Genomic DNA, 123,622 nt, shown 5'->3' with positions numbered 1-123,622 from the left:
AAATATATTATTGGATAATGAACCCATTAATGAGCACCATGCCTACAAATGATTAATGCAACATACATCCTTGACAATAATATTGAATTTTAAGCCACAAACGCGTGCCATATACAGTTTACTATGAATAAATCGGCTAAAACTCACGAAGACGAGTTTCCTGCGAGCTGGCTGACCGAAGTTACGTCTAATAGTGGAATCAATGAACGAAACTTGATTTACAATGCATAAATATTTGACTTTATTCGGACACAGGTTTCTATCGGCACGAAAATGTTTCCTACGTCTACATCCAATTAATACCATCCCATAAATTCACTATTCATAGTAGTTAAGATGCAAGATATGAACTCTTCCAAACACTTTAAACATCATCTCAACCACAATAGTTCGGCCCGGCTTGGCCCGAGCTATCAAAACCAACTTAAACCTAGAACATGCATCTTCAACTGTAATTAAATCCATAGGCCGGCTTCATATCCACCTAAATACAACTTCATAATGTTATCAACATGTATCATGTGCAACATGTAAAGAAAACTGTCCCCTTAAAGTGAAGCCCTGTTCTCACTTCATTCTCAACATAGCCTCAATCAAAAGTGTTAAGTCTCTGTTCGGGCCGACTTGCCCCAACCTCTCAAACACAGCTTAAACCTAACATACGTGTACTGTTTTGTGTTTACAATGACAGATGACTATTCTATCTACCTAAATACCTCTTTGTTGAGTCTCCAAACGTAGTATTTGAAGCAAGCACGTTGCTTAAAGTCAACCCTATTTTGTAGACATTATCAATAAAGGCACAGTATCGCAAGCTTTCGGTTCGGCTTGGTCCGAGCTCTCAAAAGCAACTTCAGCTTAACTCATGTATGTAGAAATGTATTTAAATCCTTAGAGTGGTATCATATCCACCTAAATACAACTTCATAATGTTATCAAGTGCAACATGTAAAGAAAACTGGCCCCTTAAAGTGAAGGCCGTTTCGCTCTCCATTCTCAACATAGCCTCAATCAAAAGTATTAAGTCTCTGTTCGGCCCGACTTGCCCCAACCTCTCAAACACAGCTTAAACCTAACACACATGTACTGTTTTGTGTTTACAATGACAGATGACTATTTTATCTACCTAAATACCTCTTTGTTGAGTCTCAAAGCGTAGTATTTGAAGCAGACACGTTGCTTAAAGTCAACCCTATTTTGTAGACATTCTCCTGCTCGGAGTAGGTGCAAATTTGCACACGTAAGTATTTGCATTCACATGTCGAAATTTGCACACAAAAGTATATTTGCATACATGTAAAAACATGTAAGTAAATGGGTGCATGTGAAAGGGGCTTTATAATATAGATGATATATTAATGATTGCTAGTGGACCTTTGATATTCCGAGCTCTGTGGTGCATGGGGATTCGTGGTTTGTTTGAAAGGAAAGTGCCAAAACTTTTCCATATCTAAAACAGAGACTCTGCTAATAGATTCGATTTCATACTTTCGGCGATACCATGACTGTAAGTCCATGTATCTCCGTCAAATACATATGATACCACGTGTTAAAGAAATGTGGAGCGCATCCTGCCTCACCGATGACATGCGTCATAAACACATACCGAGGCTAGTTAAATGTATCGTATTGGTTAAAATAGTCAAAAGTCGAAATAATAACTTGCTTTGTACATCTTTGTTGTTATCACTGATGCTTGTAATTTGGAAATGTCCTCCACATTTTTACTGAAGTCGTTGATGTTGTGACGCCATGAGCAAGTGTCTTATGACACATTTAGTAACCTCGAATCTGGGACTATTGGGATATTGCTTGAAAATAAACATTAAAAAATAACAGGAATATGCCAGTGTCACAATGTTAACCTAACAAAAAAAAGGACAAACACGTATATATGACGCGTCAAGAACTGTGATTAAATGCAATTTTCTCACCGGTTCATTTTTATTTCGTTTTTCGTAATTTCGTTGTGTATGTGCCTCTAAATTCTGTTCACAATCCAGTCTTAAGAAATGCTTCGTTCATTGACAGGAAAAGACAATAATACGATAATTCAGAATGACAACGTCAAATATATAGCCTGTGTATATTATTGTTTCGGTTCACTGATTTTGCAGTCGTGACACGAATTGTCTTTTAGTCAAATACGCAGTCAATACGTTTTTGTTTAATGTGACTGCCTAATGTTTGTGGGCACCTACAGCGTTGTCGCCATCATTTCCATTAAAAAGTGTGATGTTGTTTGGTGGAACCAGATGTAAGGTTTAAAACTCAGGATGTGTGATATAAATCTGCTGCATCAGCAAACCAGTATGTATATAGCTTCGACGATTTTCTCCAGTTGAAGTTCCGGCCCGTGGTCGACGCTGCAGAATTCGCAACCGTGAGTGTTTCAGATTAACGTTTTTCGTTCAACGCAATCTGTTTCAATTGTCTGTTTCATTCTTGTTTGCCGTTTAATGCCACTTGCAGGACAATTTCGTTTGGCAGTTGTTTGTAAGTAAATGGGTCTCGACCTGACAATCAAGTGACCGATACCATTAGCACCGATCTATTTTGGGTGCAATAATATACACCAATAAGATCAATAAGAATATCTTCAAAATTCACGGACAGCGTGGTGGTACAAAAGCCCTTACAGTGAAGTCTTGTTCCTGACCTTTCTGTGGCAGGACATGTCACCGACGGGAGCTCAGCATTTGCTTTCTAGCCTTCTAAAAAAAGGACATACCGGACGCACAAGGTTTACTGGGTCCTTAGGCTTTGTTCATTCTCCTCCTAGTGAAAAGAAAAACCGGACGCTCAAGGTTGATTGTGTTGACAACCTTTGTTAATTGTATTCTTGGAGGAGGAAAGCTCGACTTCCAAACCCATGAACAAAAACTCTCAATCATGAATCCTCATGCCGATCTGTTTTTCTTCAATATTCATTCTGCAACTGACTTCAGATAATTGTGTTTACTAGCTGCACAATCTGCTCAAAACATAATCAGTGTGAATCTAAACTGTGGACGATTACATTCAAATTCAGAATCAACATGAACGGAATAAAATGTGTTTTTCAACTGATTCAATGTGATAGTTTATCATTGGAATAACATTCATATGAGTGAGTTAGTGAGTGAATGAGTGTAGTTTTACGCTGCTTTCAGCAATATTCCAGCAATACTGAGCGGCGTAACGAGGGAAAACTTTAACCTGTGGACTACCCTTCCGCCTCTAGACCCTTAGAAACGAGAGTTCAGCTTCGTTTGTTTGGTTGCCAAAGGAGTTTCCGGTTTTGTATTGTCCAGTAAAGTGGAGATTTGGGGGATCGGACGTTTTTTGACCAGTAACACCACCACCGCACACTTCCACTTAAAACCAGTGTTTATTGAGTTAGCGTCACGTCACAGGGTCGACACACATGGTCAGTCCGAGTATAAGGGTCATTGTGGCCAAATAGTGATACTTCTTAGACAGAGGTGTGGGCATCGTGCCCACCTGACCGGATGTAAAACACCTGGGAGTCAACTTTGTGTGTGGACTCTCCCAGTGCAGTCACAACCCCTAGTGTCAACTTCACAACCCTGCGCAATACAACTCACAAATCTGGTATATGACCAGATGGTGGCCAGAACTGGACTTCATGTTATCGTTGGGAACATTTTATCAGTGTACCAATTTCATGAAATTAGCAACATGATCGGTTAGATTTTCATACGTAGCATATTTCTTTCATAACCTCAGAAACAATGAAAGATCAACGGTTGACTTCTTTGGCTGGCATTTCAGAAGTTGAGCTGATAAAGAATGGTGACCATTTTTATGGATATGCACCTTCTTTTATTCTGTGAAGGCGACGTTTCTACATAGATTCCAATATCGTTTTCACTTGTTTGATAACGACATTAGAATCTGTTAGAATCTATGTCGGCATTAGGATCTGTTAGAATCTATGTCGACATTAGAATTTGTTAGAATCTATGTCGGCATTAGGATCTGTTAGAATCTATGTCGACATTAGAATTTGTTAGAATCTATGTCGACATTAGAACCTGTTAGAATCTATGTCGACATTAGAACCTGTTAGAATCTATGTCGACATTAGAACCTGTTAGAATCTATGTCGACATTAGAACCTGTTAGAATCTATGTCGACATTAGAATCTATGTCGAAACGTCTTAGGTCTTACGAAACGAAATAGGTTTTACTATCTCCAACGTAGTACAGAACATCCTATGCGTAGGACCAATATATATTACGTAAGACATCCTATAGCTACGTAGGACTTACTATCTCCTACGTAGGACTTAATGTATCCTTTTCTTGGTTCGGATTATGACGTATGGTTATTAAGCTGAGAAATGTTTGGTTATGCATAACGTTAGATAATAGAAATGCAAGTCAGCGAGCATTCATGACATTAACGCAGTGTTGCTATGCAGTGTTATTGTATGTATGACCTTAGTTCTGATTTTAGTAATGGAGTGTGGGGTTGTTCACACACACACACACACACACACACACACACACACACACACACACACACATACATATACACTCACTCACTCTCTCACACGCACAGACAGATGGGTTGGGGTAGGATCAGGTACTGATATGAAATTCCGGTCATAACACGTCCTCCGTAAGTTTTTGTTTGTCCTCAAAGGGGACTATGTTTGATTTGGATACAACGATCGTTTGAAGTTTGTGTTTTCGTGATTGTTTATAAGCTGACTTGTCTGTAGAGGAAAAGTGCGACGTATACAATATGAAATTCAAAAAGGCAATAGATTGTCATTAACATTGTCTTTGTAAGAATAAGGGAATAGGTACGCATACATTGCCACCGATAGTCTAAGACACGTCTGAGCACGCGGATTATGACTCATGTGCAACGACCTCTTAAATAAATTATCCAACACATAACAGTGCATATAACAATGAACTAAATGCAACGAGTAACATTAGAGCAAACTGAACGCAGGCAGTAAAGTGCATCAGTCGGTCCAACACATGACAGTAAGGTGCACCAATTAGTTGAACACATGAGACTAATGGTGAAGGAAATAGTACTAGACTTTTATGGCAATATGATATTGGACTCTATTGGTAAATGTTCCTAAAAGCGAATGAAACACTATGACTGTAGACTCTTAACAGTGTCTGAGCAAGTGAAACAGAAGATTGTTTGCATGTCTGGTGGTTTAAGTCGGCCATTTCAGATTAATGTATATTAACATATATCCATCATCTCCTAGAGGAGATAGTAAGTCCTACGTCTGAGACACTAAGTCCAACATAGGCGATAATGAGACTAAACATAAACTCACAATGGCCCTACTACGCTTACGTACATTTTACTATATCCTACTCAGTTTATTAAGAACAATCTTTATGGTGATAAATTCCATCTTGTTGGGGTAAAGGCATTATTTGTCCTGTTCATAAGTCTGGATGCAAAGGTGATTATGATAATTTCACTCATAGATTCTACTTGTAAAGTGTTTATGTTTATTCGTAATGTTTGCGAATGTGTGAAGTTCATACATGTATTACAGCAGCGAATCACAGGCTGAATTCAGGGCTGATTATTCCACGATTGACCACTGGTGTTTCACTGGAGTCCTTACTTCAAAAATATATAGCAAAAAAGGTGGCAGATTTTATTGTCTCTTTGTAGACTTTGCAAAGGCTTCGATATCCTGAGGCATTATGTTCTTCTAAAGTCACTATATGAAGCTGGTATTGGGGGTAAATTCTTCATGCTGTTGATATCAGCTGCAGTCAGGACAGCTTCAGCTTTATCAGCTTCAGTCGGGTATGTCAAATAGTTATTTCTAGTTAACTAGGCACTCGTTAGGGTTGTGTCTTGAAGTGTCAGCTATTTATTACTTTCATACATAAATTACGCAGTCTTATGGAGTCGGAAGGAGGTCAATGTCTTAAAGTTCTTTTCTTTTATAAGCAATCTCTGTTCTCTCATGTTTGCTGATGATGTGTTAGCAATACCCACGATTAATGTACATGTACTTGGTAAATTATGTGCGCAAACTGGTATGAACGTGAATTCAAAGAAAACCTAGATTATTGTGTTTAGAAGTGGTGGTCCCTTGCGCTCTTATGAAAACTTGTCTTATGATGGTAATGTTACTGACACTGTATGTATCATTTTACAAGTACCTTGGAATTGTGTTCGCTCCTAAATTTTCCTGGATTAAAGCTACATTTTGCCTTGCATCACAATCTAAAAAGGCAATATTCTTTGTTAAAATCTGAACGAAACTTGGCAGCATTAATTGTACAGATGTATTTAAGTTTTTTTTTATTGTAGGACATTGCCTATCCTGTGTTATGGGTCTGAAATATAGGTCCCATTCCACTGTAATACTACTGAATTTGTCCATATTAAATTTTGTAAATATGTTTTGAAACTTGGAAAATCCACTTGTAACAATATGGTCTTGGGTGAATGTGGAAGAGTGCCTTAAAGGTCACAACGTGTCTGACTGTAGATTAAAAAAAAGATGTTACTTCATGGTATCATCTTTAGACAGGTTACGACGAAATTCATAGGCAGCTAAACTTAAAAAAAATTCTTTTTGAATTTGGTTTTGGATTTGTTTGAATAAAGCAGGAAATCGGTGATGACAAAACATTTATTGCATCATTAAAAACAGAGAATCCATGTTAATTCATTCCAATCTTGGCAATCATCTTGGAATAGCATTCATGAACGTGTTTATTGTAAACAATTCAAATCTTTACTAAATGTACTTGGTAAGAGCTACTTGGTAATGATATTCCTCAATATCTAATAAAATCATGTATGCCCGGTTTCGGTGTTTGTAATTTTAAACTAGCGGTTGAAACTAGTTGACACATTACAATGTAATGTTGCCTACAATGAAAGGCACTGATATCTTCGTTGTCGACGATGAATGAGTGTTTTGTATCTGCGACAAATATATCAGTAAATGTCCATCACGTATTAGTTTTCATATCTATATTACAGAGTAAAACTGTTCATATCATCAAGGATGCATGTCGATTTTCATACTAAATTTTATGCTGACACAACTTATTTATGTAATGATCAAGTATTTCTATGACATATGACAGAGAACAATATGTCAGGACTTCATGTACTGCTTATTCTAAATGTAAGGGAGACAACTGACAACACTTTGTTCAATTGTGGTGATGGGAAATTGAACCATTATAAATGTTAATGATGTACATTGTATAATAATGACTATACGTACACTATATATGCATATACTATGGGCCGGAGACCTTCGGTACTGGATAAAGAGGCTTGGAACTTAAATCAAGTCCGTAACAGACGTGTTTCCAAAGATTAAAAAGGGGGGTAGTGATGCAATATACAAGTGATCATATGTATAAAAAAATACTAAAATCTATACATCATTTTGAATGAAATGGTTACAGAAGTCTGGAATGGTTATTGTCCCAAGTTGTGCAGTAGAAAGGAGTCAAATCAGCAGAAAACGAAACTGTGTAATCAATGTTTTCATTTCTACAGTTTCCCAGTTGAGACATTGGACGTATCATAAGCTATGTACACACTTGATATTGTATGAAAATATATTATGACGTTGATGTAACACACTCAAATTACCAGCATAAAGATTGTTCGTTACTGTGTCCTTACAATCACGTTATAAAGTGTGCACATATTATGCCAGTAAAAATCCCCTGTAAGTATGTAATCATGGGAAATGCCTGTCTGAAGTGTTAACTGATTAAATTATAAAGTATCCTCGTCAGTTGAGTATCTAACAAATACTCTACCAAGAACGGAAACGTAATTGCAATTACTGTGGACTTTAATTAAGATAATTACCTCTATTTAAAACAGATGTTTTTTTTCTGTTTTAAAACAAGTTACCTTATTTTGGAAAAAAAGTAATGATTGATTGACATATGGCCTATAAATTCGTTATTTATTCTGCATGGACTAATCATAGTAAACTCAGATTTAGGAAAGGTTACTGTCAAAATGAAAAAATATAAAACTCTAAAATACAGTAAAAGGTGCTTTACAAACTGAACAAACAGATTTTAGCTGTAATTATCAGTATCCGACAAGAAGAAGTGTTTATTCAATGTTATAAACTAAAAAAATATAAGATGTATTCCAAAATTTATGTTCTTTCCCGGTTCTTGTTTATCAGCAATCTGAAAATGTTGGAAAAAGATCTGAAGCTTTGACATTTTTCCCTTCCTGATTACGCATAATTAAAGCTTGATGTGAAAATGCCATCTTGGGTATATAACAGAATTGTTATTTTTGGTCAACACTTAATTCAGTTATGTAGTTTCAGCAGGAGAGGGGTAGTTATTTTGGTTTAAAACCTTGTCCCATCACATTTTCATCGACTTATTTTTTCAGAAAAAAATAGAAATGGTTATGTATTTGTAAAAATTATTAGCGGATGAAGCTTCTTCAACTATACGTTGATTAAATTGATGGCTTCACCATAGCTTTCCTGCAGCATCACATCGTATCTCCAAAGCGGTGCTTAATTAATGCATGGGTGTATATATTTACCATCATTACATGTGTCTTCAACACAGCATTATGACAATACCATGTTCTCTGATACATTTCAGCAAATCTCACATCCAATAGTTTGAAGCTGCATATGATAATATGAACTATGTCACGGTTCCAGTTCATTATGAAGCATGGGATCACGTTTGTTCTTCAAATACCATCATTGTCCTAACCACTATTGTCATTATGTTTATCACCCTGATATTTAATAGCTATCTGGTTACACATATACGCACACAAAACGCACACCTTCTCGCTCGTTTGCTCACTAACTCATACAACGTGGGCTCAGTTTAAAGGGACTGATTGCATTCTGTCTACCATATATTGTGCCTTAAGGCATTGTTTAGCATGTAGATTTACACATTTCAGAAATATAAATGAAATCTGGAAAAGAGACAGTTGTTTGTTCTATAACGGTCTTTTCAAATATATTAGTCTTCATATTTCACTTGTTATTAATATGCATTTTTAACATTTGTACATATTTCCCTTTGTATGTATACGACAAATTTCATTCATTGCTAGATGACTATGTTAAGTAGAGCAAAATGATTGAAGCATCCTTATGACAAAATAAGAGAAATGAGGCCGTTTACATATACTACGCAAAAGGATGGCTTGTAAACCTATGACTATAAAAAGACCCAAATTCATCTCACAAGTTCGTCCAAGACCCTTGCAAGTACTGGTTGAGAAAATAGGACGTTTCAACGGTGCTGACAGAAATTACAAGCTGGACGATTACATGGACGATTACAGGGGCAAGTGTGCGTACCAGACGGCGAAAGGTTGTCCTCCCTTTGACACCATTACATTAACGCCTGCGAATCACGTGACGTAACACGTTACGTCCATGGAACCTTGGAAACCGGATGCCCATATGCTTCAGTGACGAATTGCAGTAACCCTTTAAGCGTCGTGACGAAAGACAACGTGTCTACAGACCACGCATGTTTTGCACCCAACTGCATCAGACACGTATACAGATTTTGCAGAAATGGTGTCATCATGTGGAGAGCAGCAATCTTATAAACCTGCAGATCGGAACTGTGCTCGTCCAAGGCAATCTAACGGTCGTTTGATATATCGACCAGATTCTTTCTCACTTGCATCGCATTGTCGACCGCAAAGGGAACTGTACCAAAAGAGCAACACCAGACCTCACACAACACGTACTACAGTACAGTACCTGGTCGTATTCCTGCTAGCAGTAAGAGATGACCATACAAGGTTGTAACGTCAACGTCAACGTCAACATCAACGTCAACGTCATACGTGAACACCAACAATAACCATGATGATTGTCATTCTTGTGAAATGGGAACAAGATTCCAATGAATTGCTCTACATAATTTCAATGTTGTAACGTTTAATTTCGCTTATTTACATATAACATAAAAAATCAATGCTGTTGGTTTTCTCAAATACACACATGCACGCACAAACAAACAGGGTTGAATATATGTCCTCTGCAACAAACAATCGGTTTTGACAGAAGCAGTTATGATCAGTGATTAGTGGTAATCATTAAGCATATATATATACATGTATTCATTATTGGGATTCATGACTTATAATTGTAGTTGTTCAACAACCATCACAATGTACACTTTGATATACTACATGCCTATGTTGTGATAGGATTAGATATAAAAACATCTGTCACTGTGCGTACAGATAATCATCAGAAAAAGTGGAGCCATGTTATTTTCTGAATCCATATACAATACGGATTACAATTATCAGTGGTTCCTGAAAGCAACATGCACTTTTCACGGAAAGCATATTTGCTGCACAAGTCCAGGCACTAATAACCAAACTAGGTCATTCACACGATAGTGACGTCATAATGCCGCATTTTTGTTGCCAGCTCGATATTTTAAATCAACATTATAACACCATTCAAATATATTTTAGCCTAATGTGTCAATCAAACGAAACAGTAGGTTTGTGAATGATTAAAATTCGGTTTCTATGTTCTGGGGATTAGCATTAGTGGTAATTTTGTCATTATGGATCATCGTTATGGAGCACACTGTATGTAATAAATAGACAATAAAACTCGTGGATGTTGACTGTGGAAAATAACCCAACTCACTAATTTTTAACGTCTTGATTTAGATATCTCGTAGGAATATTTTCCATATTCAATTAACTTGTTTTGTAATCTCAACGTCCTACTATAATTTATACCTGGTTGTTTCAGGGTTGTTGTTTTACACTTTCAAACATCTCCAATAAACCACGGGCCGTCTTTTGTCTGTGATTGACTGACGCAGTCCTGCAGCAAACAAATTCATCGAGGTATGATTTCACTCGAGTCGTTAGCCCCACCCCTTTATTACAACACAGAGGCGTGAACAGAGAACATGACATTGGTGTGATGAACGCCTGTCTCCTTTTCACATTCACCACATATGTTACATCGTTGTCATATGCCACTGATTCAGGCACCTACATACAAAAGCCTGTAATTTAGTAGTTGTCATGACAGGGTTGTGTTCTGCGGCTAGAACTGTTGGTTAGTTTCTAACGGAAACGGACTACTTGAAGTAAATTCTTTCTACATGTTGTTCTTCTATAACTATTTGCATCACTAACTGGGGCCGTGGGGTAGCCTAGTGGTGAAAGCGTTCGCTCATCACGCCGAAGACCCGGGTTCGATTCCCACACGGGTACATTGTGTAATGCCCCTTTCTGGTGTCCCCAGCCAGAATATTGCTGGAATATTGCTAAAAGCGGCGTAAAACCATACTCACTTCGAGCGCATTCAGTACTCTCTTTGGAATACCCGGTATACGCAATAGGTACAGTTGATTGTTCATTTGAAAAAAATACATAGGACCATTAATTGTCATTAGTCCTTGTTGCCCCTTGAGTGTTATAAACATGATCAAACAAACTAAGCGCCAAAAGAAACGTTACCCTCCCTCTTGCTTTTGTCAAATACTTAAAAACTATCAAAGATGTGTAAGACGGCATTGGTATACAAGACAGCTGGATAACACAACTTTACGCAAACAAAATTCTCAAATGCTGGATAACAAAACTTTACGAAAAACAAATTCTCAAATGCATTCATATTTATGTGAAATGCATCGTTTTCAGGAGTTAAGTTGTCCTATTTTCGATCACGTATATATTCAAATAACAGACTGAGTGCTTTAAATAGTCAAAATAAAGGATGCAATATGATTCTGCTTTGAGACAAAGATAAACCATTTTAGTCACCACTGTGTGTAAAATTGTAAAAAATAAAACAACAAAAAAAAAAACATTCCCGTGATTTCAGTTTTTTATGACATTTTCTGCTGATTTGCATTAGTTAAAACAAGAGAGAGAGAGAGAGAGAGAGAGAGAGAGAGATTGGCATGGTACACATGCGGTCGACATACCATGCTGTTGCCAACGCTCTCGGATGTCACCGTATCACCTTTATAAGACTTATTCAACGCTACAGCGAGACTGGGGTCACTGTAGACAGGCCAAGACAAAGACCTCCATTCATCGCAACGCCAAGTGAACATAGGGACCTCCGCCATTAAGGAAGAAGGGTAGCGTTTTGGGGGGTTTTTTTTCGCCGTTTGGTGTATTTTGAGCAAGACCTTTCTTGGAAATCTTGTGAAAAGTTCGTGCTCGTCTGTACCCAAAGTACCAAGGTGAGGTGAAAAGGGTTTTAATGTCGTACTTGAAAATATTTCGTTCATATGACGACGTGCATGCGTGTAGTATTTACCCTTTGGGATGCCTTGCCACTGTTAAGAATGGATATCTTACTCAGACACACAATACTGACTCCGAGCCGACCAGTCCTTGTTTTACCCATTAATGCCGAGCGCCAGGCAGGAAACAACAAGTACCATATGTCGTCGTAGTTTAGTATGACACGGCCAGGAATCGAACTCCCGTGCAAGGTTGATTTTTTGTACCAGCTTCGGGACACCAACAGCAAACCTTATGAATTTCACCAGGATCATGCATCAAATTGCTGAAAAACATATTGAAATACAGTGTATACTGCATGTAAACAGGTACGTTTGGGTGTAAAATTTTGATAAGAATTCGCCAATTTTCACTGATTTGTATCATTTATTGAACTCATGACAATAATCGTTTCAACGTTACGAGTTTGTTTTAAAATGCACCAGTTTATGTGTGAACAGTAACCTTAAACAGTATGGGATATTTTGTAAAATTTGTTTAGAAGAGTTGCCTGAAGTAAGGAGCTATATTTATACAAGTGAGGTTAAACCTTTGATAGGAAGTATCTGTACCCATGATTTAGTCAAAATTACAGACAACTTTGCACTTAGTAGACACCTGTAATGGATGTGAAAAGGTCGCTTCTCCTAGTACATACAGAAAGATAGCGTCAACAATTTATTATCCTAATTGTCTGTTGAGTGTATGCGATTCAGTCCAACTGACTGGTGATTAGGACGTAAAGATAAGCAAATGACAATAGGAATATATATATATATATATATATAATTTATTATATATATATATATATATATATATATATATATATATATATATATATATATATATATATATATATATATATATATATATTATTGAATGTGGCAAGGCTACCACAGTTTTTTTAACATAATGAGTGTGTCCATGTACATTCTACATTGAATGCCACGGATGTGTCACCAGACCCCCAGATAACCCGTGTATTTGCTTGAAAAAACACATAAAACAATCATTTGAAAACAAGCAACAAGCATAGGCCATTATAAATAGAGTAGAACAACACTGTGTATAAATACCTACTTTCTTTCGCTTTGAACTAAATGCATCATATTTGATATCCGGTATGATACGTACGATTCTGAGAAATGAAAACATTTGAAATTCAAAAAAAAAAAAAAAAAATGCAAATGTTTCCCTGTCTAAGGAAATACTTACATTCCCTTCATTTTAAACTTTAACAGTTTCAGCACCTGTGGAAATTGAACAGAATCTAAATTCTCTATGATGAATAAAATTAATTAAATTTTGATTTTAATCAACCAAATTATATTTTTCAAAATTGTTACTTCATGTAACAATTACGATAAGGAAATATACGAATAAAATCTGCAAATCCGGTCATGGCATGTATTCGGTATTTTCAATTATTTGGTGTCTTTCGGTCCTTTGGGCATTAGCATGGTTTTAACCACACTGATGAAACACGAATATCGGAAATATGGCGGATTGATATAAATATTATGGCATCCTATGTGTACCCTTGAGCGCAAACACATACAGTGGATTCTGTCTGGGACCGACTCTTTTGTCCTTTTTTGTCCTTTACCGTAGACACTTTTCCATAGGGTACACTTTCGTAATAGGTAGGGGAATTTCGTAGGGGAATATGTATTTTTCATTTACGATTGAAAACTGTGGGAGATTTATTGGAGTCCAATAATGTTGATATAATAGTAATGAATGTTTACAGAGTGTATCGCCACTTCCATAGTTGTTTCAAAGATTATTGGTGTATGATGTCAAATTTGCATGATTTCTTTCAGTAGTGTATGATTCAACCAAACACCAAACACAAACAACTGTGTGATCAACAGGTGCAAGACGATTGCCATAATTAATGGTGGAAAACAGTCAAAATCAAGAATGACACCCCATGCACGAGTATGGAGCTATTGGGTTGCGCACGTGCATTCCATGCGTTGTGTTAGGGGTAGTCATCCAGAAAAAATGATGGTGCGTTCATAAGATGCCTGGCTTTAAAAATTTGTCAACGACTTTTTAACGAGTATATATCCGCTGCCCAGAGTTCATATTGTCTAATGTTGATTTTGTTGGATAACTGAATGTGAATAACTGTTTCAGCAACAATGTTCATCGCTCTCGTCGTGCTGGTATCTCTGATGGTTCTTCCCAATGTGGAAGGCGGATGCTTTGAGACCTGGAGCAGGTGCTCTGGCTGGAGCTCCTGGGGAACGGGACGTCTTTGGAAGTCCTGCAATGACCGGTGTAAAGAACTTGGCAAATCGGGTGGACGTTGCGTTCTGAAAGATGCTTCTGACTGCTGGTTAACAGACAAAGCCTACCAATGTGTTTGCAACAGGCGGAAGTAAACCGAATCCTTTGTGATAATAGTATGGACTTGAATGTCCGAAATTGAATTCAGTTGTAAAGCAAATCTTCCCTAGTGTTTTGCCTGTTAACAAACCAAACAATAGATACATGACGTTTTGTGTCGAAAACTGTTCTTTTACATAAGTATGTAAGTAAGTAAATAAAAAAATACATGCTTTTGACTGAAGATATATGTGTAATCAAAATAACCATGTATTATCTATGGCCTATCTGGATTTACATACATAGGTAGCCTAATGGTTAAAGAGTTCGCTCGTCCAACGAAGACCAGGTTCGATTCCCCACACAGGTACGATGTGTGGAACCCATTTCTGGTGTCTCCTGCCTTGGTATTGCTGGAATATTGCTAAAAGCGGCGTTACACCATACTCACTCACCCAAGTGACAAAAGGTTGCTAAGAGACAAATGAACCCTGGTGAATGGAGTTCTTTTGGAAATCTTGGAATGACTGATGTCAAGAACTTGACAAGTCCGGTGGAAGATCTGTTCTTTGGAATGCTTCTGACTGCTGGATGGCAATGTGTTTGCGATGTGCTGCCAAGACTGCATCACCTTCCGACCCTACGAGTGCTTCCCTTTATAACTCAACAAATGCATCACCCCATACCCTCTACGTCTGCATCACTTTATATGCTTAAGACTGCATCACTTCACTACACTACCACAGCATCATCTGACGCCAATTACCGAACCGCATTATCGATGGTTCAATGTACATTGGGGTCCGACATACGAAACGTTGACATGGAGTCTACAATTTAGGGGTCACTTTCAATTGATGCAAAATATACGACACTGTTATTTCACTGTAATGAATAGAAAACGACACTGGTATATGTGCCGCAAAATTTGTCCGTCATTAAGATTCAAGTGGATTCAAACGAGAACGACGAATGATAAAAGAACTCGAAATAGGGACAAAGCATAAACAAGACACATGGTACCTGAAACTTTCGTACCCATCAAAGATCTGAAATCTGATCGGCACAATAAGCAATGATCGGTTGGCGCTTCACATCGAGGGAGGGGTGACAAACGCCTTTTTTCTGACTGGTAGGGCTCATCTCACCTGGCTGTGCTGAGCTGCAACTGAAGTGGTTGTCAGCGCTATTGCACCAGGAATTTGTGAGCCCTTAGTGTGTGAAGCGTGAAAAAGAGCGTTCAATGTTTTGTTCACTTATCCCTATTTCCAGTTACATTATCGTTCAACGTTCCCATTTGAACCCAAACTAACCGTTCACGGGTGTGCACAATGTACCGCAAAGGTGACTTGGATGTCAATGAACCAATATTGCCTCAGGTGTAACTGACCACGTGTCACTTTTGTCAGGAATAAACAAATGTGCCTCTCAGACATCCACGCCCGCATATTAAAGAAAGGAACCGTTATGGTTGAACAATAAACGGCCAGAATGTCTTGGTAGTTTAAAACATAAACTTCAGTGAGTTACTCGAAATTTTATTTTTCAGATACAGAAGCATATCCATGATATGATTTCAGTGATGCAGATCGATGAGAAGGGGCATTTGGGTAGCTTACAGATAAGGCGTTGGTTCGTTACACCGAAGAACCTGGTTCGATTCCCCACATAGGCACAGTGTGTGAAGCCTATCCCTGGTGACGCCCGAAGTGATATTGCTGGAATGTTGCTAAAGATGGCATAAAACTAAGCTCATTCACTCGCTTGATGAGATACAGTTCTAGAAGAGATTCTTTCAAACGGCTCATCGTCCCTAGTGTGGTGACCTTCCTTTAGGCGTTGGCAATCCTCAACCTATTTTCATATTGTGTTGTTCGCTATAGTTAAAATGTTTAATTACTAGTTTTACATGTATATCTGTGATATTCTAGTTATTTTACGGTCCTTCGTTGACAGGACTGTATACTCTATCTTTAATTGTTATCAATTTATATACTGTTTCAGTCATGATATGGCTGAATTGTCAAAGTGACATTAAATTTTCTTTCACTCACTCAGACGGAACTCTGATCGCTGAAACATGCAGGCACATTTGTGTCAACTTTGACAAGCAGGGAAACATACACTCATGATTCAACATAGCGCTAACTTGTTCACAATGCTGCTTGCTGGGGACAGTGGGGCAACCTAGTGGTTAAAGCGTTCACTCGTCACGCCGAAGACCCAGGTTGGATTCCCCACATGGATACAATGGGTGAAGCCCATTTCTGGTGTCACCCGCCGTGATATTGCTGGAATATTGCTAAAAGCGGTGTAAAACTCACTCACTCACTCACTGTGCCACTGGTCCACCACCCTTCTTACGGATACACTGATCCAACACCCTGCTTACTGATCCATTGCTCCACTACCCTCCTTACTGATCCATAGATCCACCATAGAGTTTACTGATCCCCTGAACCACCACCAAGCTTACTGCCTCACTGATCCACCACACATTTTACTGATTCACTGAGTCACTGTGCTGTTTACTGTTCCATTGGTCCACCATCTTGGTAACGGATCAGCTGTTCCACATGCCTGCTTACTGACCCATTGGCCCACCACCCTGCTGAGTGATCTTTACAGATCCACTTGTTCACCACGCTGCTTATTGTGCCACTGGTCTACCACACATATTTACTACCATCATGGTTACTGAACCTTTGGTTCACCTCCCTCCTTACTTATCCACTGGTCCACCACCATCCTTGGTGACTCATTGGTCAACTACCCTTTTTACTTGTCCACTGTTCCACCACAGAACTTACTCATCCACTTGCCCATCACCCTACTTACTGATCCAGTGCTCCTCCATCCTTCCTACTGATCCAGTGGTGCCCCACGCTGCTTGCTGATCCAGTGGTTCACTGCGCTGCTAACTGATCCATTGATCCACCATCCTGCTTACTGATCCATTTCTCCACCGAATTTTAATCATTCACAAACCTAATGTTTCGTTTGGTTCACACTTTAGGCTAAAATCTGTTTGAATGGTGTTGTAATGTTAATTTAAAATATCGAGGTAACAACAAAAAATGCGGCATTATGACGTCACTATCGTTGAATGACCTAGTTTGGTTATTAGTGCATGGACTTGTGCAGCAAATCTGCTTTCCGTGAAAAGTAGATGTTAATTTCTGGAACACTGATAATTGTAATCCGTATTGCATATGGATTCAGAATATGCAAACATGGTTTCACTTTTTTTGATGATTATCTATGTCATTCTGTGGTAACTGTACGCACAATGTCAGATGTTTTTATATATAAACCTATCACAATGTAGGCATATAGTATATCAAAATGTACCTTGTGATGGGTGTTGAACAACTACAATTATAAGTCATGAATCCCAATAATATATACAATCCCAATAATGTATATGCGAGTGTTTGTGTGTGTGTGTGTGTGTGTGTGCGTGTTTGTGTGCGTGTGTAACGGTGTGTTATTAATGCTGTATTTCAGAACATAATTCATAAAAATCATTCATCACATATTTCATAGACATCATTATCTGTTCAATGTTCATTTGTTCCATGTTGTCTGTGTCTTGGCGTTGAATGCCACCTCTGTACATCTTCACTTTTTTCTTCTGTTTCTGGAGCCAGGTAACCCATTCTTTGGGAGTTTCCCTTTTCTATTCATAGGACACATCAAAGACTACCTTTGATGTGCTACCTATGTTCTTATTGGCTATTGTGTCCTCTCTCCTGACTTCCTTCGGTCACCTGTTTCCCACCACACTTCACTGGTTGTTGCTGAGGTGGAAACATCATTTCGTTTTCCAGGTATGGCCAATTTTCTAATCTATTTCCATCTGCCTCTTTACTTCATAATTCTCTATAACAAGGTGTAAAATGTATTTTAACCAATAGTAAAATGTAATTAAAAGTAATATTTAATCAATAATTCTGCAAGTTTAGGAATATATATTATAATTAAGGTAAACTGTAAACATTGCTTGGACCATGTGCTTTTGAATGTTTGAACAACTTTATGCAGATACTTTAAAAGGATATTGAATAATTTGCTGTGATATATACACTAGTTGACATTACTGTAATAATTTGAACTGTTTAATATTTAAATTTATCAGAATTATTTACTTGGTTCTGAAATGTTATGACTTCACTGGCTGTTGCTGAGGTGGAAACATCATTTCGTTTTCCAGGACTTGACTCAGCAAGAGATTCATTCTACATTAAATAAATCTTCATCATCACCACCATTGCATTGTGTCGTCTTGAGCAGCAGTCCAGAGTCGAACTCACAAATACACGACTACACGTGCATGCGTGTGTTTGAGAAAACCAATAGCATTCATTTTATGAGATATGTAAGTAAGCGAAAATAAACGTTACAACATTGAAATTATGTAGAGCAATACATTGGTATCTCGTTCACATTTCACAAGAAAGACAATTATCATGGCCATTGCTGGTGTTCACGTATGACGTTGACGTTGACGTTGACGTTGACGTTGCTACCTTGTATGGTCATCTCTTACTGCCATGAGGAATACGGCCAGGTATAATTGCACTGTAGCACGTGTTGTGTGAGGTCTGGTTTTGCTCTTTTGGTACAGTTCCCTTTGGCGGTCGACAAGAACCTGGTCGATATATCGAACGACCATTCGATTGCCTTGGACGAGCACAGTTTCGATCTGCAGGTTTATGAGATTTCCCCCCACACGACAACACCATTTCTACAAAATCTGTACACTTGCCTGACGCTGTTGGGTGCAAAACACACATTGCGTGGTCTGTAGACACGTTGTCTTTCGTCACGACGCTTAAGGGGTTACTGCAGTTCTTCACTGAACCATATGAGCACCCGGCTTAAAAGGTTCCATGGATGCAACGTGTTACACCACTGGACTCGTGGATGTTAATGTAATTGTGTCAAAGAGAAGGCAACCTTTGGGCGTTTGGCACGCATACCTGCCCCTCGGAGACAGTTTCTGACTGTCTGGTCCATACTGGTCCGGGTTCTACACTTTTCTTGTGCTGTGTCCCGGGCGAAACTACCAACGAGTTACTTTGCTGGGATGAACGCTGAAGGTTCTCACCAGAACACTTTTTAATTCGCCTGTTTGTAATCGTTCAATGGCAATATTTCTGTCAGCACCGTTGAAACGTCCCATTTTCTCAACCAGTACTTGCAAGGGTCTTGGACGAACTTGCGAGATGCGTTTGGGTCTTTTTATAGTCATAGGTTCACAAGCCATCCTTTTGCGTAGTATATGTAAACGGTCCTATTTCTCTTACAAAGATTCTGTCATAAAGATTCTGCAATCATTTTGCTCTACTTAACATACTCATCAAGCAATGAATGTAAATTTGTCGTATACATACAAAGGGAAATATGTAAAAATGTTAAAAATGCATATTAATAACAAGTGAAATATGAAGACTAATATATTTGAAAAGACCTTTTATAGAACAAACAACTGTCTCTTTTCCAGATTTCATTCATATTTCTGAAATGTGTAAATCTACATGCTAAACAATGCCTTAGTGAGTTAGTGAATGAGCCAAGTGTCAACCAAGTCAGCGACCCTGACCACCCGATCCCGTTAGTCGCCTCTTACGACACGCAGAGTCGCCTTTTCTGGCAAGCATGGTTTGCTGAAGGCCTATTCTACCCCGGGACCTTCACGGGTCAAATCATGCCTTAAGGCACAATACATGGTAAACATTTGAGTGTATTTCTTGTGAACAGAATGTAATCAGTCCCTTTAAAACTGAGCCCACGTTGCATGAGTTAGTGAGCAAACGAGCGAGCAGGCGCGTGTGCGTGGGTGCGTGCGTGCGTGCGTGCCTGCGTGCATGTGTACCCTGATAGCTACTGAATATCAGGCAGATAAACATAATGACAATAGCGGTTAGGACATGAAGAACGATCATGATTTTATGCTTCAAAATGAACTGGAACAGTACACACTTCTTCTTGTCGTATACTGATAATTACAGCTAAAATCTGTCGTTTAGTTTGTAAAGAACATTTGCGGTATTTTAGATTTTTATTTTTTTCAGTTTGACAGTATACGTATCCTTTCCTAAATCTTAATTTACTTCCATTAATCCATGCAGAATAAATAACGAATTTATAGGCCACATAACAATAGATTATTACTTATTTTTTTCAAAATAAGGTAACTTGTTTTAAAACAGGAAAACACCTGTTTTAAATATAGGTATTTATCCTAATTAAAGTACACCGTAATTGCAATGACGTTTCGTTTTTCAAATGTTAAATGTTTGCTCTATCAAAGTATGAAGGTTATTTAGAATTTCATTTCGGATAAACTTAAATGGTAAAAATAGTGTTGTGGTTATTTTATGCATGGATGTGTATGTACAAATTAACGTTGGACGCCAACTTGGTAAAGGCAGGTTTTTATCAGTTAGATACTCAACTGACGAGGATATTTTATCATTTAATCAGTTATCACTTCAGACAGGCATTTCCCATGATAACTTACCTACAGAGGTATTTTACCTGGCATAATATGTGCACACTTTATAACGTGATTTTATGTTAAGTACATGGTGAAGAACAATCGTTATGCTGCTAATTTGCCTGAGTATGTTATCATAATATATTTTCATACAATATCGAGTGGATACATAGCTTATTACATGTCCCATATTTCAAATGGGAAATTGTAGAAGTCAAAACATTGATTACACAGTTTCGTTTTCTGCTGACTTCACTCCTTTCTTGTGCACAACTTGGGACAATAACCATTCCAGACTTTTGTGACCATTTCATTCAAAATGATGTACAGATTTTAGTATTATTTTATACATATGATCACTAAGTCTTGTATATTGCATCAATATGCACTATCACTTTTTAGTTTTTGGAAACACGTCTTTTACGGACTTGATTCAAGTTCCAAGACTCTTTATTTAGTATCAAAGGTCTCCGGCCCATAGTATATGTATATATAGTGTATGTATAGCGAAGTCATTATTATACAATGCGCATCATTAACATTTATAATGGTTCAATTTCTCATCATCAGAATTGAACAGTCGTGTGGTCAGAGTGGTGTAGTGGAAGTTGGTGTAGTCGGAGTGGTGTAGTGGGAGTTGGTGTGGTCGGGGTTCTGTAGTGGGAGTTGGTGTGGTCGGGGAGGTGTAGTGGGCGTTGGTGTGGTCGAAGTGGTGTAGTGGGAGTTGGTGTAGTCGTAGTGATGTAGTGGAAGATGGTGACGTGGTTGTGGTGTAGAAGGTGTTGGTGCAGTAAAGATGATGTAGTATACAAGCCATGAAAAATCAAAATCGGAAATGTTCACAGAGTTACATTTTTCACTGTACTCGTGACAATAGTTTTTTTTCAACGTTACAAGTTTGTTTCGCAATTAAATACAGTTCATGCGTAAAAAGTACCTGTAAAAAGTACCTTTAAACAGTATGGAATATTTTGCAAAATCTAGTTTAGAACAGATGACTGAAGTAGGTGTCTACATTGACACTTTCGATGTTTAGTATAGATGTTGGTCTTGAAGGGTTCATGCTATCGTTGTTCAATCAGAGACACGGGCCCTTGTCAAGATCAGTACAGTAAGGTCGACAAACAGTTTTCGAAAGCTACTTAGGAACCGGCCACTTACTATAGGGGTAATCAGTGGAAATCTGTCTCTTAAGGGAAGCTTCCATTGTATAATAATTATAATTATGTATAGTGCATTTAGTCAGACATGGTCTATGATTATACGTAGCATGCTTTACCACATCTGTGAAAAGCAGTAAAAATAAGTCATTACAGTGTTCAATAATTAACCCAAACCTTCTCTCCCACGCCTTAAGAAATGGCCGTGACCATTGCTGCTGCGTTTAAAGAGGTCAAGTGCACTTTGTTTCAATCGCGAAAACACACATGCACGTGCGCATGGCTTTCCCCGGCAGTATATTAAGCTGTGACGACAACCCTGCGTGAGACGGACCGAGTTTGAGCTTTCATTTGTTGCGGTGAGCGTTTATAATCTGTGTTTTGTTTTACGTGGAAAGGATTTCTTAAATTAACAAGCACAATGTTAACTTGGAAATTTTAAAAGCGTAAGTGACTGCATTCTCTGCATTTTTAGCCTCGTTACAGTTCCATTTATTGAAATTGCGCACCATGGAATGATGCAATAGAAAGGAGAAACTTGTGCACACACGGTTAACAAATGAAATAGTATTGAGCAATAATACTTTCACATCATCAAAAGCATGTACCCGTGAAACAGTCATGCAAAATGAGCTGCCTTGGTGGAGCAAAATGTTAACATTAAGGTTGAAGTCACTTTTGGACAGAGAAGCAATGTTCATTAAGATGTATAGCCATCATGAGCACGAATGCAAGCTTCTACACGTCTTTGCATTGTCCCAATCATGTTCAGCGGGATTAATAACATCCTGTGACCTTGCATGCTAGTCCATGTTTGATGTTGATCTAAACATCGTGAACAACTCTCCTTTACATCCATTAAAAATAAGCAAGGGCCGGCTTGTTAAAAGAGGTACGATTAGAGGTAGTTTTAACCGATGAGCCTACAGGTGTGGAACATGTGGAGTACATTAATGCAACACATATTTGCATGTTTCTGAGGGTGGCTGTATAATGGCGTGAGTTTTGTTTTGAGAAATCAATTTGACAGTCGCTAATTTTTATGTATTCTTTGAACATTTTCTTTCAGTAATCTGTGCCGGAAAAAAATCGTTATAGATATTAATAACTGAAAGTATTTCACTGAAACTACCTACAGCTTAATTTTTGGTGAGGAGTACATTTCATGTTTTTCGCTCAAGTTATGAATCCCTAAAAATATGTGAACTAATTCATTTTCTTCACTCGCCAAATTGAGACGTGACAGGTTGCGTCTGAATATTTAGGTAACACATTCAAAGCTACACCTGAGGCTTTTTTACGTATAAACAATGAAAACAGGCCATGCCTGAAGAACAAATCATCGGATTTCAGAAACGTGCTTTATTCTTGAACTCAACTGAAATTCGTGTTAACGGATAAAGATTCTTTTGCAGCCGAAAGGTGAAAAATGGCAGCAATTTTCCTTGTTTTTGGCTTCATTACGTATGTACCTTACCCAGACATATTAGTTCATGCTGTCGAAGTGGGTTTACAGGCTCGGTCTTTATTTGTTTGATCGATGGCTGCAATAGTACTCTCAGTGAGTGAGTGAGTAAGTTAATATTTAACGTCACATCGGCAATATCTCAGCTATATCGTGACGAGGACATTTAATATTGAAATGAAATATATATATATCTATTATAAAACCTGTCGACGAGGGACAGTAAAACAACTAGAATATCACAGATGAGAATATAAAACTAGTAACTATACCTAAAACAATTTATCTATAGAGGACAATACAATATAAAACTGGGCTATAGATTGCTAACAACTGAAAGTAGATCACCATACTAGGGTCCATGGGGACTTACTGTACCTTTGCTACCTGCATGGACCCTTGCTGGATTTAGATCATCCCCTCAGCCGTCAGCAATTTGGGAAATCTAGCCATGCAAATAAAAAGACACTTATGCTACGATTAAAAACGTGAAAGTTTGAATTTACTTTGAATGTTTGTGGACTTACGTACCCTCTCAGGGGGACAATAGTTTTACAGTACTTCAACCCCCTTTGAGGATACAGCCACTAACAAGCACAGTTACCAATTCAAACTTCCAAGAATAAAATATTTATCTATTTACAATTCAGTCAATAAAATCTAATTCTTTTAAAAATGCAATGATTAAATGAGAGCTTGTGTTATTAAAAAGATCCTTCAGAGTTCGTGAATTAAAATACTGATCCCTTGTGATGGAATACTCAACACAGTCAAGCAGGATATGCTTGACTGTGATTCTTCCATCACAAGGGATACAAAACGGAGGATCCTCACCTTTAAGCAAATATTTATGGGTATATCTTGTGTGGCCAATACCACATCGTCGCATGATGACCTCCTCAAATCTGGACTGACAACCCAAGTAGGTGTATCCAATATACGGTTTTATTTCATGTAATTTATTGATACCTACTTGAGTGTCCCACTTCTTCTGCATCAGATCACGGATATACGTTCTAATGCAAGCTTTGTAATCTGAATATGGAAGAAGAATTGGTGTCACAGATTTGTTGAGTGCCGCTTTCGCAGCAAGATCGGCCATCACATTCCCAGAAATACCTACGTGACTGGGTAACCAACAAAAGACGATGTCGTATTGGTCAGTAGCAAGAGTATTATACAGTTCAATAATTTCAATTAAAAGTGGATGTTTACGAGAAATATTTTTAATAGCCTGAAGGCAAGAAAGAGAGTCGGAATATATTATATACTGTTTACGTTTCGGGTGTCTTTGAATATATTTAAGAGCTGTTAATATGGCGTTAGCTTCTGCTGTAAAAATAGAACTATTATCTGGTAATCTAGAAGATATTGTTCTGGATCCAATGACAGTAGCACAAACAACTGCACCACCGTCCTTGGACCCATCTGTAAATAAGGATTTGTAATTGTCATATGTATGTTTCAATTGATTATAGTCTTGTTTATACTGTAATTCATTAGTTTCTGATTTTTTAAATGTAGTTAATGTTAGGTCAACCTGTGGCCTAACCAACTGCCAAGGGGGAGAGGAAAGAAGACGGAAAGGAGCTATATTGTTCAGCTCAATACCAGCAGCAGCAATAAACGGCTTTATTCTGAGCCCAAGAGGTGGAACAAGAGAAGACATTTTGCTAAACAAATCCTCATAAATAGGATTGAAGACACAGCTATATGCAGGGTTAGATTCGTTAGAGTATAGCTTTGTGATATATTGTAAAGATAGTTTAATACGGCGTTGTGCAAGAGATGGTTCATCGGCCTCAACGTAAAGACTGTCAATAGGTGAAGTTCTGAAGGACCCAAGACAAAGTCTTAGACCTTGGTGATGGACAGGATCAAGAAGTTTAAGATTGCTTTTGCAGGCTCCACCATAGACGATGGAGCCATAGTCAAGTTTAGAACGAACGAGTGATCGATATAGATGGAGAAGGGTAGCTTGATACCCTCCCCATTTTGAATTTGAAACCACTTTCAACAAGTCAAGTGCTTTCAGGCATTTAGTTTTAAGAGATTTAATATGTGGTAAAAAAGTTAAATGTGAATCAAAGATTAGACCCAAGAATTTGGCTTGCTTCACAACTTTAATGGGCGTCCCATCTAGAGACAGTTCAGGGTCTTTATGGGGTTTGTATTTACGACAAAAATGTATACAGTTAGTTTTCGATTTAGAAAATTTAAAGCCGTTTTCAAGACACCATTTATCTATTTTGTTTAAACACAACTGCAATTGCCGTTCAATGGTATGCTTATTTTTACCACGACAAGAAATATTAAAATCATCCACAAATAACGATCCATCAATTGAATCGTTTAAAACTTTTCATAAACTGTTGATCCTGATGCCAAAAAGAGGGACATATAAAATACTGCCTTGTGGAACACCCTGATCCTGATTGTAATGATCAGACAGGGTAGAACCCACACGGACCTGGAATTGTCTGTCATTTAAACAGTTGGCAATAAATTGAGGCAAACGACCTCGCAAACCAAAGTCATGTAAATCCCTCAAAATACCATGTTTCCAGGTTGTGTGATATGCTTTTTCGAGATCAAAAAAGATAGACACAGCATGTTGTTTATTCATTAGTGCGTTTTTCACAAATGATTCCAGTCGCACTAAGTGATCGACAGTACTTCTGTTTTTACGGAAACCATACTGTATATCTGTGATAAGAGTATTTGTTTCCAAGTACCAAACAAGTCGATTATTTATCATGCGTCCCATGGTCTTGCAAAAACAGCTAGTTAATGAAATCGGACGATAATTGGATGGATCAGTATGATCACGTCCAGGTTTAGGTATTGGTACTACTATGGCGTCACGCCATGAAGGAGGAAAATTGCCCGATGTCCAAATATCATCAAAAATATTTAGGAGCCTTTGTAGACAGGATTCTGGTAAATGTTTCAGGAGCTGATAATGTATGTTGTCAGCTCCTGTAGCAGTGTCATGAGCTTGATCAAGAGCAGTATGGAGTTCATGAATAGAAAACGTTTAATTATAATCTTCCCCATTATCAGAATTGAAATTAATAGTTTTCTTTTCTTGTTGTTTTTGATATTGCTGAAATTCAGGTATACAATTAGAAGAGGAAGAATGTTTAGCAAGGGTTTCACCTAGTTTATTAGCAATATCTGATTTATCAATAAGTAATTGATCTCCATGTTTAAGATGATGGACAGTAGATTTAGTACCTTTACCTTTGATTTTCTGGACCATGTTCCATATCTTGGACATAGGTGTCCGAGGATTTATTTTGGATACATGATTTTGCCAAGATTGGCGTTTGTTCTGTTTAAAAGTACGCCGTGCTTTAGCATTTAAAATCTTAAATTTATTTAAATTATGCACCATAGGATGGCGACGGAAATAATGTTCTGCCTTTTTCCTTGCCTTCCTAGCTTGTTTGCTTTCATCGTTGAACCATGGTTTTCTTATGTGTGGAACTACAGAGGAATTTGGTATACACTCATCAGCTATGGAGTCCAGTTGATCAGAAAAGCATTTAATAGCATCGGGAACGTCAATAACACGTTCAGGTTTAAGCTTTTCAGCACTCAGTGTTTCATATAAAGCCCAGTTAGCCTTTTTAAAATTTCGTGGACTGACCATTCAAATTCATTTATAAGTTCGGAATTTGTCAATGACAAGTCAAGAGCAGAATAGGTCCCTGTACCAGGGTGTAAATATGTGTTGGAACCATCATTATAAATACATAAATCATTGTCAGAACAAAAGTCCTCCAACAATTTGCCTTTAGTGTTTATAGTTACACTACCCCAGAGTGGGTTGTGTCCATTTAAATCTCCCATTATAATACAGGGCTTCGGGAGTTGGTCATACAGGGCTTAAAGATCAGTTTTGGCAAACGCCGAAGATGGCGAAATATAGAGAGAGCATAGCGTAAATGCTACATGTAAAGTAATTCTCACAGCAACAGCCTGTATATTAGTATTTAGTGAAACAGGGCTTTGAATAACGTTTTGTCTGACTAGAACGGATGACCCGCCAATGGCTCTATCACCCGGAGGTGAAAAAGAATGATATGCATTAAAATGACGAAGGTCAAATGTATCTGTTTGTTTTAAATATGTCTCTTGGAGACATATCGCTGAAGGTGTAAAATCCTGGACTAATAGCTGTAATTCATGATTGTAAATTAGTCCTTAATCCTCTGCAGTTCCACTGCACAATCTTATTGGAATAAACTATCTTTTAGGGGGATTTATTGGGGATCTACCCGCACTCTTTTGGAGGGCGACAAGCTATGAGCCCTAGAATGGACATTTTCAGAAACGTCCATGTCTTCAAGAGACCCATATGTATTGAGCAATTGAATTTTATTTTGTGACCCTTTAGGAGCCCTGCCACTTTGTTGTTTTGAAACATCAGGCTTAGGCTTAGATTTACCTTTTGCAGTTTGTTGTTTATCGGCTGTAGATTGAGACTCAGTGCGTGACTGTGAAGGTGATTTGTGATCAGAAGAAGACTTTGATGTTCCAGGAAGTGATTCCTCAGTCTGGGATGACATAGCTGGGTATAGAAGTTGTGGAGAGTCGCTGTTGACCCAAGTCAAGGTAGTTTGGCAACTTGTAGATGATTTGTTATTTTAGAGCTGCGTACAGATGGTGTGTTTGCTACTGTAGCATAACTTTCTGTAAGGTCAGATCTCTTCACCAGTTTTTTTGCCTCAGAAAAAGAGATGTTTTGGGTAAACTTTAGTCTGTTTATTGCCATTTGCTCTTTCCAGATTGGACACTGTTTTGAAGAAGAAGAATGGCCGCCTGAGCAGTTGGTGCATTTTTAAAAATCACTGTCACAATCTTCTGTTGTATGCGTCTTCTCACCACAGTGTGCACACACAACAGACAATGTACAGGTATTTACACCGTGTCCATATTTTTGGCATTTAAAACATCTGAGTGGGTTTGGGATGTACGTTTCAACTTGGATATTGCAATAACCTGCCTTCACTGATTTGGGAGCATTTGGTGATGAAAAAGAAAACAGATAAGTATTCGTTTGGAATGTTTCATTGTTTTTTTTCGGGTTGAAAAGCGCTTCACATACAGCACACCTTGATCTTTCATTTCACATGCTATATCAAGTTCGGTCATGTCAGCAAACAATCGATCCCGATCTCTGATGATACCTTTACTCGTGTTCAAGGTCTTGTGAGCAGAGACCGTGACCGGAATACCCACAAAAGATTCAATACTCATCAAGTTGGTTGCTTGTTGTTTCTTGCTGCACTCAATTAGTAAGGCACCCGAACGTAAGCGTCTAATGTTCTTAACATCTTAATACCTTGAATACCCTTGGATACTGCAAAAGGGTTCAGCTTTAATGGTGTCTTGTCAGGAGTCTCAACAACAAGGAAACGTGGCCAATACTCAATCGATAGAGACTGTCTGTGGTCAGTATCAACAGGATCAATTTCAAGTGGACGTGTTTTTTTTGGTTTTTTTGTTTTTCTTCTGGCATAAGACTCTAGGCAAAGTTCAAAGCAACATAAGTCAACATCAAACTTGTTTTAGACATTAAAGCCAAGACCAAAATCAATCAAAATCAGTTCCAAATCATACTTGTGCAATGATAAATAAATTTATTGTCTATACACAGGGCTTGGCATGACCAGACGATTGGTTGAACCGGGCCCATTCAACCTCCCGTCTAGGTGAAGTAAGGGTCGAAGGGGCGTGTTGAGCAAAGGGAACACGATTACAGGCCCCTAGTGCCCTCAACCCCCAGAATCCCGTCTTCCACCGACACAGGGCTGCAACCCACGGCAAACGGGTTGGTGGACCAAATATCCCCCCGGGTCCACAATGGGTGTGTCGGCGAGCTCTTAGCATTACCCAGCACCCACCACGAGGAGGTGGCTCGCCACGGGTCCCCAATAGTACTCTCAAGCGACTAACATGCTTGTGGTGCGGTGAAGTAGTCTAATGGCTAAAGCCGTAGGACATCACGCCGTAAACAGGGTTTGATTCCCCACATGATTAAAATGTGTGAAGCCATTTCTGTTGTCACCCGCCGTGATTGTTGGAGTATTACAGAAAAAGGCACAAACAACTCGCTGAACCCATGCTTATAACGATCAGTGATCGACTGGTTGTGCTGTCATTTTATCCGAGTTAAACGGGTCTGTACTTTGAGAACTGTATGCTCTACATTAGATTTAATAACAGCCATCTTGTAGCAGAATTATTGCCCACTTTGACATTCCAAACGGTTGCCATGGCTTGGTAAATAAATGTGTTGTTGGTAATCGCTAAAATTTTCTTTTAATATTTCATCTTACATGCCGGAAGCGCGATGGGTTTACCCTGTGGACATGTAACGGATGGTAGGTGGCGCCATGGTTAAAGCGTTCGCTAACGCGCTGAAGGTCCGGGTTCGATTCCCCTCATGGCAACAGTGGGGAATTTCCGGGATCCCCGTTTGACATTGAGATATTGCTAAAACTGGTTTATACTCTACCAGTACACTTCGGTAACACTAGAGTGAAAAGGCATTCAACATTCGCTCCACTACATTCTTAGTTTCGTTTGTTCATGTGTATCCGTATTAATGAAGTTTTGTTATATGTGGTCATGCAGGCTACCGCCCAGGCCGTTGTACCCCCGGGCTATGTATTGGACAGTAAGTAATGCCACTTTATTTCCATCAACATTTAGCATTTACTTTGTAGGATGTCGGCAAAATGTGTGTACATGAATACATCGTTGGGACAAAGTTGAGTGGTAGCATCTCTCAGGTCGGACATAAAGAAAACAAACGTAATATACTCTTCAAAAAAAAGTAGGGGAACTGTACTTTTAAGGTACGATTGTCTGAATCGGGAGATATATGGGATTGAATCAATGATGCAATAATAATGTTTTGAGAATGCATCACCACGTGCAGTTCATTCAAAACAAATCTGTTCGTTCAGTTATCCCCCTTAGGTGACCGAGTATGACCTGAAAATTTCAGATTTACAATTTTCAGTTAGTGTGATTTGGTTGGCCCCGAAACCCTGAGCATGCACAGAGGCAAGAAAATTATCGAAAAAATAATCTACAGTGATTTTTTTTTTTATCAACCTGTCTGATGAAAGTCAAGATTCGTACTCACTCCCCACCATCATGCACGTGTAGGCGGCTCACATGTTGTCCACGTGCTTTCCATGTATTGTTTGCGCGTGGCGATCACGTGAAATGATGCTGCATTCACAAGATAAATGCCATTATAACGTTCCTCAATGGGTTTCTTTCTACCAAACGTCGAAGTTCAGGTTCTAATTTCCTTTGGAAGAGCATATGTAGCCTCGGCAAATCTACACCTTTTGAAGGTGTCTCGGAGGGGTGGTGTCATTGTCTCCTCGCCCCTGGATCCGTTAGTGTAGCGACAATCATTCAGATTACCGTAGTTCTATATTTCATAGTACCATGCAAAATGTTTCACTTCCTCGTAGTTAGATTGGGTAATAATTGAATTGATTTCCATTTAGTATTAGAATCGGTGGGGGTCGCATCGTGGGTAAACGTTAGCTCGTCACGCTTGGTCCTGGGTCCAATCCCACCTCAATGTACAATGTGTGAAACCCATTTCTGGTCCACGGCGTAAAACTGAACTCATATTTACAATGGGTATTGGTAGTCTGGCGTTAAACTGATGCTTGTGATTTCAGTCGAACCAGATTGTGGAAAAAATGGTATCGCCGACGCAACAATAAATCTGTTGTCCGATTATGAAGTCGAGGCTAAAGCCTTTTGCGCAGGCAATAAGGAAGTCAGCTTCACCTCCAATGATGGCGTGTACTTCACCTTGCCCGTGTCCTATCTAGTCACTGGTGGGGGATCTTCTACCTGCAAATTTGTGGTAGGTATCTCTTTATAATACACCGAGCGATACATTCTGTATGTTTCTCGTAAAGTTGTAGGTTTGAAAGGTCGAACGTGCACCTTTTTAGAGTAGCATTGCACCAAACAATGCTTAATCACAGCGTACTGCTGGTTTGTTTTTGTTTTTTTTGGGGGGAGAAGGGGGGGGGGGGTTATATGGGAGGTTATATTTTATGCCAAGTATCACGCAACGTGACAAGGCTAAGCGTCCTTCTGACACGTATAGATCCGGGATTGGAACTGATCTGCAGTCACCCATACTTGCTCACTTGGTTGGCACGTCGTTGCAACCGTATTGGTAGATCGATGCTCGTGCTTTTGATCGATGACTTCTCTGGTTCAGAGTCGGTTATTTCCATATAGCTGAAATATTTTGCTGAACGAACTCCCTTGCCTTAACCAGTAAAGCATGCTTTGGTGGATGGTGCGTCCGAAAATGGATCACATGTGGCACTTGCATTGCCCGGCAAGTTAGTCTGAAACCTTACCACAGCATACTACCTCACAATCACCATCAATGCGTTTTAAGGGTGATGGTCTATTTTCTTCCAGAAAAAGAAAGATGCATTGTTTACACAATTCTGGTGATTGTGGCATTCGGCAGTCCGGGTAGCAGGCTGCCCCAGACCGATGAACGCTACACAATCACCTGCTCCTACCAACCTGGTGCCAAGAAAGAGAGCTCACCCATTAAGGTTAAGCCTTAAGCCATTAATAGTCAACACGTCGCGTCTCAATTGAGTAAGTGAAGAAAATCAACTAGTTTCACTTATTTTTAGGGATTCATAACTCGAATAGTATGAAATTGTCTTCATCTATGTGGCCATAGTCAACACAATGTAGCAAGAGCGCCAGTGTCTTCATCTACGTGGCCATAGTCAACACAATGTAGCAAGAACGCCAGTGTCCTCATCTATGTGGCCATAGTCAACACAATGTAGCAAGAACGCCTGTGTCTTCATCTACGTTTCCATAGTCAACACAATGTAGCAAGAACGCCAGCGTCTTCATCTACGTTTCCATTGTCAACACAATGTAGCACGAACGCCAGTGTCTTCATCTACGTGGCCATAGTCAACACAATGTAGCAAGAACGCCAGTGTCTTCATCTACGTGGCCATAGGGAACACAATGTAGCAAGAACGCCAGTGTCCTCATCTGTGTGATCATAGTCAGCATATTGCAGCAAGAGCATAAACATTCTCTTTGATATGGGCTTTATCAAGAAAATCATTATCACCACTACCATGGACACCACTATCCTTACAGATATGTGCATACTCCACATCTCAGTAATAATGCATAATCACCAATAGCAGTAACAGCACTATCTCCGTCGATACATGCACACAGTACTGGTTACATCACTTGCTCAATGAAATGAGTGAGTTTATTTTACGCCGCTCTTTAACAATATTCTAGTAGCATCACGGCAACTCAAACACAAAGAAACACACCAAGGACCACATGGTTTTCGTGGTTTTCACCCATGATGAAAAGATTTAAACTCATCAATACAAACTCATCATTTTCCTTTCACATTTTGACAGAACACTGCTTAACGCTTCTAGTTCACTTGCCGTAGAAATGAGACATGCTATTATTTTTCAGTCGACATAAACATCCTCTTTTCATGTAGTGTCTTTTCAAATATATCCCCAACAGAAAAAGCTAAGCACTACCCAATATTCAGTGTTAGTGTTTTTATAGTTCATATCATAATCCATAAAATGCCCAAATATTGAATATTTGGGGTCTTTAACATTTTTGGTTGAGCATATAATTTCTCTCTATATATTCAGAACATTCGTTTTAATAGATTACTATGTTCATTAGCTTGTTCGTGGACCTCTTTGTTTGTCGTTCAACGTTGCACACAGCAATACTCAAGCTATATTTGGACCAGGCAATTCAGTGATCAAGAGCAGCGATCTACGCAGTGGGATACTATGACCACATGCCAACCAAGTCAGAGAGGGTGACCACCCGATCCCGTTAGGCATTGGTTGCCGACAAGTAATTCTATCCCAATATGCACGTTTTGTCTATGGATCTGCCGACTCTGGAGGTATTACTGCAGTTCAAGAATCGATACATTTACTCTTACCACCCAGTGCATGGAGTGTATTTCTCATTATAGAATGTGACACTTACATTGTAACTCTTTTATAATAGTTTTATTTCGCTGATGCCATTACCCACCGATTCTTAACTTATAAACTGCCCATCAAAGCTTTTCAGAATAAGATATGTAATTTATACAGAAACATTTTACCAAATAAAGGTATAATAAAAACACAGTGCTTAGTCTCTGTTTGTCAAACATTCGCAGGATACTGATTGTGGATAATGATGTCCACACCGTTAAAACAAACGTGCAACACTATATGATATGACTTGACACCTACCTAATAGAGCAGCTGATCAAACTCAATATCCGCAGCATAGAACTGTTGTTACAGTTTACACTGAGAGATAAGGTACAGACTCAGTGAGTGAGCATGCATAGTCTTCACACGTTGTGTCCATGTGGAATACCAAGCACGGACCTTCGGCGTGACAAGAGCATGCTGTAAGCACTTGGTTATCCCAACAGGTACAGACACAACAAATGCATCTGTACATACACTGATAAAACCTTATACCATGCACATAGATGATACAATGATGATTGCTAGTGGACCTGTGATAGTTGGACATTCCCAGCTCTCTCATCCATGTGGATTCGTGGTCTGTTTGAGAAGAAAGTGCCCAAACCTTTCCATATCTGAAAAAAAGACTGCCAATAGATTCGATTTCATGGTTTCGGCGATACCATGACTGTGAGTCCATGTATCACTGTCAAACACACATGATACCACGTTTTAGTGGAGCGCATACTGCCTGACCAATGGCATGAACACATGCAAAGGCTACTTAAATGTACCCTTAAAATTGGATCGTATTGGTTAAAATAGTCAAAATCCGAACTAATAACTTGCTTTGGAAAATGTCATCTTTTTTGTCACTGATGCTTCTAATTTGGAAATGTCCTGCACATTTCCAACACAAATACCTCTGAAACCTTTACTGAATGTCTTTAATGTTGCGACGCTATGACAAAGCGTCTTATGACGCTTTTTGTAACAGAAGGCTCGACTTTACCTCAATTCTTGAACTGTTGGAATATTGCTTGACTTAAAAGGCAAATATACATTAACAATTAACAGGAATATGTCAGTGTCACAATGTTAACCTAATCAAAAAGGACAAACACGTATATATGACGCGCCAATAACTGTAATTAACTGCAATTTTCTCAACGGTCTATCTTAATTTCGTTTTTCGTAATTTCGTTGTATATGTGCCTCCAAATTCTGTTCACATTCCAATCTCAAGACATACTTCGAGAGAATGACAACGTCTTCAAATATATAGCGTGTGTATACATTCATGTTGTATACATTCATGACTCCACAAATTCTCTTTCCGTCAGATACGCAGTAAATACATTTTTGTTTAATGTGACTGCGCAATGTTTTTGGGCACCTACAGCGTTGTCGCTATCATTCCCATCTATTTCAGAAAAGTGTTTGGTGGAACCGGATGTAAGGTGTAACACCCAGGAACAATGCATGAGAGATGTGTGATATAAATCTGTTGCATCTGCAAATCATTGTGTCACTATCATTCCCATCTCTGTCAGAAAAGTGTTATGTTGTTGGGTGTAACTGGATGTAACGTGTGAAACTCAAGAACAATGCCTGAGACATGTGTGGCATAAACCTGTCACATCAGCAAACCATTATGTATATAATTTCGACGATTTTCTCCAGTTGAAGTTTCGGCTCGTGGTCGACGCTGCAGAATTCGCAACCGTGAGTTTTTCAAATTAACGTTTTTCATTCAACTCTTTTCGGTTTCACCTGTCTGTTTCATCCTTGTTTGCCGTTTAATGTCACCTACAGCACATTTTCGTTTGGCAGTTGTTTGTAAGTAAACGAGTCTAGACCAGACAATCAAGTGTCCGATATCATGAGCACCGATCTATCAAAAGTGACGGACAGCGTGGCGGTACAAAAGCTCCTGATAGCTAAGTCCAGTAGTCTGATAGACTTCGCGTGGTAGGGCATGTCACCGACGGGAGTTCAGTCTCTGCTTACTATCCTTCTGTAAGAAGGACATGCCGGACGCCCAAGTTTGATTGAGTAGTTAGCCTTTGTTAACTATCCTTCTATAAGAAAGACACGGCGGTAGCTCAATGCAGATTGGGTCGCCTCTGTCTTTGCTAACTATCCTTCTAGAAGAAGGACATACCGGACGATCACGGTTTATTGGGTCGTTAGGCTTTGTTAGTTCTCCTCCTGGAAGAAAGAAAACCGGACGCTCAAATTTGATTGCGTTGACCGACGGAAGTTCAGCCTTTGCTTACTATCCTCCTAGAAGAAGGACATACCGGACGCACAAGGTTTATTGGGTCTTAAGGCTTTTTTAAATTTTCCTCATAGAAGGAAGAAAAACCGGACGCTCAAGGGTGATTGGGTTGACAGCATTTGTAAATTGTCTTCCAGAAGGAGGAAAGCTTGCCTTCCAAACGCATCAACAGAAAATCTCAATCATGAATCCCAATTTTGTGTTTTTCTTCAGTATTCATTCTGCAACTGACTTCAGATATTTGTGTTTACTAGGTGCACAATCTGGTCAATACAGAATCAGTGTGAATAAAAACTATGAACGATTTCATTTACATTCAGAATCAACAATAATAAGAACGGAATAAAATGTGTTTCTCAATTGATTTAATGTATTAGGTTACCATTGGAATAACATTTTAATAAGTGAGTTAGTGCCTGAGTGAGTGTGTGAGTGTAGTTGTGCGCTGCTTTTAGCAATATGCCAGCAATATTGCGCGGCCTAACGAGGGAACACTTTAACCACTCGACTACCCGACCGCCGTTTGTCCCTTTGAATCGATCAGCTTCGTTTGTTTGATTGTGAATGGAGTTTCCGGTTTTGTATTGTCCAATAAACTGGAGATTTGGGGGATCGGACATTTTTTTACCAGTAACCCCACCGCCACACACTCCCGCTTAGAACCAGTGTTTATTGAGTTAGCAACATGATCGGTTAGATCTTCATACGTAGCATAATACTTTCATAACATCAGAAACAATGAAAGCTCAATAGTTGACCGCTTTGCTGGGCATTTTAGAAGTTGAGCTGATAAAGAATGTTAACATTTTTTTATTGATATGCAAGTTCATTTAGTCTGTGAGGGCGACGTCTCCACATAGATTCAAATGTCGTTATCACTTGTTTGATAACGACATTAGAATCTAAGTCGACATTGGAATCTATGTCGAAACGTCTTAGGTCCTACGAAACGAAATAGGTTTTATTATCGCCCACGTAGTACTTAATATCTTATGCGTACATTACAGGTCTAAAATACGTCATATTTTCCTCGGTCCTGCATAAATATTTCTGAGTTTATAGAATAGAACTAAACGACCCAGTATATTTTTTTTATATTTTACTCGAAAACGAGAATACTGAACGCTGTATCTGTTATTGGTGATGTTCATTTTCCAAGTTACAAGATAATTAGCATTTATATTGTGTCTTAAGCTTTAAGATTACATGTATGGTCCGTTCCTAGTATATTAATCCGTCAGCGAGATATGCGCTCGTCTTAATTGCTAAGTTACTTGATAAGCGTTATGCACTAATAGCTAAGACTACATGTCCAGAGAGAAAGGCAAAGATTGCTCTATGATAACACACGCGTCGAGAAAACTGTCAGATAATAGTAGTCATTTCTGTATTCTCAAGTCTTTGAAGCTACGCCAGTAATCTCAAAATTCAGATAGGCGGCAGTGTAGATTAGTAACATTTGTAAATATTGTTTAGGGACTAGTCAGTTGAACGTGCGTCCATATCACGAACACTGAGAGCATCGGTGTAATACAGAACGGCCTGTATTCGGGGTACTTTACTCATGAAATGCACCGAATAAAAACTGGCCATTAATTGATGCTTCTGTTGGTTATTTTGAAGGTAAGCCGTGTTCATTTCATTCATTGTATGTTCCTAAATTATGTTCAGGTTTTCTGTTTCGTTCCATACTGTTAGTTTATACGATATACTCTCATTTAAACTATGCAGTATAGTCTAAGTACACCAGGGAATATTTAGTTAGGTAAGACCATGTAGCACCACCCTAAATATGTAGTCTACGTCAAAATAGCTCAGAGTAGAATTATGTAACGTCGGGCATAATCTAACTTTACTAAATCACATTTACATATAATCAGGCTCGTGGAAGCAGAGAAATCCTTGTGCACGTCTTGTATATTTTATTGCGTGTTTGCAATCAAATGTATACCAGTGAATGTATTTCTAAATGATTATTGTGTGCGTTTAGTTCAAACGTATTACATGAGATAACTATACAGTACACGCAAAACTAGGGAGCGAGCATAAACCTTGTTGTTTCATTCTGTTGCTCAGTATTGCTACGTTTTCAGTATTGTTAAGCTCTAATTATGTAAACGTTGAACACTTTCGATAACCTGCTGTTCGACATGTGATCTTTAGTATCTCACGATAGTCTAGATGTAAAGAAGTGGTCATATGATTCAACAAGCACACTGACGTGTATATTATTTGTGTGTTCTTATTACTCCCTTAAGCTGTGTTCTGTTGGGCAGTATCATTTACTACCTCCACAAACAGAAGATCATTTTAGTAATTGATGACACATGTACTACATGTCTGACTGTAGCGTTACCTCATCAGTCGTTTATTTCTCAGCTGTGCTGTCCTCACTTCTGTGTAATCCTTGCAATTGTTTATCGTAAGGTATTTTGTCAGTAAGTTTTATGAAATTGTTAATTCACAAGGTTATTGTATGTATTATTTGTACACGTTTGAAATATTTCTAATGTTTTATTATGTGATGATTCGTGAAATGCGCCGAATAAAGACTGGCCGCTAATTGATGCTTCTCTTGCTTATTTTGAAGGTGTGCGGTCCCAAGCTAATTCCCCGACAACAATTCTAGGTATTATAATTATCCTAGACCACATATAAACCCTAAACAGGTTACTATAAGGTCAAGGTTATTATACGTGGGACCAATTTACCCTACGTAGGACACACTATCTCCTACGTAGGACTTAATGTATCCTTTTCTAGGTTCGGATTATGACGTATGGCTATTAAGCTTAGAAATGTTTGGTTATGCAGGACGTTAGATAATAGAAATGCAAGTCAGTGAATATTCATGGCATTAACGCAGTGTTACTACGTAGTGTTATTGTGTGTATATACGTTAGGGTGCCGTGGACCTAGTTTTGACTGCAGTTATGGAGATTGGGGCACATACACACACAAACACAAACACACTAACACAAACACACATACAGATACTCACACACTCTCTCACACACACAGACAGAGGGGGTTGAGGTAGGGTAAGGTACTGATATGAAATTCCGGTTATAGCACGCCCTCCGTATGTTTTTGTTTGTCTTCAAAAGGGGCTAGGTTGGATTTGGATACAACGCTCGTTTGCGGTGTGTGTTTTCGTGATTGTTTATAAGTTGACTTGTCTGGGAGGAAACGTGCTGATTGTGACGTAAAACAATACGGAATTCAAAAAGGTAATAGATTGTCATTAACATTGTCTTTGTAAGAATAAGGGAATAAGTACGCATATATTGCCACCGATAGTCTAAAACCCGCCTGAGCACGCAGATTAGGATTCACGTGCAACGACCTCTTAAATATCCAACACGTAACAGTAAAGTGCATATAACCATGAACTAAATGCAACGCGTAACATTGCCACAGTCGGTCTAACACGTGACAGTAATGTGCACTAACTCTAGTTGAACACTAGAGTCTAATAGTGAAGCAAAATAGTACACTGTTATTGACTAAGTAAATGGATCATATAATATTAGACTCCAATGGTAAATGTTCCTAAAAGTAAATGAAACACTATGACTGTAGACTCTTAACTGTGATTGAGCAAGTGGAACAGAAGATTGTTTGCATGTCTGGGGATTTAAGTCGGCCATTTCAGATTAATGCATCTTAACATATATCCATCATCTCCTAGAGGAGATAGTAAGTCCTAAGTATGAGATACTAAGTCCTACATAGGCAATAATTAGACTAAAAACATTTTCACCGTGGCCCTACTACGTTTCCGTACATTTTACTATATCCTACTCAGCTTATTAATCATATTCTTTATAGTGATAAATTCCATATTGTTGGGGTAAAGGCATTATTTTTCCTGTTCATAAGTCTGGTTGCTGAGATGCCAAAAATACCTTCTCTCAAAGATTCTACTTGTAAAGTTTTTATATTTATTCTTAATCGTTGCGATAGTGTGAGGTAGATGTTATAGCCGCGAATCACAGGCTGAATCCAGGGTTGATTATTCATCGATTGACTAACGATTTTTCACTGGAGTCCTTACTTCGGTATCTTCCCAAATGTCAGATGCGTCGACTGTCAGACGGGTAATTATCAGATTAGTCATGGTGGGTTACCTGTTTACCCTTCAGTAAAATGGAACAGACCACAACAATAAAAACTTAGTAAGTCCCAGGAAAGTTTTAATAACCTTTCCTCTATTACTATTTACATATCAAATTATCAAATGTAAAATATGGTGATTTGATGATTTTACATCACAATCTTTATAAGTAATGTAAGCACCAACTCTAAATGTTAATTACAGCTTCAGCTTTATCAGCTTCAGCCGGGTATATCAAAATACATATATCATCATGTAGTCTTATGTAGTTTTTCTAGTAAACTCGGCACTCGTCAGGGCTGTGTCTTGAGGCCTCAGCTATTTATTATTTTCACACATATCATCATGTAGTCTTATGGAGTCGGAAGGAGGTCATTGTGTTACAATTTTGTTTTCTTCTATCACCAGTCTCTGTTCTCTCATGTTTGCTGATGATGTGTTAGCAATAGTGAATGAGTGAGTTTGGTTTTACCCCGCACTCAGCAATATTCCAGCTCTATGAAGGCGGTCTGTAAATAATCGAGTCTGGACCAGACAATCCGGTGATCAAAAACATGAGCATCGATCTACCTAACTGGGAACCGATGACATGTGGCCAACCACGTCAGCGAGTCTGACCACCCGTTTCCGTTAGTCGCCTCTTACGACAAGCACAGTCGCCTTTTATGGCAAGCATAGGTTGCTGAAGGCCTATTCTACCCTGAGACCTTCACGGGTCTGTTTTGAAAAGCTAAGATTTATGTACTCGGTAAATTATGCGAGCAAACTGGTATGAACGTGAATTCAAAGAAAACCTAGATCATTGTGTTTAGAAATGGGGGTCCCTTGCGCTCTTATGAAAACTGGTGTTATGACGGTAATGTTATTGACACTTCTACAAGTACCTAGGAAATATGTTCGCTCCTAAATAATCCTGGAGTAAAGCTACATTTTGCCTTGCATCATAAACTAATAAGGCTCTGTTAAAAGTCCAAAAGAAACTTGGTAGCATTAATTGTACAGATTTATTTAAGAATTTGATTGTAGGACATTGCCTATCCTGTGTTATGGGTCTGAAATATAGGTCCCATTTCACTGTAATACTATTGAATCTGTCCATATTAAATTTTGTAAATATGTTTTGAAACTTGGAAAACCCACCTGTAACAATATGGCCTTGGGTGAATGTGGAAGAGTGGAACAGTATATTTATATAACCAAAACTCTAAAATACAGGTATAGACTTTGACAACGTGCCTAACTATAGACTACCCAAAGATGTTATTTTATGTCATCATCTTTAGACAGGGTAGGACAAAATTCGTGGGCAGCTGAAATTAAAAAAATATTCTTTTTCAATTTGCTTTTGGACTTGGTTGGATAAACCAGCAAATTTGGTGATAATAAAACACTTATTGAATCATTTAAACAGATAATAAATGTTATAATAATTCCAACCTTGGCAATCGTGTTTGGATAGCAGGCATAAACGTTTTTATTATAAACAATTCATATCTTTACTAAATGTAGATAGCTACTTGGTAATGATATTCATCAATATCTCATAAAATCATGTATGCCCGGTTTCGACCTTGTAATTTTAAACTATGAATGACATGTGTTTTGTATCTGCGACAAATAAAGCAAGTGTTTTATTAATTTTATTTCTATATTACAGAGTAAATCTATTAATATCATCTAGTATGTATGTCGGTTTTCATACTAAATTTTATGTAGACAAGAAGATCAAGTTGTTTTACAAATTGTCTTAATGACAATTTTAATATTTGTGCACAATAACTACGGCTTGTTACCACTCGCAATCAGCAACATTTTCACCAATATTTTCACCTCGTTTAGATACCAGAGCATAGAGGTGTCATCACTTTTACTGGAAATTGTAATAACAAGAAATACAACAGTAATATGTGCGGTAGCATATTTTTTCTTCTCAGTCGTAAAGATCCGGGTTAGAATTTGTCATCAGCAACCCAAGCTTCCCAAGAGGCGGTTAACGGGATGGTCAGTCTTGGTTCATGCGTACCGAACTAAAAAAGACATTTCACACTTGGACAAATGAATTGTGTCAAACGTGGGTAGGACAAGGTAGTTGCTTTGGTTGAAGACAATAGTTCCAACTGTGGTGAACCATTCGGGGCGATTGCGCACGCCCTTATGTGTAACGCGACCCTTCACGTGTGCGGTGTCACGTGACCACAATTTCAGGTGCCTAACCACCAACACGTGTGCAGAATTTGCTGGCGATTAACAAAAAGCACGTTAACCAGCCTTGAGAGATAAGCGCCTATCAAGACATGCCTTTCAGTTGTTGAATGGGAACTTGCCACTGGCATAGGCTTACTCCAGACTGGCCAGCCTACAACCAGGGTGCAATTGTGCGTCATACTATCACAACATCTGAAGGCCACGAGTCACGTCACATGCGAAGGACAATCGAATTCGGCTTCAAATTGTTTTTCGAATCCAACGTCATCGATACCGCACTGTTTAGCGGTCGCCTAAGTGCTCACTTGCCTTGTCTACCTTCGTTCCCTACCTTATGTTGGGCAGATTCCGACACAGTTAAATTGTAACGTATGTCTACGCAGGGATACTCTACAACATCTATATAGGCTCCCTGATCAGCTCTTGAAAATAAACCCGGCTCAATCTTAAATACTACGCTACCACCATATTGGCTACACTGGTTGCGTAACGACCCGAGACATACGTTCAGCGGCTTGTCGAGGAGTTTTTTCTCCCCCTCTATATAGGCTCCCTGGTCTACGCAGGCCACAATTGCACAAGCAGAATGCTCAAAAGCTGGGCGCCATATTGGTACACCAATGGCGCAGGTTGCCTTACGGGCGTTAAGCAGTCAACACTGTGACATGCGCTTTACTGAACTAGTATGTGTGAGTGAGTGAACGAGTTACAATTAATAGTCACATTGGCAATATTTCAGCCATATCGTGACTTGAATGTAATAAATAATAAATTCATAATGGACACAATTAGATTGTAAAACACTACCACCAAAGACCAGTGAAATGTCTAGATTATCACACAAAGAGAATTAAAACTAGCATTGAACTGTATAATTTGACAAACGGAAATTATGGACAATACGACATAAAAACAGGCTGAAGATCACCAGCAACTACAGGTAGATCACCAGACTAGGGACCATAAGGACTCACGGAGTATGCGTGAGGAAGTTTGTAGCTTTTAGTAATATTTCAGCAATATCAGTGGGCTTCTCATACCTTTGTGGGGAATTGAACCAGGTCTTCGTCGTGACTGGCGAACACTTTAACCACTCGGCTACCCCACTATGCCTGTTCTAACATGCTCCAATACAGGTGGCTAGTCCTTGAAACGTGACCCCATCGTGCACCTTTATGGCTAATGCTGTTTTACTGTACGTCCATTACGTCCTTAGACATTTTGTTCTGTGTGGGTAGGTTTGGGAAATAAAGTAATACATTTAAAGTTTGCATGGTTTGTGTTTAGTATGAGTCATCGTATCCCATTTGCGGGGATTAATTTTTCAGGATGTCAGTGATGGGACTCTCGGGTTCAGACAAGATTACTGACAGACCACCGTCACAGAACTGGAATGATCCCATTCAACGACAAACAAACCTTCATTTCTTCCATACATTTTCTTTTTCGTTTCAGAAAACAAGCTATGAAGTTTACAATGTTACTGCCTCTGTTAATGTGCATATCAGTGGATCGTCTTTATGGGCTTGAAAGCCACGATGCATGTAAGTAGCCTTGTAGTGCGTACGTTAAGTTTTGCGCTTTTGTTTTCAGTATTCCAGCAATATCACGACTGGGGGTGGGGGTGGGGGTAGGGGTGGGAGGTATTTATGTGAGATTATGTGCCTCTTGTCTATTAATCCGAAACGCAGTTCGTCAATGCTCGAAACTAATATCCTTTGGAAGAGAATCATTGCTGGAAGCTCGTACGTTAATATTGAATAAGGCCACCTGAGTATATTTTTTCACTTTGCATGCCGTAAATATTAGTCCAGTGTGCGAAAGATTTTAGACATTTTGCTATCCAGCTACACCTGAAAGTTACCAGCCCTCAAAATAATCCACTAGTCAGAAATTTGAATATCGAAACTAAGCAAAAGATAACACAAACAGATAAGATAAGATAAGATAAGATAAGAGATATTTTTAGCATAACGTTTCATCGTTAAGCTGCTAATATGATGACAATTTGTATTTGGCCGTTATCTAGAATGATAGTCGAATGGAGTGTCATATTTACAAAATGATCCCATCAATATTCACTTATCAGTCGGGGCAGTGACAGATTGTCTAGCCGCGAGCAAGCGGGTCAGTCACTATTTCGCACACTGGTCAATTACCGCTATATATCCAGTTTGACGTCGGAGAAAAATGCTGAAGAGATTGTAGACCCTGACTTACCACTTCGATGAAAAAAGGCCGTATCACTGGTAGATTGGTGACAAACAGGCGAACCCAAGTGACACAACTCTTGACAGCAAATCGATACCAAAATCTGCCTGACCCCCTTTCAAAACGAATGGGGCGTTGTGTGAAGCATACATTTTTATGTCATAAAACGTAAATGCACTCATTTTGTTGATGATTGTCACAACGTCCGTTTACTAATCTGAAAAATATTTCTCATATCTATAAGCCTTCCTTCGTAAATGTTTAAATGGTTATCAGTAAAGACAGGTCTTTTTGTATGGTTTTAGGTCTACAGGAGGATAGGGAGTGGATTAAAGTTCTAGAAACATCTGAAAATGGGACTGTGCTGTTCGGCAGAAAACAAGCTTTGAAGGAGGCAGTTAACCGTGGCGGAAGGATAAGAATCGACAGAAGCACCTACTTTACTGAAGCTGACAATTGCATTAACTGGAAAGGAGAGGTTTGCTGCCAGGCACTAATGCATATCAGCAAAGCATCATGGGACAGATTTCAAACAAATATATATTGGTGGATGAGCAATATTTGCACGACAGGCAACTGGCACATGATAAGATATTACGTTGGAGGCACATACATGTCTGAGTCACGTAGCATGTACGCCTTAAAATGGTTTATTTTGAAACCGAAAAATAAAGAACCTGTTTATTCTACCTTTGGAAAAGGAACTCTGAAATCGGGCAGTGTCGACAAGCTGATTTCATCAATTCTGCAAGGAAACGCGATATCAGTAACTCAAAAGGAGAAGGTTGTATTTCCTGTTCAAAATATTCAGATCTTCAACACAGGGTGTGGTGGTAACACCACGATAAGCGCTGAACATATTTGGAGCGTAAGCCAAAGGGGAGTGGGAAATCATTTGGAATTTCAAAGGAATGCTTACTGGTGGTTTCTGATCTTAAATACCGCTGGTACTCGTACCATGTCCAGGTGGAATTTGGGTTCTCACACAGCAAGAGGACAGTCTCAGGACAAAGTGGCTTTAGACTGGTTTGTGGACCCGTGTTGGGTTCCAATTCATAACTGTAGTGATCCGGTCTCAGATTCATTATGGACAAAGTCCAACCTACAACGTCTCGTCGAAGCTGGACATAATGTGCGGGTAAAGTTCGGTAACACCGTCGTTGCAGCAGAGAGCATTAGGCTCACAGAAAAGCAGGTGACAGTTCAAAGTATATCTTCACTGGCTAGAGCTGACTCAAAAACATTTGCAAGTAATTTGAACTGGGAGTTTAGAGTTCTGAGCACGAATGGATCTGTTCGTACATATCGCCCCCTTGTGGGATCATCGTCAACCAACCCTCTCGGCTACACCGTTGACAGGCAGGAGATGACTTGGTACGTTGATACCAGGAGATGGCAGTTATTGTTCCACTTGTTGCTGGATGGCAAGGTGTGTAGAGGATCAGCTTTGGCTGTTAGACATGCTGTCCAAGACGGAGCAGACATCAGAGTAGCGTTCAAGTTTCCCGACGACCAGGGGTTCCGCTATCACAAAGTAGATAATATTGGCTTGGGACCTACTCCTCATCTTGCAGCTCAGATTGTTCGGGCACTGAGGGACAACGAGACATCCGCTGATGAATTTGAGCTTGACCGGACACCACAATGGTCCTTCAAACTGATCACTACCACTGGCTTCGTTCACACTTCAAACTGGATCGTTGGTGAACACGTCAGCAAAGGGCGTACCACCAAACGGGCCGAAATACAGTGGTTTGCAAGCTTTTGAAGTGGGAAGTGGATATTTTTCATTCTTTCCCCCGATTCTTTAGAACATCTATGCCTGGACTTTCCGTATCGCCGATTCTTCCATATTCACGAAGGAGATATGAACCGGTTGACTGACTCTCTCTCTCTCTCTCTCACACACACACACACACACACACACACACACACACACACACACACACACACACACACACACACACACACACACAAACACACACACACACACACAAACACACAAACACACACACACAAACACACAAACACACACACACACACACACACAACCCAAAAAAACAAACAAGAAATAATAGACTAAGCGCTATTGCGGTATTTATTGATGCCTAAACGACACGAGGGCGATACAGAATTTAATATTTTTTTTTATTTGCAGATTTATATTCAAAGTACAGATGGCATGTCACATATAATCAGCAGAAAGTTGACAATTGTATGCTTTTAACACCTTCGTGAGCTAAAACAATAGTATGTACCGAAGTAATGTTACTAACTCTAGAATCTATATACTCATATGAACATACTGGAGCATACTATGTACAACCTTATCTGAAATGTTAGATTTAGGCTCTATCATGGGCTGCTAATATTATATCATACAAATGATGGATGCTCAGAAAACCAACATTTCGTAAATTTATCATATGAACAGGTTGTGAAAGCAATACATTTGGAGCTGTAACAGTATTCTATACCTTCGATCGATTGTGAAAAATGTCTATTCAGCAAGAAGCGACATTAAATTAAAAGGATCGTCTCTATTTTCCTTTAATCAAAACAGTATAATCTGTGGTGTATTTTAATTCTTATTCCCGTATCAGATATGAGCAGTTCTCTATTTTCCTCCACAATCTATTTATCAAATAGAGAATCATAAATAGATTCAAAATCGTTTCATTACAAACATTACAAGAGCTACACAATGGGTCACTGACTTTTATTGTATGTAAGTAATAGTTCATGCCTAAAATATTGTTAATAACGTTCATCTGGAAACATTTAATTCTGTGTACATCTAAATGGTATTATGTCGCCTTGACAACGGCCGCCTGATATCGGATTAAATGGAATCGCAAATCCATTTTTAAGAATTTATAAGTACTTTATCAATATATGTCCAATCAATTGTGTCAAAGGCGTTCAAGACTTGCTTGCGTGGTGTTTTAGTAATAAATAATTGCATCTTGCATCCTGGTAATGTGTTTCTTGTTCCGTCAACTGATAGTGATTCAGTCAATTTTACTCAGAATTAACAATTTGGGAGCTTTGCGAGTTTAGTTTTACGCAATATTCCAGCTGTATGGCGGTCTGTATATAATCCAATCTGGATCAGATAATGTAATGATCAACGGCATGGGCATTGATCTACGCAATGTTAGTCGCCTCTTACCACAAACATGGGTGACTGAACATCGGTCTTCACAGGTTGGGTAGCTTTGTATCTTTCTGGAGGGTAACAAAACACAAGAGCTAACCGTCATGATAGATAGTCATCTTATATCAAAACACGATTAGGGTACTGAATTGGTATACTCTATTCGCTATTATCAAAAAGAATCCCTCTTACTTCTGCTAGTTGCAAACACATTGGTAGTCCCTATCTGCCATCTAGCAGTCAGAAGCATCTTTCAGAACACATCGTCCACCCGATTTGCCAAGGTCTGTACATCAGTCATTGCAGGACTTCCAAAGACGTCCCGTTCCCCAGGAGCTCCAGCCAGAGCACCTGCTCCAGTTCTCCCAGCAACCGCCTTCCACTTTTGGGAAGAACCATAAGAGATTGAGTTATCCAACAAAATCAACTTTGGACAATAGGAACTCTGGGCAGCGGATATATACTCCATGCCATTGAATGATATTTCTACAAAAGAAAATTAATTCTTTTTTCAGACACAGCATAACGTACGTAAACTGTGTTAATGTTTCTGATTGCACAGCATAGGTACTACGTGTTAGTGGAACGAATACACATGTAGATAAGTCTTTGAAGGGCATTTAGAAGTAAAATGCATAAGAATGAAGATTTTATGGATATCAACTTCTTTATATGAGAACACAACGTTTCGGAGTTAATGCTTACTCCTTACACCTGATGAAGGAGTAAGCATTAACTCCGAAACGTTGTGTTCTCATATAAAGAAGTTGATATCCATAAAATCTTCATTCTTACACATGTAGATAGAACAAACGTACAACGACAAGGCGCCATGTGAATCTCATCAACAAACCTGAAACAGGCCAGTAAGCTTCTAATACATTTGTTTTGTTGAGTTTACATACAGTGTGTCTAAGAACATTCTTGCAAAAAGAGTAAGATAATACAGCGTAAATATTTGCCAAAGGTCACATGCACGACTTTGCAGATTTTGATACCTTTCTGTATGTACGTACAGAGACAAATCGTCAAAATATGCAAAATTCAACTCAAAGTTGAAAAATAACGCGATGAAAAAAAACCCGCGAAATCGGAGTTCAAACAATTCTTTAATTTCACCCAAGCGCTGGTGTGAAAAGTGGTCTCAGCACCTATGCAGCGCTGCGCTCATAACGCATGCACAGTGAATAGGTTCGCGGAGATCATGAGCAGGAGTATTCTAAGTTGCGTATACCAGCAAGTAAATAATCTGCTCGTTACAGAAAAAAAAAAGAAAAAAAAAGAAAAGAAAAACCAAAAACATGTTGATTGTGATGAGTATCCCCTGTCGATGACAAACGTTAATGTCTGTTTTATTGACACCTACATGTCTAAATGTCTGCCTACCGGTCTGCTAATCACAATACGCAATACACAACTTCAGTCATTGACCACATGCAATTTGGATTTAACATCCATAAACGCCATAAACAAAGAGCCGCCTGGACGCACCGGCAAATGAACCAGCCAATTAAAGACTTCGTAACAAGTGAGTGCCCTGACTGGGTTCGGTATCCCGCGTGCTTCGTTTCGAGCGTAGTAAACCCAGTAAAAATATTGCACTTTTGATTTGCGACTGTACGCCAGTTTGCATATATTTGGGTTTTTCTTCATAATGCACATTATATGTCATGAAAAAGTGATGTGAGCTTTAAGCAACACAACAATGCAGAGCAGAACAAACATGTTGATTTAGCTTCAATATCGCCAATAGTTACAGCAGGTTACGTGGGCCAGTGCGTGTTTTCAATAAACAGGGACCAGAGTTGGCAGAAAGCCTTCCTCCATTGAACACACGCTGTGTTGATCACAACAGGTGACTTTTCTTATTGTCTTTTGCCTATCCCTACGTCCTAAATCACCAGTCAGTTGGACTGAATCGCATTCACTCTTCAACAGACAATTTGGATGATAAATTGTTGACGCTATTTTTCTGTATGTACCAAGAGAAGCGACCATTTCAAGTCCATTACAGATGTCTGCTAAGTGCAAAGTTGTCTGTAGTTTTGACTATATCATGAGTTCATATACTTCCTATCAAGGGTTTGTCCTCACTAGTGTAAATATAGCTCCTCACTTCAGGCAACTCTTCTAAACAAATTTTACAAAATATTCCATACTGTTTAAGGTTACTGTTTATACATAAACCGGTGTATTATAAAACAAACTCGTAACGTTGAAACGATTATTGTCATGAATTCAGTAAGTGATAAAAATCAGTGAAATTTGGCAAATTCTTAACAAAATTTCACACCAAAACGCAGCTGTTCGCATGCACTATACACTGTATTTGCAGATGCTTTTCATCAATTTGATGCATGATCCTGGTGCAATTCATAAGGCTTGCTGTTGGTGTCCCCAAGCTGGTAGAGAAATCAACCTTGTACAGGTGTTCGATTCCTGGTCGTGTCATACTAAACTACGACGAAATGTGGTACTTGTTGTTCCCTGTCTGGCGCCCGGCAGTAATGGGTAAAACAAGGACTGGTCGGCTCGGAGTCAGTATTGTGTATAATGCACAAAACGACCTTACGAACAAGTGACTTTGCTTGGATGAACGCTGGAGGTCCTCACCACAACACTCTTTAATTCGCCAGCTTGTAATCGTCCAATGGCAATATTTCTGTCAGCACCGTTGAAACGTCCCATTTTCTCAACCAGTATTTGCAAGGGTCTTGGACGAACTTGCGAGCTGCATTTTGGTATTTTATAGTCATAGATTTACAAGCTGTCGTTTTGTTCTTGTAAAGGGACCTATTTCACTTGTTATGCTTGTATAAAGATACCATTATAAAGACACTGTAATCATTTTGCTATGCTTAACATAGTCACCAAGCAATGAATCTAAATTTGTCGTATACAGACAAAGGGAACTATGTACAAATTTTAAAAATGCCCATTAATAACAAGTGAAATATGAAGACTAACATATTTGACCTTTATAGAGCAAATAACTGTCTCTTTTCTAGATTGTGTTCATATTTCTGAAGTGTGTAAATCTACATGCCAAACAATGCCTTAAGGCACAATACATGGTAAACATTTGAGAGTATTTCTTGTGAACAGAATGTAATCAGTGCCTTTAAAAAAACTGAGCCCATATTGCATGAGTTAGTGAGCAAACGAGCGAGCAGGCGTGCGTGCGTGCGTGCGTGCGTGCATGCGTGCGTGCGTGCGTGCGTGTATGTGTAACCTGATAGCTATTGAATATCAGGCCGACAAACATAATGACAATAGCGGTTAGGACACTTATGGTATTTGAAGAAAGAACGCGATTTCATGCTTCATATCATGTGCAGCTTCAAATATTTGGATGTGAGATTTGCTGAAATGTACCAGAGAACATTGTAATGTCGTAATGACGTGTTAAAGACACATGTAATGATGGTAAATATACACCCATGCATTAATTAAGCACCACCATACTTGGGAAATAAGATGTGATGCTACAGAAAAGTAATTGTGAAGCATCAATTTAATCAACGTATAGCTGAAGTAGCTTCATCCGCTAATAATTTTACAAATACCACAATCGTTTCTATTTTTTATGAATATGTTAATGAAAATGTGATGGGACAAGATTTTAAACCAAAATAAACATCCCTCTCCTGTTGAAATTACGCAACTGAACTAGGTTTTGACCAAAAATAACAATTCTGTTACATACCAAGATGGCATTTACACAACAAGCTTCAATTATGCATAATCAGGAAGGACCAAAATGTCCATGGTTTAGATCTGTTTCCAACATTTTCAGATTGCTGATAGACAAGAACCGACGAAGGACACATTAATTTTGGAATAAATCTTTTATTTTTTTGAGTTGATGACATTGATTGAACACTTCTTCTTGTCGGATGCAGATACATGTAATTACAGCTACAATCAGCTACAAACAAACGTGTTTGTTCAGTTTTTAAAGCAATTTTACTGCCTTTTAGAACTATATTTTTTCAGTTTGATAGTAACGTTAACCTTTCCTAAATCTTAGCTTACTATCATTATTCCATTCAGAATAAATAACGAATTTACAGGCCACATAACAATCAATTATCACTTAGTTTTTCAAAAGAAGGTAACGTGTTTAAAAACAGAGAAAACACCTGTTTTAAATATAGGTACTTGTCCTAATTAAAGTCCACCGTAATTGCAATGACGTTTTTATTTTAAAAATGTTGCATGCTTGCTCTATCAAATTATAAAGGTTATTTAGAATTTCATTTCAGACAAAATCAAATGGTTAAAATACATTGGGGTGCTTATTTTATGCATGGATGTATATATACAAATTAACGTTGGCCTAGAAACACCAACTTGGTTAAGGCAGGTTTCTATCAGTTAGATACTCAACTGACGAGGATACTTTTAATTATCATTTAGTCAGTTATCACTTCAGACAGGTATTTCCCATGATTACTTACTCACAGAGGTATTTTACTGGCTGAATATGTGCACACGTTATACCGTCATTGTATGTTAAGTACATGGTGAAGAACATTCTTTATGCTGGTAATTTGCCAATTGGGAAATTGTAGAAGTCAAAACATTGATTACACAGTCTCGTTTTCTGCTGACGTGACTCCGTTCTAGTGTGCAACTTAGGCCAATAACCAGTCCAGACTTTTGAGACCAATTCATTCAACATGATGTATGAATATGTGTCAGTATTATTTGATTCATATAATCACTTGCATATTGCATCACTATGCCCCTTTTTAATCTTTGGAAACACGTTTGTTACGGACTTGATTCAAATTCCAAGACTCTTTATTCAGTATCAAAGGCCTACGGACCTGAGTATATGTATATATAGTGTATGTATAGTCAAGTCATTACATGTATTATATAATGTACATCATTAATATTTATAATGGTTCAATTTCTCATCAACAGAATTGAACAGTGTTGGTAAATCTATCAGTTGTCTCCCTTAGTTGTCCACATATAGCTGTCAGATTTAGAATAAGCAGTACGTGAAATCCTGACATATTCTTATCTGTCATAACTTATAGCAATACTTATACATTACACAAATAAATACAAAAGCGTGTTCTCAATTTGCTATGTAAATGGAATGACGGGATATAGTATTCTTGTCTTCAACTGCAGATATATTCAAATTCGAGCCACACTGGATATCATTAACTATTACAATGGTTAAGTTTTCCATCACAGAAATATATGAAGCAATAGTAAAGTTGTCAGTTGTCTTCCTTTAGTTACTGACCATCAACTGTTTCATTTGTGTGCACTTTAGAATACACTTGGGTGAAGATGCTAACATACCATTGCCTGTCACAGAGTTCTTAAATTTGTCAACATAACATAAATTGATTGTACAAATGGTTGGTAAAAGCTAGTTTCTCACCTTGTTCTACAAATGACATGAAGTGCTAAAGTGCTCTTTGTCTTCAACCGCAGTCACGTTATCAACACAATATTTACATGTTGTACTCCTCCCCACCGACATTTTTCAATTTATGATTCCCACATCCGAATACGTTAAAACAATTCTGAAGGTTTTACTTTTCACATTATGCAGATACCTTTTAGGTTCGAACACAGATTTAATTGTGACATAATCATTAAGCTAACTGGTTTTACCTATGGCATATGCCCATGTTTGTTTCCAAGATTCCTGAAAACGTTCTCTACAAAGTCTAAGAAAATGGGAGACATGACCAACGCCTTGTTCTAACTATACCCAGATCCGTGGATATTTAACAATTGCGTTATCTAATTTGTGGTGAACAGAGCCTAAACAGTTTCAAACCCCAAAACTCCTGATGTATAACATGGGAGAAGCCATCCTGTCAAACTGAAACATAGACTCTTTGATGATAAGCTTGGACGTTCTTAAAAAACAAATATACTGTCCAGGGTCTTTCCCCATGTTGTGCTAGGGTGTTTCTAGCCAAACTCCTCGAGTGTTCAGGGGTGGAGAACATACCAAGATAGCTGAGAATACCTTTATAATGCAACTTTTCCTTTTCTTGTCATCATACTTCCTCTTCGAAGTAACATAACTTTAGTTATTCCTAGATCAATCTTCATCCCATATTGACTGCAGTATCCTCCTAAACAATCTACCTGATGCTATAATCTTTCCACAGCATGGAAATGCCTATTTGAAACCTGTAAATGGACAATAGCATCGTCCTTTATACTTAGACAAATATTTTTGAACGAGAGATTGTAGAGTCAAAATATTGTTTGAGGTACGATGGCCTTTCCAAGAGCCAATTTCTTCGTTATACAATTTATCCTCAACACCACACCAGTTTGAAAGCCTATTGGCACAAACTTGATATTGTCACATTATACGCTACAAAAATACTCTTAACAAGCGGAAAGAACACATAACAGGTGTCACCAGTAAGCCAGTTTATTTGTGAAGCATTGCACGACCTCCAAACAGGGACATTCTGTGACGTCTTAGATACGACATGCCGTCTAAACATAGACTTAAAACATAGAAATGCATTTTTAAACTTTAAAATCAAAATTAATTTGTAAATATCATTCCCTATGGAACAATGAATTGTTCTAAGCGCTCTTCTATTATTTTCAATCAGAAAATGACATTTATGTGTGAGGTAAGATAATAAAGCATGAGTCTCAGATATAGACACTGTCTATGAACATCCCTAGAATGTGCAAACTAGTTCCCACATGAAGAAGCCTTAGCCCGTTCTTGAAGGTGGAATCACCAAATACCTTTAGTCTGTAGCTCTTTTAAATAGTTTAAAAATATTTTGGCTTTTAATACATTGATGCCTTTGGCATAATGTGTCCCATCAAAACTCCTGACACCAATAGTCATATTATAGGTGGGCATTGTAGGGATTCCGTGTGGCCTCAGGTGGTTCGCCATTCTCTCGTTAAAAGCTAGTACATGTGGTTCGTTTTGTGTAGTTGACCTCTTCCTACTGCCAGGTGCATGGAGGTGTACCCACATAAGCTTTGGCCACGGATGTCCAGCCATGAAATCAATTACTGGTTTGAGGTACTGATTGTATATTGAATTCGAGTCCAGTCCTACGTGTAATCCTATCCCTACCACAAAATATGATCTTTTCTCTCGAGGGGCTTCAAAAAAGGCCTTATGGAACTTGTCTGAAAATTGAAAATTGCAGTAAGCACTATACTTGAGTAGAAACCGACCCCGACAAAACTCCGACGTCTTCCGTTGAACGTTTAAGTGACATAGTTTCTCTTTGAACATGTTCCAGTTAGAGCAACGTTTCTTGACAGCTGAAACAGAGATAATGTCAGCTGAGACAAACAGAACAGTATCATAACACAACTATCCGCACAGTTTCCGTGTCGCTACGAGATTTACAGGTCGGCAGTACGGAAGATACAATGTACTGTCACGTTAGCGCGAAGATCCCTTTGTCCGAGGTCCTTATCGATCATCTGAACGAGGTCCTGATCGCGCTTTGAATGAGAAAAATTAACTTTGATTCCACCCTTCCACGAGAACAGATGAGAGGATTCCAGAGTGAGTGAGTGAGTGAATGAGTGAGATGGTTTTAACAACGACCAATGGGACAAGATGGATAGTCCATAAGTGACAGGAATGAAAATACAGCAGGAAATACGTCCTATGTCCGGATTCGCATACGTTTCCCAATGTTTCCTACAGACGCCTATTTCATATGCATCGCCACTGTTGAAACATGTGTATGACGTATTGTCGTTTGTACAAGCACATGTTTTTCATTTATGCCACAGCCTGATTTGTAGATGAATTGAAAATATGAATTCAAAAGTTTATACCACCTGTTAACCATTTTTGTACTCCCATAACGAGTGGCAAATAGGTTCCTTTTCACCATTACAGAATGAACATAAACTGAATCTTTTATTTTGATTTTAAGAAATATATTGCAGTTAAAATTCTATGAAGTATCCTGTACTGAAACCTTCTCAGAGAGGTATATTGTCTTGATTTAAACGATTTTAGGAAAATACAGTTCCAGTCAAGGCCACCCTAAAATCCCGTGCTCTTGGTGTCCTGTTTGAAGAACAAAGGTTGTGATTACATCTGTCAACTCCCTATGGAACTGATCATTTTTGCCTATAAGAAAAATGTTTTTACTGAGTGTGTTTTTGACGTGTTCATATTATTCGGAAATTATTACTTGTATATATGCAAGCTCAATTCTGCTTTACCAAATATTGCTACGTTCAGAAGTGAGTTGAAACTGAGATATACTCTTGAAAAATGTAACTTTTAACAAAAGCTGTAAAGATGAATTTTATTCTAAATAGCTTTTATATCACGGCTTTTTCAAAGACGACTGAATTAACTACATATTTAATTAAAATGTTAAATAATTAAAAATCATTTATCTTTTTTTATTTCCATTTTTACTCCCACCCTACAACTTATACAGTGAAATGATATGCATACATTCACACACACACACACACACACACACACACACACACACACACACACACACACACACACACACATACCACTTACCTACCTACCTACCTACCTACCTACCTACCTACCTACATACATACATACATACATACATACATACATACATACATACATACATACATACATACATACATACATACATACATACATACATACATACATACTATGGTAGATACATTTCTCACCAACTGAAGTGGATTTACATACCGCAAGTCTTGTTTCTGGCACTCTGCATTTGACTAATGCAATCGTATATATAAAAGTGTACATATGACGTCAAGCTCCTGATGATGTGGGTCTGGTTAGGCAAAACATTATTAAGTGGACTGGTTTCCATTGGGAAGTTCTTTAGACAAATGTGAGTGGGAGAAAAGGTCTACATACAAAAAGTGGAACCTGTTTAGAACTGCATTGCTTATGCATAGAATTGTTATAGTTTTTCAATTTGTTATACGTATCTATTCAATCATGCATAAGTCGTGAAATGTCGCTTGCAGGGTTATAATATAATATAATATCAATACCATGTTCACATTTAATACAAATAAAGATAAAAATGTCCTACCCAAACAGAAACAAAAGTTAATTGATTATCTGAATATCAGTGTGCCTAGATACACGTTTAAAATAGTTTTGGATTCAAATATGATAAGACATGACCGCGTTATGCAGAGTAGTTACCGTATGACATAGTTTGTAAACAGCGAGAAAACACAAATTGTAATCTTTGAAAAGGGAGGTAAACGTTCAGATAAATATAAGTAGTTATTTTAAGGCATGCATCTAGTCAGCGTTAGCTGTTATCAATATTTGGGACTGTATTTAGTTTGGGATTCAAACATGGTAAGGCATGAACGCGTTGTTACCGAGGAGATCGTGTAAAGACAGATACGTGCCTGATTATATATAAAGACAAGATGGTAGTACAATACTAATGATTAACCGTGATGATGATAAAGATTAGGTCATCATATATTTTGAACTCACAATTTATGGTATATCGTGTGGTTGCGTAGCCTTGTGTTTAAAGCATTTGCTCGTGACGCAGAATACCTTGGTTCGATTCCTCAAATGGGTACAGTGTGTGAAACCCATTTGCGGTGTTCCCAGAAGTGATACTGCTGGAATAAGGCTAACAGCGGCGTAAAACTGAACTCATTCGTCTCGCCTTATGTTACGGGTTTAATACGTCACTGACTACCGAACTAGCGACAAGCGACAATGCGCTAGCGAGCCGTATGTGGTAACATAATACAGTAATATTACTGAACCATTGAAATAAATGCATATTTCCGTCAACATGTCAGTAACCCATGTACTTATGACCTAGCAGTTAAGATATGTATGAAATACAAGATAAATCTAAACCAGATCTTACACAGTCTGAAGAATGTTTCAGCAAGTGTCATAGTACATATTTATACACTTTGCCTTTTTTAGAAAACCATCATTCGGAACCCAACTATACTTCACCTGCCACTCCCTGACTCATACAAGGACGACTTCCCGATGATGCCATTTGTCTTTCTCAAAGATCACGATGAACGACTTGTGTTTGTTGAATTTGGGCTTTGTAAATACGGCATGTAGACAGTTTGAAAGTTTATGAAACGAGGGCTTAGATAACATCAAGCAACATATGGTTGTTGTGTTGTTTTGAAACAACAGCATTATCATAATATGCTGCAATGCGCTAAATTGTGTGAAACAGAAATGGGCTTTACACATTGTACCGATGTGGGGAATCGAACCCGGGTCTTCTGCGTGACGAGCGATCGTTTTAACCACTAATCAACCCCATCGCTCCCAAGAAAGGGGTAGGAATATAACTGAAAAATGACGGACGTATTTACTTTGAAATAGTATGGAAACTATACTTGATTCGCGAGTCACTAGATTTAGAGATTTTAGAAACTAGTGACAATCTTAAATCAAACAAATCAGCAGGATATGATGTCACGATATCAGAATTCTTCACACATTTGTCAGGTCAGACCTTATCGTACCATACATAGAAATACTATTTGATATTATACTGACACTTTCCCATATTGTTGCATGATTGGTATCAGTGTTCCAGGTCATATAGCCCAAATAAATACAGAGGATTAACATTACTTAGTATACTGACAGGTATATTTAGTAAAAGCTTCATTTTTATAGTTAATAAGGGACTCGAAATCTGGGGACATACAATGAATAAGATGAAAGAATGGCAATCTGGTTAAGACATGAACACACCACTGTTGACAACATGTTTACATAACAAAGGTGTAATGCAAGGGCATTTGAATTCAAAACGAGGAAAAGTGCTATGCCGTATTTGAAGCTTTTGGGATAACCTTTGATTCTGTTCAACGAAACAAACTTTGGTCTTGATTTCAATGTTTGAAAGTCAACTTTTATCGAATATGTACCTGAACGTGTAGGCATCTGTTGAAATGATCAAAATTTTTTTCGGAATTACAACTTCGGGTAAGGCAGTGATATATAATTAGTCCGTTCCTGTTTTCTTTCTTCATCAAATTTCTTGCTGTTCAAATCGCAACTTGTTCTAAAGCACTGTTGGTAGCCTCCAAAATCAGATAAATGAACTTAAACATTACTGCGATAAATGGACATTAATAGTAAACAGAGAAAAAACAAATCTTAACCTTTTTTAAAGGGAGCTAAAATTTCAAAGAAATATAAGTGGTTATTTAACGGTATAAATGTAGACTGCGTTTGAAACTGTATATATTTGGGATTGTATTTAACCAATGGCTTTTTGAAACATGCATGTCACATATGCTCTAAGAGAAAAAAAAACAAACAAAAAACCCCAAACTTTTCGGTATTATGAGGACAATAAGTACACTTGAAGAGTACGAAACGAGATTTTGTATGAAAACATAAACCCAATTTTGACTAATGGAGCAGAAATCTGGGGATTTGGTAGGCTTTCACCACATAGAGAGAATACATATGTATGCATGCAGGAAATATCTCAACACAGTACTGGTCAAAACTGCTATATATGCCTACATACTGAGCACCGAAATTATGGTATAATATGTGGTTATGTTTATGCTGAAAATGGGCAAAGGAATTGACATATCACAAGAACCTCGTATTCTCTGTTACCCCCGGAAACGTTTGGTATATACACTTTCGTACCTCGTTCAGGCGCTAACCATAAGACATATACCTTCAAACATGTTGTGAGAAAATGACTTTGTCAGGTAAATGCTTTTATTTTTCAAAATTTTATAAATGATGTATGATGTATGACGTATATTTATAATGCATTCATATAAAATATGGGCAAGTACTAGCAAGATTCCTATGTTCATCTCACGATTTAAAACTTCAGATGCAACAATGTTAAAAAGGAAGATCAAATGTGTGCACTTTGTAATTCAAATGAAACTGAAGACGAATATCATTTTCTTCTCATCTGCCCATCGTATTTATACCTGCCCATCAAATATATTATGAAGATGGGCTACAGACCACCTGTAACTAAGATGATGTCATAATACTAGGGACATCTTTAAAGACATCTCTTACTATACTACGTCTGTTTTTACAAACGGAAATAATAAAACGACGATGTAAATGAATGTGATCCTTATATAACCTACATTAATTTATTATTATACGTACCACCCTTAGAGCTGTTCATATAATGAAGCTGTTTAACATAGAACAATGCAGCGTATAGCAGGTAACGAAAAAAGTTACATAATGAAAAACGGCGCACCTGCATCTTCAGTTGAATTCAGAGTGTCGTCCTCGAAGTTTTGACTTACAGTCATTAGCAAGCCTTTGTACATATGCCTGATCAGTGAGTCTCCTATGAAATGTATGTATGCCCCATCCAACAGCTCGCACATCTCCTCCGTGGAAATCTCATTTTGCAGGGAGCATCTTGGGTCACTTGTTTTCCAGGTGGAATACTCCGCATGAATGGACTGACGAAGGTCCCAGCAGTTGGAACATCGACACTGTTCCACACCAATGTTCTTACATCTAAAGTTGAAACAACATGGAGTTGGTCCTATAGGACTGCACAGTGCGCGAATAAAATGACTCACACCCCAATAGCCGACGTTACCGCAGTGGCCATCGGGTCGCTGTAGACTTGCTGGGACACGAAGCCTCTCGAGAGCCAAGGCATAGAATTCTTCTGACTTCTGTATCTCTGCAACTGTCAAAGGTCTGGTAATCCATCTCCCCTGGGTCATCTTGTGTAATACATCTGGGCACTGGCTGGTCTTTGTGTTGTTGGTTACTGCCCTTACGGGTACTGGAGGTTTAATGACTCTTATACAATAAATTGTTGAAAATGGAACGTGGTAGGAGCAAAGTATACATGTTAGAATGACAACAATAAGGACACCTGGTGTTTTGGATGAATGTACAGGTTGGTATCCCATACTGATATGTCACTGATGAAACTGAATGCACTGATTGTTGTACTGGCGACGTTATTTAACACCTGGCCCTGATGACCCTGAAAATAATATGTGTTGTTTATATTATTTATTAAGGCAGTTCTTGTAGCTAACTGGAAATTGTACTAAGCAAATCGAGCCTTTTGCAAATGCAAAATGCTTTCTGGAAGCGAACACGTACTCGAAATCACGCATTTTGTTGACAGTCTGCTCAGCCAATCAAACCATTTGTTTCGATCACGTGTGTTTTTAAAACCATGTTTCATAACATATTGCTTTTACGAAAACTTCATCAATGCTTGCATTTTCAAACGTAATTAAACATGGGTCTAAACAATATCTTCATCCATACAAGAAGTAAACGATTGCTCCCTCGACTAGCTATAAACAGACTTGACTTCCTGTCTTGCCACTGCGATCACGAGCCTACCTGGAGGTATTTACAAATCTTGCATGCACACCACTCGTTTAAGTTATTCTTGAAGATAGTATACAGTGTTATATGTTGCAGTTTGTCTAAATTGATAATTTAAGCTTGTTTGTCAAACGATCAATAAACTGATTATTTGATCGATCAATGCACCACTCTCAGTTGAGTTGATCTCACGTACTGGACAGGTGTTGCCATGTTGACATGTCATGTATTATCCCACCTTAGAAAAAAGACACGATTCAAAGCGGCTTGCTTTATGAAAAGTGTGTCATGGATACCATCACTCAGGTGTTTGATATGCGCGAAAAATAACCCCTGCATTAACAGGTCTTTTGTGAACCTTCCGCGAAAAGTGCACCCCTTGAAAATATATTCAATTACAGTAAGATGTACCAATGTGCAGGAGACAGAATGTGGCACTGTACGAATAACAACATTGAACACAATGGCAAACGTATATTCCCGTTAGATTTTAGGGGTTATGAATTAAAACATTTGGAACTACATACAATATATTACGGTTATAATACATTCAGTAGCACGGTATATTCATTCTTGTCAGCACTGTCAACGCTAAACAATCCGTTCATACTGTATAGTGTACCGTTATCTGTTAGCACCAGTGTATAATGAAAATTGTCTAACCCTGCACTCAATGAGACTGAAGACATAATCCGGTTAAGACAATGTACCGGATTGTAGAGCTGATAATAAATTTTAAAATCGTGGATGGGACTGAGATTATGTGCTGGTGATGACAACTTGCTTATATTGCCTGACAACAGCCTGGCATGCAATGAGTCGCCATCATTCCACCTAGAGAATTGAACACTCGATTCCATTTCCTTCGGCTTTAAAGACAAGGATGAAATATTTAGGGTCACTTCCGTCCCTGATTGTCTTTCCTGAAGATATGTACGTACGACTATGTTGATGCTTTATGTAGGCTTCTTGTACATCACTCATGAAAACGTCCGGTATATAGGGGTATATGACCTAAATCAACTATATATATACTGTTATACAAAAGAAACTTGACATGTTGCTTTGGAGTTATATAGATGATTAAAAATGGCATCATTGCTCAATTACAGCAAAACTGTCGCTTTACAAATTTACAAAACGTACATTGATTATCGAGAAAGTGTTTGGTAAAACCACAGAGGGTTATTAGAGGCACATGGTCAGAGTGAAATGTCAGTATTTAGTCTGACCACCATTAGCATCGATAACAGCTTGTCAGCGTTGACCCACAGAAGAAAGGTGATGCCGAATGCTGAACATTGCTTTGCTGGAGGAAGTCCTATCAAACACGTGAGGTCGAGCATTGTCATGCTCCAAAGATCAACCATTGACTTCGATAACGGAAACGACGTGACGTTGAACTGACCTTCTGGCAAAACGTCTACCTTTGTGGGCAGTGTCTGGTCGGAGATTCGGCGAATTCTAGGGATTTGGATTGTTGTGGACGATGCGGCCGTGATGCTTGCACAAAGATGTCTCAACATCTGTTGCGATCGTGGGCGGTGGTGACAGCTGCCATTAACACTCCCAGTATTGTTGTATTTCGGTTTGACATGGTCTGTCTGGACTCGCCGAAGTGCCTTGCCACCTCTTCTGCGAAGCCCGTCATTGTAAACGGCCGATGGCGTTGTGTCTTTGAGCTTCTGTCTGTCTTTTCATTTACATGTCGTCTAAAGAAGCTTAAAGCAATGAATGTGGAGTAAATCTGATGTGGTCTTTTAAATCCTACAGTCACAGGCTTCAGCTTAAGATGATACACACTTTCATGATGCACGTGCATTTCATGTAGGGTGCTTTACACTCACTAAATATGTGAGTGTAACGTTACGTTTCTCGTGAACATTTCCATTTTCAAATGTTTTGACGTCGGCAACCATTCCCCAACATGATGGGATTCAGCTTGGACTGGTTTGTGTCGAACATTCTTATACGATTCAAATATTTGCTGTGTCAAGTTTCTTTTTCTTAAGAGTATATACATCATATTTGGGTTGATTTTGTTTCAGAGTCACTCTTGTATACAAACTTTGTACGTGTATTGTTTATCGTTGAGTGAAACAAGTAGGCATTAATAACAAGGATGCTGGCAAGGTAAACGCCTAAGCGACTGGTGTACACTTAGCTATACATGTGTTATGGCGAAATGAGACTTCAGAAAGCAAAGATCCAACAAAGAATGTCTCACCTCACTTCAGCTTGGCGATCAGGATGTCTAAGTACCTCACATTCGCTTCTCACGCATGTGAGCACAGATGATCAATGAAAGTGTATCTCCCAGCCAGGAGAAGCTGTAGTTGCAAAACTGCTCTCATTCGTACCTCCACACAAAGAAACGGTATTTCCAAAACATACTTACCCTACTAAATGAACTTTTCACCAGGTCGCCATACGAACATCATTTGAAATCTATGTATCATTTGGCTATCGGATTTGTACGCGTTTAAAGGGGTGTTGAAATCCAATGTATGTTTAAATATGTTTAATAGGTGTGGATTCTTAAAAGTACCCTACGCAAAGTTATATTTTCCTGACGTTACAACGTCATAATGGTAAGTTTAATTGGGTATCAGAGGTTCGACTGGATTTTTGCATGTATGGATTTCACAAGAAGTTAAAAAAGAATGAATTTTTTATGATTTCAAGCAACGTGTTCAGGACATTTTCTTCCAAGAATGGTCAGTGTTGATAAATAATTCAAGCTTTCTTAGAACATGATTCTTCCAATAAATCTATATTAAAATAGGAGTTGGAATCTCCAAAATAAATCGTTAAATTTAAAATTGCTTTTCAGCTGATGTTAGGATTAACTAATTACGCAAGTGTAATGCAGCTTTTAGTGATTCTAATGGACATATCTGCAAAAGTTGTAGTACAGGTAATGTTGAAAGTAAATGTCATGTAATGTTTGTGTACCAAGTATATTCAGATTTACAAAGTATGTATTTATCATTTATAGCAGCACTTGTAAGAGCTAAAGAAATATTGACCAGTCTATTTTAGAGCTAAAGAAATATTGCCAAATCTATTGTAGTGTATTTACAACATGTTTTCAATGCGAGAAATGCCACCACCATCATTGCATTTAACTGTAACATGTTTTATACTACAAGCCCTTTTACCCAAATTACGGAATAAAATCAGTCTGAATCTGAACGTGGAAGAAAGGAGTTCCAGACATATATTGAGCCGTTACACGTTTGTTTACATGTTATTTACATTGGGATTTGACAGGTTTCAAGGTTATGCCATACGGTCTACATTTTACGGTTTACTGGATTTATTTTAACCAACAACAACATTACTTTAGGAAAATATCATTTTGCCTTGGATACTTATAAGAATCCATTTTTAATAGTTTAAAACAATTGTCTAATAAAGAATACAGTTCAGCATCCATTTAAATTCGTAGCTGTTACTGGTACAAGGTTGATAGGAAAAGTTGAAGCGGTAATTGGATGTAATAATTTAAAACCCGCTTATTAAATAGGCAAAACCCATATCAAATGGGTTTCGTATCCTCGAAATAAAGGATACCGAACCCGGTCAGAGCGGGTGGGTGTGCACTCATGTGTAACGAAGCCTTTCATTGGCTGATTCATTTCCCGATACGCTCAGGGTGTGTTATAGAGATATTGGGTTTTATAAATACACGTTCCTTGTTCTGCATTTGCATTCAATCCAATCAACAAATGCTGAGATGGTGAACTATAGCGTCGCTGGAAACTATCGTTCGTCCAATTGCAAAACAGGATGCAGTGTCCTTGCATCAGACATAACATGTGTAGTATCATTCTGCCTGTCAGTGTAATTGCATAATGTGACAGAGGAAGTAGGTACATGGGTCGGAAATTAATGTGTTTTGTTTATGGTGTATAACCTGATTGGTGCTAAGTTCAAATTGCAAGTGGTTAATTACTGAAGTTGTGGTATTGCATATTGTCATTAGCATACAAGCAGACAGACACATAGGTGTCAACAAAACCAGGGAGATTAGAAGCCGTAGATTAAACCTCATAGAACAGACAATGAATTTTGTCAGTGACAGGCTGCTTATCACCATCAACAATGTTTTTCCATAGGTATCAAAATCTGTAAAGTTGTGTTTTGCGTTGCATGTGCCCTTTAATTTGACATGTCAGCCCTCCCGACAGGGGTCATTATCAACTATACACACACTATGTACAGTAGTAGGCATTTGTGCAGATCTTAAACCACCATTACCTTTATGCATAGTGGTAGACATTAAAGCAGGTGTACGTTGTCTATATTGTATTCTGTGAAACTGACAGAAATAGCCTTACGCCTAGCCATGCTTGCTATAACGTGCTGTACATCACTTGTAACAACGTACAAGTGTAAACAATTTGCTAGGATGAGTGAATGTGTTTTTCAATCTTTGTGATCACTTGCTGTGTTTATATGACTTGTATGTACAGTTTGCTACAGTTGAATATTTGACAATTACTTGTGATAGTGTGTTATAGGAAGTAAGTGTGATGTGAGAGGATGGTAAGATTATGAGAGACTGGAGTGGGTGAAGCTTGTGTATGAAACTGGTGAGTGGGTGTAAACAAAGAATGACTTGGTGAGTAGGGGTGACTGGATTAGATATGTAAAGGTCTGGATTTATGAGTTTGATTGATTTGGGAAGCATAATTTGTTCAGACGGCTACGATTGGAAAAAACGTAGTTTGAGAATCAATGAAGAGAGTGACAGCTGGTGTGTGACGTGACGGGGGTGAGTAAACGTGCATGAGGGAGTTGGTGGGTGAGTGGGTGCAATGTAAGGCGTCCAGTGGTTAAGCTTATCTTTTGGGATGTGTGGTGGTGGTGGGGGAGGGGGAGGGATAATGCAGCTGTGACGTGTGTGGATGCGTGGTTAGGTTTTGTGTCAGATTTGGTCTGTCTGTGTTAGTTTGCTGTCTTGAGGTGTGTAAGGGGAGGTTTGTATAGGTTGTCGGTAACATCTTATTTTAGCGAGGTGCTAGATGACATATAATATCGGAAATTATCTAAGACGTTAGCCGTGAACAAGACAGGTCTCGTGACGAACATGTGGGCATGAATGATGGCACCAGCAGTATCGGTAATTAGACAATTTAAGCGAGTTTCGATGTTAGAGATATATTGTGCACTGGGATAAAACGTAAAAGTGTAAATGTTAGCAATTCTTTACATACAATAATGGCCTGGGATCCTGAACATAGTATGGATACGGATATGGATATATGTGCAGCATTTATGTGAATCGACGATTACAGAAATGTTTATGTCCATTGAAGATAATGTCACTGTTTTCCTACTTTCAAAGGAAAGTGGGGGGGGGGGGGGGGGGGGGGGGATTTATGTATAAACGAGATTGTCTCCCTTGGGAGCTTGACACACAGGTGAATGGGCTGATGAACATTTTTCAAAACCTCAATTTAGTGACTTGACCTGGAACACCATATACTGCCAAGATGATCGATATAGCAACGTACAGAGCCAGGATCGGCACATTTGTACACCCACCCGGGTCACGACAGGTGAGCCATGTTTTCACTGACTGTGATTACACACCGCGTTCATCCACCTCAGACACTCCGTTACGGCTATCTGTGTGCTCTATACTGATTACTGTGCATCTTCTGTCTTGGCCAATGCTAATATGATCTCTGAAAATCTACACTACTTTGTCCGACTTATCCCAAGCGAACATGACTGTGTTTTGATCAGTGACGTCACACTCCATTACCCCGTGTTCATTGATGCTTGTCGTGTTTTAAGCTTGCAAGTCTCACTGTGTGAGTGTGAAAGTTCTGTTCATACTATCACACTACGAATCTTACTATCAACGACGTGGAGACTAATCCAGGACCTGCAGTGACTATGAAAGACTTTAACAATGTTACATCTGAAATAAAAGCTGATGTTCTGTCCGAAATTAGAGAATTCAGACAAAGTATGGTCTCAGAGATGAGTGACATTAAAACTAAGCTCTCTGTCCTCAGCACTACGTGTACGGCTCTCGAAACATCTATTTCCGACATACGCAAGGACATAGAGAAAATCAGTGATGAACAGGCTACAGTGTACAGCGACATTGATGCACTTAGCCAGAAAGTTGACGATATTGATTCTCATATTGAGAAACAAGATGCTGCTATTGATAAGCTCGAAGCCTTCAGCCGCCGAGATAACATCGTCTTTACGGTCTTGCAGAATCACAAGACGAGTGATTTGATAAATATAAGGATACGGTGGTTTCAGTGCTTAACAACTTCATCAAAACTAGGCACTGGGTGAGACCTGACATTATACGTGCGCATCGAATCGAAAGAAAACAAACAAATCAAGAGAGATCACGCCCTCTCATAGCTCGGTTTTCTCTGACAGAGGACAAGATTACTGTTTCGAAGCATCGTGATAATCTCAGAGAAGGCAACATCGGCGTTGCAAATGACTTTACAAAGCTTCAAAGGGAAACACTTGCTGATCTGAAAAGCAAGGGTCAAATTGCATTCTACGAGAATGGTAACCTGATCACGAGACTAGGCAATCCTGACAAGTCGGGATCGAACAGGACGCGCAGATATGCCTTTGCTGTTAGAAAAGGAACTTCAGCGTCTGCAGCTGCGTCTGCGTCTACGCCTACACCGATACCGGAGTCACTATATCTACCTGGAGACCTGCCTCCCTCCGGCACTGGGATATCTGCTGACCGCAACGTCCCAATCGATGGGTGCTAGGGAGCCGGCCCGGCCCAGTTTGAAGATCTACAGCATATATCAGGTATACTACGTTCCAGCCACAGTTTTAAATTCCTAACATGGAATATAGAGGGTTTTCTGTCCAAGGTCGACAACCCCGATTTTATTGCTTGTATACATAACTTTGAGTTTATCTGCCTAGTGGAAACATTTCTCGATAATTTAACGGCAATTACCCAGTTCTCTGCTTACGACTTGTACATATCCAAAGCTCATAGAATAGCAAAGGCTGGAAGATTATCTGGCGGAGTGATCGTTTTGTTGAAAAGCACTCTAGCTAGTAAATGCCAACACATTTCTCTAGATATTGACAATGTTGTCTGTATCAAACTAGATAAAAGTACAGTTGGCAACAATAAAGATGTCCTTGTATTTGCAACATATGTACCTCCTATCGGCTCAACGTTTTATGTTGCAGCCGACGGCACAACCGCTATCGATGATATTGACCAGTGGCTGATAGACCATTCAGACCACGGATGTGACGTCATCATTTGCGGAGATTTGAACGCTCGTGTAGGTATCCATAACAATCCACCAGACACACTTGACCTTCACGGTCTAGACGAAGCTGCATTCCCGGAGGAACCCTCAATGCCTGTAAATGAAAGACATTCATGCGACAGTTCTGTAAACACCTTTGGTCGTAAACTGATTGACTTTTGCTTTTCACATAATCTGTGTATCTTTAACGGCAGAACGCCAAGTGGCAATACAGGAGAATTTACTTAATATATATCCCAACAAGGTTGTAGCGTAGTTGACTACTTTTTTGGTACTGCTGAATTATTCTATATCCAACATGATGTTATAGTCGATTCTAGAGTTGAATCTAAACATATGCCCGTGATGCTCGGTGTCGACTCTGTGGCAGCTTCTACTCGTAAACGTGCGAATGATATATCTTTTAAGCCTATGCAACATGCCGAAGTCAGTTTTACTTTCAAGTGGAATGATAACAAGGCATCGAAATTTTTAATTTCCCTTAGTAACTCATGTCCCTCACTTCAAGATATGGTGGATGAAGTTGACGGTAACCTTAACAACAGTTTAGATATGTTTGTGAAAGTAGTTCTTTCCGCATCTGAATGTATGAAAAAATCCCTTAAAAGTGGGTCAGTTGGCGATAACACAGGGTTTTATTGAATTGTAAAAAAGCTAAGCAAGAGGCACGACAGCATTTGAGACGATTTAGACGTCAATCTAGAGTAAACCCAGATTGTGGTTTTTAGGAGAGGTGGACCCTTAGCCAGAAATGAGAAATGGTTTTATAAAGGTGAACGTGTTTTAACGGTTGACTCTTATCGATATCTAGGTATTCATTTTTCATCTTCTTGTAAATTCAATAAATGTACATTAGATTTATGATCTCGGGGTAAAAGGGCACTGCTAGAAGTACTACACCACTTACATAAACTGGATAATGTTGACTATTCTGTATTTTTCAAAATATTTGATACCCAAATTCAGCCAATTCTCTTGTATGGTGCCGAAGTGTGGGACATTAATAAATTTTATAAGATTGAAAATGTACATTTAACTGCATGTAAGAAGTTCCTAAATGTTGGTCCCCAGACACCAAATGTGATTGTTTATGGTGAATGTGGACGTTACCCACTGTATATAAATGCGCAATGTCGTTTTATAAAATACTGGCTTAAACTGGTAAATTTGTATCAACAAAGAAAAAAAAAGCTTATGATATGTTAATGTATTACGATAACTGTGGTTATGTTAACTATGTTTCATATGTGCGTAATTTATTGTTTTCATATGGCTTTGGTTATGTTTGGTTATTTCAAGGTGTTGGTAACGAATCCCAGTTTTTTCAAATGTTCAAAAGAGTCGCAGTTGACATGTATATACAGACATGGAATAGTACCATGGAAGAAAGCTCAAGGTATAAGCTATACAGACAATACAAAAGCCTATTAGAGCCGGAAAAATATTTGACTATGCTAACAAATAAAAAATACAGAAATATTCTTACTAGGATCAGAGCGGGCATTCTAAAACTAAAGGCTAATGAGGGACGGTGGTTAGGAGTTGATTCTAATCAACGCATTTGTTCTACATGTAATAAGGGAATAGAAGATGAATTTCACTTAATTTATACTTATATGTGAATGCTACAATAATCTAAGAACCTGTTATTTACTACAAATGTATTATCACAATCCGTCTACCTATAAATTCAAGCAATTATTCATGAGAGGGTACGTAAGTCCCAAAACATTTCCTGTAAGTTTAGACTTCCACTGTTTTTAATCGTAGTATATGTGTATTTTTAATTTTTGGCTAGATGTGTCTAAACTGCTAACAGCTGAGGGGATGATGTAAATCCAACTAGGGTCCATGCAGGTAGCAAAGGTACTGTAAGTCCCCATGGTCCCTAGTATGGTGATCTACCTTCGGTTGTTGGCAATCTATAGCCTGATTTTATGTTGTATTGTCCGAATAGTGATATTATTTTTAACTTTCTACACTAGTTTTAATCATACTTGTGATATTCTAGTTGTTTTACTGTCCCTCGTTGACAGGTTTTTATAGTATCGATATATTTCACTTCAGTATTAAACGTTCTCGTCACGATATGGCTGAGATATTGCCGATGTGACGTTAAATATTAACTCACTCACTCACTCACTCACTCAAGCAATTACTGTCTTCCACATCATATGAGTTATTGAATAGTCTTTGTAAATATTTATGTTTGAGCTTTGAGCTACGTCAGCGGTTGGTTAATGGATAGCACATTTGTATCCCATGGTGCCTCTTATGTTGTCATAAGCGTGTTTACAGTGTACTTGTGCATCATTCAACATATATGTGTATGTATCTGTATAACTGTATATGGGCCGATGGCCTTCAAACGAAATAAAAGACTTGACTTGACTTGACTTATATAAAAGAGTGAAACGATGCCGCTCTAACTGATTTAGTACTTTTACCTTGTACAACACATATGTCGAAACATAGGGTTTATAACTGTAGAGTTACTTACCTATTCTGAATACACCCCTATTCAGTCGTGTAAACACAACGACCTTAACTAGCTTCATTCAACGATTAACAGACAATACGTTGATCGGTCATCGTTTGGGGTTTTTAAACATTTTTTTGAGTGTGTTTTATCTTATTTTATTAAGAATTGTAGACACCATGTAAATATTTATCAGGTGTGCTATCTTATATATATTTTATATTGAGCATTTCATAGTTACATTCAGTTGTTTCTATCTCGAGATTATTTTTTCGCAAAGCAGTTGAATTAACTCTATTATATTGAAAAAAAAACATCATTTACTACATATGGCTAGGGATGACCCTGCACATTGCTTAAATTTTCGCTTTCCCTTTATAACTTCCGTTTTTTGTTTTATTTCACACTTTTTAAACGTTTGTGTTAAAAATTCAAGCAAGGTTAAAGCCCTTACATTTACATTTCTAAATGCGGTTGTATATCCCCTACTACCCAATTATTACATCACGTGTTTAAAACCCCACCTACCCCGTCGGCGACATTGGCATCACTAAAAACCGACGTAAAACCTCATTTCGTTTGTTGCACGTTAACCGGGGCTGGTATACAAGAAGTAGAGTATGTCACATCGCAGTGAGGGAAATCACAAATTCTTTCTGACAGATTCCACTACAAAAACTACGACACAACACGTCAGCACTGGCGATGCATTGTTGAGATCTGCAAGGGCACACAGGAATGTTTCTCACCAGTCATCCACCAGAAAATGTCACTTCGGCTAAGTGTATCGGAAAGAAGAGACAACCCAAGTGTAGTGATATGTAGTGCTTATCAATTCTATTGTCTGAAATGAGTATGGACTATCCCATTTTTTACTAATATGCAATAGGTGTGTGCACTGGTCTGTGACCTTATGTGTATTAGAGTGTGTAACAAACGAGAAGAGGGTACCTGTGAAATAGCAATGGTAACAGATGTTTACCAAAACGAGATCAAAGTCTGCCTCACCACAGTTGTGTGTGATGAACACGTTTGAATAAGACAATTTTAACAGGTCCTCAATCCAAAATATGGTTAATGGGGTTTTTTTTAACAATAATGATTCGTATGTTCAACTTCCTGTGTGATGACCATTAAAACTAGACCCTATGTAATCAGCAGCACACAGCATTGACAGTGCTCATGAAGCCAAACTTTGTGTTTGTAACAAATAGAGTATAGTTGTCTATGAAAAAAACTCCCAACTTTTTCTCAATTTAGATCAAGTGAAAATGTAGATTTAATGCGAAAACAGTAGAGGAATGTTTGTCCTGTATATTTCAGGGAACCACTTTTGTTTATCGGTCACCCTGTTCTTCTAAATACTGACGTATTTCGGCCACTATATTTACAACAGCAGTTTTTGTTAGTATGAACTTATCCTATCAAGTATAACTGGGACACGTGGCGCGATTACTTGAGGAGACATGCTTTTCTTGGCTCTGAATGTTTAGTGTCTCCTCTGTCTGATTTTATGATTGTATGGAACATATATTGGAGCACACGTAGTGAGTATCGATACATGTAAGTGGACAAATACGTTAATACCTGCGTTTTACGAGCTGTGACTTGATACAAAAACCAGACAATAGTAATCTGTTTATGTATTTGTTTCTACCGAATTATGTCTATCTGTAACATGCGACAATTATGGCCTCCTTTTCGGTTCACGGGGCACTGCTTGCACAACGATGCAGGTAATATCAATCTTGTTTTGCATTGTTCATGCTGATCTTCACTACCTCATTTTGATAAACCAAAGGTGCTCAACAAAACCTTTGATATGTTCCCCTACTAGTCTCTCGCTGTGCGCGGGAATCTATTTTAATAACTCAGAACACGCGGCGTGATTACCTGAGAGATGTTTTTGCTTTTGTTTTTGAGTCCTTCTCGTTCTTTGCGAGATGATATGGAGCACATACTGGAGCAAAGGAAATAACAGTGGGTAATGATTTTTTTTGTTTCTGCTTTAATACTCGTGGTTTACGGGATGCGGATTGCTACAACCAATAGTAATTGTTTTTAACACTGTTTCACCAAATTATCTTCCCAGTTATGAAATGTCAGACTCCACTATCCCTTTCAAAAACCAGATGTGCTCCACCTTCCGATACTAATCGTACTACCCGTGGGTTGCGGGCTGTTACAACCGAGCGGTTGATCTTTGATATTTTCGTTGTTTTATATATTCTTGTTTCCATTTTTACCATGTTGAATATCACAATCTCTCCTTTGATAGCAAGATGTGCTCAAACAATACCTTTGACATGCCTTTGTAGATACCACTATGTAACCACTAGTACCTTGCTACAATCCACTACGTCTAATGTGAATATTATTGACAATGGCGGATAAACTAAAAATTATATCACAAAACTGTAGGGGTATAAATGATAAACTTAAGCGTAAACAATTGTTTACATTTCTAAAACGTAAAAAAGCATCCGTTTATTGCCTACAGGATGTACACTTCACGGAAAATATGGAAATTAAAATACGGGAGGAATGGGGAAATAAAAACTGCTTTTTTAGTTCCTTTAGGAGTAATTCTCGTGGCGTAGCAATCTTATGCTCTAAATGGCTAGACTTTGAGCTGCAAGGGATAACTGCAAAAAGGTAATATGATTATAATTGAAATGAATTTAGATAGCTATAAACTCGCTATTGTTAACCTCTATGGTCCAAATAATGACGATGCAGAGTTTTATATATCCCTTAAGCAAAAAATAGAAAGATTTCAAAGTGACCATGTGATTTTATGTGGAGATTGGAACGCTGTACAAGAATTCTCTATTGACACATTCAATTATAAGCATATGAATAACTCTAAGGCCAGAGACCAAATTGTACAATTAAAAGAAGATTTAGATTTCGTTGATGCCTGGCGTGAAATGAACCCCTACGACCGGCGATATACTTGGCGACAACCCACTCCACTTAAACAGGCGCGCTTAGATTACTTTCTTGTATCCCATAATATATTACCCTCAATTATACAATCAGACATAGAACCAGGCTTCAAAACAGACCACTCGTTGATATCAATGACATTCAAACTATCGGATCTAAAACGCGGCAAAGGGTTTTGGAAATTTAATAACTCTCTACTAAGAGACCATATTTATGTAAAGAAAGTGAAAAATATTATTTCAAAAGTAGATACGGAATCTGATGACTGCACCATTAATGACCAACTTCTCTTCGAAACTATCTTATTAATGATCAGAGGAGAAACCATTAAATACTCATCCTTCCAAAAAAAGGAAAGAATTAAGAGAGAAAAATATCTTTCTGATAATTTAAATGAAAAAGAAATACAACTTGATGAATCTAATAGTGAAACCGTTAAAGAGGAAATAATCACCGAAATAAAGGCTATTCAACAGGAACTTGAAGAAGTATATCAATTTAAAACCCAAGGCTCAATTCTAAGATCGAAAGCGACTTGGATTAAGCAAGTCGAAAAACCATCCTCTTTTTTCTTGGGACTGGAATCTAGAAATTTCCTTAATAAATCTTTTTCTAGATTACAAGACTCAAACGGACGTATTCTTGAGTCCCAAACTGACATTGAGAATGAAGTAAAACTGTTCTACCAAAAACTGTACAGCAAACATGATGTCTCTGACATAAATTTAGATAATCTGCTTAAAGGCTATTCTGTTCCGAGGTTAAGTAGTGATGCTGCGGCGAAATTGGAAGGTATACTTACAAACGATGAAATTCTTGCCTCCCTAAAATGTCTTAAAAATAACAAGAGTCTTGGTGCAGATGGTTTCACCGCAGAATTCCTTACATTTTTTTGGTGTGACTTAGGCAAATATTTGGTTCGTTCTTTGAATTATGGATATAAAAATGGAGAATTATCAGTATCACAAAAACAGGGACTTATCACATGTATACCTAAGGGAAATAAACCAAGACAATTTATGAAAAATTGGCGTCCAATATCATTGTTATCAATATTTTATAAAGTTGTTTCAATGGCAATTTCTAAACGAATAAAACCTGTGTTGAACTTACTGATCAACGAAGATCAAAAAGGCTTTTTGTCTGGTAGATACATAGGGGATATCACCAGACAGATATATGACTTAATTGAGTATACTGATACATATCAAATTCCCGGACTTTTATTACTGATAGATTTCGAAAAGGCCTTCGACACTGTTGATTGGTCGTTTATTGAAAAAGCTTTAACCTTCTTTAATTTTGGGGAATCAATAAAACAATGGATAAAGGTTTTCTATAAAAATGTTAAATCGAGTGTCCTGGTAAACGGTTTTGGGACAGATAGCTTTGAAATACACAGGGGCTGTCGTCAAGGTGACCCATTATCACCATATCTCTTTATACTTTGTGTTGAAATTCTTGCAACAATGATACGTAATAAAGCAGAAATAAAAGGAATCCATGTAGACAATGTAGAATATCTGCTAAATCAGTTTGCTTACGATACAACCTGCACCTTAGATGGAACAGAACGTTGTCTACACGCAGTGCTCCAAACCTTAACTTTCTTTGCCCGTTTTTCAGGATTAAAGGTCAACATCGACAAAACTAGAATAATTTGGATTGGCTCAAAGAAACTTTCAAGAATTAAACTTTGTCAGAAGTGGAATTTAAACTGGGAACAAGGAAACTTTGAACTATTAGGGATAAAATTTGACCTGGATATTAAAGAAATGATTGATTTGAACTACAAAGATAAGTTAAGACATTGCGAATCCCTCATGTCAATATGGTCAGCTCGAAACCTAACCCCACTGGGCAGAATAACTGTTTTGAAATCGCTTGTCCTCCCAAAACTAAACCATTTGTTTGCCTCTCTTCCTAACCCTCCGGATAAAATGATTGATGATTTGCAAGGTAAATGTTTCCGATTTATATGGGGGAACAAACCCGATAAGGTGAAACGTGATCAATTAATATGTACTGTAAAAGACGGGGGTCTTAATGCACCAAATATTAAAGAAATAATGCAAGCTCAAAAAATTTCCATAATAAGACGATTTTATAATAACCACACCAAATGGTGTAATCTCTTTTCTGAAAATTTGCCTAAACTGGGATCTGCAACGATCTTCGAATATAATTGTCCAAATCTCAGAAACATTGTCAATCCACTTGTAAGAAACAACTTCTACTGTGATCTCCTGAATGCCTGGTGGGATCCACTATCCGCAGATGGGGCAACAAATTCACAAAACATTACCTCTCAACTTATTTGGTACAATCAAAATATTTTAATCGATAAGAAAATTATATTTTACCGAAACTGGAATGCAAAAGGTGTAATATTTATAAACCATCGCCTGAATGACTCTGGAAATTTCTTTTCTCGAGATGTCTTTGAAAATAAATACAATGTAAAAACAAATTTTCTAGAATATTCAGGTCTAATAAACTCAATTAAAACATTCCTCAAAAGAAGAAATATTAGCTTAGAAACAATTAGGAAAAAAACAAAACTCTTTGCAACCATATATGTTAAACCTTATGAATAGGCAAAAACAAGGCAGTCAATTATTTTACAGGGCCCTACTGGAATCAAAATCAATAAAAAAATCAACATTGCGTAAAATGGAATAGAATTCTAGAGAAAAATATTGATAAAAACTATTGGCAACAATACAACCATATCCCCTTCCGTTGTTCTGAAGATACCACTCTGCAATGGTTTCAATATAAACTCTTGCATCATATTTTACCAACATAAAATAGACTCTATAAGATACAATATGTTGACAATAACCTGTGTAGCTATTGTTCGGCTTCTATAGAGACAATAACACATTTATTTTACGACTGTAGCAAGGTTAGTCACATGTGGCGAAATCTTCAAAACTGGCTCAACAAAAACCTCGAGGCAAATTTAAAGTTCACTAAAAAACAAATTCTGCTTGGATTCGACCAGAAAAATAATGACCCAATCAACATAATTCTTATTCTTTTCAAAAAGATTATCTTCGACTGTAAAACATCCAAACAGATGCCAACTTTTCGGTTTTTACAACTGGAACTTATATTCAGCTGCGATATGTTCAAGAATTGATCACTTTTATAAATTTTGGTCTATCTGCCATGGTCTGTTTTCTGAATGATGCCCTAACTTTTGCATGTTATATTATGTATATTCTCTTTTCCTTAATTACAAACCCACAGAATGTACTCATCATAAATGGACTTTGTGTATCAAAGTAAAAATGGAAAAAAAAAGAAGTATAACTGGTAACACCTTAACGTAATATAATACACATGAACATTAATTAAGCACCACTCATTTTCATGCTATAAGATTGTGTGTAACACAACACACTGGTCATTCATGATATGGAAACCAAACACATGGTTATAATTTCGTTAACTGAAGCACCAAGTGTCAATCCATCAACTACCAAAACAGCAGTTGCTTTCGGTTGTAATTTATTGACAGACATATGGGGGCACTGAAACCTTTATCAATAATCATGTCCAAAACTCTGGTCCAACATACACAAAGTTCTCGAAGAACGTTCACTGTTCAATCCTGATGGTGACATCAGTATTTGGTGTATCCTCCCCTCGCACGGGTAACTGCTGCAACCCTCCTCCTCATGCTGGAAATCAAACGCCGAATGCGCATCATTGGAATCCTCTTCCACTCCTCACGAAGAGCCTTGGCTAATTCCTGTAGATTTTGAGCAGGTGGATCCCTCACTTGAACATGACGTGTCCCTTGGATGGTGATAGGATTCAGCTTAGTCATAGGAGATCCGGAAAGCCTACGCCTCGGCATGTCCAAAATGTTCAATTTCAGCACTGTTCACTTAATGTTGCGTCGAAAGGAGAATACTCCATTTCACCTTTTTTGCACCTTTTTTAAATAAGCAGAGTTTGACATCAATAGTGTTAGATTTGCTACTATAAGTTCGCCTGATTCAAGACTATCGGGTTAAGTGATACTTTTTATCTCTTATTCTTTTAAGGATACGGGTAGTCTGACTACATTTACCGAGTACACTCATATCAGCGAGGATACTACTGGTTGGAAACATGTTTCTGAGTTTCCCCAGGATATATTGATGTTACAATGGATCCTGTATCCACTTCTAATTTAATACTTTCATTGTCAAGTGTGCTTCGCTTTCTGAATACTTTTTACTTGACCAGTTGATGTATTGGGAGAAATCATAAAACGTTCACCGAATTCATCTGCTGAATCGTGCTCTTGTTGCACTAAATGTGTAAATTTCTGGACCGTAAAACGTTTTGGTGAAATCCTTTTCTATTTCTTTACCATATATCACTCATTTTAGGTGAGTATGTTTAGTGTTAGGTCGCACTCAGCAATATTCCAGCCATTTGGCGGCGGTCTGTAAATAATCGAGTCTGGAACATACAATTCAGTGATCAACAACGGGAGCATCGATCTGTGCAATTGGGCACCGATGACATGTGTCAGCCAAGTCAGCGAGCCTGACCACCCGATCCCGTTAGTCGCCTCTTACAAGCGTAGTCGCATTTTATGGCAAGCATGTCACTCATGTTTAGTTACAGTATATGTAGTCGATGTGTGACGCTTGTAGGTACAACTGTGCTTATATGCAAGGTATACAAAACGATCAATAATATTTCAAGAGAAGAAAGTCTATAAAATGCCATCAGATAGCACTTGAACGTCATAGTGTGAATGTGTGTGTGCATATATGCATGCGTTCTGATAAATATGTCCATGTATGTGTTTGCGTGTGAACGCGTTTGTGAAATCTTGACTGACGGTTTGAATCACTATTGATAAAGGTTGCATGTACGAACATGACAGTATGAGCAGTCTTACACCTTGTACATGGTTGTTCGGTGTCACGTGGTTGTACGAACATGACAGTGGGACAGTATGACCTGTCGTACAACATCTTGTACATGGTTACCGTTGTTCGGTGTCACGTGGTTGTACGAACATGACAGTGGGACAGTATGACCTGTCGTACAACATCTTGTACATGGTTACCGTTGTTCGGTGTCACGTGGTTGTACGAACATGACAGTGGGACAGTATGACCTGTCGTACAACATCTTGTACATGGTTACCGTTGTTCGGTGTCACGTGGTTGTACGAACATGACAGTGGGACAGTGACCTGTCGTACAACATCTTGTACATGGTTACCGTTGTTCGGTGTCATGATTTACGTTATCTATTTTAGAACCTCTAGGGTAACCGTTGCTTCATTTTGTGAACAGTCCCTTGACCTTACTAAATGGATCCGACTTCCTTAGTTGTTTCCATGGCAATATCTAAGCCTAAATTCCATCAAATAACATGTCTATTCGTTTACCCTCGTAATACAAAGCAATAATAGCGATTTCAAACTGAGTTTGATCCAGGTTGAATAGCGGCATTTAAATCTTAAATGTTTGCTTAAAGTGAAATTCATTGCAAATATGATATAGTTGATAATCACCAATAGTTTAAATGAGAATGCGAGCAAGTCCTTTCTTAGCGTAACTGCCACACTACAAAAACCTTTTAGCAGAAACACTCAAGTCTTCTCGCTTACCAGAAAACTTGGGAAATGGCATTTGGAAATTGTTAATTTGTGGAATGTTTTCACCTCTTGCAGCCATTGTGTAGAGTCTGACTTGTATCAGGAACGATATGTAATGTAGGCGTCCGTTGTCTGAACTGTTGGTTACTATGAATCCGTATCGTTAACCAATGTGATTGGTAATCACGAATGTTGCTGCCATGTCTGTAGTTCAGAAGAGTCTAGATTTCGTGCATCACGAAAATATAGTATCTGAGCACTTGCCTCACCGGTGTGCGCGGCGCTTTCCGTCGACAGTCGCCATTGGTCTGTTCGTCTCATATCATGTCTTGTAACAAGCCTAGATAAACGACGGTCCGTAAATTCTAGGTATCCTGTGCCCGTCGCCAAAATATCTCCATTTAACAATTATTTCAGATGTCGTAACATGTCTAGAGGATTGTTAAGGCTTCTAACCCCTCTTGTTCCTCATAGGTTAGATGGAAGTAACTCCCCTAACCTTCCAAGACAATTTAGCTGTACACACATTTTTAATAGTATATTATTTGTTGTTTTTGTATGCCGACTGTACTGTGGACGTACATATACCATCTCTTCAGCCATTTGTAAATGGCAGTATAACGGCCATATCGTACCTTAAGAGTTATACAATGATCCGTGGACGTACATATACCATCTCTTCAGCCATTTGCAAATGGCTGAAGAGATGGTATATGTACGTCCACGGATCATTGTATAACTCTTAAGGTACGATATGGCCGTTATACTGCCACTGACTACAAACGTCAACTCCTATACAGGGAAGAAGGCACTAAACCAACTGGTGTGTGATGGGGGGGGGGGGGGGACAAAACGTAAAGAAGGCTGTAGTAGAATCTTACTCTCGGCATGAGTTGTATTGTCGAACATGTGTATTGCCTGCCGAGGAGTGCTTAAAAAATATCAGCGAGGATGGACCACTTAATGCCATTAGTTACGACAAACATCGATCAGATAATACCTATCGAAATTCTTCACAGGCTTTCGCAGAAGGTAGATACAGCCTTTCGTTGTTACCGTTTTAGGTCAGGAGAAAATACCCCACATCTATATGGCCTATGTATGCGTTTCATTTTAGGCTAGTGCAAAAATATGTCGGAGAAAAAAAAAAAGGATTTGTGTCCGACAGTGCGATCGAGCTAGTGAAGGCGTGATTAATACAGTCCTTTTGGGAACAATGGTTATCAGTCCATGGCACGTTCGGTTGCAATGACACTATATCTAAGATAACAAATCCGTTTCTTTAACAAGTACAAATCAAGATTAGTTTCTGTTTTTATTTACCAGTCACCAAATAAAACCCGGTTACACGAATTACTGTTTACGTGGGAAACGTGACCGAGGAGCTTCGCGTTGTTAAACTGGCAAGTCTACCGCAGCACCGTTCAATGTGTAGACGTCCGTCATGGCAGTACTACGGGAGTTCCACAGGTAGCTTGCTAGACTTCCCACTGAAGAAAAATAAAGAAATATATATATATATATACACACACACAGAAGCCATGACCGACATTGACCTTACGGTAATAAAGACTTGAACTGCAAAGGCGCTTACAGCGGGTCATTCTGATACTCGACATGAGAAAGATTATCCCTGAGCTTGAATCGTGGATTAAGATTAAACGCATCACAAAATGTGTACTAGTCAAAGGATACGTGTAAAGAGAATTCTGAAAACAATTTTGCCTCGTGATGGAGGAGCAATGTGTAGGAAAAAGCCTAACCAATTCATTTCTGCATGAAACTGAATGGGACGAGTTCATGCGTGGCATTTAACTAAACATGACCAGTGGATGGTTTGCAAATAAGGGGTGGTATTCCGTCGTTGCAAGACGTCCAAGTTGTAGTGATACATATGATTTATCTGTTTATATGGAGATAAACATCTGAGCAACTGCAGTCGAGCAGAACAAGAAATGGATGTTGTTAAGGAATAGTTCTGTTACTAAGCATCAGGAGCATTACAACCTTACGTTTTGGTTACTTCGTAGATTACCTGGTTGTTCTCTGCGTTTTCGGCCTTTAGGAAAACAGGACGGCTAAAATGTGAAAGTGAAAACATTTGAAAAGTGTTGAGGAAATCTACAAATGCTGTCGCTACCTGGATGTGCAATTTGTCAGCTTCGAAAGGGGTTGAAGTAACGTGACAAGGGCATACAAATCGACAGTGGATATAAATGTTGGAGCATTTCGCAATTTAAATATATTCGATGGAAGTACGGCGCATAGAGCCAGGAGGATGTTTAGCCTTACGCCGTTGCACTTTTTGGAGCAGACCGTGAAGTTGCATTCAAACTTGAGTTGTGGATCTCCGTTAACCGTAAAAACTTTGAAGAAGTCGCTGTAGGTTCTCTTGCCAAGGGTTTTAAAGCCTTGTGTCTGCTTCAACACCATACCGTCTCCACAACTGGAATGATACGAATATGTCACGGGTTGTGTTTAACGCCGTATTAGGCGACAGTGTAGGTATGAGAAGGTGGTTTGGAAATCGAGTCACGATCAGGGGAGTTGGTTATCAAGGAAGATCAGCATAGATGTACAGAAGTAGGATGTACTTTATCGTGCCTGAACGAAATCAGCGAGATTTGTCACCTGATTAGTAGTTGTGCAAGAGGCACAATTTGTAAAGACCTTGGGGAAAGGTATTACGACGCCAGCTGCTGATCAATGTAGTATATTGTAGTATATGTATGCCGTTTTCTGAAGTGATTACTGTGGAAACAAAAGAATTTCTTTCAAGAGCTGGGTTTCTACAGTCCATTTAACCTGAAGGTGGACCGTTGAAATGAAAAGTATAATAAATTTTTAAAATTAAATATACTGTATGCAAACGGCGAAAGACATGTTTATTTTACAGGGTTTTGGCCCTAAATGAAAGGTATTGATAGAGTTCACTATTATATGAGGAAGGAGTGCACAGAAAGGGACAGTCGGGTCTGCGAGAAAAGGGTGTCACAGCAGAGGTTGATGAATGTACGACTGATCACTTGTTCTTGTGCTTATCTAAATATCTGGCCGTCCCTTTCTCGATATCAAATCGTGATGTCAATGTCATGATTTGTTACTCAGTTTTATTATATAAAGATTGGGCAAAGCATTCCGAGTTTTTGTGACGTTTTGATTATGATAAGTGTTACAGTATTTTTTTTCTTAATGTTCCATTAGGTTCAGATGTTTCAATTCATCTGTCTAGTTTCGAGCTAAACGGACTGTAGAAAATATCGCGAGCATTTGCTTGAGATATTAAGACATGCAAGACTATAGAAATGATTTGTAGATCCGGTTAGTGGAGTTAATGTAACCTGATATAAACAGTACATATTACAGATGCAGCTGTCATTACCGACCTAAAGCAAGTTGGACGTGCACAAGTTGGACGTGCACAAATGTGTGGAGTGTTACCTTAGTGTAATGACATACAGAAAACTTTCTACTTACCCTGATCTCAGAATTGAAAGTCTACCACCCTTTGAATTCAAAGCATCGCAAGATTCCGGCCTTAGGCCTTTGTCAGCAGGTCCTGGACGGAAAATGGTTTGTGGTAAGACATGGGCTACAGAAAGCATTAGCCATGCCATTAAAGATATTGGATACCGTTGTTTGTGCGCATACTGTATGCGACGGGACGTCACAGTATGAACGCGTATTTATATTCGTTATTTCTGTTTAACTTACAACTATTCTTTATATTTTTGGCACAGGCATTTATCGCAAGAATTTGACCTTTCAAATTTTGAGCATACCGTTTATTTTGAGATGTTATACATGGTGTTGACAGTTTATATTTTTCAGTATTTATCTAGTGCAATATTACTAAAGTATATAAACATGCATGCAAACAAAAAACTTGTTAGAAAATTCCAAATAATTAGTACTTGACTGTTTTTCAAAGAAGTTTAGTAATATCCTCCTCAGACTTAGTTTATTGTTATGCTTGCCATAAAGGCGACTTTGCTTGTAAGAAGCAACTGTCGCGATCGGGTGCTTGCAAGAGGCGACAATCGCGATCGAGTTGTTAGGCTCGTCGACTTTGTTGACACATGTCAATGGTTCCCAAATGCGCAGATCGATGCTCATGTTGTTGGTCACAGGATGTTCTGGTGATTTCGATTATTTACAGAGCAGCCATATTGCTGGAATACTGCTGAATGCGGCTTAAAACTAAACTCACTAGTTTATTGCGCGTAAAAATAAAATCATACACTGGCTAAGCGAACACAGCAATATTGGAGTCCTGCATCTGGGTAGCATGGATTGCACGATACACGCGCTGTAAACACCATCTGTCCGCGGGGATGTTGCTCATTGGAGGCATAGAAAAAACCCTGAATATTTTACTGCATGCATTTCTGATTTGAAATCATGTCGAGCAAATGGGGTTCTTTGTGCAATGTCTTTGTCACTCAAAATACATTTTCCGAAGTTGTTGAATGGAAGTATTGCAGGTGGCAATTTTGACAGTCTGTAAGGGGACAAAACATGCAAATACCTTTGGAAAATGTTCCTTGGATAAAGAATCGCTGGGGGGGGGTTACAAAACCTAGAGCGGGATTTCGACCAAGTGAACAGTTTACCAGATGAACTGATGCTTCTAGCGAGGAAAATAACGGGAAATTATCAATTGTTTTTGCAAGCGTCAGTTTCTGAATATCACAGCAGGAAAGTCTCAGAAAGGTACAGAAAAGAAATGGGCAGTGCAGCTTTTAGGTTCCTGCTAAGGTGAAAGGGATGGGTTTGCATCCCAGTTACGCAAAGTAGTAGATACTGGTGAGGATCCGATTACTACGAAGAGTTTGTCATGGGTAAGGAATCAAAGGAGCAGTTTAGTTTTATGTCGCACTCCGCAATATTCAAGGTATATGGCGGCGGTCTGTAAATAAATAGTCTGGAACAGACAGTCCAGTGAACACCACAAGACCCGGTTTTTGAACCCGATGATGTGTGAAGCAAGTCAGCGAGTCTGATCACCAGATCCCGTGAGTCACCTTTTACAAGCATGGGTTACTGAAAGCCAATATTCTAAGCTGGACCTCATGGGTAAGGAACCACAAGGTCAATACAAGGGCAACGTAATACACGAGTTTGTCGTAAGAAGTATGCCACAGGGGTGAATCTCCAAAAGAGGTGTGGCTTTCTGGTTTATTAAATAAAAAAGGTATAGAGTCATTTTCTTCGAATATGATACTACTTTTATCTTGATACTGATGTCAAATCGCCTTATGAAACATCTAAAAAACTAATTTGTACCAGAATCGTTTTCACTGATTAACAAAAAAACCAACAAACCACTAAAACATTGATGAAGACTATGGCGCACAACATACGGTGTACGCAAATTGTGTTCTGGGACGTATTGCATGTGATTATACTCACCAAGGGTGACGGCCTTCAGACGGACGCTCTTGCCGGCACTGACTGATCCTGAAATCTTCCTGCCGATGACGTCAACAAGGTACATGAGGATAACAGATGGGCTCTTCGGGGGCGTATTTCCCTCTATTACCTTTGGAGCAACAGCACTGGACAAATGGGAGGAAGGTTGGAAAATTACATTGTCAAGATAAAAATAGCACGTTTATTGTCAGAAAGATCGTATTACAGCTTGTTATTATACATGCTACTTTATACATGCATGATCCGGGAGGTCAACTGGCACAAAGGGCTAAAGCGGGGGCAAGAAATGTTATATTGTTGCGTCGGTGTGAAGCACGCAGACATTGGAAACATTAAACCATCTGGAGCCTTTTAAAAAAACGTTCTATCGAGATGCCAAACGGCGACCTTGTCTTGGCTATTCGGAAATGACAATCTACTGACAAAGTTCATCCCTACACAATAGACCCAACACGTGACACTGTCAAGCAATGTATTAGTATTGAGTTGAATAGGTCAAGCTGCACGGTATTACCGGTATATCGCATTAGTTTTCAAACGTAAAGTATTGCAATACTTGCAGGTATGATATGAAGTTGTTACATGTAAATACAACTTTGTAAATCAAATATATACACATTTGAATAGACATGTTTTCCTTTGCTATATAAGGATAAACGCATATTGAAACTGCAGAAAGACAGATGTCATGACAACCAAAATTGAGATTACAACCTTATAAGAACAGTAACATTTGTTTCCGGACATATGTCGAAATATGATGTGCATGCACATTTAATGTTATTGTCAAAACTAGTTTCCAATACATCGCAATTATATCAGAGCACGGATACCTCAATCGCAATATATTGCAATACAATTTACCTTTATAGTATTGACATTTTAGATGGCGTGAGGTAGCATTGTTTTAAGGGATGTTGTGGTTGGTAGAAATTGCAGAAAAGCAATGAATTATTAAAGTGAAATTTAGGCAGCAATATTCATTTCTGATGATAAACCCTTTTTAGGGTTTTCATACTGGAGAAAAGTTTCGTTGTTTAGGCGGCTGGTGTATGCAAGCTGAAATCAACGCTCCGGTGTTCAGTATAAGTGCGAGAATAGGGTTTTCTAATGTTAAAATTAACACAAAACATATCAGAGTGTGGTCATGATGAGTGGTAATGCACTCGACGGGTAGGGGAAACGTGTCCTAAATGCTAGGTACTGTGTATATCCTCGAGCAACCTACCCAGGCTTAACCTTAATGGGCGAGCTCTCTTTCTTGGCACCAGGTTGGTAGGAGCAGGTGATTGTGTATCGTTCATCGGTCTGGTGCAGCCTGCTACCAGGGCTGCCGAATGCCACAATCACCAGAATTGTGTAAACAAATGCATCTTTCTTTTTCTGGAAGAAAATAGACCATCACCTTTAGAACGCCTCGATGCAGATTGTGAGGCAGTATACTGTGGTAAGGTTTCAGACTAACTTGCCGGGCAATATAAGTGCCACTTGTGATCCATTTTCGGACGCACCATCCACCAAAACATGCTTTACTGGTTAAAGCAAGGGAGTTCTTTCAGCAAAATATTTATGCTATATGGAAATAACCGACTCTGAACCAGAAAAGCCATCGATCAACAGCAGGAGCATCGATCTACCAATACGGTTGCAACGACGTGTCAACCAAGTAAGCAAGTATGGGTGGCTGCAGATCAGTTCTAATCCCGGATCTTTACGTGTCAGAAAGACGCTTAGCCTTGTCAAGTTGCGTGACACTTGACATAAAATAACCTCCCATATAATCCCCCCTTCCCAACAAAAAATAAAAATAAAGTAAAATAAACAGCCGTACGCCGTGATTAAGCATTGTTAGATGCAATTCTTCTCTAAATGGTGCACGTGCGACCTTTCAAAACTAGAAGTTTACGAGAAACATACATAATGTATCGCTCTGTATTATAAAGAGATACCAACCACAAATTTGCAGGTTGAAGATCCCCCACCAGTGACTGGATAGGACACGGGCAAGGTGAAGTACACGCCATCATTGGAGGTGAAGCTGACTTCCTTATTGCCTGCGCAAAAGGCTTTAGCCTCGGCTTCATAATCGGACAACAGATTTATTGTTGCGTCGGCGATACCATTTTTTCCACAATCTGGTTCGACTGAAATCACAAGCATCAGTTTAACGCTACACTACCAATACCCACTGTAAATGGTTCAGTTTTACGCCGTGGATCAGAAATGGGTTTCACACATTGTACATCGAGGTGGAATTGGACCCGGGACCAAGAGTGACGAGCTAATGTTTACCCACGATGCGACCTCCACCGATTCTAATACTAAATGGAATTCAATTATTACCCAATCTAACTACGAGAAAGTGAAACATGTTGCAGGGTACTATGAAATATAGAACTACGGTAATCTGAATGATTGTCGCTACACTGACTGATCCGGGGGCGAAGTGGGGGTTCAGACGGAGACAATGACACAACCCCTCCGAGACACCTTCAAAAGTTGTAGATTTGCCGAGGCTACATATGCTCTTCCAAAAGAAATTAGGGGAACCTGAAAGTCGACGTCTGGTAGAAAGAAACCCATTGAGGAACGTTACAATGACATTTATCTTGTGAATGCAGCATAATTTCACGTGAGCACCACGCGCAAACAATACATGGAAAGCACGTGGGCAACGTGGGGAATGAATCTTGACGTTCATCAGGCAGGTTGATAAAAATCACTGCAGATTATTTTTCCCAATAATTTTCTTGCATCTGTGCATGCTCAGCGTTTCAGGGCCAAATCACACTAACTGAAAATTGTAAACCTGAAATTTGTAAACCTGAAATTTTCAGGTCATACTCGGTCACCTAAGGGGGATAACTGAACGAACAGATTTTTTTTAAATGAAATTCACGTGGTGATGCATTCTCAAAACATTATTATTGCATCATTGATTCAATCCCATATATCTCCCGATTCAGACAATCGTACCTTAAAAGTACAGTTCCCCCCATTTTTTAAAGATTATATCATGTTTGGTTTCTGACCTGAGATGTTACTACTCAACTTTGTCCCAACGATGTATTCATGTACACATTCTGCCGACATCCTACAAAGTAAATGCTAAATGTTGAAATAAAGTGGCGTTACTTACTGTCCAATACATAGCCCGGAGGTACAACGGCCTGGACGGTAGCCTGCATGACCACATAACAAAGCTTCATTAATACGGATACACATGAACATACGAAACTAGGAATGTAGTGGAGTGAACGAAAACATGTTGAATGCCTCTCCACTCTAGTCTTACCGAAGTGAACTGGTAGAGTATAAACCGCTTTTAGCAGTCTCCCAATGTCAAACGGGGATCCCGGAAATGCGCTACACTGTTGACATAAGGGGAATCGAACCCGGACCATGGCGCCACCTACGATGCGTTACATGTCCACAAGGCAAACCCATCGCATGTCCGGCATGGGAAATGAAATATTAAAGGAAATGTTTTGCGATTACCAACAACACCTTCATTTACCAAGCCATGGCAACCGTTTGGAATGTCAGTGGGCAATGATTCTGCTACAAGATGGCTGTTACCTATTAATGTAGAGCATACAGTTCTCAAAGTACAGACCTATTTAACCCTGACACAATGACAGCACAACCAGTCGATCACTGGCCCTTATAAGCATGGGTTCAGCGAGTTGTTTGTGCCTTTTTCTGTAATACTCCAACAATCACGGCGGATGACAACAGAAATGGCTTCACACATTTTAATCATGAGGGGAATCAAACCCCGTTTACGCCGTGATGTCCTACGGCTTTAACCATTAGACTACTTCAGCGCACCAGAAGCATGTTAGTCGCTTGAGAGTTCAATTGCAGCCATCCGTCGATCAAACAAATATCAAGGCCGAGCCTGTAAACCCACTTCGACAGCATGAACTAATACGTCTGGGTAAGGTACATACGTAATTGGGCCTGCTTCGACATACTTACTATGAAGCCAAGAACAAGGAAAATTGCTGCCATTTTCACCTTTTGGCTGCAAAAAAATATTTTTCCGTTAAGACAGTCGGATGAATGTCAGTTAATTTGAAGAATGCACGTTGCAGAAATCCGATGATTTGTTCATACATACAAAAGCCTCTTGTGTAACTTCGAATGTGTTACCTAATTATCCAGACTAAACCTGTCTCAATTTGGCGAGTGAAGAAAGTCAATTAGTTTCACGTATTTTTAGGATTTCATAACTTGAACGAATAGCATGAAATGTACTCCTCACCCAAAATTAAACAGTAGGTAGTTTCAGTGAAATAGTTTCAGTTATTAATATCGATAACGTTTTTTGCCGGCAGAGATTACTGAACGATAAAATGTTCAAAGAATACATAACATTTAGCGATCGGCAAATTGATTTATCTCATTACATAAAAAAAAAAAATCACACCAGAATACAGGCACCCTCAGAAACATGCAAAAATGTGTTGCATTAATGTACAACATATTTTTCACACATGTAGTCGGATCTTGCATGTAGAAGCTTGCATTCGTGCTCATGATGGCTATACATCTTAATGAACATTGCTTCTCTGTCCAAAAGTGGCTACAACCTTAATTTTAACATTTTGCTCCACCAATGCAGCGCATTTTGCACGACTGTTTCGCAGGTACATGCTTTTGATGATGTGAAAGTATTATTGCTCAATGCTATTTCATTTGTTAACCGTGTGTACAAAAGTGTCTCCTTTCTATTGCATTATTCCATGGTGCGCAATTTCAATAAATGGAACTGTAACGAGGCTAAAAATTCAGAGAATGCAGTCACTTACGCTTTTAAAATCTCAAAGTTAACATTTTGCTTGTAAATTTAAGAAATCCTTTCCACGATTAACAATTAACAGATTATAAACACTCACCGCAACAAATGAAAGCTCAAACTCGGACCGTCTCATGCAGGGTTGTCGTCACAGCTTAATATACTGCCGGGGAAAGCCACGTGCACGTGCGGCACGATGGTGTGTTTTCGCGATTGAAAAAACTGCACGTGACCTCTTTAAACGCAGCAGCAATGGTCACGGCCATTTCTTAAGGCGTGGGAGAGAAGGTTTGGGTTAACTATTGAACACACTGTAATGACTTATTTTTACTGCTTTTCACAGATGTAGTTAAGCATGCTACGTATAATCATAGACCATGCCTGACTAAATGCACTATACATAATTATAATTATTATACAATGGAAGCTTCCCTTAAGAGACAGACTTCCACTGATTACCCCTATAGTAAGTGGCCGGTTCCTAAGTAGCTTTCGAAAACTGTTTGTCGACCTTACTGTACTGATCTTGACAAGGGCCCGTGTCTCTGATTGAACAACGACAGGATGAACCTTTCAAGACCAACATCTATACTAAACATCGAAAGTTTACACTCGCTAGTGTCAATGTAGACACCTACTTCAGTCATCTGTTCTAAACTAGATTTTGCAAAATATTCCATACTGTTAAAAGGTACCGTTTACAGGCACTTTTTTTACGCATGAACTGTATTTAATTGCGCAAAAATATCGTAACGTTGAACAAAACTATTGTCACGAGTACAGCGAAAAATGTAACTCTGTGAACATTTCCGATTTTGAATTTTCGTGGCTTGTATACTACATCATCTTTGCTCCACCAACACCTTCAACACCACAACCACGTCACCATCTTTCACTACATGACTACGACTACACCAACTCCCACTACACCACTTCGACCACACCAACTCCCGCTACAGAACCCCGACCACACCAAGTCACACTGCACCACTCCGACCACACCAACGCCCACTACACCTCCCCGACCACACTAACTCCCACTACAGAACCCCGACCACACCAAGTCCCACTACGCCACCCCTGACCCACTACAGAACCCCGACCACACCAACTCCCACTACACCAACTCCCACTACAGAACCCCGACCACACAAGTCCCACTACGCCACCCAGACCACACCAACTTCCACCACAGAACCCCGACCACAGAACCCCGACCACACCAAGTCGCACCACACCTCCCCGACCACACCAAGTCGCACTGTACCTTCCCGACCACACCAACTCCCACTACAGGACCCTGACTACCCTACGTCTCATTACACCACCACGACTACAACAACTCCCAATACACCACTCCGACTACGTGATCACCAGCCACTACACCACCTGTCACTACTCAACCGTTTACTACATGTACACCAGCGGTTAACACCGTGTTTAAATCAACTAGCCATTCCAAATGCGAAAATGACATGGCCTTCAAAACCAGCGCTATGCTCGCATGAAATGTCTGATCGCATTTTACTATGCCATGGGTACTGACCAGTCTAGCAGATCATGATCAGCAATCACTTCGATCTTGCACTTTGAACTATGGGTGATCAATGATATTCAAGGTAACTATTTTGGGAGACTATGCTCGAGTACTCTGTAAACAGTGCTATAAAAATGGTTATTGCCTTATATTTTCTCATCTCAACTCTCATCAAAAGGCTGATATACAATATCAACTAAGGTAACAACTAGCTAGTTGACATTTCAAGCTGTGATGAAATCACCGATCTAGTACCATCGTACTGGTGTTCGAGAAGCACGGGCACAAGTGCCGAGAAAGTTATTTATTCATTAACCTGTGCTGTGCTGTCTTCATTCTTTCTCGCACACCTGGCTTTCCCTTTCTCTGCACTTCCCCCTCGTGACAAATAGTGAACCGTGTGAATATTTCAACGGGATCGGGTGGTCAGACGGTTTTATTGGTCGCATCCGTTAGTGGGCAGTCAGTCGTAAAATCTGGGGGACATGTCAGCAACAAAAACGTTATTTACGGTTGACAAAATTATCGTACATTCGTTCATTTATTCATAATATTACAATCAATCCACCATAGTTTATAACCTATTTCAATCACATTACATGCATTTATTCAAAGTGCAAACAAACAACCACTTTGTCCACAGACTGCATTGGAGTGAAGTTTAGAGTCAACAACAATGTGCCCAGATTTCAGTATTTCCTCTTCTTTGGAGAACTTTTCCCTCCACTGAGGCACTGGAAAAGGGTTTGCTTGCTCTATTCCATTTTCAAACATACACTTTTCTGACGATACAAGGCTAGTAGGGGATGGTGGACTTGGCTGTAAGCCCTTAACGGACTACAGGATCTCTTTCGCCTGGTAAAGAGAATTGAAAATGTATTGTCTGTAGTGCCATTAGAGGTTGTTTTTAAACATAATTATAATTACGATACAAAAACTTATTTGTAAAATATTTTTAAAAGTTGAATGAAACTACGTCCTACTTTAAGATCCATGTCTAGAAGTTGGTGGTGATAACCTGTTCTTTGTTTGGTCAACATGTTTACTGTTGACAGACCTGCAGGTCAAGGCCTTCAAAATACTTTCCCAGGCTGCCAGGAATGTCTGTTCATATTGCTTATGAACATATGTATCCTTGATGAACTAATATTCTCCATCCACGGTGGGGCGGGATAAGCTTAAAGGTCACATGCAACCGGACATAAAAAAAAACATATTCAGAACATAATTATCGCTTAATTGTGACATACAATATACATTGCCGATTGTCAATAAACAAATAAACAAAATTATAAGCGTACAATCGCGAATCCAAAGTGCAATATTTTGCACTTGGGTTTACATCCCTCCAAACGACGCACCTAGCAGACAGCATCACTTGCTGTGTTCTCACGAGTCGTCTTCCCGGTTCAAGCAGCGCGTACCTAATCACTGCGCAAGCATTATGGGCGCAGCGCAACGCAGCTGCTGAAACCACTTTTTCTCGGAGAGTTGGGGTGAAATTAGTGAATCGATTGAATCTGTATTTTTGATAATTTGTTACTGTAAGTTCTTACCAAAAGGTGTCACTATCTGCAAATTTTCCGCTGTATGTGACCTTTATGTTTTCCCTGTGCGTTAGCCATGATTGCGGATGGTTTGGTAAATATATCATCCCTCTGTTTGTACTCTGCATGAAAACTGTTCACAACAGTACATTCAGTGAATGGTTAATTAAAGCACGAGCTAGAACTCACTGAAATGGTGTTATTGAAATCATAAGATTGAGCTTACTAAACCCGCCCTGATCTGAGACGACCCCCATACTGTCACAACAATGGTAGTTGATGTGAAGAACTTCAATAAATACCGTCAACTCGGCCTGGCGCACCTCTCTATGGGGTTATTTGGAACAAGTGTCCACCTGGCGGGATACCCCTTTACGAACATATACGCTCCTTTCTGGCTACACCTCTGTGTATCCTGATAAATACGTCTCAAACGACATCAACCTCTTCAGACTCAGCAGACATTGTTTACATATTGTCACCACGTGCGTTGCCCTCCGACCATCAAGCTCGAGTCATATTAAACACGTCGCAGACTACTCAGAATAGGTAAGAATTTTATGTAATGGATCATTTCTGTTTTCGCTTGAACGGGTGTATTGCAAATCCTCTGCATACGCAAATCTGAAAATGGGAAAAAAACGTCATGTGAAATATGGACAATTTCTGTTTTCTTTAAACGGATGTATTGCAAATCATCAGTATACGTACGTATCAAAATGGGTAAAAACTTCATGTGATTTTCGGTTTTTTTTCGTTTGACAGATGCATTGCAAAGCATCTGTATACGCACAGGGAAATTACTTTGAAATGAACTGTCATCAACACCTTTGTGATTTCACTTGGGTAGCATAATAAGCACGTAAAGTACTGCTGGAAATAGAAACAACAATTGATTGCTCTACGGTTTATGAAATTAATTTGTGACAGTGTGAAGTACCTGGTTCAATAAGGTGTCAGTAGTAGGGACCCGTGAAGGTCCGGGCCTTCGGCAATCCATGCTTGCAATAAAAGGCTACTATGCATGTCGTAAGAGGCGACTAACGGTATCGGATGGTCAGGCTCGCTTTCTTGGTTGAAACACTGGTTCCCATTTGCGCAAATTGATGCTCAATGTTGTTGGTCACTGGATAGTCTGATCCAGACTCATTTATATACATACCGCCGCCACATAGATGGGATATTGTTGAGTGTGGTAGGGGGATTGGAAACGTTGTCAAAGAACATTACAGAGGAGAGATTAGGGCAGAATTGAGCAATGCAGGTTTGTTATTAAGTCCAAAGAGATTTATTAAATTTTGAAATAGACCACGGCTTAATGCAAATTAGCGTTATTATAGCATCATAAAAGTTTTTAAATGCCTATTTAAAAATAAAGATAGCTTCATAACAAACGATAGCTGACGTGAAAAATAATGAACTTTAATACTGAAACGAACAAGGATCTAGTTACCATGGGGTCTCAGTGTCGCTGTAAAAAGAAAAAGGCTGGAGCGGTCGTCTCAATCGGTGTGTCAGGACGGGTGTAAAAGACTGTGGTTGGGGTGGGGACTAAGATATCAGCTGACAGAAGGTAATCCTGTGTGGAATTAACTGGACAGGTAAATGGCATGTTATAACAATTCACAAATAACATCCAGTCCTGGTAATCATCGAGTGGTCATGCCAACTATATATTTTGAAACATTGAATACGATGGCTGTTTTTAGCTTTACTATGGGGATTACACTCGTACTCGTCATCCCATCTAAAAACGAGAGGCTTGTCCAGATACAGAATGTGCGAGCTGGTGTTGACTGACAGCTGAATGTGTCGAGGACGCAGTTCTGTGTGGGTGGTCATGCCCCTTGTATATTTTGAGTAATTGCTGATTTATCTCTTCTGTGGGGACGTATAATACTCCTTTACATATCTCAGCAAAAAGGTTATGAAAGAAAGACACATATGATGTTAATCAATAGATGAAACGTATTCAATTGATTGAGTAGCCGGATGACGTCAGCAGGAATTCTCAACTGTCTATCAAGATGATCCCAGACGTGCTCTTTCGGATACATACCGGCCAGAGCAATACGTCGGGTGTTCACTCTGGGTAGTCATGTACGTGCCTACCATTGCCCTGTTGCAAGATCAAACCCCTCAGCTGTTGACGTACAAATAGTTACAACTGGTCTCAAGATTTTGTCTCTGTACCTTTGAGCAGTCAAATTTCCATGAACAACAAGTCTCTGTTGATCTCAATTCCTGCCCTATACCATGACACCGCCTCCACCAACGGTGCACTATGTCTAAAATGGACATAGTTTGGCTCCAGTCGCTGCCACCGACGTACAGTTCGAGCCAACTGTAACCTGCGGTGTTGGTGGGTCAAGGTCACTCCACGAATGTGAAGGTAAGGTCTGATGCCAGCCATACGAAGTCGCCGTAGTCGTCTACTGATGGGGTGTCTGCCTTCCCCAAGTGGAAGGCGGTTGCTGGGAGACTTGGAGCAGGTGATCTGGCTGGAGCTCCTGGGGAACAGGGGTCCTTTTGCAGTCCTGTAATGACCGGTGTAAAGAACTTGGCAGATCGGGTGGGAGGTGTGTTCTGAGGTACGCTTCTGCCTGCTGGCTGACAGACAAGACCTACCAATCTGTTTGCAGTGGAGCTCTCGCGACTGCGTCATTTCGCTCCACGATGAGAAAACATAGGTCAGAAATATTTAACAATATATTTGGTCTGGCGCATGTTATGCTATAACACTACCTCTCATCAAAAGGAGATAACAATGCATAGTGAAAGTTTCCATATACACATTATCAGGTAATTGCTGATGGTGTTAGGTACAGGCCACTCGACTCCCTTCCCTTAGACTGAGTGAGAGGGGTTGTACGTCGCTCTTGGCAATATTCCCGCAGTCTCACAACAGGGACACCGGAAATGTCTCCACACCCAAGTGGGGAATCCAACTCGGGTCTTCTTCGTGACGAGCGAACGCTTTAACCACTACCATACCGTCCTCTTCTTCACTTTGAGATAACATATACTACCCATCAAAAATTTAGACTCTTTAGTTTAAATGTAGCTTCTTATTTCAGTCAACTGTTCTAAAGTAAGCTTTGCAACATATTCCAGTCTGTTTAAAGGAGCACTTTACAAATGAACTGATCTATTGTCATGATGTAAAGAAAATTTAATGATAAAAAACAGTGAAAATTTCTTAACAAATTCAAAACAAATTCTTTTCAAAACTTTACACCAAAACGCATCTGTTCAAATGCGCGATATTTGTACATGCCTTTTAGCAACCTGCTGCATGGTTTTTGTGCAATTCATCAACGTCTGATGTTGGTTTTCCACATTAGTGGACAAATTCGTTTTCGATGTAACCATCCATATATACATAATACAAGTGAGGATTAAGTCTAGCAGTATAGGTCAGGAACAATAACACCAGGCAGAACCCTCATCCCCACCCATTAGGAGATGCTAGAGGGGGACGTTACAGGACAGCCGACATATCCACATTGATAAACCGATGGACCAGTTTTAGAAAAATACACAGTCATGATTTTCACTGTCACTGAACATATTTACAATAATCTGTATCACGGTCCGTGATACACATCGTTTTACCCCCCACCACCTCTCTATGCAATGTGAAAGCCCTAAGTGAGGCGAGGCTCGGAGTCAGAATCTCTATTCAAAATGGGGCTCCTTTTCCATTCAGTTGGACATGTATAATGTATAGTACAAAAAGACAAAACATTTAGTCATCGGAGACCAGAGACTGTCTCCACTCACTTTTCTACTGCATATTTGCAAGACATGAAGTTAATCTTCAAAATAGCACCTTGCATGTCAGAATATGCACAAAGTTTCTTCATATTGGGTATTTCGTGGTGGCCATATTCAACTATAAGTATGAATCTATTGCACCGAAACAGTGTTTCACACTGTAGTGATATATTCTGTTGGTGAAAGAAGCGATCATAAAATCTCAGCAATGTTTCAGCTGTATGACGGCGGTCACAATAGTCGTGTGTGGACCAGACAATCCTGTCATCAACAGCATGAATATCGATCTTGAATGCTGTGGTTGGCTGTTCAACGCCGCACTCATCAATATTCTAGCTTTATCGCGGTCCAGATAATATGGTGATCAACATCATGAGCATCGATCTTCGCCACAAGGATCGAGAACATATGGCAACGAAAATGGTCTAGATGAAAAGCGCCATCATTGAACAATTACAGTGAAATCAATACAAAGATTTCCAAATCATATTTAACCAGAAAGCGTTTGGTAAAACCACAGAGGGCCCTTGAAGCCACTTTGAAAAGAGTAAAATGTCAATATCTGGAGTGACCTCTATGAGCATCGACAACAGCTTAGTAGCAGTGACCCATAGAAGAAAGATGACGAATGATGTCTGGAGGAATGATTCGACACTATTGCTGAAGTGCCGTCTGCAGTTCTTGTTGTGTCTGACGTAGCGGATTACGTCGAGCATCCCACAGACGTTCAATGGAGGACAAGACGGGTGATAGAGAAGGCCTGTGTAACACCTGAGCTTTGTTTTACTGGATGAAGTGCTGCCAAACACTGCCAACTATGAGGTCGAAATTGTGCCGAAAGGTCAACTGCTGACGAAGGGACGTAACGTTGAACTGGTTTTCTGGCAAACTTGCATAGCCAATTGCACACCGTTTGATCGCTGATTCGTCACAGTACAGGGATTTGGATTTCTGTGGATGATGCTGCCATGGTGTTTGAAAGAAGATATCTCAACCGACTGTAGCGATCCTTTGTGCGGTGGTACCTTTAGGTCGGCCTGACCATTGTCTGTCATGAACGCTCCTGATATTGTTGCATCGAGTTTGAGACGGTCTGTCTGGACACGCTTACGTGTCTCATGCCCGTCTTTGTAAACGCCGATGGCCTTTTGTCGTTGAACGTCTGTCAGTCTTCCCATTCTCTTTTTGTCTGTGGTGTCTTAAAGCAATACATGTTAAGTACCATGTCATAAGTCCACAGTCATAATCGTAAGCTCACGGCCATACACAATTTCATGATGCACCTGCATTTCATGTTGAGTGAGTTTTAGCGATTCGCTACAGATACGAGTGTTTGTTCAACGTTTTTGTTTGTGTTAAAATAATTTGGTTTTTTTTTCAATCTCCCATTTTTGCGATTCGGTAGGGATTGGTTCGTGTCAAATACGATTCCGTTTTTCTATGTCCAGTTTCTTTCTCTTTTTTTGTCCTCAGATTGTTTTTTTTGCCGTTGATTGCACCACGCCAAATGTTGTGAATAAGGGAAATCTGATTGGACGACGTGCACGGAGTCCAGCGGACCTGAGCCTCGTTCGCATGGTGTCGGTTGAGAGACGAACACCTACTCGCCATTATCCACGGAGATCTTTGGCATTGGTCATGGGCCCGCGTCTCACTAGGCGACCTAGGGGAAGGTCATCACGGGGAGTGGTCTCTCTCGGATCGTGGACGATCCTTGACGTAACCAGTGGCCGCATGTTTCCTTACTAGGCGACTAAAAACAGTGTGATTGATATTCAATCTGGACCCAATGCTGCGACAGGACAAACCAGCGTTATGCATACCAATAGTCTGCCATCTGGTATTCCCTCAGCCTTTCCCAAACGTTCTGTTTCAGCACTGTTCACTTATTGATGCGTCAGTAAGAAAGCAATGAGAATACTTCATTTCACCTTGTTATACCCCTCAGTCGCTTGTACCATGACGGAACTTTAGCATGAAAAGCATGCATTTGAGTCAGCACGTGAATTTCATGCTAATTGGATGTGTATTTAGATATAACTGGTTGACTTCTCTGTTTTGATCCGTTTTTGTTACAATCGACAGTTATTTTTGGTGGTGCTTAATTAATGCTCATGTGTATATATACATAGAATGATATGAGTACACTCATGTATTTCAACCCAATGTACTTAAGATCAGGGTCGACGCGATAGCCGAAGACTCGTGTTCGATTCAACACATGGGTGCAGTGTGTTAAGCCCATTCCTGGTGTCATCCGCCAAGATATTGCCGGAATTCTACTGAAAGCGGCGTATAACTAAACTCACTCTTTCACTACTTAAGGTCGCCTCGGAATACCCTTTTTCTGATCGTAACTTGATAATAAGATAAGGTTGTTTCGAGGAACAGTATGTGTCTTAACTGGGTCTTCATGTTTAGGATTTTGTAGAACGAGAGACTGGACAGTAGTCCCATAAAACATCATGATCATGAGAATCCTACACGCACTAGCAACACGTTCCCGGACTGGCATTTCAACGTGCGAACGCTACGCCCCGTTTTGCAGATCTGACGCGGAACTTCGCACGAGATTAAAATGTTAAAGTCATTGCCTAGCCAAAACACGTGACAAAACTAAATTTTCTCAGTGAATATAATCTTTACTCGTAATTGCTAAATTATTAACTGTGTCGTTAGATGGTAACTGTTAGGGCTGTAACGATGCATTGATGCATTGAACGATGAACTGGAATTGTTGAGTCTCAGATTGGAATTAATCAATGGCAGAAACGAAAACCTCTCCATGCATCAATAGTAGGAGTGAGTATACAAGGTACGAGCGTATACATTGCTCCGGGAAATGACTTCACATGAGACAAGTTAAGGACAGAAGACATATTACTGCTAGACACATATTAGACGATCCTGCGCACTAAACGCATTTGTGACAAGAGATAGAGGCGTACAACGAATTGGGAGAGTACACTTGGGTGCTACAGGTAGCTTGATGATTATGCACGTGCAATACATGCTACCCGTGACATGAAATCAACACCGCATATTCCTTCGAATGATAAGACTGCAATTTCACGCATAAGATACTGATATTCCACGCTAACCTTTAGTTAAGACGAAGACAAATAGACGATTGGGGCATTGACAAGCATTTTAGATATTCAACAATTTTGTTAAAAAATTTTGCTTCGTGAAATGGATCGGTGGTCCTAGACATATTTGCTCAGTATATTGTGTTGATTCAATTCGTTGGGATTGTACCCGTTCCCAAATCGAGTATGCTATAACAATTCATGCGTGAAACGCACGGGGAAAATGAACTTCTCGATATTTATCAGACAACCTGTCTCCCTCTTGTTTCAAGTGGATCGTTCTGTGGGGGCGTTCCCAAGTATGCAAATTGGGGTCATTTGTCAGGTCGTGGATCATCTTATATGCGTTTACCAGTACAACAGTATAGCAATTGCTGCCGCAATAATAAGATGCAACAGTGTGTCCCCCTCAATAGTCGTATCTAGTGCCTCAATCCTAAACTACTGTCGGAAACAGAACAAAACCTTGTTTTTATGTTGTTACTCTGTATCACTAAAATCAGAGACCATATAATACATATTATTATCTATTATATGGTCTTCGCTAAAATTTACACAGTGACAAATAGCATGTGTCGAAATAACCCTCATAGGCCTAACTGGGCACTCAGTAGGATGCGCAAAAGGATATTCAGAAACATGTTTACTCGTAAAATCATACAAAAAAGTACGAAGAGCAGCTGAAAACAATAGATCAGACTACAGATGGCAACTAGGTCGCTCATGCAGACATGACGACGGACCAACGACTCACCTGGCATGAAATAGATGTGCTGCCTGGGTACATGTCAAAGATATGTTATTCCTTGTAATGTAAATTGGATATGTCTTATCTTTAAATCAACATCTCAGCTGTGGTTCTCGCAATAACTTTATGTTAAAATATGCAGAAGAGTATGATGCCCATAGAAAAGGTCAAATCACACATCTTATTAAATGTCTCACAATATACAGGTGGCACGACCACTCGATGATCAGCAGGACTTGATTTTATTTGTAAAGTGTTACAAAATGATGTTTACCTCCCCAAAAGGGTTATAGATCTTATCTTAGCTGATTAACGCTTTAGAAACCTACTGCAATAAGTGGGCCCTAAATGTCAACCTTGATAAAACTAAAATCATGGTTTTTAAAAGAGAATCAAACCTTTCAAAATCAGAAAAATGGACATATAAATCCACTACGCTTGAAGTTGTTACATCTTTCCAGTATCTTGGCGTAACATTCAACAGCACTCTAAACTGGTCCCTCTCAGCCAAAGACACTTCAGCTGAGGCAAAGAAAGCCTTAGTTTCTATTACAAAATGCCTTTGTAATTTTAAAGACTTGTCATATGACGTCTACTTCAAAATATTCGACTGTAAAATACTACAAATATTATTGTATGGGTCAGAATAGTGGGGTTTTCACAAACATGATTGCTTGGAAAGGATATTACTTTATGCATGTAAACGATTTCTTGGTTTGCGAATGTCTACACCAAATAACATTGTACTCGGAGAAACTGGTAGATATCCTGTCCATGTGTATACTCTTAAACGCTGCATTGCCTACTGGTTAAAGCGCCTCCCCATGCCCTCTTCACGCTTTCCATCTAAAGCTTAACAAAATGTTAATATGTAATCTAGACTTACACGCAAGCGCCGGTTGGTCGGTTGGTTGGTTGGTTGGTTGATTGGCTGGTTGGTTGGTTGATTGGTGTTACCTGATATCTCTATCTCTCAACCTGATACCTGTTTCTCTTTATCGTGACGGTGAGACTCCATTGAAGTTATTACTGTTTACGTCAGTTATCGTTTATAATGAAGCTAAGTTTATTTTTTAAAATGGGCATTTATAAAAGTGTCGTTTGCACTACAATATCACTGCACACCAATATGCACAAAGTCATGGTCTGTTCCTAAAAAAATTCGCTTTGGACTCGCAGAACTCATGTCGGCACTAATCTCCCTTCAATAAAGTCCTTTTCTACATGTCCTATCTCCCTCCCACAAGGACTGTAGTTAAGCCGAATTTAGTGTAACAGATATTTCACGCGCTCACTTATAAACGACATAAATTGTTAAGAAAAGTTTAAATCGCCCATCGTATTACATGTCTCAAAATATATAGGTGGCATGACCACTCGATGATCAACAGGGCCCACGTACACAAAGCGATCTTAGCACTACGATGATTGAAACTCACTTTCTCTAACATAGGCTTAAGATAGTCGTAGGGCTAAGCTCGCTTTGTGCAAGTGAGCCCATGACTAGTACTGGATGTTAATTGTAAATTGCGAAAAAACCGTTATTTTTTATGTATATTTCCTACAGTACTTAGGACATCGGCTGGTTACCCGTTCCAAACAGCATTATGAGGTACAATGGTTACACCGTTACAGGTTACAGCGTTATTACTTGAGAGTCACTGGAGTTGAGGTGCGTTTGACGTTTACCCTGTTTGTTGTGCGAAGTTTCTAATCTTTCTGTTGAATACGCATTATGTAAATAAATGGGCTCCTTCGTGTAAAAGGAATTCAAAGCTGTGTATGTAAACAACGTGTGAAATAAACAGGAAACCTTGTTGATCATGTCCTGAATATATTTTGTCCCCACAACGTTACGAGCCAACTTTTGCCGGGGGCATATCAAGAGAGCACATGTTGTTTATGAAAAAGTGAAGACACGGAGAAGTGCTATTTTTCATTCAACATGCAAAACTATATATCGCTCAACTGTCACATGTTTAAGATGTTTTTGTGGCCGCATCCGTTATGTGATTTACGTACATATACGCTTCTGTCTGACTACGCCTCTCAGTATCCTTATAAATACGTCTCCCACCTCATCCTGTTCGGACTCAGCTGACATTGTGTACATATTGTCACCACGTCCGTTGCTCTACGACCATCAAGCACGGGTCATACTATACACACGGCAGACTTGTCAAAATAGGTAAGAACTTCATGTAATATATGAATAATTTCTGTTTTCGTTTAAACGGATGTATCTCAAATCCTCTGTATACGCAGATATGAAAATGGTTGCAAACGTCATGTAATATATGGATCCTGTCTGTTTTCTTTAAACGGGTGTATTTCAAATCATCCGCAAACGCACATCTGAAAATAGGTGAACACTTCATGTGAAATATGGATAATTTATGTTTTCGTTTAACGGATATATTGCAGATAATTTGTATACGCACATATGAAAATAGTTACAAACGTCATGCAATATGTGGATAATATCTGTTTTCGTTTAACTGGTGGTTCGTAAATCATGCGCGGCCGTGCGGTTTACGCATATGTGGTGTGAAAATACTTGGAAATGAGCTGTCGTCAACACCTTTGTGATTACACTTTGGTAATACCGCTCAGGTAGCACAATCAGCAACTAATTGTTGTCATGGTTATTTTATAGCTTGATGTTTTTTCTCTGTCCAGATGAATAAAGTTGTCAGTTAGGTAGGTGTTCTTGTCGTTTAGGCAGTGTGTCTGTGTTATACCGGTATGTTATCGAAATACAATATTTTGACAACTTCAGTCTTCAAAAACTACCGTTTGATTTCTTTGAGACCGATGGCTTGCTCACGGACACAAAATCTAATCATTACAAAACATTGTTTTATTCGGGTGTTCAAAATTCCTAGACAACACATCAGAGTTGGTCTATCGATTTCATGTGGCTGTGCCAAGTTTTGTATTGTTGCAATAATTAGATTTGTCAGTGTCAGTGTCAGTGAGCAATTCATCGGTCTTAAATGATATCAAACGGACTGTAACATAGAGGAGGTGCAACAGTTTACTGCTTTGGGAAAACAGAAGGTTCATCATAGTTCTGAAATACGTCAAGTCGGAGATCCGGGTTCGATTCCTCACATGGGTACAATGTGTGAAGCCCATTTTCTGGTGTCCTCCGCCGTGATATTGCTGGAATATTGCTAAAAGCGGTGTAAAACTAAACTCACTCACTCACTCTAAAATACGTCATATTTTCCTCGGTCTTACATAAATATTTCTGAGTTTATAGAATAGAACTAAACTACCCAGTCTATATATTTTACTCAAAAACGAGAATACCGAACGCTGTACTGTTATTTGTGATCTTCATTTTCCAAGTTATAAGATAATAAGCATTGAATGTTAAGCTTTAAGATTACATGCATGGTCCGTTCCAAGTATATAACCCGTCAGTGAGATATGTCTCGTCTTAGCTACTAAGTTTACTTGATAAGCGTTATAAATTAATCGTGAAGACTACATGTCCCCAGACAGAAAAGTAAAGATTACTCTATGATAACACACTCGCCTCGAAAACAGTTAGATAATTTAGTCATTTCTGCATTCTCAGGTATTTGAAGCTACGCTGGTAATCTAAAAATTCAGATAGTGTAGATGAGTAACATTTGTAAGTATTGTTTAGGGATTAGTCAGTTGAACGTGCGTCCATATCACGAACTTTGAGCGCATTGGTGGTATATATAACGGCCTCTACTCGGGTTATTTCACTCACGAAATGCACCGAATAAAGACGGGCCACTAATCGATGCTTCTCTTGGTTATTTTGAAGGTAAGCCAAGCATGTTCATTTCATTTACTGTATGTTCCTAAATTATGTTCATAGTGTCTGTTTTCTGTTGCGCTCCATGCTGTTAGGTTATACTATATATACATACTGTCATTTAAACTATGCAGTATTGGCTAAGTACACCAGGGAATATTTTAGTTAGGTCAGACCATGTTGCACCAGCCTACATCAAAATAGTTTACAGTATAATCTAGTAGCGTCAAGCATAATATAACTTTAGTAAATCACATTTACATATAATCGGGCCCCTTGAAAGCAGAGAAATCCTTGTGCACGTCTTGTATATTTTATTGCGAGTTTGCAATCAAATGTATATCAGTGAATGTATTTCTATATGATTATTGTGTGTGTTTAATTCAAATGTATTACATAAGATAACTATACTGTACACAAAACTAGGGACCGCGCATAAACCTTGTTGTGTCATTCGACTGTTCAATGTTGCTACGTTTTCGGTATTGTTAAGCTCTAATTACATATACGTTGAACACTTTCAATAACATGCTCTTCGACATACGACCCTCAGTGGTCATATGATTCAACTAGCACAATGACGTGTATATTTTTTTAATGTTCTTATTACTCCTTTAAGTTGTGTTCTGTTGGGATGGCATTTACCTCCACAAACAGAAGATCATTTCAGTAGTACACATGTACTACGTGTCTTACTGAAGTGTTACGTCATCAGTCTCTTAGTGCATTTCTCAGCTGCGCTTTCCTCACATATGTGTAATCCTTGCAGTGTTTTATTGTAAGGTATTTTGTCAATAAAGGTTTGTGTAATTGATAATTCACACGGTTTTCATATGTAGTATTTGTACGAGCCTGAAATATTGCTAATGTTATGTAATGATTGATGACATGCACTGAATAAAGACTGCCCACTGATCGATGTTCTCTTAGTTATTTTGAAGGTGTTACAGTCCCAAGCTAATTCCCCGACAACAAATCTAGGTATTATAATTATTCTAGGCCACATATACACTCTAAATAGGTTACTATAAGGTCAAGGTTATTATACACTGCTCATCTATACACCTGCATATCTGAATTTTGAGATTACCAGCGTATCTTCAAAGACCTGAGAATGCAATGTTATCATAGAGTAATCATTACTTTTCTGTCTTGATATGTAGTCTTCACGATTAATGCATAGCGCTTATCAAGTAAACTTAGTAGTTAAGACGAGCACATATCTCACTGACGGATTACGTACTTGGAACGGACCATGCATGTAATATTAAAGCTTAATACAATGCTAATTATCTTAACAAATTACAGATGCAGCGTTCAGTATTCTCGTTTTTTAGTAAAATATACAAACTGGGTCGTATAGTTCAATTCTGTAAACTCAGAAATATTTATGTGAGACCAAATATGACGTATTTTAGAACTATGATACTATCTTTATTGTATATGTGTAATTAGAGACGGTAGGATAGCCTTGTGATTAAAGCGCGCGCTCTTCACGCCAAAGATCTAGGTTCAAATGCCAGCATGATTACAAAACCCATTTGTGGTGTCCCCTATCGGGATATATCTGCAATATTGAAATACAGCCCAGAGTGCTTATTGTCAGTAGGTGATTTATTTGATATTTGAATATGAACACAGTGTTAAACACTACGACATGCTTACCAGCTTTAACAACAAGTAGTGAGTGAGTGAGTGGGTTTAGTTTTACTCCGGTTTTAGTAATATCCCAGCAATATCACGGAGGGAGACATCAAATTTGGGTTTCACACATTTCACTCATATGGGAAACCGAACCCGGGCCTTCGGCGTGACGAGCGAACGTTTAAACCATTAGCCCATCCCACCACCCTTTAAACAAACGAGGCAGCAGCTATGTAACAATGGTGTGAATTTTCAATAACTGTTTCAGTAACGATGTTCTTCACTGTCGTCCTGCTGGCATCTCTGATGGTTCTTCCCCAAGTGGAAGGCGGTTGCTGGGAGACCTGGAGCAGGTGCTCTGGCTGGAGCTCCTGGGGAACGGGACGTCTTTGGAAGTCCTGCAATGACCGATGTAAAGAACTTGGCAAATCGGGTGGACGCTGTGTTCTGAGGGATGCTTCTGACTGTTGGATGACAGACAAGGCCTACCAATGTGTTTGCAACTAGCGGAAGTAAAAAGGACCCGTTTTGATAATAGACAAGAATGTCCAAAACTTTATTCATCACTAAAGCAAATCCTCCTTTGTGTTTTGTCTGTTAACTAGCCTAAGACGAGATACCTGGTATTTTGTGTGGAAAGCTTATTTTTATACATTAGCATGTACATTTAGTAAATAAAACAAATGCACACTTTTGAATAAAGTTGTATGGCGTAATTAAATACTTACGGCCTCCACAGCGTATCTGAGTTTGCATATTAATACAATCATGTTATTCCCCATGAGACAGAGGTTGTAGGATACAATAGTGGCCAAAGCGTTTGCTCGCCAGACAAAGACCCAGGTTTGATTCCCCACATGGATACAGTGAGTGCATTTCTGGGTTCCCGGCCGTGATATTGCTGGAATATTGCTAACAACGGCGTCACTCACCCAACCCATGCTTGCCATAAAAGGCGACTGTGCTTGTCGTAAGAGGCGACTAACGGGTGGTCAGGCTCGCTGACTTGGTTGACACGTCTTCGGTTCCCAATTGCGCAGATCGATGTTCATGCTCTTAATCAATGGATTGTCTGGCCTAGACTCGATTATTTACAGACCGCCGCCATGTAGCTGGAATATGGCTGAGTATGGAGTAAAACTAAACTCACTCACTCACTCACTCACTCACCCAAGTGACAGGAGATTGTTATGAGACAGATGAGCCCCTGTCAAAAAGATGGAGGATGTGTTGTGAGGAATGCTCCGTCTGCCAGATGACAGACAAGATTACCAATGTTATATCTACATATTGTATGTACATACCTAAACAACAGAATTCAAATATGACTATTCTACACCACATACAGACTTCAATATATCACGCACACAAGAGTAAAGATATAAAAAAGTTGTTAGTAGTTACAAGAAACTTACAACTGCTAAGCCTGGTTTAGCGGATTTATGTTTATAGATAATGGATGACATGTAGACAACATCAAATGCCTAGTTTACTTTGACAGAACATGTTTAACGTATCACAACATATAAGTGCAATAATATAAATATACAGAGATATATTAAATAACCTGATTTGTCAAGTGTCTCTGTGAACTTGTCTGTGTAGTGACTTTGTGCAGAGTGCAGGCTGTTAGACAAAATGTTTAACTTGTAGGGTTAGCTTGGCCAATCAGTTGTGCACGTCATGGCTTGGGTTTGTCAGGGGCTTGAGGAACACATGACCTATTAGTAGCCTATATACACATATACAGAATAGATAAACATATACAGAACAGAAAACATTGAAATAATAAAATCCCTGTGTTCAAAGTTGTGTCTGCCACATTTGCACAGGGGTTGTCGCGACTGCGTCACTTGTTTCCACGCAGAGAAAACATGGGAGAGACTGAAGTCTCACTTCCTGTACATAATCGTATAGAACAAATATTCTGCTGAAGAGTAAAAATACATAGGTTATAAAAGATTACCCAAACTAACAAAACATTATAAACATACAGTGTGTACAAACATACGAACGTATACATTTTACTTTAACTGAACAAGCACATATCTGCATACGTAAATACAACAAGACGTACCAAACATGCATACTAGCATACACACACCAATGCAAACACACACACAATACACGCGCAAACATCATACATATATACATGCGTACATACATGCATACATGCGCACATGTGCACACACGTATACAAAGATGTATTACTGTATCACAGCGGTGATGGTCTGTCTGGTGTGTTTAAAAGAAACATAAATTAAATAACTGAAGAAAATACATTCATCGTTTACACACAGCTGTCGTCGAAGTTGTGCCATGTACATTGTAGATAAGTTAATTTGCTCATAAACATTTTTTCCAAGGAATGACTTCATTTGAGAGATCGATCATTGATACAACTTGGTAGTCTATGACGTGGCATAGTCTTATAATATTTAGAACATAAAGCCGCAACACCCGTACGGGCACGGTTAGCGGACTCTCCCAGCTCATTTATCGCAACTGTAAAATATGAAAATGCATGTAACCAGACTCCAAGATATTTATAATTGTCACTGTATTCAACAGTTATGTCCCCACTGTCGAACTGTTGTTGTGAAGGCACTGTAGATTTAGATGCGAAGTGTAAAATTTTGGTCTTCTTAGGGTTGACGTTTAGGGTTGACGTTTCTTCATTTATGGCACCAGGAGTTTACACGATGTAGTAAACACTGAAACGTGTTCTCACTGGGAGCGGCCAGAACAACGTCTTCTGCATACAACAGAATACTGATATTTCTTTCGTAGATATCAACGCCACTTTTCAGCTCACGTAGGGAGTCAACAAGATCCTTGATATAGAGTGAAAATAGCATCGGTGAAATCAAACACCCATGCCTTACTCCGTTTGGTGCATTAGACCAGGGTCACAAAATTTACTCTGACCTTATATTTTACACCTCTATACAAAAACTTCACTGCATCCAGGAATTTACCTGTGATACCATATGGTTGGGGTTTAAACCATAAGCAGTCACGGTTGACGTTGTCAAATGTCTTTTTCACGTCACTAAAACAGCAGAAAGTCGATTGTTCAGCATGTCTTCTGTTTCTAATAATACTCGTTAAACTATACATATGTTCCATGCAACTTTTCTTTCTGAAGCCATTTTGCTCCTCGGATAGGATATCATTATTTTCACACCATATACTGAGCCAAGTGTTAATTATATCACAGTGTACTTTACATGGGATCGCTGTAAGCGAAATATAAGGATTCGTTATAAGGAATAAGGGTTAATGATATTTTGTTGCCAAGCATCTGGAACTTCGCCGCTCTTAAAACTATTTTGTACAGCATGTCAACACAGACTGGGTTCTTGATACTCTCGGCCGGAAGGTTGTACATATCTCAGGCTTTTCTGAATTTTGGACATATGATTGCCTCTTCTACTTCTCTGTGTGCAACAGGTGTTTTAAAGGAATCACATGATATTTGACGGTCAGACTTAGCATTGTTGTCACTCTTGTCCATAACATCACGAAGATGAGCATCATCATATGTGTGTCATTATTTTCTGCATTGAGTATATATTCACAAAATCACTTTTCCATCTGTCGAGAACAGCTTTGGTGTCAATTACAAAATTTCCATTGTAATCTTTAACCTCCATTGGCACTCGATGAGATCAATCACTTGCAACTCATATTTGACCCATCTTCTTCCAGAGATCTCTGGAGTCATTTATTAAATGAGTCAACAAGCGTATATCGTACTTCACTTGTTGAATAGATTTCTTGCATTTTCTCGGTAGTTTATCAAATATTTTCGTTTGGTGAATATACTGTTGTTTCAAAACAGATTTAACACTCTTATCGGAAGGTGTAGACTTTATCCATTGTCAAAGACGTCATCCCAGTGTGATTGGAGATCAGTATTCCAGTAAGGCTTCCTTTTAGAGCCATTACGCTTGTTGCGTGAAACAGTGACATTGTGTTTGTTCATCTCGTGGTGTATCATATTAACAAATTGCATGTATGCTTCGTTTAGACTATTCTTATGTTGTAGTTCAAGTCGATGAATGCAGTGAGACAGTCGTAGTCTGCCATGATCGCCTAAAGGAAATCGTTTGAATCGCACATATCGTTTGAGCGTGAATCGCACCTGAAATGTCTGATTTCTCTAAATCATATAATAAGGGCTTACCCTGACAGGTTTCATGCCGTTTGGAATCAGATAGGGCATCGGGTAATATTTCATTATCACATTCATTGGACATGCGCCTTTTCCGTGAAGAATGCTCCGCGTCAGAGGGGAAAGACGTATCACATGCATGTGTGTCCTCCATCTTGCATGCGTTCACTCACCGACCAGGGTCAGGCTGTTTTCAATTCACGCTGATAAGAGTTTTTTTTCTCTCAATATGAATGTGAAGTGTGCTTCTCCCTATATATTAGATCATTTCTTGTTTTCCCAGAATAACCGCATTTGAGGTTTTTGTTTTGGAGGGACAGGTTTTACTTTTCGCTAGAAAGACCTCTTTCCAGGTTTTACTTTTCGTTAGTAAGACCACTTCCCAGGTTTTACTTTTCTTAACTTTACATGAACACCTACATTCTTATGATACATGGGTGTTCGAAATCAACTGAAAAATATCGTTCAAGATTAAACTCAAACTATAAACACACAACAGAAATTGGAACCGCAAAATCCAATTCATAGGCAGACCCTCTACCGCACGGCCACCGTGCCGACGGAGGTGGTGGCGTTAAATTATCAACTAAAAGTTACTGTCATTAAATTGATTTTACGCGCGCTTTGGTTATTGTCACGCAGCTTCATTAAATGATCATTTACATTGTAATTATCCATCACTGACGGTGTATATGTGAGAGGAAACACTTCTCCTCGGTTTTGGTAGACAAAACCGCCCCTCGGGATTTCCCTTCCCCTCCGGTTTTACATTGTCTACCAAAACCTCGGAGGCGTGTTTTCTCCTATACGTATTCTGTCTTTAGTTTAATAGATAGGAATCTTGGATAACATACAAGTCTTTGCAGTTTGATAATGATGTCTGATAAGAGTTAAAATGTAAAATTATGTCAAACTACGAGAAGCATAAAGACTTAAGCTTCGTGTTTGCCGCCTAACGCTTGTCAGCCAGCAGTGAGGACATAGGTCAGGACATGTAAAATACATTTGGTCAGGCGCATAGCACATTCATGAAAGAGGTGATTGGGGTTTGAATTACGTCACTTTCAGCAATATTCCATCAATATCACGCGGGTGAAACCAGAAATTGACGTCACCAATTGTTCCCACATTGGGAATCGAACTCGGATTGTCGATGAGAGGGGCAAGCAGCATTAATTAGTAAGTTATACTGAGAGTAAAAGTTACATTGGTGCGAATGGGATGAGGTATGGCACTGGTGAAATAAACGGACATACAATCTATATTTGAACACAAACCTTCAATGACAGGATCTAACCAATATCGTGGCTGGTTGGTTGGTTGGTTCGTGAGTTGTTCACTGCAGTATTCCAGCTATATGGCAGCGGACTAAATAAACGACAGTCCAGTGGTAAGCAGCACGGGCATCGATCTAAGCAACTGCGATACGATATGCACGAACCAAGTCAGTGGGCCTGACCACCCGATCCCGTTAGTCACCTCGTATAACAAGCACGGGGTGCTGAAGATCAATTCCAACCCGGATCGTCACGGGTAACCAATATCTTGAGACAGCAGCTGGAATCTAAATTCAGTGTTAAACATGTCTTTTATATGAGATTCACATGCATTTTAACCATTAGGGTCTTCCAAACGTAATGGTTTAGGGGCGTGATGATGATGATTTCTATTGAAAAGTGCAACTGGCTAATGATCCCCCTAACATTTATGTACAAAGTAAGTGTCCTTTCGTTTTGTTTTCATTGTGATGAAGGGCAATACAATGTAGTCAGAAATGAGGAGACGTGCTGTCATCGTGTGTGAGTTTGAGTCAGCCATGGCGTCATGCTTATGGAATCTATGATATGTTGTTTTGAATCGTTGACATATGTGGAATACACATATTTTTACTTAACTATCGCTTAACTATCGCTTGCCACGATGCTCTTCAGATACATGTTCTAAAGCGCATGAGCAAGTGTATGCAACGAGTAGGTGAAAGGATCACTCACATTATGAGAAAACGATACACAGTGTAAAATCTGAAATGGGCTGTGTTTACATTTCAAACGAGATGTCCTTTCACGACGCGACATCTGATTTATATTGCTAGATTCCACTGTGACACATGGTTTTGATGATTTGTCATTTTATTTTGAAATGTATGAGGAATTCAAGGTTTCACGTAAAGAAGATGGTTTTCAGTTATAGTTATGACAGTAATGGGCAAAGCATAACGGACATACGTGTAACGTGATTTTGTAAACACACAGGCTGAAAGTACACTTCGACGTTCGTGTAGTTTCCTAAACATTCTCAGCGATTCTCGGTTCATAGACGATCTTTCAGAACAATAACTGGTGATTCAGACAAATGATAAAAATACCAGTGATCACGATGATTGTTTAAAAATCGATTCTACCTGTGAAATTCGACATTTAAATTAACTATCAATTACAAAAGACGCAATGAATGGTAATTTAGTGTCAAGACTGGCTAGACGTACGAGCCATGTAATTTTCACAACATTTGCCTTGCAGTGCCATAGGAATATGAGTTTAAAACAGAACTCAAAACTGCAGTGATTGTACTTTCGGCATGTTTCGGGAGGGTTTTGATATCAAAGTGAAGGTTGAATATGAGGATTATATATCGTACGATTTATGTATCTATGTACCAAACGTTGAATGCCCTCACATTCACCGATGGCAAGCTAGCTGAAGTGCATACCATATTTCCTCTATCAAGCGCTGGCTCTATTACGAGTCGGGCCTCTAATAAGCATCGGGGATAAAGCTGTGGTTTAATAAATAAGTACCGAGCCTCTAAGAAGCGTCAGGTAAATACCTTTGCATTTATTCGCAAATATATTAAGGAATGGTCCCTTAAATCATAACCAACTGGCACTGGTCAGTCAATATTCTCCAGCTATAGAGACAGCAATCAGTATTAAATACTTCAATTATTGGGCGATCTCTAACTTTCTTTGGCCAGTATATATTATTCACACGGAGGGATAATGGTTGACTGAGACTGACAGACTGACGGAGACAAAGTGACGGGACTGAAGGACAGATGGATAGAATGAAGGCTTTGTACTCATCCCCACTTTTATGAATACAGCGTGCCGGTATTTTAATAAGCGCCTGGCCTCTGATAAGAGCAGTGTCTGGAGGTCTGTTTGGCGTCAGGGGCGCTTATAGAGGAAATACGGTTTGAGACTTGGTGAAAGAAGTTACTGTTGATTGGAAAGACGACCACCTCAGGTTGAATGTTGTACAATTGTTTGGTTAATTGGTCACATTTTTGTACAATGAAACAATGTTGAAGCGACCACACAGTCAGCTGACTGCCAGGTAACAGGTGGATTGAAACAGTAGCCTGCTCATCCAGACACAAAAACCACACCTATACCTTCACCACGTGAAATGAGTCTGACACATACAAGGTGCCATTCGTAACTGCGCGTCATTCCGGCAAGCCGGATGGCGTTATTGCAGGTCAAGGAAAGAAACGAGTAGTGACGAATGATGAGGTGTAAAGACGTCAGTCATTTCACAGTCCGACGCCGCGATGACTTAACATCACTGCCACGGGCAAATTATTTGCATATCATGTGACTTTTCTCTTGTTTGTAAACGAACGCGCATATTCATAAATAAGCAGATACTGGCATAACGCAAGATATTCATAGTGTTTTACACTGTTATGTAAATATTCTTCTATAACTGCGTCAGTAAGGTTTATGACAATACATATCAATATTTCATAAGGCTTCGATGACAGCACCCATGTAACCTAAGGATCACTACGGAAATCAAAATAGTGTTACGTGTTTTACGATACTGTGTAGACTCATAAAAAATTAATTCAGTTAAGAACTATGTATATTGAATGGACTGTGTAAGATGCGACGAATCGTCACATCTCTCTGGTCTGTGGCAGAGATACTATACAGGCTGGCCGCAGGAAACTCGAGGTAGGAGAGTGAGTTCATTAATCATTTGGGCACCAGTGGCGTCATTTCCAAGGGGCGTAAGCCATGGTGTGTTCATTTGGGACATAGATCTCTTCATTAATGTAGAAACTTTGAATTGATATAAACCAAAAATCAAATTAGTTACTTCTGATATCTGTTTTTGTTTTAGATATAAAATTTCTTCAACCACATTTCATAGGTTGAACAGTGGAAGAAAAGGTTAATTTTCGTATAAACATGTCCTTTAAGGCACATTAAATGAAACACCCAGAACAACTAGGGTTGGTCTAAGTTAACACGCATCAAGTACCGCACGTGCATTTGTTTCACTGCGCTGACCCCCTTGTAATACAGATACAATAGTAACGATTGAATCTATGACCGTCTGTCCGACAACTTTTATCCTAACTTGAATGAATTTCTGAGATTTAAATGTTCAATTGTAAAAGTAAAATTATGAGGATTCAGCTCTATTTTTGTATAAAATGAAATTCATCGGTACGTTTCCACTGCAAACTGGCTACAATTTTATTTTTTCTCAGAGCAGATACTCCTTCTTTACTCGTCACGTTTCAATTACTGACGGTGTCGAGGGTAACTGGACGATAGACATCGGCTGTGTGATAGTTAAATTGTCAGTTTCAAACGTTATTTTGAGGTGCAATGGTTACAGCTATATACATGACTTGTCGATACACGTGTGAGAATCTCAAGGAAAGAAACCTGACAAGATTATATGTTTGCATATATATCTATTCATTGATCTGTTTGATTGACATTTTAGAAGTTGACGGATAATAGAAAAGTATAACACTTTATGGACAACAACTTCATAGAAAAGTATAATATATGGATTCAACTTCATAGAAAAGTATAATACTTTATGGACAACAACTTCATAGAAAAGTATAATACTTTATGGACAACAACTTCATAGAAAAGTATAATACTTTATGGACAACAACTTCATAGAAAAGTATAATACTTTATGGACAACAACTTCATAGAAAAGTATAATACTTTATGGACAACAACTTCATAGAAAAGTATAATACTTTATGGACAACAACTTCATAGAAAAGTATAATACTTTATGGACAACAACTTCATAGAAAAGTATAATACTTTATGGACAACAACTTCATAGAAAAGTATAATACTTTATGGACAACAACTTCATAGAAAAGTATAACACTTTATGGACAACAACTTCATAGAAAAGTATAATACTTTATGGACAACAACTTCATAGAAAAGTATAACACTTTATGGACAACAACTTCATAGAAAAGTATAATACTTTATGGACAACAACTTCATAGAAAAGTATAATACTTTATGGACAACAACTTCATAGAAAAGTATAATACTTTATGGACAACAACTTCATAGAAAAGTATAATACTTTATGGACAACAACTTCATAGAAAAGTATAACACTTTATGGACAACAACTTCATAGAAAAGTATAACACTTTATGGACAACAACTTCATAGAAAAGTATAATACTTTATGGACAACAACTTCATAGAAAAGTATAATACTTTATGGACAACAACTTCATAGAAAAGTATAATACTTTATGGACAACAACTTCATAGAAAAGTATAATACTTTATGGACAACAACTTCATAGAAAAGTATAATACTTTATGGACAACAACTTCATAGAAAAGTATAATACTTTATGGACAACAACTTCATAGAAAAGTATAATACTTTATGGACAACAACTTCATAGAAAAGTATAATACTTTATGGACAACAACTTCATAGAAAAGTATAATACTTTATGGACAACAACTTCATAGAAAAGTATAACACTTTATGGACAACAACTTCATAGAAAAGTATAATACTTTATGGACAACAACTTCATAGAAAAGTATAACACTTTATGGACAACAACTTCATAGAAAAGTATAATATATGGATTCAACTTCATAGAAAAGTATAATACTTTATGGACAACAACTTCATAGAAAAGTATAATACTTTATGGACAACAACTTCATAGAAAAGTATAATACTTTATGGACAACAACTTCATAGAAAAGTATAATACTTTATGGACAACAACTTCATAGAAAAGTATAATACTTTATGGACAACAACTTCATAGAAAAGTATAATACTTTATGGACAACAACTTCATAGAAAAGTATAATACTTTATGGATAACAACTTCATAGAAAAGTATAATACTTTATGGATAACAACTTCATAGAAAAGTATAATACTTTATGGATAACAACTTCATAGAAAAGTATAATACTTTATGGACAACAACTTCATAGAAAAGTATAATACTTTATGGACAACAACTTCATAGAAAAGTATAATACTTTATGGACAACAACTTCATAGAAAAGTATAATACTTTATGGATAACAACTTCATAGAAAAGTATAACACTTTATGGACAACAACTTCATAGAAAAGTATAATACTTTATGGACAACAACTTCATAGAAAAGTATAATACTTTATGGACAACAACTTCATAGAAAAGTATAATTTATGGATTCAACTTCATATCACAGAAATAAAGAGGTTGTTATCCATGAAGAATTATACTTTTCTCTCTGTTCATATTTGATGGGCCTTTTCACCCAAATTTCCGATTTCCGATTCGCACGTAGTATGGTGTATGTGATCAAAGTCCAGAAATATACCCAGAAAATTATACGATTGTCATTTAACTCTAGTGACACGTCTGTGAATACAGTCAGTGTGCAAACTGTCCACTGGCACGCTAGCCAGTGGCTAGTAATAAAACAGTGGGACTGTGTAAATCTCCACTGTTCACTGATCCGACTGGTGAGTGACGGTTCATGGTGTCATTTTGGAAATTTATCACTCTCTCCGACTTGTTACGTCATAATACTCTTTTACACCATACAACATTACAGCCTAAGAAAATGTTCCTCATATTTGCAGCTTAATGATGACACCTGTGTCATGCCGACAATATCATCACTTTTTGAAATCTTTAGCTTAGTTTCTCCACTCAAAGTTTAGGTAAGTGAACTATTTTGTGGACTAATATATTTCAGACATAGCAAGCCTCGCTGGCTAGCAAACTTTGGAAACTATTTCACACACTGAATACAGTATGTCTTGAATGTTAATTACCAAGATAATCTTACATAGGATTAATTACAATGATCCCAAGGTATAGGGATCATGAATATTTTGACGCGCTATCATCTATAATGAAAATGGCTAATCAGTCTGTCCTACAAGTAAATTAGATATCACCAACAACACTAATGATAGCTAAACCCTTTTTTCCAGGATTTGAAAGCATGTCAAAAGTCAACATATTAAACACATTATTTCCTGACAAAATACCATGTCCCTTACAATGATGAATGATGAAGTGATCTGTGATGAATTGGTCTTCAGCAACCCAATTGTCGTAAGTAATAACTAACAGGATCGGGTGGTCAGGCTCGCTGACTTGGTTGACACGTCATCGTATCCCAACTGCGTAGATCGATGCTGATGATGTCAGTCACTGGATGGTCTGGTCCAGACTGTATTGTTAACAGCCGACCTGTAGCTACAAATTACGGTGTTACACAACAAACAAAATGCACATTTAATGTCTCACTGTGAGTCTGGACAATATCCTTCAAGTAACTGATACAACGATCGTGTCATACGCAAACACGTTAACAGTGGTGTTTGTTGTTTCCCTGTCTGTACTCGCAGTAAAGGAATACCAACGCTGTTTTATTTTATACTGCCATTGTATTTTGAACTTCAACTATATTGTGCACTGCCATTATTTTTGTAGTTTCTATGGAGTTGTAAACCAGGCTGATTTTGTAAATCGGTTGTTAATTATAGAAGTTTTCCTTGTGAGTTAATGGCTTATATTATTGTTTCAGCTAGAAAATCAACAGGTAACAATAATAGAGTTGCGCAACAACTGAACACTTTGCCTACTAGACTCTACCAATGTAAATGTTGATATTTGTAGTATTACCAACAAGTGTCGTTCCTAAGTATGATTGATAGTACTTGAAAAGTAGTTATATAGTAAGGGGTTGATAAACTGCATTGCTTTGCAAGTCTTGTTTACTCAGAGTGGTGTAATGTAGTTATGAGTGACACATATAACAGGTCGTCAAGGTGTGGGCAGGTAATTGAGGCCTCCATGAGATTTATATCGCAGATATCGTAAATGTGGCTGAGAGGGACCGGCATTATGACTGTAGCGATTATACCACACATACACCTACCTACATACATACCACACCGCCAGAAAACACACATACAACTACCGGTGTTCGCTCAGGAAAGCCACATCTAAAAAAATACCTATTGCTGCTAAAGACAAATTTCAATCACACACATCACTGCCTCGAAAGGCGCTCTGATTTGGGGAATCATTACCGTTTTCCCTTTTTCAAGAACAATAAGCCTCATCAATTGATCACAATGGATTAAAATTCTTTCAGTTTCTTGTTCTTCGCTTAGTTAACACTGATAGGCGGTTTCTTAATCTCGTTGACGCATGAGCAAACTGAATGTTTCGTCGTGTGTTTAGCTAACACTGGTAGGCGGTTTCTTAATCTCGTTGATATATGAACAAAGTGAATGTTTCGTCGTGTGTTTAGCTAACACTGGTAGGCGGTTTCTTAATCTCGTTGACGCATGAGCAAACTGAATGTTTCGTCGTGTGTTTAGCTAACACTGGTAGGCGGTTTCTTAATCTCGTTGATATATGAACAAACTGAATGTTTCGTCGTGTGTTTAGCTAACACTGGTAGGCGGTTTCTTAATCTCGTTGATATATGAACAAACTGAATGTTTCGTCGTGTGTTTAGCTAACACTGGTAGGCGGTTTCTTAATCTCGTTGATATATGAACAAACTGAATGTTTCGTCGTGTGTTTAGCTAACACTGGTAGGCGGTTTCTTAATCTCGTTGATATATGAACAAAGTGAATGTTTCGTTGTTCGTGTAGTTGCCATATGATGGGCGGCTTCCTTGATGTCGATGTCTTTAGTTACAATTTGATAACATTAATCTTTTCATAACATGTTCTGCTTGCATTGTTTTATATTACGTCCCATGTATAGAATCTGTTCTCAGAAAAAATGATACGCGCTAATCACTACAGAAATCCTGGCCATCGTACAATCAGTCATCTCGAGGGGTGGCACAAGACGATGTATAGGAAGTGGAATCAAGCTGTATAGGAAGCGCCATCAAGATGTATAGGAGGTGTCATCAAGCTGTATAAGAAGTGCCATGAAGCTGTATAGGAAGTGCCATCAAGCTGTATAGGAGGTGCCATCAAGATGAATAGGAGGTGCCATCAAGATGTATAGGAGGTGTCATCAAGAAGTATACGAAGTGTCATCAAGCTGTATAGGAAGTGCCATGAAGCTGTATAGGAGGTGTCATCAAGATGTGTACGAGGTGTCATCAAGCCGTATAGGAAGTGCCATCAAGCTGTATAGGAGGTGTCATCAAGACATGTAGCAGGTGCCATCAAGATGTGTAGGAGGGGTCATCAAGCTGTATAGGAAGTGCCATCAAGCTGTATAGGAAGTGCCATCAAGCTGTATGGAAAGTGCCATCAAGATGTGTAGGAGGTGCCATCAAGATGTGTCGGAGGTGTCATCAAGCTGTATAGGAAGTGCCATCAAGCTGAATAGGAGGTGCCATCAAGCTGTATAGGAAGTGTCATCAAGCTGTACAGGAAGTGCCATCAAGCTGTAGAGGAGGTGTCATCAAGTGAGTGAGTAAGTGAGTGAGTTTAGTGTTACGCCACACTCGGCAATATTCCAGCCATATGGCGGCGGTCTGTAAATAATCGAGTCTGGACCAGACAATCAAGTGATCAACAGCATGAACATCGATCTGCGTAATTGGGAACCGATGACATGTGTCAACAAAGTCAGCGAGCCTGACCCCACGATCCCGTTAGTCGCCTCTTACGACATAGTCGCAGGTGTCATCAAGATGTATAGGAGGTGCCATCACAACCATCTGCAAGATCGTCTCTTTTCAACGTGAGCATGTGCAGTCTCAAACTGAAGCATCCGTCCTCAGATTGTCAACTCACTGAACATCCCCACCCAGAAGGAAGAAACACAGGAATACAAATTCGCGCATCTGATCTCTGAGGTACCAACGTATCGACGGTTGAGCCACACCATTTTGAACATTTTGAACATTGTGTTTCCTAACTGTTTCCTTCCGGGCTAGACTCCAATTGCACATACCCAGCCTTGCTCCAAGCCAGCACAAAAGGCTAATTTCATGGATGCACAATAATTCTATCATTTATTATAGAGACAAGTCTACATAAGTGGACGGTCTAAGTCAAAGGACGCCAATCTGTTAGAGGATCAATTTGTTTAATTTGTTTATAGCTATAGAAATTATTGTTTACACTATTAATTATTACCTTAGATTTGTGCAAATCCTGCATATTCTGCATTTTAATTCAGGATGTGACACAGATCAGTGTTTTAAGAGTGAAGCAGTATATGGTTTTATTTCGCTTTTAGCAATATTCCAATATTCCAGCAATACCACATTGGGGAAAAACCAGAAATGAGCTTCACATATAATGGCCATGTGGGAAATCGACCCCGGGTATTAGGCGTGACGAGCGAACGCTTTAACCACTAGGCTACCAAATCGCCCCTCCATTACTGACGAAGTTGATGATATATATGGTTCTGGGAATCATCTGGTTTAATTTCATACCAAGTAATAAACTAAAAATGACTTGTGTCATTACTGACATTTATTCTTGTGTAAGTAGCCTGTTCTCACCGCAATATTGGGCCCAAGACCCGGGTTCGATTCCCACATATGTACAATATGTGAAGCCAATTTCCAACGCCCGCCGCTGTGCTGTTGCTGGATGAAACATTGCTGAAAGCAGCGTAAAAACAAACCCACTCACTCACTTATCGCGATATGAAGGATGTGATATGAAACCTTAACCCGTTCATAATATCGATCTCCGGTTTGTTTGATCCCGATTCGTGTATTAAAACCCCCCGGACATCATATTAACGTGAATATCGGCAGTACAGCAAACAAGCAAATGCACCATAATTATGTCTATAAAATATCAAAGACTCAAAACAACAAACGACCTGAAACGGGGGTCACCAAGTCTCAGCAAGTCTTAGGTAAGTCTATGTAAGTCAACTTGATTACAGGTAAGAAATACTTGTGAGGAAGAAAGCAGGTGGGATCTGCCAAGGGGGTTACGTAGTTACAAGGCAGGTGGTAACTGTATACAAGCATGGAGCAAACACTACAGATAGCCACACGACATGACGAAACGATGTATGTGAACATAACAAAGGACTCGGAGGGTTTGATTTACAACCCCCTAATAACCACACTTGAGAAGCGCAGTGAGAGGGAAGGTGTCAGAACCCCAGGTTCGAGGGGGTCGCTAGTGGAAGGTAACGCGGCGGTGTATGTATACCGACCTATATTACGCTCACGAATCTATGACTACGCGCACACCCCTCACACGCCACCTGGAATATTGGATAGCAATATATGCGATATTCCTGAAAGGGAATACAGGACTTGATCAGTGAAGCTTGGTGTAGGGCTCAACGAATGTGGCTCAGAAAATGTCAAATGAATACTATGAATGCTAAGTAGATTCGCAAATGAGGCAAACGAGAATATTTCTGGCATTACCGAAAACTCCTAGGGAACGGATTGTTTGTTTGTTTGTTTGTTGTTTAATGCTGCAGTCAGCAATATTCCAACAATGTGGCAGCAGTTTGTAAATAATCGAATCTAGACCAAGCAATGCGGTGTCGATAACAAGAGCATCGATCTACACAAATGGGAACCGATGACGTGTCAACCAAGTCAGCTTGCCTGACCACCCCATCCCGTCAGTCGACCTTTACAATCAACGGCTACTGATCAATCTAACCCGGATCTTTACGGGTCTGGGGGACAAAACTGAGGGTATTCACAATCACATATATATATTTACAAGATATTCAAAGGTCTGTATTTCGAATGGAGTTCTAATATGGATACTTCTTAAGAAAAAAAGACGAATTTGTATCTGTAATTGAGAAAAGAGATTTGTGTATACTGCAGCTGTACTTCTGAGGGACGTGGGGAACATCACGAAAGTTACAGGTAACTGTGTAAGTGTGATTATTTTGTTTATCTGAGCAATTGATAAACTCATACTTGCCAAAAAAGGCAACTATGCGTGTCGTAAGAGGCAACTAACATCATCGGGTGGTCAGGCTCGCTGACTTGGTTGACACATGTCATCGGTTCCCAACTGCAGAGATCGATCCTCAAGCTGTTGATCACTTGATTACCTGGTCCAGACTCGTTTATTTACAGACCGCCGCCATGGAACCGGACCTGCTCAGTGCGACGAAAAACTAGACTCTGAATTCAAAATACAGTGGAAATAACCAGTCTAGAATATGCTCAGATCGTTACTGTCGGGCCTCATAAGCGCATCAGTTACTTGGATGGATCACTGAAAATCCATCCAGACACCAGGTGTTCGTATGGTATAACCTTCTCTAACCGTAGCACCCACCCATGAACGTCTCATCTAGAAAAGGTGAACTTTATATCTACAATCAAATGTAAGTTTTCGGAACTCTACCCGAAATATACACCACAGTCGAGAAATTAAACATTTTTGTGTTCAACCTTTTGGTAAACTTGGGTATTGACGCAACTCAAAGATCCGTATTTTTCAATTGTAGAATATAAAAAGTAGATGTTTGAGTGGCATAATTTTAGAAGATGCTGTTTGATGAACACGGGTTTCATCTTCTTTTTATTCTTTGAAAACAACGCTTGTTCTGGCCCCATCACCATCTCTATTTGCACTATCAAACATGTTCCCATTGCCCCAAACCTTATCGCTAACGCTATGGCCCCAAGTAAAGCACCCAGTCTGCGGTTTCCACACGTGCGGGCTCTGAAACTCCCGATTCAATGGCACACCTTACATATTAAAAGCACTTGTTTGTTCCTCTTTATATAATATGCAATGACATCTTCAGCCTACGTTTGAAGCAGTGACCACCAAAATATCAAATTACCAGGAAAACCAATTTTGTGAGAGAGTCGGTGAGCGAGTTGGGTTTTCCGACGTTCTTAGCAATATCTCAGCACTAGCATGGCAAGGGACACCAGAAACGGGTTTCCAACATTGTACCCATGTGGATGATTCGAACCCTGACCTTCGGTGTGACGAGCGAACACTTATACCACTATACTACCCCATGGCCCCGAAAACCCATTTGAGATACATTGTCCATAACATAACAAAACCAATATTTACCAAATACCATACAAAGGAATCATAGGCTTTGAGGTTCCAAGAAACGCCATGGAAACTAATATTATTATTTCCACAATAAGTACAAATACAGTAACCATCCAAGTGTAAATATGGAAATATTAAGATATATGATCATATTGAATTGTTCACTAAGCGTGCGATCTGACTACAAAACAGCCCACAGTGCAAATAAAGGAACCTGTTTTACAACATTATAGTCATACAATCCAATCTGAAAGCGACTCACGCCTGTGAATGTGCCCCAGTCATCAACCCTCGCCCCAACAACGACAACAATAGTAACCTGAGCGCTGTTCAACGCTCTCC

At 38.9% G+C, this 123,622-nt stretch overlaps 4 protein-coding genes across 4 annotated transcripts; 2 read left to right on the top strand and 2 right to left on the bottom strand.

Annotated features, from left to right (window-relative positions):
• Positions 1-30,091: 30,091 nt before the first annotated feature.
• On the top strand, positions 30,092-32,369 carry LOC137287933 (uncharacterized). Its single transcript, XM_067820306.1, has 3 exons — positions 30,092-30,122; positions 31,449-31,610; positions 32,215-32,369. The coding sequence occupies exons 1-3, from the start codon at positions 30,092-30,094 to the stop codon at positions 32,367-32,369; spliced, it is 348 nt and encodes a 115-aa protein (XP_067676407.1).
• Positions 32,370-35,464: 3,095 nt separating this feature from the next.
• On the top strand, positions 35,465-47,577 carry LOC137288044 (uncharacterized). Its single transcript, XM_067820405.1, has 3 exons — positions 35,465-35,519; positions 43,853-43,941; positions 44,914-47,577. The coding sequence occupies exons 2-3, from the start codon at positions 43,863-43,865 to the stop codon at positions 46,374-46,376; spliced, it is 1,542 nt and encodes a 513-aa protein (XP_067676506.1). The 5' UTR covers positions 35,465-35,519; positions 43,853-43,862; the 3' UTR covers positions 46,377-47,577.
• Positions 47,578-54,510: 6,933 nt separating this feature from the next.
• LOC137287932 (uncharacterized) lies at positions 54,511-60,680 on the bottom strand. The gene is made up of 2 exons (XM_067820305.1): positions 60,005-60,680; positions 54,511-55,058 (listed from the first exon to the last, which is right to left on the bottom strand). The coding sequence occupies exons 1-2, from the start codon at positions 60,678-60,680 to the stop codon at positions 54,511-54,513; spliced, it is 1,224 nt and encodes a 407-aa protein (XP_067676406.1).
• A 20,075-nt stretch (positions 60,681-80,755) lies between these two features.
• Positions 80,756-90,916, bottom strand: LOC137286481 (vitelline envelope sperm lysin receptor-like). The gene is made up of 10 exons (XM_067818372.1): positions 89,788-90,916; positions 88,868-88,913; positions 88,026-88,068; positions 86,840-87,030; positions 86,115-86,269; positions 84,866-85,011; positions 82,931-83,012; positions 81,746-81,899; positions 81,489-81,531; positions 80,756-80,943 (listed from the first exon to the last, which is right to left on the bottom strand). The coding sequence occupies exons 2-10, from the start codon at positions 88,898-88,900 to the stop codon at positions 80,849-80,851; spliced, it is 942 nt and encodes a 313-aa protein (XP_067674473.1). The 5' UTR covers positions 88,901-88,913; positions 89,788-90,916; the 3' UTR covers positions 80,756-80,848.
• Positions 90,917-123,622: the final 32,706 nt, after the last annotated feature.

Source organism: Haliotis asinina, chromosome 6 (genome assembly GCF_037392515.1).
Source record: "Haliotis asinina isolate JCU_RB_2024 chromosome 6, JCU_Hal_asi_v2, whole genome shotgun sequence".
NCBI classification, from domain to species: Eukaryota; Metazoa; Mollusca; class Gastropoda; order Lepetellida; family Haliotidae; genus Haliotis; species Haliotis asinina.
The sequence above is the reverse complement of the archived record's forward strand: the minus strand, read 5'-3'. Positions and strand labels throughout refer to the sequence as shown.

What these genes read in the sequence shown, in the direction of transcription:
- LOC137287933 (XM_067820306.1), top strand. Translation starts at nt 30,092, where the DNA reads ATGGGTTTACCCTGTGGACATGTAACGGATG. An exon ending in CTGTGGACATGTAACGGATG is followed by an intron (nt 30,123 to 31,448) that starts GTAGGTGGCGCC and finishes TTGTGATTTCAG; the next exon opens with TCGAACCAGATTGTGGAAAA. An exon ending in CGTGTCCTATCTAGTCACTG is followed by an intron (nt 31,611 to 32,214) that starts GTGGGGGATCTT and finishes ATTTTCTTCCAG; the next exon opens with AAAAAGAAAGATGCATTGTT.
- LOC137288044 (XM_067820405.1), top strand. Translation starts at nt 43,863, where the DNA reads ATGAAGTTTACAATGTTACTGCCTCTGTTAATGTGCATATCAGTGGAT. An exon ending in GCTTGAAAGCCACGATGCAT is followed by an intron (nt 43,942 to 44,913) that starts GTAAGTAGCCTT and finishes GTATGGTTTTAG; the next exon opens with GTCTACAGGAGGATAGGGAG.
- LOC137287932 (XM_067820305.1), bottom strand. Translation starts at nt 60,680, where the DNA reads ATGGGATACCAACCTGTACATTCATCCAAAACACCAGGTGTCCTTATT. An exon ending in GAATTCAACTGAAGATGCAG is followed by an intron (nt 55,059 to 60,004) that starts GTGCGCCGTTTT and finishes TCTCTGTTTCAG; the next exon opens with CTGTCAAGAAACGTTGCTCT.
- LOC137286481 (XM_067818372.1), bottom strand. Translation starts at nt 88,900, where the DNA reads ATGGCAGCAATTTTCCTTGTTCTTGGCTTCATA. An exon ending in GCTCCAAAAAGTGCAACGGC is followed by an intron (nt 81,532 to 81,745) that starts GTAAGGCTAAAC and finishes TTCACATTTTAG; the next exon opens with CCGTCCTGTTTTCCTAAAGG. An exon ending in AAAACGCAGAGAACAACCAG is followed by an intron (nt 80,944 to 81,488) that starts GTAATCTACGAA and finishes ATTTTTCTTCAG; the next exon opens with TGGGAAGTCTAGCAAGCTAC.